Genomic DNA, 106915 nt, shown 5'->3' with positions numbered 1-106915 from the left:
GCGCTCTACAGCTTGTCACAGAATGAGAGTCCAAGTTCTAACAGAGGTTGGATTGAGCCAAAATTTGGTGAATGCAACGCAGTGAACAGAAGATTGACATGACGGGATCCTGAAGAAAGTCCATGTCGCTTCGCTACCTCGTACACAACGGGCTGTTTTAGTCCACAGTATGCAGCAAGGTGCAGCAGAGACCCTCGAGGATGCAAACTCGTCCAATATGCATACCCGTCATGCCATCCGCAGTGCGGAAATCCAGAGTAGCTGCATCCAGGAGGGTAACAGTTGGAGACAGACAGGTTGAGCATCTGTAAGAACTCCTCAAAAGATTCGACAATTCTAATGAAGCCTGCACCTTCATCACTCCAATTATATTCCTTTTGAAAGTAGTACAAACTTTGATATGTACCAACGAGAAATTCATGCGGATGTGCAGCGTCTCCTTTGTTGATATCAGGGATAGAACGCAGATCAAAACTGGCCATACCAAAGACGAGTTCAGCCAGTCGTATTTGCGTGAAGAAGCTCAATGGGTCGACACTAGGAAATGAGCTTAGCAGCCTTTGTATTCTGGCTCGGAAGAACTCGCGCGTTGTGAGGTGGAAGAATTGCACACGCCACTGATAGAAAGGATTGGTTGATGCGCGCCGGTACGGAGTTACTTCTAGAATGCCCTTTGTGAGGCCATCCAGTTGGCGTTCAATGCGCTGACGCAGGTTCAGCCTCCAGGGCACCAAACCAAGTGGTTTGAACTATGCATACGAAATTGCTCATCGGTTGATACATGATAATTCTGGTATTAGAAAAAATGGAAAAGACCAATCTCTAACAAATTCAAAGAAAAACAGAGGCACGTGGCATATACAGCATGTGGTATTTCTGGGAACATGCGACGTTGAGATTTAGAAGACAATCAATGCGCAAAGCATATGTATGGAGTGACACCTTTGCAGGCTCTGGTCGAGAATGGAGGGATCACGTGTGTCATTGAAGAAATCAGAAATCCTCACTTTCGACTGTGATAAGGAATCTAGGAAATCATTTTATATCCCTACATGATCCTTCGTTACTTTTAGAGGGCTTAGCCTGAGCTTTTGAAATCCGAGATGTAAGGTTTTAGTGCGAAGGATTATGCGACCATGTCTAGTTGGTTGTTAAGCTTGATTGCACTAAAATGCTGCTGGCCCCCCAGCACTCTCATTCTCCAATAACTCTTCTTAGATCTCGCATTTGCAATCGATCCTCTGTAAGCTGTCTATTTGGACGACATCAACATGGAGTTCAGCACAAAAGCCTTTATAGTGACCTGCCTGCTTTTACCGGCCTACCATGTCTTTTGCCTTTGGCGAAACTATCTGAAGGCGCGCAAAATCGGTCTACCGATCGTTATAGTTCCTTTCAGCCCAACGAATCCGATATGGGTCATATCCAGCAACATCGTCTTTGCAATGCTGCAGCGCATTGGACTAGGCCGTCTGTTACGTTTCGGTCACATCGGCTGGCAGTTCCTTGAGAAAGCACAGCCTCATCTAGAAATGGGTAGTGCATTCATTGAGGTCACGCCGGACAAGCTTTGGATAGACATGGCCGATCCCGATGGGTTGACCCAAATATTTCAGGGCGAGCGAAAGGGTTCTCTGGCTAGACCTTATGAGGGTATCAAGATGCTGGATGTGTTCGGACCAAATATCTCCACTGTACGTGTTCCCATCCAAGTTGAGATGCGTCTCTCGAATTGCATTCGCAGCTAATTGGAACCAGGCTGCTGGAGAAAATTGGGCACGAAGTAAGTGCCATTACTCATTTTGGCCAGTTGAAATTTCCGGTGCGAAACTCAACGTTGGGGAAAGTCTCCAAGAGACATATCCCGAAGGGCCATTGCCGTTCCCTGCTAGTGGTAAGGAAGTTGCTGATTGCACAATGTGGTAGTGCGTCGCCTGACAGTCACGTCTTTCAATGACAACACAAATCAAGTCGTATGGCAAGAGAGCATGCGTCAAGGACACCAAATGATAGCTAACTGGTTGGCTGCTGGAGCTGCTGGTGTGACTTCAACGGCCGATGACACTCGCAACTTTGCCTTAAATATTATGCTTGGTGCAGGCTTTGGCAAGGTCTACGATTTTCATACAGCACCAGAGCAAGCCGATCCGTCCAAGCCAAAGAAAAGAATGGACTACCGCCAAGCATTACGACTTGTTCTCAAGAATGCTGTTCTTATCATCGCACTCGGACCCAAGATGATACCTAAGCTTGGGTGGATGGGTGCCACGATGAAAACCATTGGCGATGCTTTGGTAACTTATCAGCAGTATATGACAGACATGCTCAATGAGGGTAAAACAGAAGGCAAAGAGATTCGTTCGCAGGGAAATCTGCTAGCGACGCTCGTCAGGGCATCTGTTCAGGACAAGCAATTAAGTGAGCCGGAAGTATTTGGGAACATGTTCGTCTACACCTTCGGAGGCCACGATACTACGGCGCACTCGCTCGCCTTCACCTTCATCATACTCTCGATTCACCCCGAAGTCCAGGACTGGATGAGGGAGGAGATACGCAGTGTGTTTAAGGAAGATGATCCTTCTTCGTGGAAGTACGAGGACTTCGGGAAGCTGAAAAGAACACATGCCGTTCAGGTAGGTTTATCTCACAAAACAACTTTCCCCGGGTCTCGCTCACAAGAATACAGCTGGAGATTTTGAGGCTATATAACCCCCTGCTTGGCATTGTAAAGGGCACATTACCAGATAAACCCGTGCAGCTTACGTTAGACGACGGCAAGCGGACGGTCACTATTCCAGGCGATGTATCAATGACATTGAACATCAACGCAATCCATGCTCACCCAAAGTACTGGGGCGAGGATGCCTTGGAGTGGAGACCATCCCGCTTCATACAAGTCGACAGCAACGGAGAGGAGCAAGTCATAACGCCGCCTAGAGGGATTTTTCAGCCATGGAGTGATGGTATCCGCGTATGTCCAGGACGAAAATTTGGTCAGGTCGAGCATGTCGCCCTAATGGCTTCGATTTTCTACAGCCACAAGGTTGAGCCCTTCCAGGAAAAGGGTGAGAGCATAGAGCAGACCCGAAAACGGATTATGGGAGTGGTACATGACAGCGGATGGGTTCTGAATGTGCAGATGCATCACCCAGAAAATGCAAGGCTGGTGTGGAAGAAGTGTTAAGATTATCATTCACCAAAGTGTACCAATAACATAGAGCCATAGCTCAGGTCCGTAATATTATGTGAATTTAGAGCCATTTTTTGACCAACACAAATCGTAGGCATCAAGGTTTAATAAAAGGCTTCTTTTAAGCTAATATATATGTTGTTGTTAAAAGAAAATTTGATATGAGATTATCGTGTTTGTGTACTCCGAGGCCAAGATCAAGCTCGGCAAACTCACCAGTCCGAGGTCCGCGCTTGTGGCTTGCTTTGACCTAAACATACGTACACATGAAGACTCTAGGTTCGCTGTGCACAATTTAGAAGCGGAACGATCTCAGACATAACCAATCAATCATTAGCGCAATTATTAATGTGGTCAATGATCTCATCAAGTCCGGAAACCCAAATGTAGCCGCATCCCGATGCTTAATCATCGTCATCAGACGCAACTGAAGAAGTATCTTGCTAGAAGAAGATATAAGTTATAAAGCAAAAAGAGCTACAGAATTTACTTTGATTCCCACTCACAGAACGCGATGTGCACTATGCTTCCAAATCTCAATGTCTTCCGCTCTAGCAAACAACGCGCGCTGGGAGAAGAGTCTCCTGGGGTTCTTGGAGCGGCAGGTCCTCGTTACCCGCAAGCCTATCCCTAAGTCAATAGACCTGTCCGGCCAGACTGCATTGATTACAGGTGCAAATGTTGGTCTTGGCTTGGAAGCAGGAAAGCAGCTCTTAGAGTTGGGAGTGTCTCATCTCATTCTTGCTGTGCGGTCGAAGATCAAAGGAGATGAGGCTGCGTCCAGGCTCAGGAGACAATATTCTGCCGCTGAGATCAGTGTGCTCATTGTCGACATGGACTCGTACCAATCGATCAACTCTTTTGTCGAGCAATGTAAGAGCTTATCAAGGCTGGACATCGTCATACTGAACGCTGGCTTGATGAAGCAGAAGTTCGCACTGAACACGGATACTGGCCACGAGTCCACTTTTCAAGTAAATTATTTGTCCACCATTCTCCTCACTATCTTGCTTCTTCCTGTCTTGAAAGCCAAAAGGAGACTGCCAGGGCCCAGTCGGTTGTCAGTGGTAACCTCTGACGTTGCGTTCTGGGTCTCAGTAAAAGGAGATGGGGGATTCTTCAAACAATTCGACGATCCAGCTAATTACAACCCGATGGACACTTATGGCAAAGCCAAGCTTCTGCTCATCATGGCGGTTGCCAGACTTGCTGAATACGTCAACCCAGAGGAGGTGATCGTGAACACCGTCAATCCAGGTCTGACAAAGGGAACAGCATTCTCTAGAGAAGAGGGAGGAGTGTTTGAGAAGTATTTCTTGCCATTCATGAAAGTATTGCTGGCTAGGTCTCTGGCTGTTGGCGCGAGTACATACTTGGATGGTGCCCTTGTGCAAGGCAGCGAGAGTCATGGAAGCTACTGCAGTGAATGGACTATCAAACCGTGAGTTCTGTCCCTATTTATAGAGGGTAGCATACTTGGCTGACGTGTATTAAGATATCCACCACTAATTTATACTGCGGAAGGCAAGGAGATGGTGGACAGGCTTTGGCAGGAGACAGTGGAAGAGCTCAACTTTGCTGGTGCATCTACAATTGTGTCTCACTTGAAATAATTATATGTAGCATTATTTTTCTTATGCCTATGATGAAACTGCAAGAATGATAAAACCCCAGAGTGTCGTCAAAATGGTGATGGAATGAATTAGTACTTGGTATACTATGTGCATGCCTGTATTTTGTAAGGCTTAGGTTGTTTGTTTGAGTAAGCAATATGCAATATTAAGAGAAACAGAACAAACAGCAGGAGTACGAGTGGGTGAGAAGATTCTACGTGATGTACGTGAAGTAGAAGATGTAATCCACATGCCGCCAGCGGCAAATCGGCCAGTTTAGCGTATATAGCTAGCAAAAACCCATGAGACATCTTGGCCGAGTGGTTAAGGCGACAGACTAGAAATCTGTTGGGTTTTGCCCGCGTACGTTCAAATCGTGCAGATGTCGTCTATGATCCTTTTTTGCTTGTCGAAGCTTCGACATTCGATTGGGATTGGAGTTCCTCTCTCCTGGTTCTCTTCACCGAATTGCATTGACTGATTGCGGTTGTAACGACATGGCTGAATGGCAGCGGAAATTTTTTTGTGGCCCGCTAAGACCGTCCGTTTACTTGCAGTGTAACACACTTAGTCGTATGCTGTGGAAGTGCTGCTGGATACAAGCAATGCAGTCCTCTGAAGTGGGACCATCTTCTCGTCTCGATCACGATTTGAGTATGCTATTCATACACCCCTTCTGCGATGTACCTTCGATTGAGGCGTCATCGGTAACCGGATTGGGGCTGTCAGCCAGTTCTGGATCTTGGGATCGGCGTCGAGGTCGCGTTTGCCACAAGTGTTTTGCAAACAAGCAGGACGCGTCTGGCACGCGTGGTAGCAGCACTCATCTACCCCGCGCTTCTTCGAGACGGAGGTGGACATTGTCAGGAACCAATACATACAAATGAGATGATGCGCTGTAGCACGGGAGGGTACGCCGGCGGGCGCCACTGCAGATGCGGGCGGACAACTACCACAGTAAGGGTCTAGCTTCGTATAGCTTTGATTACCTCGAGGTACTGCCATTTCGTTGCCATCGCCGAGTCGGACATGAGCTGCTGCTGTGAGAGCTGCTCCGCTAAGTTAGGCGCACAGCAAGCGGCTGGAATTCCTGGCCGAGGCAGCTGCTATGAAGTCATGTCCTATCATCGATCGAAGCAGTGTCCATCGCATCGGTGATGGGCGATGCCTGACACTCGGTGGGCCACGCAAGAATGCCAGGATCCGTTGTTTGGGAGAACAAGATCGCGCGTTCTAGCGGACTCCGAGGGCGAGGTACGCCTGGAGATCAATGGCCATATCAGCTAGGATTGAACAGGCCGGGCAAGCCAGGGCCAATTGGTCAGCAGCCATGCCGGATTTTACTGTTGGTTGAAATCCGAACAGAACGCAGTCGCGTGAATGTTGAAAATGAGTAATTTCCTCTAGCGCCGCTCTCCTGGGAGATCCCCGCTCTGTGGAAGCATACCAGAGTTTATGGGTATGAGCTCTCAGCTGCTGAAGTTGTCGAAGAAACGCTGTACCGCCTTGCAAATCCGGAGATTACCCCGGAAAATGAAGGAATTAGGCTACGGTGAGTGAGCAAATAGCAACTGAAGTGCCATACGCACCATGTTCATCGTAGGCGCCATCATGGGTATTGAGCTGGTCTTTCGACAGGCTCCATGAAGCGATCCGAATACATGCACGGCTCGGAGATTCTGCCGAGACATGCTCAAACTTCAAGGCGGGATTAACATGGCCAGCGGTAGTTGGTTATAAACTTCGCGATGTCATCACGTTAAATCCTGACGATGCGGCGACACGGCAGACCACGCCTGACCAGGTTTGCATGTACCGGAGTGCGGCGCTGTAATTAAGGTAAATTGCGAAGGTTTGAAGGCTCTTTGAGCTAAATTCCGCTGTCTTTGATCGTGCCGCGATGCTGTACATTACTGCTTACATGGTCAGCCAGCAGTGTCATAGCAATCTCCATGGAACCGCCACGCCATCAATCCGAGATCTGACTGAGCCAGGTGTCGAGACGAAGATAAATTTGGACTCCCACGCCGGGCTGACGTCGCCTTGAAACAAAGACACCGCTTGTTTGAAGGCCCCGCGCCATCCATCACGGGCGATGCCACGCCGTTCAGAGGTGTCTGGCTGCGCCAAATGTCTCGCCGGCGTGCGCCTCTTACCCCGCCAGATGAAGTGTAGTAGAGTATTGCGCAGGAGCCCCCCATAATGTTCCTATTATGCAGCAACTCCTGGTTTCATTTTGTCGTTGCTTTTCACAGCGAGCGCCCGATCACGCAGTTACCGGCTGGTGTCACCTCTATTACGGCACTTCTTGGTGTTGGTGCCAAGTTGAGATTGGTAGCACCACAAATACTCCTTTATCTTCAATGAATATTAGATATCCCGATCCAACTCATCCAGGTCTTGGGAGTATTCTGTCTCCTCATCAACGCCCCTCCCAGCAATGGTGATCCGGCTCCACCGTCAGCGTCGGTTCCGGGGCCGCGGGAGCAATCTTGGTTGGGCTACTCCCGCCAGTCCGCCTCGTTTTTGACGGGTGTGCTGGGGTCCTGGGAATGTCGATGAACTTGCCCTCATCAAGTTAACCATAAGCTTTTTTGGCATTTGAGTTGTGATACCTCTGCACCGGTTTGCAAGGGGACCTGAAAACATAATTGCTTTTTGCTATAGTCGCTTGTCGCAGGTTGTGCTGTTTCTCCGGTGCCGCTCCTTGTATGGACGCCTCCTGAGTTTCTCATCACACGCAGTCCACGTTTCTCTCTGGCTGCCCGTTCTTCAGAGATTCAGGTGGCTGCACGCCCGTTTGTGTCTCGAGTGCCGGCGCATGCAATACCGCACAATTTATTACAGGAGTACGTACCGTCGTTACACTAGAGGTGCGTAACGAGATAGCCATCATGCAGACTTTGCATGGCCGCCCTTGTGAAAAAGGGGCCAGGGGTTGCGTCTTTGCATTAAAAATCAGGGGGGAGGGGCCAGATACAAGGTTGGAACGCTCTTGTTCCTGGAGCTTGACCGGGTTCGGGATGGCGTGCAGCGCGTCCAAAAGGGGTGGCACTGACCACCAGCGAGATCAAGCGTCAGGAACAGCAGTGTGATAGGTCGGGGAATGATCCTCCGACCCGTGAGTGTGGTTGCGCACGGCCATCCCCTGAAGTGGTGTGCGTCTAGAAGATGACCAGGATCACTCTGGGGACATCGGAGCTGACTGCCCAGTGTCACCATTTGCTGAACATACTGTATCATGGGCAGCTGCTACTGCGAATTAGAGCGCTGAGGAGCCGAAGATGTAGTAATGTACACTAGTCTTGCGGCTCGAGGCGTTCTCCGGCTGTCAACTTCAGCGCGCTCCGTGCTCTGGAGCAAATCATCGCCCCGAGGCAAATTTCTAGCTCATGGTGTGAGAACACTACTTTCGTCGTAGAATGTAGGTGAACGACATCCCCTCGGCATAGCTCGAGCACATGAGGATTATCGAGAAGGAAAATGTTGTCTCAACATGAATCGTCCGAACGTTCAGATCTTTGGTCCAATGGGCTGACATTTCGGAAGAGCCCACAGGCTCAACTCCACTGGAACATGAAAAATTTGCCTGCTGCTTGGCACCGCTGAAGCTGAAGGCCCCATCATGATGCATCGCGATGCTGCATGCTTTTCGATAAGATGGGCTCTGCATCTGATTATATGCAAGACCAACGTTCGAATGAAAATGCTTGTGGGGTGTCTTAGATGGCTACCAATCAACATTTCCTGAAGTGTAGCACTTTGAGTCGGTGGCACGAGGGCAAACCAACCCAGCACAAGAAGGAAAGTGATCAACCTTTGGTTATGGCGAGAGAAGGTGGATTCGGAGCCACAGCAGATATCCCTTGCTCCAGGGTCCCGTTAGGCTTGCTTGTACGAGCGTCTGCATATCAAAAGCAATTGCTGTAAATGATTGCAGCAATTTATCAACCTCATTTGCCAGGTGGGAAGTCTAATCAGAAGGCACGGCCCGTTTGTCTAAGGGCCGCTAAAGTTGGTCCGCAGGTGACACGGACACCGACCTTCATGTTGAAATCTAGTCCAATTGAGCCAGCAACCCCTTTCATCTGGCCATCTTTCGAGTCTATGATGGAAGAGACTCAGAGGGAATTCGTGGGATGGCCTCGAAAAGTTTGGAGACGCGCCCTGGCCATGGCCAACCATCAAGGAGAAGAACGAGCTCTGGGTTTCTAATGGTCCAGACGCATTCTTCCGAGCCATACCGAGCCCCTGACTTATCTCAGGACTTGCACATGCGGTTGGGAGAGAGAACCCAATTGATCATCCTGAACAGTGTATCAAGCTTCTTTTTGCCGCTGTGTAGATATTGAAGTGCTAAGAAGTCGTAGGTGCACTGCACGCCTTTTGATATGAATTCTTAGGACCGAATTAGCCGTCGTATGCTATGAAAGTGTCTGATGATCTGGCTTGCATCAGACTTCGTCGTACTGTTGCACCTGGATTTCTGAGGGAATAACGTTGATGCATCACGGCGTAAGGGATCGCCGCTGTCAGCTCGCTCGGCGACCGCAGTTGGAAATTTGGAGACGGGAGGATCGTTCGTTTCCAATATGCAGGTTTCCGCTGCAGCGCTGCACCTCCATCTTACGCTTAGCGATGGGGTGTTTCGCAGATCACTGATAAAAAAAAGACACAGCCTCGACAGCGTAAACATCACATAGAGATGGGCAATGAAAAATCTTTGGATATCTGCGAAGACGTGCACATGAGTTGAGTTAGTAGGCGACTCTTTCGTACTGTGCGCTCCTCGATCTCATGGGGCTCTCCTTTAGCTCTAACAGCGGGCTTTCTCAAGAGACCCATGACCCTCCCCACATGCCCCCACCGGTTACGCCCCGGGCCAGGAAGGTGCAGGTGGTGTGGCTTTAGCGCGACGTACCTTGCATTGGTTCGGGTTCCAAGGTTGCTACCGCCTGCACTATCTCGTAGTGCACAACGGCGGTATGGTACAAGGCCAGTAGACTTTCTGTCAGGCAGGTTCGCGATTGTTGGATAGGGCAGGGCGTGTTTTTTTCTTTCAATGGGCAGGAAGGAGCAACCCTGCCCGGTTCTTGCTGCCAATCCATTGTGGAAGGCTCGTCCCTGTCGCCGTCCCATCACTCCCACTCCATTGTCCTTGCTCTTTTGCAGTAGTGTAGGGTAATTGGACAGGGCCCTTCACTGGCACTCTCCACTCACTCGCTCATTGAGCGGGCGGGACCCGGTCTCGCCAGTCTCCCAGTTACCTCCCTCCCTTCTTTCCACATTCTGCCCTGCCCGGTCTCTCCCCCCAACTACTGCGTAGCAATCCACCCACCTATCCCATCCCCATCTGACACTCTCTTAGTCCTTCCTTGGTGGACGGGTAATTTACGATTATTTTTTCCTCTCTGCACTACGGTGGATTCTCGGTTCAGGTTGAGAGATTCTGGGTCTTTGATCGTTCTTGACTTTGTCTTGTCTTGGACTTTCCGTTTGCCTTTCCATCTTCGATCCTTCCTTCCTTGTTTCTCCAGGTCTCGCCTTCCTCGCCTTGGGTGTCCCTTCCCTCCCTCCTTCCCGCCCGCCACGAGGTACCCGTCCGTCCGTACCTGCCAGTCAACTCACTCACTAAATCCACTCACTCGCGCCTTCCGTCCTGCCATCCCTCCATCCCTTGGCTTCGGACGCCACAACTTCACCCTCACTCACCCTTTCCGCTCGTTTGTGCAGCTGCGTGTCTCGCTCGCCTGCATCTACTCTACGCCCACGGCGCATGTCGACCGGTCCCTGCAGTCTAGGTACTTACTGTCGTAGGACATACAAGAGACCTTCACCGGATCTACGCATACACGCGGCTATTTAGATCATCCAAAGTACACGCACGCACGCCCTGGATAACCTGAGTCAATCTCTCGTGCACGCGCGACAGCAACTCGAAGCCATTTGTCGCTCGCCTCCTCCCTCTTTGAAACCACACTCGATCCCGCGAGACAAGACGAGACGCGGGTCCTCCGAGAAGAAACTTGCCGTACAGGACAGAAACCGAATCGGGAATATCTGGGGACTTCTCGACTTCCCTCACAAAACACTACGAGCACTTCTTGTGCTATCGACTCAACACCACCGGACGACGGACAGAGTCGCGTCCCTCGATCGCACTGCCTCAACGACCTGGCTGCGATCTTGCGTACCTTCGCACAACAGGCTTCAATTGCCTAGTCCTGTGGTCAGCCTATTGTGCAGGAGATCAATAAGCCTCGTGCAACAGGGCAATCTCATATATTGTTCTTGGCCGCCAATCCGACCACCAATTGGTAGCCCCTTTTGAACTCGACGTTCCGGCCAACGCCAAAGACATTCAAGACGATCATTTCTTGCCATCTTTCGCCGATTTCGAGAGCACAACCTCGGTATTTGTCCTCTGTAGAGTGAATGCTCCACACTTCCGTCCCGTCTGAAGTCGAGACGTGCTTGATCGCCGTTTTCCGTCCGCTACCCAACTTAATCTCGTTCTTTTCGACAGACCGGGTTATCTCAACCTTTGAAACGCTTTCGACACCGGCAACATTAACGATAACAGGTGAGTTTATTGCCTGTTTAAGTCTATCACTTCATGCTTTCTCATTAGCCCCCGCGTCTGTTTATCTTTCCAACCTCTATATTGTAGCATTATTGGCATCGCACTTAGCCAATGCGGATCCCCCCACGCATACCTGGTTGTGCGGAGAGCTCTTGATGCCCCCCCACTCATTACTCGATGTACAGAAATGAATGAAAGCCATAGGTTGCTGACCCTTCGAGTTCTTCTGTAGTGCGACTTGACGAAGGAGATTGTCGGGTAGCCTCCTTGAATCCTGGTGCTTCCACTCCGAAGTCACACCGTCTTGTCCTCTTGCAATAAAGCCCCAACATCGACCGCTTTCATGGGAACTAGCAGTATAATCGCAACTTGACAACATATCTCGTGGTCTTTGGACCCAAAGCGGCATCATTTGTAATTCCGCGGATTTTCCTCTGTTACAATAACTTGCGTACAACAGTCACGATGAACCGTTTTAGGACCAAGAAGAAGGCCAAGGATGACTCCATCCCCTCCCGACCTTCTCTCGAGTCGGAGCAGTCGTCCTTGTCCTTCTTTCGGAGAGGCAAGAAATCGCAAGAAGAAGAGCAAAAGAAGGAGATCGATCTCACATCAGCACTTCCATCTAGTGATGATTTCCGCACAAGTCTACTGATGACCGGCCTTTCGGCTAGATTTTCTATGCTTCGAGAGCAAGATGATCCAAACACAAAGATTGGCAAGGCAAGCGATGATAGCGTCTTGTTTCCTAAGCGCCAATCTCGGTTGATGGATTTCGGCTATGGTGGTGGGCTCGCCGACATTGCGGAGGTGGAGTCGATCAGAGGCGCTCCTTTTGCGCGAGTGGACTCATTTGCATCTGATGATATCGCCCAAGGCAGCGTGATGAATCGCTCAAAGCCTATAGAAGGCAACAACTTGTTTGGTGGAAGGCAAAAAATCTACAAAATTCCCGTAGGAGGCTCAACCGGAAGAGGGGTCGCTGGTATGGGCGGCCGAGCACTCTATGAGGATGACGTTGCTCTTTCTGCTTTCCAAAAATGGCGTCAAGCTGAAAAAGAAAGGAGTTCCTTCGACGAAGACGACAGGTACGCTAACGACACGCAAACCTACGAGAGTCTACCGACAACACGATCCGAGTCTCCACTACCGCTTGGCTATAATCGGAAGCGGGAAACCTCCTCTACGACCTCATCAACCCCATCTCTAGCACGAAACTCCACTGCAGCAACTTCGGTGACATCGCAACCCACAGCTCCTACGAAAGATTGGCAGTTTCAGTCATCAGCAACCGCATCGAGTACTTCGACTCCTCTGCCGGAGCGTAGTGTAACCCGTACACGTCGGCTCTATGAACAAGGCCTAACACAGGACCTCCACGATCAGCAATCTTCCGCTTTGTCACGTATCGACACGCTTTCCCGCCAAAGAACCCTGGGCACAAGAACACCTGATCTTACCCAAAACTCGCCTTCTCCTACAACGTTGGGATTCGGTGAACGGTTCGGAGGCGAGCGAAGGCCGATCTTGACAAAGGGAAGTGCCCCTAATTTGCGATCGATGAGTCCACCTACGACAGGTTCATCCATGGGGACCATAGATCTAGGTATCAAAGTGCCTGCCAGTGAGACGAAGAATAGCTTTGGCGGATCACCTCCTTTGAGCCCACCGATAAGCGAGACCGGTGAGCACCCGCTCCTGCCAATCCAACCGAACGATCGTGGCAAGGCCACAGCTATGGGAGTGTTTCAAAAACCTCTGCATTCTTATGATGAATCCAAGTATGCTCAGAGGCAACTGCAACTACAACAAGGCCGGGAAACGCCCACACAGAGATTCCGTGCAGAATCTAATGCTTCATTTGCAACCGACCGCTCACGGTCTTCCTCCTCCGTTCAGCGTCGGCACATCGATGGAAAGGCGGCTGACTTGACTATCAAGACTGGTGCTCCAGCACAGGATGATTCACATGGCATGTCTTTTCTAGACGATTCAGAGGACTCACCGACCCTCAAGGAACACCCCAAGCCACCTGTCCCGCCGCAGATGGCTATTCAGCGGCCATCAGACCGTGACCATCCCGCATTTCGACAAGCTGCTATGCCTACCCCATTGTCTATGAATTCTCAACCAAGTGAAGAGCCATCACCCATTTTGGAACATCCCGAGGCAACCATGCGTCCGCCTCGTCAAGAAATCCCGGGAGATTCGCCAACTTTGGGGCCAACGACCGGTGCAGGGCTCAGCGGCATGGTGCGACAACATCTCCGCTCAGAGAGCAACGCGTCATCCGTTTATGACCGACCACCTCAGACAGCCGGTGCGGACTCTAGTTTCCCCATTGACCCGCGGAATTCTAGTCTCATGAACGATCTGGGGGCGAGGTCGAATCCTTGGCAAGACAATGACTGGGACTTGCCAAACGAAAGTGAAGATAGAAAGCATCACATACTATCCTTGTTGCGCGAGGAGCCTCTGTCTGATCAAGATATGTCAGAGCAGAAAGTCGATGAACTAGATGGGGAACAGGAGGACGAATTTGCTAACCAGCTCGCGAACGCCCGCCGTCGTGTTAGAGAAAAGCTCACATCGTATGTCGAGTCTGACAGCAGCCGCTCTGGTTCGCCTGGTCTAACACCGGCACCTACATCGGACCTGCCACCTCCTCCATCGCGGTCTAATCCACTTGGAATACTTCGTGCAAAGTCTAGTCGAGGGTCATTGGTCGAGCGTACCCGCACCCGGGATGATTCTCAGGCGAAGGCAATGAAGATGCTTGGGATTGGCGCGTCGACCATGAGCACTTCTCCCAGCCCTAGCAAGCAGACATTTGACGAGAAGGAGATCATGCCACGCATGACGTCTAGGGAAGACGTAAAGGAGAAGGAGCTTGATACCGACGAGGACCACGATGCCGATGCGAGATCGACCAAATCCAAGGACGACGAGAATGTACATCCTGGTCTCCGTGCATTCCGGCAAGCGAGGCGTGAATTACAGAGACGAAAGGAGCTCGAAACGCTCGCTAAGCACCAAGTTCAGCCTGGGCAGAGTGTCGAGGATCCTACCTCTCAATCGCGAACTTCACCACCGCGTGCAACAGGCACGGGACGACAACGGACCCCTAGCAGGGAACGCAAACCCCCGCCAGTGTACTATCAGCAACGAGCCCCTAGTGAGGGATCTCAACATAGTGCAAGCTCACAGTCTCGATCTGAGTCGAGGACAGAACGCGATAGAAGTGGTTCCGATACCAGCTACGGTGAAAATCGTTCCCGCAGCCGGCCTCCAAGAATTGGAAACAACTCTGTCCCTTATGAGGATCAACTTGGTCAATCGAAGTTGAATCCACCCTCTCGACAACCTATGCTTAGATCACCGGGCCTTCCCGGCACTGACATCCGCCGTTCGCCCATCATGCCACCTCAGGGCCATGCGCTTAACGGCGCGCACTCTGGTGCACCTTCTCCTCAATATTTTGATCGATCCGTTTCAGCAGGGAACTTGAGTCTTCAGCCTACCCGTGCCGGATATGACTCCATATCCGCAGGTCAACCTTCGCCAATATCTCCCCTTGGGAGCTCAATAGGTCTCCCTCATTCCCCATACAGTGCCAATGGTTCAAGTGTAACCACCCCAACTGCCCCGGTCCCATCACCGAGACGCCCATCAGCACCATCCACGCCAGGGTTTAGTACGACAACTAGCACCCTGAATGAGTCGCTCAAGAAGGTTGTCAAGAAGAACGACATCTCAGAACCGACTTTCATCATGTCAACCAGTCGAGTGCCCACGGTCAGCCTCCCACAATCTAATTCTACTCCCGAAGTCAACGAAACACGCTCAAGAAGCGGATCACGGTCAAGAGCCGGAAGCAACGCCGCCCACACAGCTCCTCCCCTTCCCCCAATCAACCCCCGCCGAAGGGGCGAGGGATCTCGGACAAGAGGCGTCTTCGGAGGACTTGTCAACCGCAAGGGAGACGGATCAGATGAGCCCATGTCTAGCGTTAGCACACCGCACCTACCGCTAGGTAACACGTCGACCGACCATCATGCTGTTTTCCCAGCTAGTGATGATGAGGACGGCAGATTGGAGCGACGGAGACAATGGAAGGCAAAGCTCGAAGCCAACTCAGCACGAGCGAGCTTCGCTGTGCAGACAAACAATGGTCCCTATGTCGCCGCAGGACCGCCCGCAAGCCGGTCGGTTATCACCTCAAACATGAAAGGCCCAAGCCCATCAGGAATGGGCTTGCCCGGTGGCATGATCTGACACTGGCCTGTCGTGTCGTCATGTATCCTGCACAACACGATACCCTCCTTCATGGAACACATCTTACCAAATTTTTCTAATACCCAATTTACACGCACACCCACTGGGTTTGATCTATCCTTGCGACGAAGGTTTTTCTTTCCCTGAAGAAGGTGAATCGGAGTACGTTTGCTCCTTGGTACATGAGCCTACGAAATTGAGATACCTCCTTGTATATTACACTAGGTGTACATTTGGGCCTCTGGCTGTTTTTCTTGTCATTCTGCGCTTCGACACAATCAATGGCCTTTTTCTGTTTCTATTTATTCATTTAATTGCGGTTATCTGGGTTCGCATCCTAAATGGGGGGCTTACGGAATTGGACTGGCTTCTGATTCATGGAGGAGTTTATAAGGGGCAACTTGTCCAAGCAAAGAACGCGGATCATATCCTTAGATGCGATGATGGCCAGTATGACGAGCTTCCCGGGGAGGGAAGCCCCGTCAAAATCAGACGACAACTGCTGGCTTTGGAGAGAGGATGACATCCAGGCTATGTATGTATGCTGCAAGGCACAAATAATCAGAAGAATAGCTGTGAAATCGGAATATAAAGAACAAATTCCCAACCAATCGCCCCTGCAGCTGTGTCCGTATGGTACCAATGAAAGAATAAAGTGATCGTAAATGTCTTTCGAAGTATACGACGTAGGTTCAATAATAAGAGGGGTGGATCAAAATGATCCGAAGCTTACAAGCTCGACAGTCGTGATGCGGGAGGGCCGGCCCGCCAGCCAGGAGCCATTTTGCCGATGTTTTGCCAGTAAAAGCGGCATCATTGAGGGGTTCATACTCACAATGAATCTGTCAAGAGGTCTAATAGAAGTGAACTTCAACTATACCTTGGTGAATTGGACCGTGATATGAACGACACGGATTCATGAAACTCGTCCTGGTTTGCATGCACTGAGGTAGCCTTTAAATAGCGGGGAGCATCAGCCGGAGAATGGCTCACATCCGCCCCTTTAGGGTATCTGACACGGAGCAGATGGCACACATCGTGAGTGGCTTGCCCATACCTACTGTCGTGTACCTCAATGGTCGTGCAAAGAGGAGGATCATGGAATTGGAACAGCCCTGACTTCTGGTCGCAGTGCCGCTCTACCCTACCGCCGACTCTCGAAGCCTCGGAGCCGGCATGGCGGATAGCGCCGTACATCTGGACCCTGCAGTTCACCACGCTTTCTCCAGATAACTGCTTCGTCCTCGATGACGGTACGGGGACGGCCGTGGGGTGAGTTTGGGTCCAGCATGATTCCCCAAGGCTCATGTGTCCCCTTGCAAGGTGTGTCGCCGCTGACTGGCCGACCATCAAGGTACGTCATCGGCTGCCCGGACGTCTACGCCTTTGCAGAAGCCTACCCGCAGTACATCGAGACGGTCCTGAGCCGCGGAGCAGGCGAGAAGGATGTCCCCGTCCCCAAGCAGCTCACCACGCCGGAGCCGTGGTTCGTGCCGGGCTCGGAGGTAGCCGACCCGAAGCCCGGGCAGCCGCTCGGGGTGGTGAACGAGGCGGCGCTCGCGCAGCTCGCGTACAGCCCGCGCTGGCTGCTCCTCGAGGGCTCGGAGGGCCGGGCGGAGCTGGTGCGGCGGTACAGGGCGACGATGCACATTGACCTGCTGGCGCCGTTCCAGGGCCAGGGCTGGGGGCGGCGGCTGATTGAGGCGTTTGTGCAGAGCGTGAGGGAGGCGGTGGCGGCGGGGAAGGGGGATGCAGGCGAGGGGATCCAGATCGGTGTTGCGGGGGACAATGACAAGGTGGTGCCGTTCTATGAGAAGGTGGGATTCAAGATCTACGGGGGCCAGAAGGAGGGCAGTATCTGGATGGTCAAGGATCTGTGATAATAGATCTTGGAGTTGAGGAACACGGAGTCAACCGGTATTGGACCGCTTAGAGCAACTGAAGCCATATCGTCCCTGTTTGTCACAGGTAGAGCAGCAGTGCCGGATTGTCATAGAGCCGCAAGAACCACACTGCTCTTGCTTTGAGCTGCCACCCAGGCATTTGCGGCGTAAGGCAAGTGTCTACATTCTATCAAGGGCTAATAATCTCCCGAACTATGATCGCCTTTATTGGAGATGGACGCACCGCCCATCTTTCAGGCCTTATGTGTATGTAGGTGTATGCCCAGTCCCAGGCACAAGACGGGGAATTTGCTTAGCGTCGGCAAGGACATGAGTGCCGTCCCGTAGTGTGGTAATTGAGCCGATACGTGTCCGTTAGGCGGTCGAATAGGAATACTAGATCCGGAACTCCAGCTTCACAGCTCTTAGCGCAACGGTTTTGCTCTGACCTTGACCCCAACAAGAGCAAGGAACATGTCGTCATGCCGCATCGACTCTGGCTAGTTCCAATCGCTGCCTCTAGACACTGCTCTTTTGGTAAATTACCCTCCTCGAAATTGCGATTGAGGACGGAGGAACGTTGACCGAGAGCTGTGCTGAGCTACCACGCCTTTCTCCATTACGAAACTCAAAGACGGACTCCTAATGGGAGGAAGATGGCCATATTCCGGAGTCTCCAATTGCTGATCTCGTCCCGACGTTTCTCAGGGGCAATTGATCTACTCAGAGCCCAAAAACACCATCAAGAGCCACGGGCGAACTCATCTTGATGATACGTCTTCTACGACACCGACTGAAATGAGTTTGTTCAAGCCTGGCCTGAGAACTGCGAAGCTGCGTGACGAACGCTGATTCGCTCGGCTGTACCTCATCGACAAGCGACAGCTACGATGCCTCTATTTTCCCGTCTGTTCCTGGTGCGGAGCTTGCATTGGGGTCCTGCTCAGAGTGCGGGGAATAAAAGTACGGGGAAAGTGGCGGGAGGATTGGAGAGCCGTGCCTGTCTCCTTCTCCACGAGCCATGCCATACAACCTCTTGACCCGAAGCGGGGAATCAAACTGTTTCTTCCAATACGACTCTGTCAGTGGCCATAGAGACCCTCGACAGTTCGATGTAACTCTCCCACCAACCCGGTCGAGAACCTCGGATCATATAAGATGATGTCCTGTCACCCTCTCACAGCAATGGAACGGCCTCCTCTGCAGCGGAACGCTGGGACAGAGACTGCGTACTCAGCATGGTGTCATCCAAGGCTTTTTTGCTTGCGGCATTGTCCGTTGCGTCTGTCACTGCCGTCGACATCACCGTGAGTGCAACCGGAGGCAATGCCACAAGTGGACACCAGTATGGGTTCTTACATGAGGTAAGCTTGCCATGACGCCCCCTTTGTCGTAAATGCATGTCAATTATTTGGTCGCTGACTCCTAACAGGACATTAACAACTCCGGTGACGGTGGCATTTATGCCGAGCTCATCCGAAATCGTGCTTTCCAGTTCAGTCCACGGTATCCCGTGTCATTGGATGCCTGGCATCCCATCAACGGAGCAGTGCTGTCCCTGAAGAATCTCAGCACTCCCCTCTCTGCCGCTCTGCCTACGTCGATGAACGTTGCGGCAGGGGACGCTACGGGGGAGATTGGCTTTGAAAATGACGGCTATTGGGGCATGGATGTCAAGAAGCAGAAGTACACCGGCTCGTTCTGGGTCAAAGGCTCATACGACGGCGTCTTCACTGCATGGCTAAAGTCCAACCTGACTGACGATGTCTTTGGAAAAGCTGAAATAACCTCGAAAGCTGTTGCGGACGAGTGGGTGGAACATGAGGTTGAGCTCATCCCCGACAAGGATGCCCCCAACAGCAATAATACCTTCGCTATCACATTTGATTCAAAGGTAGGTCTCTAAAGTTCGGTCGTCTCTGTGTCTCGTGCTTATAGCTTCGTGAATAGGGAGCTGCCAGTGGATCTCTGGATTTCAACCTGATCAGCCTTTTCCCACCAACTTACAAAGGCCGCGCCAACGGGCTGCGAATTGACCTAGCCGAGGCTTTGGAGCAAATGCACTCGACATTCTTCCGCTTCCCAGGCGGTAACATGCTTGAAGGTGATACCAACAAGACCCGGTGGGACTGGAAGAACTCAATTGGGCCGCTCAAGGACCGTCCTGGCTTTGAAGGTGTCTGGGGATATCAGCAGACCAATGGGCTCGGCCTCTTGGAATACCTGTACTGGGCAGAGGACATGGGTATGGAGATGGTTCTGGCTGTATGGGACGGTCTGTCTCTCAACGGAGACATCACGCCCGAGGATGAGCTGCAGCCTTTCATCGACGATGCATTGGATGAGATCGAATTTGTCCGAGGGCCTGCTGACTCAAAATGGGGCTCGGTACGCGCCTCGCTGGGACATCCCGAGCCTTTCAAGTTAGAGTATGTTGAGATCGGAAACGAGGACTGGCTTGAGGGCGGCGCGGAGGGTTGGGCTACGTATCAGGAATATCGCTTGCCATTGTTCATGAAGGCTGTCAATGAAGCGTACCCTGACATCCAAGTGATTGGATCTGGCGCCTCAACAGACAACTACACGATCCCTCCCGGCGCGATTGGCGACTACCATCCGTACCGTCAACCCAACCAGCTCGTGGAGGAGTTCAATCGTTTTGACAATGACGTCGGCCACATCGTGGGTGAGGTATCGGCGACACATCCAAATGGCGGCACCGACTGGGCTGGCCCGTTGATGACATTCCCCTGGTGGATTGGCAGCGTCGGCGAGGCCGTCTCTCTCATCGGCTACGAGCGAAACGCTGACCGCGTTCCCGGCGCAATGTATGCGCCTGTGATGCGAAACATGAACCGTTGGCAATGGGCCGTCACGATCCTCCAGCACGCAGCCGACCCGGCAATGACCACGCGCTCGACCTCGTGGTACGTCTGGGAACTCCTCGCCGCGCATCCGATGACGCACACGCTGCCGGAGACCGGCGACTTCGGCCCCCTGTATTACGTCTCGGGCAAGAACGAGGACAAGGAGTCGTATATCTGGAAGGGTGCCGTATACAACACGACAAACCACGCCGACGTGCCTGTGTCCGTGACCTTTGACGGCGTCGCCGCCGGCACGAAGGCCGCTCTGCGCGTGCTAGTCGGCAATGGTGATCCGTATGCGTACAATGACCCGCACACGGGCGTCAACATCGTCACGAGCACCACGTACTTCTTGACGGCAGGCGACGACGGCGCGTTCACGTTCAGTTTGCCAGAGCTGAGTGTCGCGGTGCTGGACACGGATTACAAGTCGGCGTGTAAGACGAAGAAGCGAGCAGTGGACATGAAATGGTGATTAGCGCGGAAACGCGGTGTATCCAAGTCTCGCCAGACCATATCATGAACTAAATCTAGGCAAATCTATAAAGCGCTTGACTCCTGAACCACCCCTCCTAGGCCGTTCTCCTCTCCGTAGCCACGCGTCAAGCATCGCATACAGTGAGAAAAAGTGGCAGTGACAAAGTCGCCGCCGTTGTTGCAGATCAGAGAACTGAATGCGTGCCTGTTTGATGATTGTTCAAGTGGTGTGCTGTTGTAGCACGCTGGCCAACAACCTGAAACAGGTGTCCAAAGGACTCAGGTTCGTAGCTTTCGCGGCGGCCTGAGTTCTCTCCCATTGAGCAGTACCTATGACGAATTAGTAGTACTGTCCAGCTAGTATGCCAGAGCCCGCGAAGGAGTCAGTAAAGTACTACATGGAAAGGAAGACAAAAAACGAATGGGAAATCAGATATGTGTTCATTATGAGCCGTTTGAGACCCCTGGGGGCCTGTCATGATGTCGCCTTAAGCCGTCAAATCGAGCAAAAGTCGAAAGACTCCGGCCGCAATGCGTGCCGACGATACTCGATGGCTCCAGTGTGGACCAGCATCGCCCCTTCTATGATACAAAGCTGTGCTACAGTAAGTGCATGCTGCAAAACAGGCCGTGGGGGTAAGCAATGCAATAAGAAAAAGCAAAAGACAATTTCAGGAAGAAAACTGTCTGGGTATCGTAGTAGAAGAATGATGACCTCAATATCCGTCAACGCCGCGATTTCTGCCGTCTGGTCATTCCGAAACCTCATACCGATATTTTCCTCTCCTTTCCTCGCAACAAGAGCGTAACCATCCGAGAACCGTACCATCATGTGGAAGTGTAGAAATAGTCAGCCGTTGTCATGTGATGCCTCTGTCGAAAAGCAATCTGGATTGCCTACAGCATCAGTCTTCGCAGGGCCCATATAGCCTCTCATGGACCTTGCGCAAATGATCTCGCTGGTGTCTGAAACTTGAATAGTTGCCGCCCATGATCACCTCAAGGATGCTCTCGCCTACAGCTGACGGCGCCTTGATCATCCGTTCTTGCAATTCTTTGTACGCAACGGAGAAGTAATACATGACTTTCTCCGTGTTGCTCGAGCCGCCTGAGATATCGTTCTCGGGATTGTTAGGGTCGATGATGGACAGACGACCAGGGTTCTTGTAGGCGAACCCGGTAACTTGGGACTACTCAAGGTTAGCATGACTTCGGAAGTAATAGCATGATGGGGAGCAAACCTTCGGAATGTATCTGGGTGGGTTCAGGCTGATCGCAACTGTCTTAAAGTTGAATCTATTGCCGTACAGATCGAAGAATTCCATGAGTAACATCCCAAGATGATGTTCGGGAATGAGGTCACCGCTCTGGACCTGGGGCATCAACTGAAGCATGCTCGTGACTAGGCAAATCACCGAAAATCCGCCGATACCACCATTGACTGGTTCGTTTAGGCCACGCATCAAGAGGAAGTGCTTGATCACTGTGACCAAGATTGGCATAGCAGGGTACTGCTCCTTCCATGCCTTGAAGGTTTCGATGGCGTTGACACCAGTAATGTTCTCGAAAGACATGTCGACCTTCAATCCGGTGAGCTTGTCAATGTATTTCACGAGGGGGACCTTCGCTTTGGAGATGACTTCAAAGTTGTTCTCCGAAGCAACTCGTTTGGTTTCCAGGAATCTCCTGAGCTGCCAGAGGTGTCTCTTCGTGTTGTACACAGCCATGCCGTTTTTAAGGAACCGCTCAGAGCAGAATACAAGGTCCATGTCTCCTGTGGGAAGGTAGAGACCGGACATGAAGGAGCCGAAGGCATCGATTCGTGCATCGTGATATCGCTGTCGGATTGTACGGTCGATATCGCGGACAAGCTCTCTACGTACACGATCCTCGAACAAGCGTGGCTTGACATAATCATAGAAATCAAGAACCTCCATATGAAACCTAATCACGGTCAGTAATCGTGCAAGATGAGAAGGCAAAGGGTCCATACCGAACGCTAGTCTCAGAAGTACAAGCTAACCCAGCCATTAGCCAAGGACTGGGATCCTCTCCCTTCACGGGAACCCAGTCCCGAACGATACTGCCATTAACAGGTGCCATGACGGGCTTCTTGAGTTTCGAATGAGCTGGCAATTTCAGTTCGTCGTCGTGGGTGCGCTTGCGAGTCCCTAAATCTGACGAGCTTGTGAGGTCGACCACAGCTCCACGCTTCGTCGTGGGGTTGAGGGGAGGTAAATTTCCATTACTTGTGCTACCCTTGCCGCCTGGAGCCTGAGGAATTGTCGCCTCACCTGGAAGATGAGACGAATTTTTGTTTGTGGAGTACGCAGAGCTTTGTCCCACAGTGCTGTTGGCGCCGTTGATGTGAGAGGTGCGCGTCGAGGACGCGCCGCGGGGACCTGTAGGCGCCCCCGGGACGCCTTGGCCTAGCACATTTTTCTCACCCTCAGATTCATCACTGTCAAGGTCACACCGGATGAAATCCTCGGCCTCAGCAGGAACAGATACCTTAGATTCTTTCGTTGGCTGGACTCGAGCTTTACGAATCAGGTGTACCACGTCCTTCTTCTTTTGGCGGGACTCATCGGAGGGTGGAAGGGCAGTGTAAGGGTCAGGATTTGACCACTTCGGGGTGTTGTCGTCTGAGGCTGACTGATTCAGAGTCACACGAGCTCGTTTCTGGGCAGGCGCAACGGACCCATCATCAGAGGCATCAGAAATCTCCATCTCCGCCTCATCACTGTCCGACAAATCCCCAAATGCTTTGTATACGATTCCATCGGCTTCATTGACGAATGATTCGGCAGGTTTATCCCCGTGATTAGCATGCAGAATCGGGCGATCTGCTGGAATGATTTTCTGGAATCTTTGGTACGGTCGTGCGTCGCCACGTCGACGATGGTCTCGACCGCGAAATGAGCGCGGATTCCTAGGCTCGCGACGACTAGCATCGCCTCGAGATTCTTGTCTATTCCCGGGGCGGTAGCTATCGTAAGAGGACTCATCGACACCGACCGGCTTGTCTACGCGAAAGGTGAAATCACCTTGCGGCGGACGGAAGCTGTCGCGGCGGAAGTCTTGTGGCGGCGGCGGCGGCGGGTAGCGCGAGTTACTATAAGTATCAGAGTAGCGATTATCGCGGTCGCGCGGCGCATACGATTCGTAGTTCGAGTTGGAATAGGGTCGGTACGAATCACCGCCGTGAGGAGAGGGAGGCCTTGTGGGTAATGATGAGCGCTCATCGCGCCAGCTTTGCCGTCCTGGCGGGGGCGGATAGGTGCCCGGTGGGGGCGGATATCGCGAGTCGTACGACATCTCTGGTTGTCCTCGAATGTCTTCAAGGATCGCTATGTATTTGTTAGATTCGCGGCGTTGACAAAGGTGAGAAACCCATTTGCCGGCGCTTGGTGATGCGATATCTAATGGCGATAAGTTTTTGATCCAGATTTACAATCGTGGTTTAGGTACGGGTAAAGAAAGGCCCAGTGCCCCACCATACAAGCTAAGCCAATCCAGGATGAGTAGATGGGTCAGGTGATATCCCTAATGCTCACCAACTGGACCAAATTCATATTAAGGGAGGAATCGTGAACGAAATTTTTCCTGAATAACAAGGCACCTTGGCTAGAAATTCTCAATGCTTATACCACTCTCTCGATATGGTGTTGTCTACCAAATGAGACATCGAAAGAACAACCATTGTGCTGTCTTTGACCCACTCAAACTCACCTCACAATCCAACATGGTTTGACATCAATATCAGAAAAGATGCTTCATGTCAAGTGAAAAATCTCTATAATTCTTTCTACTGTACTGTGCTGTACTATTGTTTCAATCCCATAATGCCTTCAATAAATCTAGTTATAGTCGAATCGAATGAGAAGATGAAAGAAGACATAGCTTGGCTTGCCGCTTCCGAAAGTATGATGTAACAAAATGGCCAACGGGGACTCGGCTCCCGGGAGGCAATCAACGAAAGTAACTACTAACAATGAAAGATGCTCGAGCCAAAGAGAACAATGCATATCGGTCTTCAATATCATACAAATTCAAATGATAGCACTGGGACACTCAGGTAAATGCTACCAATTTGCTCTTTCCACAGACTGCCCTTGATAGAGTCTGGATAGAGCCACTGGACAAGAGCTCGAGGACTTGCATGTTAGCCTCGAATTCTCGAGTGATGAAGTTGCGAATCTCAATGGCCACCAGCGAGTCGAGAGGGTAGTGTGACAAAGATCGGGTGACGTCCATGTCCTCAATATCGAGCATCAACACTGATGAGATTTTGCCAACTAGGCCATTACAGACAACTTCCTCGGCCTCTGCTGGCGATTTAGCAGCCTTGAGAGCCGCATTGAACGAGATGGCACCAGCATTTGCGCTTGCATCCGCTGCAGCCGCAGCCTCCATAGCTAACCGCAGATGCTTGAACTTAGCATCAGTGGTCCAGAAGGGTTGCATACTCGGAGTGATCCGCATGCCAGTAATTGTATGGTTATTGCAAGTAGTGGCGAGTTTTCCGCTGATTGCTGCCCCGAGCAGTGCAAGAACCTCGGATTCGCAGATGCTATCACTGCCCAAGTTCCGGCTAACCTCTGCAAGCTTTTCAGCGTTGTCGGCTAGATATCCAGAGTCGGAGACCATAGTCAAGTCTAAGGAAGAAGCAGGGACACCCTGTGCTAATCTGTGTTGAACCAGGGCATTAAGGAAACAGTTAGCAGCGGCATATGCTGCCTGCCCACGGTTGCCCACGGCTCCAGCGGCGGATGAGATAGCGACGAAGAAGTCAAGAGGTGCTGATGCCAGAGCGTGATGGAAGTTCCATCCACCTTGCACTTTGCCCTCAAGTACCGTCACGTAATCGTCGAAGGTCATCTTCTCGTAAAGCACATCCTGTATAATGTCAGCGATAATGCTTTGCGTCAATATTGTTGGCAGAAACTCACATGCAGGACCATGGTTCCATGTACAACACCACGGACAGGTGGAAGCCCATGAAGACCATTGGCAACGAGATCATTGACCTCGGTCGTATTCACAACATTGCATCGTTTTACGATGATGCTCGCGCCTATGGCGCTCATATCATCAATGAGTTCCTTGACCTTGCCAGTAGCAGATCCGGTCCGAGAAACGAGAACAATGTGCTTCGCTCCCTTGCTAACCATCCAGCGAGCCATACTACGACCGAGCCCGCCAGTTCCTCCGATCAGAATATATGTTGCATCAGGCTTCAAGAGATCATTGAGCTTCTTGGAGGGTGGTGCCTGCAACGAAAATTAGACAACAGCTTTCCCAAGGATTTACGGAAATGTCAATTTACCAGAACAATATCATCTGCGCCCGGGACTATCACTAACTTGCCCTCAGTTCTTGCGTTCTGTAAAGCCTTGAAGGCTGATTCGATGTCTGAGATGGGAAATGTCGTTATTGGTGCAACGGGTCGGACCTTGCCGTACTTGACCAGTTTTGCCACATCAGCCATCAATCTCTTAACTTGTTTAGGACGCTCTGCAAGCAATCCAAATATATCGACTGATATGAAACTGGCGTTGTTATCGGCATGTGACATCTCAATCCGGGTCTTGTGAGAGAGGTCTCGTCTGCCAATGTCTATAAATCGGCCGAATTTATTCAGACAACTCCATGATTCCCGAAGAGAATCACCCGTAAGTGAATTGAGAATGACGTCCACGCCTTTGTAATCCGTGATTTGTCGAATACCATTGCCAAAGGATGTGTCGCGGCTGTAGAAGATTTGGTCCTCTGGAATATTGTACTCCCTCATCAGAAGCTCCTTCTTTTCTGCACTACCCACGGTTGCAAAGATCTCCGCACCAATCATCTGAGAGATGGAGATTGCAGCTTGTCCTACCGCTCCAGCTGCGGCATGGATGAGCACGCTTTCACCTTCTGTCAGTCTTCCAAGCTCGACTAAACTATGATATGCTGTGGAATAGGCTAGAGGAATTGTAGCTGCGGCTTCGAAAGACAGGTCATCCGGGATCTTGAAGACGAGTCCAGCGTTTGCACGAGTACGAGTAGCATAAGAGCCCTCCGTGAGACATGAGACTCGATCACCGACATGCACACCAGTGGCAGTGCTTCCGGTTCTAGTGACAACACCGCTTGCTTCCACTCCAAGCTCACCGACAACCTGTCCCTTGACGGTCATGACATCTCGGTAGTTCATTCCAGCAGCCTTGACTTCGATTTCGACCTGGTCGGAATGCAAAGGCTCTTCGACACTAGGGTCATCAAGGAAATGCAGCGTTTCAAGTGCACCGGGAGTGGTGATGGTGAGCTTCAGTTTGCGATCATCTGCACCAAATGGTGTAGGCTCAAGAACAGATGGGTTCGTCTGCTTGTGAACGTACGCATTCATCTCGTCATCATTGACAATTCGTGGGGTGTAAAAAGCCCCTCCTCGTTCCATGAATTCGAGCTCGCTAGTGTTTGACGACTTAGATCCAAATGCGGCTCGGAAGACGTCCAAAATGGCCCTGGTAGTTTCTGCTTCTGACAGCTGGGTTGCTGCGTCCAAGTCCAGCGTGGCAAACTTCATTGCGGTTTCAGAGCGAATGGCCCTACTGAGACCTGAGACCATATTCGCTTCTGGGCTTACTGATCTATCATATGCTCCCCTTACAACCCAGAGGACTCCCTCAACACCTGCGAGAAGTTTTTGAAGTGCAAGAAATTGGTTCTCAGACAAGTCGGCCAGAATTGGTTTGTGTAATTCAGACAAGAAGACCAGGATCTTTCCAGCCGCATCAATGCTCTCCAGGCTCCCAAACTCTGGCTGCTTGCCTGTTGCTTGTTCGAGCTCAGTAGCTAAGCCCATGGCCACGAGATTCTGAAAGTTTGATTCTTCATGAACTATCGCAACCTGGGTATCCGGGAAGCTAGCGGGGACACTTGTTGTGTCTTCTAGGCTTTGAAGGATTGGTTCCCATTCCATTTTAAAGCACAATTCTCTTGGTGCGTTCACATCCAGTTCCGTCTCGCCTTCGATGATTGGAGATACAGTCAAATCTTCAAAAGTAATCAGAGGCTCCAGAGAATCCGAGCTCGTAGTAGCAAAGATCGTGACTTTGGCTGGCTTTGGAGTTTGCAGCGGCAATTCTCCTTTGCAGTAGACACTCAGTGTGGTGCCTGGCTCTTTCACCGTATCAAGTACTTCCGTCGTGATAGAAATCCGCCGAACTGATGATGGCAAGTAAACTGTATCGATGTCGGCTTTTCCTGCTCCAAGCATTGGCCAATACATCTCGATAAGCGATTCCAGAAATGCCGGATGAACTAGAGGAGTTGCTAGATAATTGTTTGGCATTTCCTTTGCAATATCCTTGACGACGACCTTTCCCATAGAGTAGTTGGTGCACGAACGGCATTCCTCAATACCTTGGAAGGTAGGTCCATATGCGACCCCAACCTCTGATAGCCTGTCATACAGCGCAACAGGGGAGATGGGAGCGGCTCCTGCATCTTGTATAACTTGGGCAGTAGATTGCAGAAGCGCCTCGGACGCTTCTTTTTGTCTTGTGCTATCCACCGCGTTGGCATCATGAGTTTCTGCAGCAACGAGACCAATGCAGTGCTCAGTCCAGCCTTTGTTTACAGACCACGAGGATATTCTGAACTCGTCCCAAATATCGGAAGATACAAGAGTACCTTCTTGATGTGGTCGAATGGTGATGGTCATCTCAACATCCTCGTCCGGAATGATGAGAGGTTTAATCACAGTCAAGTCTTTGACTTCAAATTTTTGAACGTGGACTTCTTTAGAGGCAGCCCGTTGAGCGGCAGCCTCAAGAGCCATGACAATGAATGCTGCCATTGGGAAAACGTTGAGCCCTTGTATCTTGTGATGACGGAGCCATGGCAAGTCATCAAGCCTGACGATATTTCTCCATGTTGGCTCCAAGTCATGTGAGTAGATGGCCTCAGTTCCGAGAATATCACTGCGTGGCGACTTGCGATTTTTATGCTTGTCAGTCATGCGAGACTCTTGCCAGTATTTGTTCTGGTAGTTCCAGGGGTATCGTGGCAAATCTGTCAACAGCGCAGGGTGTTTGCCCGGTTTCGGGAAATTGATGGCTGCAAAGTCGAGAGTGGCGCCTTTCGTGAATAGCGTCGAAGCAAGCTCTTGGGCGGACTCGACGGCATCCTTCTTTCTGATGAGAGCAGAACCGTACGGTACTTTAGCAGCGGCGCCACCTACGGCCTTGAGTATCTGCTTGATAGGTCCCTGGAGAGCAGAGTGTGGGCCCAATTCCACAAGCATGTTCACCCCAGTCTTATGCTCTCCATCAGGCTCAAGCATGCTCTGCACCGCTTCTGAGAATCTCACTGGACAAGTCAGGTTATCAACCCAGTACTGTGCTTGCAGTTCAGCGCCCTCGGCCAGACGTCCATAGAGCGACGAATGAAACATGACGTCTGTTTTGACAGGTGCCCCAAGTTTAAGCAAAGATGCGCGGTAATCCTTCGCGACCAAATTCATATGATGGGAGTGATAAGCTGTCTCGACAAGCAGTCGCCGATTGAACATTTGTTTCTCTTCGATAATCTTTTCAAGCTCGGCTAGAGCAGGCTCATCTCCGGAGATGGTTAGACTAGACGGACTGTTGAAGCAAGCAATTCGCACTTCCTTTTCCTTCAGCGAATCAATGAGAGGGCTGATCTCTTCTTTACTTCCACCAACAGCCATCATGCGACCCTGAAGCTCAGGGTATCTCTGTTTGAGGATGGGAATAAGCCTTCCTCTGTGGTATGCGATGGCGATGGCAGCCTCAAATGTGATGATACCTGCGGCATAAGCAGCCCCTATCTCCCCACTCGAGTGACCCGCTACTGCAGTGGGATGTACTCCCCATGTTTGTAATAGGTCAGTCAACGCTAGTTGGATCGCTGTGCATGAAGGCTGGCTGAGATGAGCCTCGCCGACTCGAGAGGTCTTGGCATCTCTGTTAAGCTCATCTATCATAGATGAGATTAGTTGTGTTATGCTTTATATGCAGATTTTGGATTAAACGTACCAACTAGAGACCACTCCGCGCCGAGGGAGGCTAGGCATCTATCTGCCAAGTCGATGCTGCTAGCAAAAACCGGATAATGGTCATAGAGCTCACGTCCCATGGCGTGCCATTGAGCGCCCTGGCCAGTGAAAATGAAACCAATCCTTAGAGGCTCAATCTCTTTACCTACCGTGCACTTCTCTCCTGACAAAGCTTCAATGAGTTCAAATGAGTCCTGGGCGGGAACGGTGGCTCGCCACTGGAGGAGTGACCGTCGCTGACCTAGCGTATAGGCTACATTTTCCATCAAATCTGCTTGAAAGATTTCAGGTCTTTGCTCCAGATAAACGACGGTATTCTTCATCAAGGCAGACAGGGCTGTCTTGTCGTTCGCTGTAAAGACGAAAAGCTTTCGAGACTTCTCTTTTTCGAGATCGAAGTCCTTCTCTATGGTCATCTTTTGTCGAAATGGTGCTGCCTCTAAGACTATATGACCATTGGTACCTCCAAAGCCGAAATTATTGACGCTTATGTATTTCTTGCCTTTCGGCCAGGGCCGTTGCATGGTTGGAATCTGAGCACAGTCATCAGTCAGTAGTAGCTGGCATCAATTTCGATTATTGTAAACTCACCTTCATGTTCCATTCTTTCCACGGTATTTTCGGGTTGGGGCTTTTGAAGTCATAGTTCGGCAGGATGAAACCACGCTCAAGCATCAAGGCTGCCTTGATCACGCCGGCGATGCCTGTGTCATGAATGAGCATCTCAAAATTGATTGAAACAAGCAGTAATGTAAAGTACTGAACGTACCAGAAGCGCCTTCCAGATGTCCAATATTTGACTTCACCGAACCAATATAGAGAGGGTCCCGCAAGGTCCGTCCTTGCCCCAGAACGTTATGCAGAGCGGTTGCTTCAATAGGGTCACCAACTTTCGTGCCAGTTCCATGTGCCTCTATGAAGCCACAGTCCTTGGGATCAAGTGCGGAATTCTTATAGACTTGGCGCATCAAAGCTTCTACAATAAGGCTTAGCGAAGGTGATGTATGAGTCTGGATTCGGTGTTGTACGTACCTTGAGCCTCGCCACTGGGCATAGTTATTCCTGGAGTTTTACCATCCTGATTGATTCCGGTCCCAACAATGACTGCGCGAATCGGATCATTATCCTTTATTGCTTGCGCGAGTGGTTTCAGGATAAGCATGCCGCAGCCTTCGCCTCGTCCAAACCCTGTGCCTCTGCTATCAAATGCAATTGAGCGTCCAGAGTCCGAGAGTAGACTATGGAAGAAGTCAGTCTAAAACAAGAAAACAAGGTGTTGAAGTTAACTATACCGGCAAGTAGAAAACGATATCCAGAATTCTGGAAGCATGTTCAGGTGACATCCACCTGCTATCGCCACACTTGACTCCCCAAGACGGAGGCTCTGGCATGCCAGGTGCAAAGCAACCATGCTAGATGAGCATGCCGTGTCAGATGTGAAGCTTGGACCTCGCAGATCGAAGAAGTGTGAGATTCTGTTGGATTGCATTGCATAAGCACAACCTAAGGTACATTAGTATCCGGTTCAGGACAGATTCGTGCTCTTACTTACCAGTTGCTTGATGCATCGGGATAGTGTCACTATCCCTGAATAGATGAGATTCGTATTCTGGAAATGAGCCCCCAACAAATACACCAACGTCTTTGCCCACGATGGTGTGCTTGGGAACGCCTGCACTTTCAAGTGCCTCGAACGTGCACTCCAGTAGCAACCGCTGTTGCGGATCCATTGAAATTGCTTCCTTTTCGGTCAGACCGAAGAACGGTGCATCGAATGCTGCGAGATCAACATCCAAGAAATTGCCACCAACGGGGTTGAAGGTGCCCCCTTTTCCTGGATTTGGATGATAGAAACTCTCCGCGTTGAACCGCTTTTTCGGTATCTCGGTGAAGCCAGTTCGAGCCCTAGAAAGAAGTTCCCAAAATTCTGCAGGACTGGCAACATTGCCGGGCATACGACAAGCCATGCCAATAATAGCCACTGGCATCGGCTTTGACTGGAAGGAGTCGCTATTTGGAACATGGTGAGAATGTCCATTGATACCATTAACGTCATTGAAGCCGTTGGCATGCCCGTTGGAGCCATTCGTAAGACCATTTGTGTGGCCGTTGGTAGCCCCATTTCTGTGGCTATTTGAACCATTGGGAAGATTGTGATTGAAATAGCCATTCCCCTCTTCAGCTACCGGACTGGCAGTGGAGGAATCGGGGGTTATGGCGATGGGCGCCATGGCCAAGGGTCGTTTTGCAGTTTCGGCAGAACCTCTCAGCTATAATTCAATGACTTGGCAAATCTATTGTGAGAAAACAAGACGGCATCGGACACTAGATCAAGCAAAAGGGCTTTCGTAGAGCCTTCCTAGGGACCTGTATGCGGCTTTGGTTCCTAGCTTATATGCCGAGGCCTTGCTAGATCGTCCTAGAGATCGTCCGCTGCATTTTCCAGCCACCTTCCGTCACCTTACCTAGGATTGTAGCATTGTATGGTGGTCGCCGGGGTATCGTCACATGTTGGCGCTCTTGCGATATTGAAGCTCGCGGGATAAAAGGCAGGTTCCGGCGACCATGTCGCGCCTCAATATGCAAGCACTTTGAGTGGCATTGATACATCAATCGAAGAGCGTCGTCAGCTGGAAGGGGCCAGATCGGAAGCTCCGGGAATCTTCCATATTTCCCGGCGAATGATCAAGAGATTAGCAAGAGCCCAGTATGGATGATAATCGCCTCCGACCGTCTGCGTGCTATACCCGTGCAACAAATGTACAGACCCTCACCTCGGGTTGATCCCTATCCCCAGGGTCCTGGTGGGGCGATGCGGAGAACCTACCTTCAGGATCCTGGTTTCTCTGAGATAACGGGATTGAGGACCAGACATGATCGCTTGCAGCAGGTACAAAGCAGCTTATCCGCCGCAGGAGATAGCATCTTAATCTCTTTGATCACGAAGCAGGGCGACTAGGCCGGAGCTGTGTGCGTGGGGAAGCATGTGTCGTGTAGCTCTTATCGATAGCGGTTAATTACAGCTTTGCCGCATGATATCGGTACTTGAGCATGGAGACCTGCATCAGGGCATATTCCCCTGGCTAAGCGGAACCAAGACATTTCGAGGTTAGCTCCGGGACTTTACATCCTACGTTCCTTCAGAAGGGTAGCATTGGCATGGCTGCAGACTGCCAGCGTTTGGTCGAAGTTGATGAGCCCCCGCTGTCATGTTTGCTATATACTCATCTTATATGGATGATGAACATCTTGACCTTACGACATATAGGGGTCAACATTGTGATATCCAAAGAATGATTTCAGTTAGTCAAGTCAGATGAAAGGCATGAATATGGGCAGAACCTTTTCCCGAGGTGAGGAAGAAGAGTTTCATTCAGCGTTCTCGTGGTTATACACTGTGGAAGACCTGCGACAACAGTACCGCGGCCCGTAGCGGCTGTTCACCGGACAAATGGGCCTACCTAGTCTACGGGCTGTGAAAGGTACCCGTCTCCAATTGCTAATACCACTTGCGGCAAGGGGTGGATGGCAGAGTAATGATGAGAGCTTGTAAATGCTGGGCAAGCTGACTATGTAAGATAATTGATAACCAATTTATCCAAAACTAACATCTCAACGGCGTTGGAGTATCGTCCTGCTGGCAAACTAAATGCCCCTACACTATCCTGAATCTCATTGCTTAGCATGAGTTCGGTCCGTAACGTCACCTTCACCGATATTCTTCTTTCATTTTTCTGAGCCGATCATCATTGTGTAGGTCTCGATGCGCCAGAAAGTCGATCCGACGACCAGACGCCTGCTACGTTAGCTGGTTTAGCTACAAGATCTCGAATGAACAAGTTCAGAAACCCCTGTAATTCCGTCCGCGCTTACAGAGGACCTGCATCGCCCACATCAGTTGCCAAGGAACCAGATCTCTCTACCTGGTCCGGTAGTATGCGGGGGTCCCGGTGTACAGTAGTTTAAAGCTTGTTGGTCATCTTAGCTTATCGTGTTCATTCAACCTCATCGACATCCCACATCACGACATCGCAGAGCTAGAATAACTTCAATTGCCACCAATTGCAAGCCTCTGATAAGAAGCCTGTGACTCCAAGTCCAAGCGAGAAGACTAAAAACGAGAAACTTCAAATTTACAGATGCAGAAGATCAGCAGAGAGTCTACATCATCTGCAATCAGCCACTCATATCATTGTCAATCTCTGTCCTGGTTCCTGGAACCCGGCTACGGCGGCATCTAGCACTGCCAAGAGGTATCGGCGAAATGCGGTTCTTGTGTCTTCCTGGAGCTTATGGAAGCTCAGACGTAGGTTTCTAACAACAGTCTTTGGCTCAAGCTGCTATTCTGCACATTCTGTAGCTAATGACTCTCTCTCAATTAGAAATTCCAAGTCCAATTAGGTATTATGACCATCAAACCCTTAGTACCAGACGTGACTGACTTAAGCGAATGTGAAGCCCCCATCATCAAGGAGCTCACTGAAGATGGTACTGCAACATTTCACTTCATCAATGGCCCATGCAAGGCTGTACCGCCCGAAGGGTTCGAAGATTACTTTGGGAAGCCTCCTTATTACAGATTCATGGAACCCGACGAAGATGTCGAGAAGACCGAAGACGACGATGTCCTCTCTCGGATTCGCGACTTTCCTGAATGTGAGACTCCAGAGGATACTATGCGAGAGCTGATGAAGGAAGGCGTTGCTACAGCACACAAGAGTACTGATAATGCAATGAAATATCTGGTCAAGATCATGGAAGAACGAGGGCCATTTGATGGCATTATCGGATATTCTGAGGGAGCTACTGTTGCTGCAACTCTACTACTTCACGAGCAACGAAGACTCAAAACCAAAGGAATTCAACCAATGTTCAAATATGCTATTTTCTTTGCAGGATGGCCACCCCTTGATCCAGATTCACATGCCATGGTACTGAGCGACGAGTCGGAAGAGATGATCATGATTCCAACTTGCCATATTAGTGAGTCAGGCTCTAGAAAGAGGTTTATCTCAAGCTAATGCATTCGTTGCTGCTAGTTGGTTCATTGGACCCATATCTTCATGGATCCATGGCGCTGTACAATGTATGCGATCCAGATACGGCTTATCTGTTTGATCATGCAAAGGGGCATACTCTTCCACGAGACAAAGATACTGTAAAAGAGCTAGGAAACGTCGTCAGAGATGCCATCGATCTGTATGAAATAGACCTTCATGCGTAAAGAACTGGAATCAGATTTGCTTATACAGAATATAAGCGTCGCCACTTCAAATATAGAATACATACACTAACAGAGCATCTTCCACAATCCTTTTTGAGAAAGTTACTTGACTCCATTCACTTTAAATCAACTACAGCAAAGTATTGGCAAGACTAGTTTTCCAAGGTCATAATTGTTAGGCCTTAACCTCGCATTCGTCATATGTTAAGAATGAAATCAATCAGCCCGATCAAGTCTCTTACTACACCAATCGAAAGATGTCATAGCCAAGGCCCTCCACATTCCGATAGAGCAAAGAAGAAGCTACAAAAGAGGGTGAGAGGTAGGATCTGGATGGTCTCAGTCTAGGCCTCTGATGCAATCTGGAAAACCGGGCAAATGGCCCATTGCCCTTGATTTCAATGTGCTCTTCGGACCTGTTTCGTGTAAACCTTAGATAGGCTTCTCCAGGCCGGCAAGCATATCGGTAACTCCAAAAACGGGTTGCAGCGTTTGGGCAACTACCAGGTCCAGATTGGGCTTTCGAAGTATAGTGCCCGCGATGGTTAACTGGTGGGCAGCATCCGTCATGTCTAATATATTGGATCATGATTCTATGCTAATGGTACTTTCGATCGTTAAGAAAAGCTCTCTGCTAATTCACGATTTGCTACATGAGAGCTAGAGCTAGAGATATGGGACATGTACATTTGCTGAACCGGATGCGAGTCCGGCTATTGCGTGCGGCGAAGGGTGCATGGAGGTGATTTATCGGGCATGTGGGTCGGCATGGGCTCTCATGAGGTATGCGGTGGAAGGCATTAGCAGAAACGGCTTTCAAGATGCATGATCCGGAGCGGGTGTGGTGCACCTTTCGACTAACCCATGAAGAGTCATCTACGACCAACGTAACCGAAATCGCAAGCTAATGATGCTAGAACGACGGTAGATAAGACATGAGGCGTTATAACGTAGTTAAGACGTGGCGGCCATTTGGCTAAATGTGGTTGAGTTAACTTAGTATGACCCACTCGCTCCTGGTTGAAATCCTGCCCTGCATGCCCAAGATCGCCAAAAAGGGTCAATTTCTGGGCCGCAACGATATCAACATGCATAACGTGCCTAGGCCAGAAATTTAACAGGGGTGCTTCTCATAATTGCTGACTTTGTATGTTCACATCTTAGCGGCGGCCTGTTAGGGTCCTTAATCCTTAATTCAGCCTAGAAAGCTCTCCCGATATTACAATGTCCCTTGCATTATCTATTCAACACGTACCTTATCACAACTTCCCCTTGCGCCTCCGGAATATTGTTCCTTCACCCGATATCACGCAGCGTCTTGATCATGTCATAGATTCCCAAAAAAACTCAAACACAATCGAGTAGATGACGAGTCACTAGCGTCGTAATTGTAACAGGACAGAAGACGGGATTGCGTTATCATTTGCTGGTTGTAAGGTTCCAGAGGCACATACTTGCAGCCGAATCAGGAAGTACATTAAATACGCTTGATAAGAGCTCATGTGGGACAAGGCTACATATAGTAATTAAAAAGATAATTGCCTCGCAAATCAAAGCCTAGGAGCGGGGGTGTCTTTCCGCGCGGTGCCCCAATCTCTTCGCAGCCGCGAAAGAAAATTGAAATCAAGAAATTCTAGAACGCCGTCGTTCCTCGATTGCGGGTCTCTTTCCGGGTGCGTGTGAAGATGCTGTTGGCGACTATTGCTCAGATCTTGCCAGCGTAGAGGAACTAAGCGAGAATGTCTTCTTTTTAGGTACAATGGCGTATACGCGTCCTTGAATCCTTGGTAATCTCATGCTAGACTTGACTGCTATTAGCAAAACGTGCTTGGCCATTTGGCTCGCTGCTTCACGGCTGTGAATAAGGCTCCGGCGCGGCCCAAGCCTCTTCCAGTCTCACAGCGGTGCAGTCCCCCACAAAGATTGTTGTTATCATCAAGGAGAGAGTTGTGCCACCTTGGCAGTTGCTTTGTGCTTGTCATCAGCATGGAGCCTGACAAAGAAACGGGTTCGGACGTCGATGATGGCACTACCCTTCAAGAGAAACGACTTGCAGAGATGAGTTCAATGGCGACTTTCCCATCTCAATGCGATACACTTATCACAGAGGAACCTGTTTCGGAAAGCAAAGCTCCTGAAAAGGTTTCATGTCCTGTTCAACCTCAGGTGGTTCCGCAGCCTCAAGTAGCACCAGCAGCAACATTGCCAATGGTCAAGCCAAGTAAACCTTCGCCATTATCGGTGAAACCTGAACATAAGACAGCTTTTAAGCATTTTTGGGTAAGAATTCATGGTGCATGAGCAACAACAGCTAATATTTCTGCAGCGAATTTTCACATATTCATCAACTGGGGATAGACTTTTGATCTTGGCAGCCACAGTAGCCTCCATCTGCGCAGGTGTGACAATGCCACTGATGAACGTTGTTTTCGGTATGTCTCTTGAAGTAGATACTGCAGTTCAGTAATCTAAAACTTCCATAGGCAAGGTTTTTGCGTCGTTCACGGGTTACTACCAGCCGAACAATGCAGGACAGACTCAGGTCTCGTTCATGGGCGGCATAATCGAATGCGTGTAAGAATCATTAGCGCTTATACTAATCCATCTCAAAGACTAAGATTGAGACAGGAAATATCTCATCTACCTTTTTATCGCAAGACTTTTCCTTGACTATGTCTCATATGTAAGCCTCGTCCAAACTTTAATAAGTCAATGATTCCTAATTACTTGTGTAGCTCGGATTCAGAATGAGCAGTCTTAGAATATCTGCTGCAATGAGACTGGAGTATATGAAAACTCTCTTCCAGCAGCCCATTTCAACCCTTGACGCGTTGCCTCCTGGTCAAACAGCAGCAATTATTACAATCACCGCTAATATCCTGCAGATGGGCATTTCCGAGAAACTGGGAAGTTTCCTACAATCAATATCCCTTGTAGTATCTGCACTCATTATCTCATTCACTTATAGCTGGAATTTAACCCTGGTGACGGGCAGTGGGTTAGTCTTGATAATTGCGGTATATGCTGTTACAACACCATTCCTAGTCAGATTGATGAACGAGGTTCAACAGGCGGATATTAAAGCATCTACCGTGGCCAATGAAGTCCTTAGCTCTATCCGTATGGTCGCAGCCTGCGGCGCTCAAAGCAAAATGGCAAAGCGCTATGCTGGGTGGGTTGATGAGTCGCGTCGTCGAGGATTGAAAATGTCGCCGCTTGTTGCCATCCAACAAGCTCCAGGTATTGAATTTCTTGCCCAAAGTTCGGCTGGAAACTAATGTCGAACAGTATTCTTTGCGATTTATGCGTGAGTTCTGTGGCAAAATCGGCGTGTATATAATTAATCTGGTGTAGAACATTCGCGCTTGCCTTCTGGTATTCTCTTCGGATGTACATGGCGCTCAAAATCGATAGCCCTGAAACACTGATGGTGTTCGTAAATACCCTGCCACAGGTTTTGGTTCTCGTTTTCGAGTAATTCATTAACAACGGTAGTGTCCTCTTATCGGTCATGTCAATGACCACAGCTATTGGTGGCATCACAAACCCCCTTTCAGGAGCCGCGAGAGCCGCCGGAGCAGCAACAATATTCTACAGTATTATCGATGCTCGTAAGCCCAAGCCTGGTGGTGTCACAGAGCCTGAGGCATCAGCGTCGGAGGATATTGTTCTCGAGCATGTGAATTTTGCCTATCCCAAGCGACCAGACCTCAAAATTCTTGATGATCTGAGTCTTCGGTTTCCGGCAGGTAAATTGACCGCAATTGTTGGGCCTTCGGGCTCGGGCAAAAGTACGATTGTGGGTCTTCTTGAACGGTGGTATGAGCTAGACGGAAATGAAACTGACAACCTTGGAGTAAGTAAATACAGCATATCATGCTCAAGTTCAATGCTCACATGAAGGCAGACGCTGTGGTTACGAAATGGCTCTATTAGAGTGGGTGAGAGGTCACTAAAGGAGATCGAAATCAAGTGGTGGAGATCTCAAATAGGGCTTGTACAACAAGAGCCGTACCTATTCAATGACACAATCTTCCGGAACGTTGCGAATGGACTGATCGGCACACAATGGGAGAACGAAACTCTTGAAATAAAATTAGAGATGGTCAAACTGGCATGCAAGGAAGCGTTCGCTGATGAATTCATTGATCGGCTCCCTGAAGTACGATATGTCCCGGAAACAAGGCCCAAAATTAAGACCATACGCTAATGACTGTAGGGATATGATACCAATGTTGGAGACGCAGGCATTAAGCTCAGCGGAGGACAGCGGCAGAGAATTGCTATTGCAAGAAGTATCGTGAAGCAGCCGAGGATACTCATACTTGACGAAGCAACAAGCGCTATAGATGTCCGTGCTGAGCAACAAGTCCAAATGGCTTTAGACAAGGTATCCGAGAATCGGACAACAATTACCATAGCACATCGTTTATCTACCATTAAGAAGGCCGACAATATAGTCGTTCTAAGAAAGGGAAAGGTTGTCCAGCAAGGCACCCACGAGAGTCTCATGGCCGATTCGGGCGGAGTCTATTGGACACTTGCGACAACTCAACAGCTTTCTATGATTCATCATAATAACGGTGATGATGATGAGCACATATTTGAACCAGATTTGCTGGAAAAGAAAGGCGAAGACATAATTCTGACAGAAGAGAGCGCGACAAGTGACACCCTCACAGGTGCTACCCAGGGGCCGGATCCGGACCCAAACCAAAGAGGTGTCTTTGGAAGCTTCGGACTCTTTATCAAAGAGCAATCGAGGCATTGGATATGGTATATTGTGTTAATGCTTGGAGCTTTGGTTGGAGGTGGTGAGTCTTCAATGTCCCGAGATTCAGATCAGTCGTGCTGATCACAACACTTACAGCTAGCGCGCCTGTTCAAGCGTATCTTTTTGCCGAGCTTATCTCGCTTTTTCAATACATGGGAAACTTCTGGTGGCTCGAGTTCTTAACGAATTTCTGGTGCTTCATGTTTACGATGCTGGCTATTGCGGTGGGAATCAGCCATTTCGCTCTTGGATGGTCGGCGACAACACTGTCTTTTGTAAGTTTACCCTTTTTCAGGTCCCAGTCCAATGTGTAGATCGCATAAGAAGAATTAACGAGATGAAAGCACATTACTCATGCCTATCGAAGAGAGTATTTCGACAATGTACTCTCAAAATCTATCGCCTTCTTTGATCAAGCCGATCATTCGGTCGGAGCAATGACAGCACGGCTGGCTACTGATCCGACGCAACTACAACAATTACTCGGAACTAATATGGCATTTGTAATCATTTCCATTTTGAATGTGGTTGGGTGTTTAGTGATATCCTTCTACTTTGGATGGAAGCTGACGTTGGTCACTGTGGCTTCCTCGATGCCAATCATTTTCGCCGCTGCATTTTTCCGCGTACGGTACGAAACACAGTTCGAGAGAACCAACAATCAGGTCTTTGCAGAAAGTGCCAAGTTCGCAACAGAAGCAATTAGTGCATTCCGCACCGTTTCTTCTCTAACGCTCGAAGACACAATATGTAGTCGTTATGAGCAATTGTTGCAGACACAAGTGAAGGGTACCCTGCGACAGTCGGCATTATCAACATTCATTTTCGCAATAAGTGACAGTATTGCATTGCTTTGCATGGCGTTTGTTTTATGGTAAGTCATTGACCACCGAGCCACGGCCATCTATACTAATAAGCTTGTACAGGTATGGTGGTACTTTGATGGCGAGGGGCGAATACTGGCCTTTCCAATACGGTAAGTAGACGCTGCCATTGATGAGTAATAACTAATACAATCTTTTCTAGTAATCGTATACATTGCTGTTCTTCAGGTTGGTCAACCCCGAGATCACATATTTACGACCCACTAACACCTCAGTAGGGGAGCATGGGTGCTGGCCAATGGCTGAGTTACGGTCCAAGTGAGCGAGATCTACTTCAAACCCTGGGTGTGTGTTACTGATAGGTATTCTAGACATTGCCAAAGCCTCTGTAGCAGCGAATCGAATTCTAGATATGAGGAAAACAGACCAGCCTGACGGACGTTTAATTTCACTTGATTTCGGAAACATCGGCGACGACGACCAAGGAGTCAAGGTCGAGTTCCAAAACGTGTGGTTCAAGTACCCCACCAGAGATGTGCCCATTCTCAAAGGGCTGGATCTCACGGTAAGACACAGACAACCTTGTAATGAATCAAGCTAACTTGTATTAGATCGAGAAGGGACAATTTGCCGCTGTTGTTGGGCCATCTGGTAGGAACTAAGATGTATATCCCTCAAATGTGGCACATTCTAACTCATGCGGTAGGGTCGGGAAAGACCACCGTAATCTCGTTGCTGGAAAGGTTCGTTGTGAAGCTATTCCTTTCGAGGCCGATATTGATGACTAACATTGGTTAGATTCTATTCAGTCAAGGCCGGGCGGATTTTGTATAACGGTCTTGAGATATCAAACCTAAGTCTGGAGAATTATCGGAAAGACATCTCCCTTGTGGCCCAAGAGCCATCATTGTTTCATGGAACACTCCGAGAAAACATCCTTCTTGGGGTGGAAGACGATTCAGTAACGGACGAGGAGTTGCATCAAGCTTGCCGAGATGCAGAGATCCACGAGTTTATTGCCTCGCTTCCAGAAGGATATAATACGCAAGTAGGCATTAAAGGTGTTGCGCTCTCAGGGGGCCAAAAGCAACGCCTGGCCATCGCTAGAGCCCTGATCAGAAACCCGCGACTCCTTTTGCTAGATGAAGCAACATCTAATTTAGATTCGGAGACCGAGAAAGCGGTGCAAGAGGTGTTTGAGCGGACGAAAAAGACCAGGACAATGATTGTTGTCGCACACCGTCTGGCAACGGTTCAGAACGCCGATGTAATCTTCGTCCTCGGTGATGGCCGGGTACTCGAAAAAGGAGATCATGCATCGTTGCTTAGGAAAAAGGGTGTTTATTATGAAATGGTAAGCTTTCCCCCTACAAGTTCAAATTGGAAAATCACTAACGCCTAGGACATAGTGTTTGTCGCAAGCACTTGATAGATAGGGGTGCTTAGTTTGAAGTAATTTAATATGCATGCATGTGTATTACGCTCACAGGGACGTGTTTCTGAGTGACTTGGTATTCTTAGAAAGTGGCGACTACGAAATATATAAGACTCGAGGAAAAAAAAAAGAAAAAGAAAAAGAAAACAAAAAGATTAGGCTAATTTAAGAGAACCTAGATAGGTGCGGTTCAAGGCGTGACATAGGACCTGGCTGCTAGCTGGATCGCATAAATGCGTGTGAGAATGAAGCCCACTTTAGATGAGATCTTGCTCTGTGGTTAAAGATAAGAGCATGCACTTGCAGACGTCGGCTCGTATTTGTCTTGCAGAATATTTGCACTTTTCTTGGCATCCTTAATCGCGATGCCCTTGCGCTTTATGATTAGCTTTAGTTTGCTCCCAAGGTCCCATGTGTAAAATTGGCGCTATCATGGCCGCCGAAGTATCCCCCGTGGAGGTGGATCTATTTGCTTGGGGTCGTCGTGTTCGGCAGCCGGCAGTGGGGATCGATGACGATACGGCAGTTGGCTGGACAGGGGCTAGTTTAAAAGCGCACCTGTAGGAGGCCGTCGCCTCAGTGCCTCAAAGCTTAGCATGCGAATCGCAGGCCCCACGATGTGTTGATCCCCGAGGATGACGTCTCCGTCGCTTCATCTCCGCAGCACTCGATGGGGCTTCGTTCACGTGAAGGCAATTCACGCCGGAGCAATGCCCGTAAACTTGATGCGGATCGAAGCCGTTATTTGCGCCGGATACCGAAATCGTCGCTGAGTTGCGCGGCTATCGGCTAGTCGGATATGGAAGCAATAGGGGTCTCAAGCACTTAACAACCAGGGAGCGGGACCTTCCTCCCTGCGTGCGGCCTATATCTAGTTGAATACCCCTTGATCTAGTGGCAATAGACATGAAGTCAGTTGCTATGCGTAGAACGGCTTTTGCTCCTTGAACAGCACATTGGCCATCATGTACAGGATTTGGAACATTTACGGTGTGTCAACCCCCCCGTAAGGTTCACTCACTTAAGTTACTGACTTGTCCAAGTTCTGGCCGCCTTTGGCACCATTGGCGGCGCACTATTTGGCTTCGACATATCCTCGATGTCCGCTTGGATTGGAACTGATGCCTATCTCGACTATTTCGGCTCTCCAGGGAGCACTGAACAGGGTGGCGTACGAAGCCCCATGAAGAATACCGATTGCTCGATGCTGATAACAGGTAGATTACTGCGTCGATGTCCGCTGGCAGCTTTGTGGGTGCCCTGGGTGCTGGCTTCGCCTCTGATATATGGGGACGTCGGGGAGCTTTGATGATTGCGTCCGTCATTTGGATCATTGGCGCCGTCCTCCAGTGCAGTGCCCAGAATGTGGGCCACCTCATCGTGGGACGTATCGTCAGCGGTCTAGCAAGTGGGTAAAGCTATCTGAAATGTCTCGTTCAATTACTAATTCGATATACGTAGTTGGTATCACATCCTCGCAAGTTTGCGTGTTCCTCGCCGAGCTCGCCCCATCTAGGATCCGCGGTCGTGTCGTTGGAATTCAGCAATGGGCTATCGAATGGGGCATCTTGATCATGTACCTAATCTCTTACGGCTGTTCCGTTGGTGTGAAAGGTCCCTCGGCTTTCCGTATCGCATGGGGACTCCAGGGCGTGCCCGGATTTGTTCTTCTTGGGGCGCTATTCTTCTTCCCAGAGTCTCCTCGATGGCTTGCGTCGAAGGATCGATGGGAGGAATGTCTGGACACTCTCGCCCACCTTCACGCCAATGGCGATCGTGAGAGTCCAGTAGTCCTGGCCGAGCTTGAAGAAGTCAAGGAAGCAGCTCGCATTGCGGCTGAGTCAAAGCACGTTGGAGTACTAGGTTTATTTGGGCCTAAGATGTGGAAGCGAACACTTTGTGGTGTATCTGTTCAGATATGGTCAGTCACTCCTTGTGGCACACGAAATCATCAGCCTATTAATTTGCTCTGCAGGCAGCAACTCCTGGGAGGTAACGTTATGCTTTACTATCTGGTCTACATCTTCAACATGGCTGGACTTGTACGTACCACGTCACATTCGCACCTCAGTTCAACTCTAAGATCTAACAGGGAGGCAATACCGCCTTAACTTCTGCCATCATACAGTACGTGATTTTCGTGGTGACGACGGGTGGCATTCTGCCTATAATCGATCGACTTGGTCGCCGTTACCTCCTGATTTCTGGAGCAATAATATGCTGCATCCTCCACTTCATCTCTGGAGCTCTGATGGCTTCATACGGCCACCACGTGGACAGTGTAGACGGTCAGTTTTGCGACAAATAATGGCATGTGCTAGGTCTGATAATATTACAGGAAATGATATTCTCAAGTGGGAGATTTCGGGGGCGCCGGCCAAAGGCGTGATTGCCATCGCGTATATATTCGTTGGAGTTTACGGACTTACTTGGGTGAGCATTTTCAGCGAGTTTTGTTTTATGCCTTTGCCACTAACACACATTCTCAAGGCCCCAGCTGCTTGGATCTACGCGTCCGAGGTTTTCCCGCTGAAGTACCGAGCTAAGGGAGTGGGATTGTCAGCCGCAGGCAATTGGATGTCAGTAATGCCAAGTTCCTAGGTTCAGGACAGTAACTAATGATGCGCAGTTTCAATCTTGCCCTTGCCTTCTTCGTACCACCTGCGTTTACCAACATCCAATGGAAGACATACATGATTTTTGGCACTTTCTGCGCGGCGATGACGGTTCATGTCTTCTTCCTCTACCCCGAGACAGCGAAAAAGAGTCTGGAGGAGATCGATCTTCTCTTCGAGGATAACGTGCCTGCGTGGCGGAGCAAGAGCTTTGGCGGGACATTTCAAGATAGGGTTGAGGAAGCCAAGCATAGGAAGATGGGTGATGGTCTTGCTGACGAAAAGCCGGCCCATGATGCGGGAAATGTGGCGCATCGAGAGGCAGTTTAAATCCCTAGGATTCCTTTGAAAAGTCTGGGACGAGCATTAAGTTGAAAGAGATGGATGTGTTGAGATGTAATTTACCGTGTGTGCTACTCAAATTGTGCAACGGGCAAGATTACCAACACGTGCAGACTAAAAATGAATTGAGCCTACGTATATATCCCTGGTTTATCAAGACTTCTTCAGACCTCATGATGATAGAAGTTATGGAGATTTACTTCGATCACTCATCGTTTTCCCCATTTTCAGCATACAGCTTATCAAACCAACCAGTGACGGTCTTAGTGAACACGTCATTTGCGTCGTCCCAGATAATGTGCCCAGCCTGGTGCGCCAGTACAGCGCTCGCCTCGGTGAGATTCAAGGTGTCAACGAGCAAGTCAAAATAAGGCTTAGGGGACGCGCCGTCCTCGTCGCCGTGCAAGAGGAATACTTGGGCCTTGATCTGGGCCAAAAGGGGAGCAACCTGGGGAGGTTCGGCAATATCGGCCCGTGTGTTCCACTCCATGGCAAACTGGCTGAACGGCGGCGCGTTTGGGTCTTCCATCTGGTCGACAAAGAGCTGGTGACGCTCAGCGTTCCAGAAGTATAGCTTGGACGTCGTCTTGATAGCTGCCCAGGCCATGGCATTGTCCTTGGGGAAGCCCGGGTCATCAGGGTTGACGATGACTGGAAGCAGAGCGAGCGAGTCGGTATAGTTAACGGTGGGGTTATGCTCGGATAGATCACCGACAACCTTGCCCTGGTAGGCCGTGATATCTTCAGGACTGACACCGTCGGGGAGAATGGTCTCGGCAAGGTATAGATTGGCCACCTTGTCGGCGTACTTCTCGGCATAGATGAGCGCAGAGGTCGCGCCCTGGCAGTGACTGAAGATGTTGACCCGGTCCAGTCCAAACAGAGTACGGATGCCTTCGACGTCCTCAGCCATAGCCGCTGTCGCCATGGTTTCAATCGGATTCTCGGGCTTCGAAGAGAAAGGGCCGGATCCGCGGGCATCGTAAAAGATAAAGCGGTACTGAGCGAACAACGACTCCAGAGCCTTGAACATATACCAGTAGCCGTGGCCAAAGGTTGAAGGCATGACCACGATAGCTGGGCCGTTCTCTGGGCCGACAACTTTGACCTCCAGTTCATTGCCATTCACTTTGGCAATGCAATTGACATTCTCATTGGCATCAAGCTGGGCTGCACAGGCGGCTGGTCTTGGCCGCGTCGCCGGACAGGAGCCACCTGTCGGCGCTGCTGAGGCAGCCCAGGCGAAGAGGAGTGCGGTGGCGACCTTGTGAATAGTTACCTGCGTAATAAGCTCCTCAGTACATAGTCACTAGGACACCGACAAGTCTTTTCCGGATGGTATCTCACCAGCATGATTGCAAGGACAGAAATATGTTCCCAAGTTTGAAAGAATGTCTTAAGGAAAATAAAAACAGTGACCGCGATGTTATACAGATGAACGCAGAGAACCGGTCGTCAGGTTCACATCCTGAAAGGTCTGACAACGGGGATCGTTATAAGTTATCAACATGACTGTTGTACCTGTAGAAACTCGGAAACTGAAATTACTGCCTAATGATCGCACTGGAGGCTGACTGATATAAGGTTAAAGCCGCACCACAGGATCGTGCTGGTTCTAATGATCCTTGTAGTGAGTGCTTACATCGCGAACCTGATTGGTTGACTCATTTAGCCTCATCCAATACAGAGCTTTGAGCAGGCCAGCTGCAGGTAAAGGAAGGGCACTGCGCCATCGGACTCCCTCGCACTCATTGCTCAGGGGGGCTCCTTTCAGCACGATTGGAGTTGTCTCCAGGCTTAGCGACATTACGCATATGCCAGAAAACAAGATGGTTGGGGTCAGTGGAAGCTGACATTCAGGAAAACTTCCGAGATTCATAGCCTCATCCTTCAGGTTTGCTTGGCTCGATGTTCATTAAACTGAACCGAAATAACAACAGAGAAAGCGTAGCATAGTATAACTGCAAGGGGTAACTCACACATGTTTCACGCAAACGTTTTGGTAGAAGAAACAGAAGCTCATTATTTTCGGCTATGAGACGGACGAGGTTGTGGCCGCAATTACTAGAACAACCGTTGCCAGCGTTAGACTAGATCTATAGCGGCCTACCCTGTTCCCACCTCTATAACTACACTTTGATAAGGACTATCAATATTCACATTATTTGCGTATAGCTAGGGGATCCCCTATAAAGATGATATAAGATACACGCCCTTGAACATGCCGCAGTTGATTACTCGAACATAGATTAGACACATCTATGCCACTACTGATTGGAACCAGAAAACATCAAGGACGGTGAAAATGAGAATAAGGGATGATAGGTGTCATGGGGAAAGGAGTGAAACCCCATGTATCTGTATGATGGAGCGACCACGTAGTCACTCCATGAGGATCGTGTCCCAGCCCGGTGACCTGGACGAGTTTGAAATGTGCAAGGTGAGATTTGGATGCCTGGCCGTCTTCTCGGATAATCTCCACCACATGCTAAAGTCGCCTCCATATGAAATTTATTATACGTGATGTTTATGCGGATCAATCTTTTGTGCCAGCCAGCCTTACTATACTGTGGCGCTCTTCGGCAGTTAGGGGATACCCTTACGACATGAGCTTTCTTAACCATGAATCATGTTACGGATATTTCTAGGTCAAGTGCTAATTAAAACACAAGTGGTCTCCATGCACGAACATTGAAGGCATCCTCACACCCAACAACATTTAAATAGTAGACCATGCGCTCATAGCTCGAACAATTACGCGCCGTCGCCCTTTTGCTGAAAGTTCAAAATTGTAGCCTGGTTTATATTATTAGACCACGCGCCATACAAAGGTCTTAATCTTGGCGCTTACTGTAATAATTTTCAGACTCCAGCACCTATGAGGCCATTCAGCCCCGTACAGGGCTACCTTGCCAATCATCACCCTCCCGGCTCGTCTCGGAGACTTTCAATGAGCACATGCGTTACTGGTACGTAAGAGGGTGCTTCCCGGGGCCTTGCATAAGATTTGTCCCATCCTACCTGGAGTCCCGGGCTTCAAAATGGCGCCTTTCAATTCTTTCAAAAGGCGTGGTCGAGTGAACACTCGTATGCAGATTTGTCCGGATGACCTGCCATTATGCATCCAAAAAATTATGAAATGTTGAACACATTAGTTTATATAATAATCAGGCATCTGCCGCCGAGTATTGGAACAGGGCAGCAGTATCTACTGCTGACAAACACCTCTCTCAAGATATCACATTTCACATACGCATGAAGAAGCCTCCAGGGCATGAGCATGTACTAGTTTGAAGGGGTAGCCATTCTTGTATTAGGAGTAGTAATAACTAAGTGAAGTGAATGAAAATGAAGTAAGTAATAGCAAATAAGTCACCTGACTGCTGGCTGGGGTAAGACTGTGCTCCCTTAACTCAGTATACGGTAAACAGGAGTCGCTAGAATCGAGCTGGAGACTAGCCTTTAAAGATCCCGATATGTACAATTCCTTACGATCACTTGTCTGGCGACAGACACCGAGAGCATCGACTAACTTGGAGGTTCCGGTGCCGAAGCGGATAGCTGTTGGCATTCGCCGAGTGAAACTCCGATGTGTAGAAGATGACACAGAAGAAAACAGGAAGACCTCCGGGATCAAGCCGCTCATGTTTCGGGCGACATGCATTTCCGCTCGGAATACGCCTCGGAGGCGGACGGCGGGGGTAGCTTATGCGGCACCACTGGCCGATGCCGGGTTGTTGTTAAATTTAAAACTGATGACCTCCCATTGGATCAACAAACAGCGCATTCATTCCTTTCAGGATGTGTTATTTTCTGTATGCTCAAGTTCATCAATTCTGTCATCGACATTGCCGGTTGACTACCGTTGAGTCACTCAAGCTCTTCTGTAGCTCTAGGAACGCAATTTGTACACCTCTAGCTACTCTTTCTCTGTCATGAGCATGGTGACCTGGCCTGCTGGATTTACAGACACCAATACTACCTCCTACTGGTACGTGGAGCTTGGCCAGCGGACGCTCTGAACGAGAGCGAGCATCTGCCGGGCTCTTAATCCGGTCATCTTGTTCTGGGTGTGCCATCCATGCCAGCATTCTAAAAGGACCGATTGTGTGGCGCCCTTTTGTGGAGATTTCCGTTGGTACACGCTTATGCCAAGCGGCTACTACGCAGTAACCGCAGTAGCTCTCTCGAGGCCTTCACCAGTGGCCGCGCGCGTTTACAAGTCTGGAGGGAAGTGGGCGAAAATGGAGAAAAGTTGGAGCCGTGCAAGTCTTGCTTGTCTGGACCCAGTGATGGCCTCGAAGCGCCCCATAACCATCTGCTAGGCCCATCTCCGAATATGGTCAAAATGCCCGGGCTCAGGCTTCGACATAAGAGGGCGACTGTGACCCCAAAGTCCCCCAAACAGGTAACCCGAAGCCTGACTCGCTCCAGAAGTCGGGGAAATGCGCTCCTCCCCACCTACCCCCACGGCACTGTACGGGGTCATTCCCCTCATACACAGAAGTCAACCGGGCCACTGAATCGTAATCAGATTTGGAGAACTGATGGATGGTCGTTGCGGTGGACTGCATTGCGGCGCATCGATGAGGAACGGATACGGACGTCTTCAAAAATATCGCGAGCTACTCAGAAACGTTGACTGATCACGTAGGAAGCTGAAGGTGTGCCTTGAATTGATTGGCATTGTGCCACACCCGCAGGCCAAGATGTGCCGAGGACGCCAATGGTAGCTCATAGGTTAGATCCGGCTCTTCAAGGCGCATCGCGCCACTGCAAGCGGCCAAGCAGTTACCCGTCGCCTTGGTGAAGCTTGTGGTTCTTGGGCAAAGCCATCAGACAAGAAAACGTCGGAGAATGCAACATTCAGCTTCATTACCTTGGCTAAGTGAAGAATCTGCTCCGAATTCTTCCCCGGGTCTCCCCCGGATCTCCCGCAATAACGACGGAGATGACTATCGATGCTTTCGCCTGGAACCCCTGCGATCACCGCCGCCAAGACTGGCCCCCGAAGCATATTCGTCCGCTAGCAGAAACCCCTCGCTGGAAAAGAAGTGTCTTGTGAGCAATCTGAGAGCCACCGCCTATTTTACCCGACCAGCTGCAGTCTATCTGGGCCAACGTCATCGCTGTTAGTTTCCAGAGTCCGGCGATTCGGTGGAGTGTGCCACACACCCCCTTCACCCCGAATTGAAGATCGCAAGTCTTTCTTGCATCCAGCATGGGCCACAGTGTCACACAGCGTGAAGAGCCTGGCATGCACAGTCGGAGTCCCCGCGGTCGTCTCCACGTTCTGTTCCACCATCTCCTAGCCCCAGCCCGCCGTCATCCTTGCATTCTCGTGGGGACGAGCACGAATGAAATACCACCCTTAGTCAGAAGAGCGATGATTTCCCCGCCCTCGCTGCCTTCCGATGCACTAAGACCACCGTAAGGATCCTATCACTTCCTTAGCTTGCACGAGTCGAGAGGAGGGAAGGGGGCTCCCCGGCGGCACGTATAAGAGATCTTCTCCCACAATTAAGCATTGGAACACAAGTGCTAGAAATCTCAGTTTCTTGCTTCTGTCTCTGCTATTGTAAGCACCTATCAAGTTCTAGGGATTCATAGCAAGCAATATGGCGGGCGGAGTCAAGAAACCTGTCAACATCTTCCGTCTGAAGAACTTGGGTGAACCCAAGGAAGTCTTTAACTGGAAGCTATGGTTCGCCGTCTTCTCGTTCGGCCTCCTGGGCGCTGCCCGAGGTGTGGATGAGGGTTTAATTTCTGGAGCTTTCAATAGCAAGGACTTCCAGAACACCATCCACTATGGTTCCTACACCAAGGTTGAACAGGCCAACATCAAGGCCAACGTCAGTGCCATGGTGCAGATCGGCTCTGTTGGCGGTGCTCTCTTGTAAGGCTTCCCCGCACTACGTCTCTCTTACATGCCTGCCACTGTAGCATGCTAATATGACCTTTAGCGCTTTCCTGGTTTGTGATCGAATTGGTCGTATCTGGGCTACTCGTTGCCTTTGTATCATCTGGATTGTCGGCATTTCCATCTTCCTCGGTGCCAACGGCAACCTCGGCGCGGTCTATGCAGGCCGTTTCATCGCGGGTCTCGGCGTTGGTCAGACACCTGTCGTCGGAGTACGTATATACACAGAGCGGGAAACAATAAGGGGAATTCTGTTGCTAACATGGAAATAGCCTATTTACATCGCCGAAATCGCGCCAGCATCCATTCGTGGTCTTTGCACATGTATCTTCACCGGATTTGTCTACCTCGGTATTGTCCTGGCATACTTCACTAACTATGGATGTCAGGTGAACTTGGGTGATACCTCTCATAAGCGATGGATGGTTCCGACATCCCTCCACATCATGTTCGCTGGTATTATCTTCTGTCTCACCTTCTTCCAATACGAGTCTCCCCGCTTCCTGATTAAACAAGGGAAACACGACAAAGCCTTGAAGGTCATGGCTCATCTTCGCAAACTTCCAGAGGACCACGAGTATGTCACACGAGAGATTACGGCTATCCACTGGCAGAATCAAGAAGAGCTCGAGGCTACCAAGGGTGCCAGCTGGTTTGGTGTTATCAAGGAGATGTTCCTCATCCCCAAGAACCTCTACCGCCTATACCTCGCTATCGGAGCCCAGATTATGAGTCAATGGAGTGGTGCTGGTTCAATCACTCTGTATGCGCCTGACTTATTCGACCTATTAGGCATCACAGGAACAAACGAGAGCTTGCTGGTTACCGCCGTTTTTGGCATCGTTAAATTGTGCGCAGCAGTTCTCTGTGCGCTATTCCTTGTCGATGTTATTGGGCGTAAGCGCTCTCTGCTGATTGGCATCACCCTCCAAGCTATCGCGATGATCTACATTGCAGGTTTCTTGACAGCTGTACCTGAACTAGGGGTTGTGGATGACTACTCGCTAGACAAGTCCGAGACTGGCCCGTCTAAGGGTGCTGTTTTCATGATCTACCTTTCTGGCTTCGGTTGGGCACTGGGCTGGAACAGCATGCAGTATCTTCTGACAGCTGAATTATTCCCGCTCAGAATTCGAGCCATCTCGACTTCACTTGCTATGATGTTCCACTTTGCCAACCAGTATGGAAACTCACGAGCTGTACCAAACATGTTGTTACCGGTCTCGGACGGTGGCATTTCGCCCAAGGGTACTTTCTGGTGCTTTGCAGCAGTCACTATCTTGGGCGGCTTCTGGGTGTGGTTTACCATTCCTGAGACATCTGGTCGGTCACTTGAGAGTATGGATAGACTTTTCGAACTGCCTTGGTATAAGATTGGACGATATGGCAACATGGATGCCGAGGAACAGGATGTTGCCTTTGAGGCGAAGACTGATGAGGCGCGAGCTGCCACAGCTGCCCACGTGGAAGAGAAGCCATCTGAGCTGCGCGTGTAATGACGCTGTTTTCTGCTGTATACCAACTTCCTAATACGCTGTGGGAAAAAGATACCACTTCGTCCTTGGTGCCTGAGAATTGTACAGCTTAATCAATGACATAAAAATTGAAATATCAAGAATTACATACAATCATGTCTAATGACAATCTTCATTTACTCTTCTTTATGCTTCAAAAGTCAACTCAACAGACCAAAACAGGTTGTTGTGAAATGGATGGTTATAATTGAATGTGATCCTTCAAGTTCCTAAGTTGTGTAGGATAGTGCGAGAACATATGGTGTGTCGAGGAATTTGCGATCGCCTAAAGCGTTGGCTCACTACACGACAGGTCGTGCTCAACTACCCTAACTATCACTGCATCTAGCACTTGACGGTTCCTCGAAATCCGTCATTTGGGAGTGGCACGCATTCAAACCTGGTTCCGGTAAAGTCAACTACCACACTAATATGTGACCACGTAGATTGGAATCACCACGCCTCTGACTCTAATGCAGACTTAAATATTCGGCTCCCCCTCTTCCTGAACACATATAGACCAAGGGTCCGGACGATCTGCGATAAGTTTCTTCAACATCCTCAAATTCGATTCCAAGATCACGATCGACACATTAGCCTGTTCGCCTCAGGCGTACAATAAGACTGCCTCAGACGAAGTCAATCAGCCAGGCGCCCATCAGCAAATTGCTGAAAGAGCACCTGCTGTATGGATAGACCCTTACCTACCCTCCAAGCTAGGGGTCTCTTATGTTACGGAAAATCTGACCGTTGCTAGATCACAGCAGAAATCTACTCCCAGGACCAAACGGCCCAGGAGTATCAGATGGCAAAAGATAGGCTTGTAATGACTCACTAACTTACCAAGGCATTGCTGTTATTAATATACTAGTAACCCTGTAGCTCTCGAAGCCTCTACCTAATATCAATCTCATCAGTAAAACAATCCCTGAGAGCTGGACTAAAACCCTTTTAATATCTATAGGTACACAGCTATACCGATACGTCTACGCCACGTTCACAGTGCTGCTAAACTAAGACTTCAACCCCTCAGTGAAGTGCCTGAGGGAGGGTTCTCTCAAGAGGTCCGAAAGCGCCCAAAAAAAAAAAAAAAAAAGAAAAGGAAAGTACAAGTGATTGTGTTTGAAATGGATGTAGGTGTCCAGTTGACGGCAGGTGTGATAACAGCCTCACTCGTTCCCAATTGGGAAGGACCGGGCAGCTGTCAGGTGACTAGGAGTGGGTTCGCAGCGAGCTCCCTGCCACCCCTGTGTTTACCAAGGGATCTATTGCAACATAACTGATTTTGTTATCATATAGGTCAGTACAATCTGCACAACTACATTGAGAGCTTTTGACTGGTCGTCTGCTTTCTCATCAGAACAAATTAACACGTGCCTCGTGATCCACCACCTCCAACGATATTATATGGCCCCGCCAGTCATTTACACTGAACAACGTGAAAAAGAGACAAGGGTATTCAATTAATAGATGAGAGCAAGAGAGCTGTCTCTGTACTTCTAAACTTAAGATTATGGATGCGGTTCCTTTGCACCTCCGTACTAGTACGGCGAGACTATATGACGAAATCGTGGAATAAATTATAGCAAAACTTTCCACGCACACTGTAGTTATATGGTATCATTGTAATGAGTGACAATGTGTGACTAAGACAACATCTGCATGTGCGTTGCGTTGTAAAGCAGCCGTGTACCCCCTAAAACAGCCAAGTATTTGCCTCAACAAAGCTTTAGTTTTGAGACCAGGTGTAAAAGTCCGCATTGTCGTACTCGGCTGCAAGGCACAGGGCATTACTTGCAGTGGAGCCAAGGTAGACCATAGCCGCGCTGTCGATTCCAAGGTCAGTACCACCACTTCGCTTGGCGACGGTACTCTGGAACCAAATGTCATCAAACCTGGCAAAGGGTAGGAGGCCGATGTTGGAGTTTGGACGCTCGACTATCCATTCTGCGTCCACGCGGCAAAGAGTGGGACCATTGCTTAATGTAATGGTTGTTGAGTATGCTTGGTCCAAGTTGGCGATATCGCTGTGGCCATATCAGTCTGAAAGTATAGAGAAATCTGTGGGGCAACACTCACATCCGCCCACTTGTAGTTGAAGAAGCAGAGACATTGAGTGAAATGAAGTCTCCGGGGTTGACTATTCACATGATTATTACATGATTTCAGCCAAAACTGGTAATCTCTTGCGTACCAGGGAAGCTTGTCAAAGTTACGGCAGCGTTGGGAACCCATTCAAACCAAGCACTCGTGGTTTGAACGCCACTGGAATCAATCTATGTCAAGTCAGTCGTCATAAAGAGGATGCATGGTACGACAGGACACGCATGATATAGATAAATAGACAAAACGAAGACGCACCTTGGCTGAGATGCCAGCCTGAAGGACAGTACTGCTGCATGATGCTCCATCGATACCAATCCATGCTCCTATTTGTTTGAAGATTAGCACACTAGCTGCTCAGCGAAGGGCTACAGCAGACCTACCAATCCATTGAGGTGTTCCCTGGCTGGGTCTGATATGCGCCACCGGTGCAGTGAAATATCCAAACACACTTGTGATCGGCTGGGATGATGTGCTATGGGTAGATGCTCCACACCAATTGCCAGAATAGCTCACTGGGTTGGCTCTCTTGCCCTTGACTGTGATATCAGAGGCACTCAAGTTGGACAAGATGTGTGACCCGGGCGGTTTGGGTGTGAGGATAATATCGGATGGGGGTACGGGCTTGCCATCTTTAATTGCAGTCACTGTGTAAGTGAAATCTGCTGCTAGGCTCCCCAGCACGAGAAATGAAGTAACACAAAAGATAGATAAAATTTTCATTATGAGAATATAACGCTGACTTAATGCTTTCGGCAGGACAGTGGTGATTATTAGCAAATTAATCTCCAGAGTTAAGGACAACATGGCCCTTTTCTACTTCTTAAGATGACTCTCCTCTACAATCTTTCTTCCGACTTATTCCACCGTTCGAGGCATACTTCTTGTCTCAGCTGCCTTCATCGGAGCAAACTTTCCTCTCCCGGAAATGTAGTCGGCCGTGTTTGCCCTCCGACGTAACCCACAGGCAACCATTGCAGCCCTCTCATGTTGCTTTTCGTGTCCTTGGCTGAGCTAAAAGGACTTCCCAACAGCCATGTGAGCAAATGGTGTGAATCATCGCCACTACGGCTGAGAGACTCGATTCCATTCGAGGTTGGAGCGTAAGTCAGCTCCTTTCGAGGCCCCCAACTGCACGTCGAGACGCCAACAACTAAAGTCAAGTCTTTCCCCCAAAAGTCCGAAAGGGGAAACAGATCCGCAACGGCCTCTCCCGAGCAGGTGATCAATGTGCTCCCGCAATGGCGTTTGCGAGGCATCCGCCATTTGATGCCCGCGTTATGTGTTGGCTGCGAGATCCAGCTGACCGGCATCGGGCCGCCAGTCGTTGGAAATCCTGATGCGCTCATGCAGGCACTTTCAGCAAGCCCTATTGGGCGTTCTGACGCGCCTCCGCGCTCTCAGCCGTGCCTGCATCTGCCTGCATCTGCCTATGAGGTTTTGCATCTGACAGCCGTTGTTGGGCTGCCGGGCGACTCAAGAGCAGCCCCAACGTCGCATCTGCATTGAAACTATTGAAAGGCTGCAGCCCGCGCAACCACCGCAATCAAAAGGCTGTGTCGGCTCCATGTGGGTGGGGACGGGACGAACCTTTTCAAAAATGGTGGTATGAGCGGCTTGGCTGGGTGATTTCGGTATGATTTAAAAGACTTGGAATTCTCAGTGACTGACTATAAGAATAGGTTCGGTCGAAGTTGACTAAATTTTGAGGGAGGGGATGGGGTAGCGCCGAGGCAGATTCTGCCTATCTGGGAGTCATCTGACGACAAGAATGCTCGTATAGCTGAGCCACGACCGGAATACTTGAAGAGAACAATTGGCGGAATGTGTGTCATAAATCTACTTTAGTGTTCGTTTTCATGTTAGATATGACGAGTCTCAAATTACACGAGAAACGAAACTAGATCATTTGAGCGGAGCTATCTCAACAGTACCTAGTTTGTTAGCAAGTCGGGTAAATTCGACCTAGAGCTACAAATAATCCGAATGGTCTATAGCATTACGACAAGAAATCATACCCTCAATCAGTGAGAATTTGAATTGATGTCCTCAATGCATCCTCGATTATTTGGGCCACGCGTTAAGCTTCTAATAACGGAAGGAATGCCTTGACACTGTACATGATATAAGTTGCAACATATATGAAGCCTGAATCTACAAGCTTTGTAGAGCTACCCTAAACCCTAATTTCACAACAAGATGAGTATATTCAACAAAAGCGCACATATTGCAAGCACTAAGTAATGGAAATTGTAATCGAAAATGTCGTCAAATGACAATTCTTTTCTTTTCCTATAGCATCACTAATCCCGAGAATCCGTGATTACACCAGGCCTTGCTTGCAATTTGCCTAGCCACGCCCGTTGAGCTTCGATACAGGATCCTGATTCTACCCTCATTATCGTACATGAATAGGTAGGCCGTAACTCAAAATCAGACCAAAAGCTCATAGCTTCTGAATAGCAGCAACGTCGGGTGGACTTGACATAGTCTCCAAATACTTGCATCTCTTCCTCGAGGACGCCTAGCAAGATCTTTTAATTCTCATTGACAAAATTGATCCGTATCTTCTTGTTACCAAAGCCAACAGCGACAAATTCGGACGCGCTCCAGACTAGATCGTATATCTTGATCGCGCCCACAGACTCCTCTGGCGCATTCATATCCGTCTCATTGTCCCGCGGCATGACATCCCTAATCATAAGAGACTTGACAGCGACGTTCGGCTTTGCCTCCTTCTTCTTACGGTATTAGGTCAGATAAGCCCTCGCTGATACGGACGGCTTCACCATCTTACTCCTTGTCGTTTCTTCCAAATAACCGACGTCGTCATCGTCGCCCTCGGCCGCGGCGGCAGGAGCCTTGGTAGGGTTGTGTAAAAGAGAGAAACACTAGTGAAGCTGGGACGAGTGAGGAAGTCGGTGAGGCCCATCGTGAGCCGATATGCAGAGTAGGCATCGCATCAGAATGGCCCGATATCAGGACGCACGAGGCATGCGTGAGACGATGGCACGAGGAAGGTAGGGCAGGTAGTTCGAGAGGCAGAACGATGGATGGCGGAGAACTTCTATCGTCATAAATCTCTCGAAGTTTTCCAGGCATAGCTACTTCATCAGTGATCGACTCCACGTCACCAAAGACGTTAACCGTCGATATTGACAGGCCCACATGTCCCCCCTTTTCCCCTCGGAAAGGCTTCGAGGAGAATTAATTCAAAAAATGCAGATGCCCAAACCCGAGCATGTTGACACATGCTTGCGAATAGATGTGAATAAAACCTTGTTCATCACAGGGTCTTCGCATGAGATGACCGTAGTCCACATAGCGCGAGACAGCAGCAAACCAAGGATGGAATCAGAACATGCCACCACCGCCATGTTCCAATCCCATCCCGGGAGCATCGCCGCCCATGTTCGACCACATATTTCCAAATTCTGTACCTAGAGTGGCTGTCGGAATATCACCCGTCATGATCCCAGGCGGCCCCGGCGGCCCCGGCGGCCCTGTGCCGTCCGGTGTCTGATCCATGCCGAAAGAGCAGACGTCCATTCCCACGGGCTGACCAATCATTGCACCCATCATATGCGAATACTCGGCTCCCATACCGCCCATCATGCCCAATGACCCTCCGAGATTCGTCACTCTGGCGCGCATGTCCGCATCGAGGTCGACAGGGTTCCGCGGTTGGTGCTCACCGCGTGCAATCAACTCTAGTATGCTTGTCTTGATCCGCTCGAAAATGTCGCGGTACTTGCGTGCCGACGGGTAGCGTTCAGTGATGATGTATAGCAGGATTTGACAATCGGTGAGAGACTTCTCTACGTTGAGGAAGCTGGTGGGCGCGAGCCAAGCACAATAGATCAACGTGAGTCCTTATGTGATTAGTCGAGACCTCTTATTGGCAAACATTGGAACTTTTACCTGCTAAGAACACAGATTGAATAGATAAAGAGGAGAAGCCCACAGGGAAGACATGATGTAGCCGCTTGTAGTCACTAATGATGCCGGCACACGCATCTGCGCACAGACGGGCATATTGCGTATTGACCGGCTGGTGTGCCAACTGCGGATAGAGCAAGAATCGTACGCAGCGGTGGTAGTGTATGGTGTAGAATTCCATACCTTCGTAGGGTATACCGGGTTGGTGAACAAATGTGCTCGCTTCGAACGGTATCGCATCCCTCCAGGCGTTGAGTCGATCGAGGAACTGCTGGATCATGTGGTCTGGTAGCTGGGCTGCTTGGTCAACTCTATATACGAGATGCTGTATTTCTGACTCGATTTGTTTCAATCGGAGTCGATGGATGAAAGAAGTCAATGTTGCCGGCGGGTTGCGTGGCGTGTTGAGAGGTCTGTAGGCTGCTTGGCGTACAACTTCGTCGTCCTCGTTCGCCTCATCGATGTCGAGAGGGAATTCTGCATCAATGTCATGGTCCGAGATGCTAGGCGGACGACCTAGGGCAATGGATATGTCTCTGTCTAGAAAATACGTGGTCCAGAAACGTCGCTTGTCCATCTCGTATTCGACATTCGGGGCTTGCCTCCTTTTCTTCCTGTGCAAACCAAGCTCGACGCATAAGCGCATGGCGGTGCCGACGTATGTCCATGCGCCCGGGTCCCGCGGTGCTCTTATGCAATAAAGTGCCATCAAAATGAGGTAGTCCAAGGTTCGACTGTCACGATACTTCAATATTTCGTCCATCTCGTCAAAGGCAACCTCGTAGTGTTGATCACTGAAGAAGTGTCCCAATACTCCAGCAGACTCTAGCCACCGGCCGCTGACAGCGTACACCAGGTGCAGGATGCTCTTCTCATAGGGATCAGTGAGACAATCCCGGTCCACGTGGAGCCGTAGAAGACGTGGAGTCAACAGGGCTGGATATCTTGTGTTGATGTGAGTGAACCACCCTTGCATCAGGCGCTGCGCGACGGCAGGGCTGAGAAACAGTACCCCAACCATGTCTGTAAGTCGTGTTGCTGACTTTGGTGTTGGATCGTCATGTTCTAATGGATCGCCAACTCCCGAATGAGGATGAATATTTGAGCTTCGCACCACCGAGCTTAACACCCTACCGATGGTGATGTTGCTTGAAGCTCCAACATAGTTCCCAGAAGCCGATAGGGATAGATCTCGGACAGCTACGAGGATATCGTTTGCTTCATCGTCAGACTCGGGGTGTTCCAGGCGGATAACACGCTGTCCTATCGACTGGACAGGGCCTGGTGCCCTCCCGATGCCGAGATGGTCGTCACTGACATTTAATTGACCAAGTGTGGCAAGCTGGGACTCAAGCTCAGCCACACGCTGCTCTAGTGCTCTGATATAGAGCTTCTTCTCTCCAGCTGCCGGCACAAGAGGGATGATGTAGACTAGTCAACTATTAGAGAGGCCACTGCGAGACAGTGGCATCCTTTGCAAAAGGTGATGGGTATTGACTGACCGCATTTGAGAGATAATCGGGAGCAAGAGCCACATGCCGGCCTATTCCCATCGCACTAATCGAAACGTATTTCTTTTAGCTTTGAGGAGGCGGGTTTCAGAGTTCAAGTCCAGGAATACCCAATGCATACCTTCTGCTTACGAGTCTTGCATCTTTGGCAGGCTAAAGCTACGCGCTCCCGTTTGCCAGTCTTTTTTGCGGGCGGCCCACCGGTGTCGGAGGATGTCACCGATTTATCTGGCTGGGTGCCGTCGCCGGGTTGTTGTGGAGTGTTCGGAGCCGGGATCCCGCTGGCTGACGTTTCCGGAGATGCCGTGACGTCCATCCCAATGGGTTGGGTTGGCGCAATCACTGCCGTCGCCCTTATAAAGCCCTTATGCAAGCCGACTTTGCAGACAAGGGCCAATGGACACGTCAGGCAAAGTCTCCTGTATGTTGCCTCGGAGGTTTAGCCCACTCCATGCAGGCGTCGGATGAGCTGTGCCGTCTCGGGTCGATCACGGCAGTGGAGACTAGAGGTGTCCTTCCGCGATGGCCAGGAGAACTTGGGGCCCCCGAGATTGGGCTAGTGACTGACGCGGGAGAGATATGAACTCAGTGCTGTGTTGGTCTGCGGAAAGCGTAAGCCGCGGCTCTCCTCAAGCAAGTATGGCAGAGATGTATGAAGCAGGGACTCTTCCAGGTGATCTTCGGATGCTAAAGTGGGTGATCCGGATTTCGGAGAGCAGGACGAGGATGAGAAATGGCCTCAACACGCCAGGCAACTGCAGGTGGAGATTTGACGAAGCGACATCGTCGCATGAAGACCTTACAATGGTGGGGTTGTACCAGGGCTGACATCTAGACCGGGCCTCGAGCCACCCAAAAACGTCCCCCGCATTGCTACCGGTCTAGGTTATGACAAGATCTTAAGCGGTGTTTGATTCTGTAGCTCCCAATAATGGCCTGTAAAGAAGAAAAGAGAGAACCGCTGTATGTACGTTTATAAAGGCCGGCGACATTTGGCCGCATCTACTGCGCTTTAGACTTATGAGAGTCTTCGGCACATTAGAATGCTCCTATTCAACTCGTCTGAGGCAACATACCTTCGGCTCTCAAGCCTGTCAGGGTGGGGTACAGTACAGTACTCCTCCGCCAGGGTAATAAACGTCAATTGTTGAAGGGTGAAGAAGATACTCAATATTGAGACCCGAAATGCTCGTTAAGCTCTCAAACATTTCGTTAATTACTATGGGCTTATCAACTCTACGATGGTAATAGCCCCTTCTTGAAGGGGTAGTGATACACATGCTGAACTAACATTTTATTACCCTGGCGGATTGGGGAATCTAGTGTTTCAACCCTGTCCATCCGTCACTTCTTACCCATTCTAAACCTTCAATATCCTAGAGTCATTCCTCCTCACATAAATGGCAGATTTGGCCTTCTTCAGATTTTCTCGGTCTATCCACGGTAGTATTTGGATGTCTAAAGTGGCGAACTCAAGAGAGAGCCGAGCATTTCGCCGGCGAGACTGATCTGTCGGCTGTAGGTTTCCGATGGTTAGCTTGCACCGCTGACCTGTGTCCGAATTTCAAGGTGATTCCATCACCAGCCTGGCCCTACAGCATGCAAAAGAACTTAGACGGCAGCCCAATGACTGGCTGTTGTCGCAGTGCCGCAATGTTCCCTCGCCGACTAAATATCTCCGCATTTCATAGCTGCTCGACTGCCTAAAATTGGTCCGGAGGAAAACCCTGCAGCCGTTAACCAGCTTGTGCTGGAAGACTGCAGCCAACCGTTGTTTTTGAAATATATTGAGCACCTTGAACAGATTTCTTACTTATTATGCATCAAATACCTGTAGTAGTCGACGCAAATCTTGCTCTTGGTTCTGTGTATCAAGAAAGGTATGCCGTCCCAGAATATCAAGCGCTTCCCGGGCAAACTTCTCGGCATTGCCCTTGTCATTCATTTTCCAGTAAAGCCTTGCCAAAATTTCATACTGTTCCGGCATCAGAGACGTGAGATCCTCTATCTTTAAAAGATCCAATATCTCATGACAAATACGAATTGCCGTGTGCATCCTCCCATTCTTCACTGCTTCTAGGGTGTCTGCACGCAGTCTCTCCACCCTCTTCCTGTGGGAATCAGATTCGATGATCTTCTTGGACGGTGCCACACAAAGATCGCATGCGCAGGTGAAGCCCCATCTTTTCAATGCATGTTGTCGTTCTTCGAATGTTTGACCTAGCGGGATGTCTATCATGGAGTCTATATTCAATATTTGCTTGCAAGCTTCCGCGCTTATGATAGAATTACTCACAGCTGATAGTGATTTCTTCTCCTTTTGCTATGTCTCGAAAGGCTACGATTGTAACCGTCAGACTTTCTGGTAAAAATCGTGTGAAGGCACTGATACTCTGTCAGTTCAGCGGGTCCTCTAGGTGAAGTTTCTTTAGTAGAAGAACGGACTTTGGTTGACATGCATGATTAATCCTCTAGATAGTACTATATCAGCTTTACTTGCTGTTCGAGAAAGTGCGTCGGAAGAAGCCCCTTACCGAAATCGTTGGATAAAGTGCCATATGAGGCCCTCCAGCTAGATTTTGGTTAAATGAGTTTGTTCTGAGTACGTCTTCAATATAATCTGCACCAGAACTGCTGCTTCGACTCAAGTTCAACACTCGTCCGGGTTCTAAAAGTTGACTTGCAGCAACATGGAGCAAGTCATGTCCTTGGGATTTCATTACAGAGCTGGGAAATCCTACATCGGCTAGCACAGTAGCGTGGTCTACCATGATCGTTTCGTACGCTCGTATCTCTTGAGTGGCAATGACACCCTTTCCCTTGCCGGGTATGTCGGTGACTTCGAACAGGGAATCCTCGTTGCTGTTTCCTACAGATCCGGCGGTGATGAAAGACAGGCCGTAAGGATCATCAAACATTTCTGCGCTCATTGCTGCTGCTTCGGGAGTTGTGATAACACTCAGGCCATTTTCTCCGTGTAAAGTGTTTGTAAACACACAATACTTAGTTCTAGGATCTCTTGTCGAACGGATACAGTACGGCCGATGAGTCCATGGACCCCATTCTGCTGCACTAATTCCAATATTATCATCTATCGGGATTGGACATGCTGATCTAGTTTGTATTTGCAATGGACTTCGAAAAAGACTGGGGCATTCTCCAGATAGCAGGTATGAGGAGCTGGCAACCTCGAAGATGCTGAATATCAACAGATATGTAATTCTAAATAACAATTTTACATGCATCTTTACTGACGTAGGTTATGAGTAATTTAGTTTGAGATCAATTGTGAGATTACACGGCCATTTGAACACTTTCTAAGTGCAGTATGTCGAATATTTAATATACCAGCGTACGATTTCTGGCTAATATTGACCAATCGGAGTGCAAGCGAACCCTTGGGGAGAGGGCCTCAGATATACAAGGCTTGCAACTATCTTTGGGTCTATACCATTTGGAGATGTTAGTATTGTTCCGTCATTCTTAGCTGTGCTGTGAATCACCTGTCTCATGCGACAACGTATGTGGATACTTGAGGTTTATTAGTCTTCAGGCGCGAAACGCCATTTGGCCTGCATGTCCGGGTAAAGAGCCTCATACACTAATCACCGAAGCGTATTGCCGTTAGCGGGAAGGATCTGAGGTTCATTTCATGCCGCTTTTCTTGTCCCGGCTTGGGTCTATTTGGTGTGCCTTCGAACCCGAAGCGACGCTTTTCAAACAGCTTTATTACGAAATGCTTACAAAGTTCGACAATTTTAGTACACGGAAGCCTTCAAGGACCTTAGGAGAAACGCAAACGGTGATCAGTGACAGCAATCTTGTAAACATGGCTTTTCCTTGGTGCTTCTCGGCTCGAAGTGAACGTTGAAGGATTTCCGAGGGGTGATTTTAACTGAGCAGTAGTCACAATAGCACTCGATTTACCTAGGACATGCTTCCAGCAATACCTAAGATCTAAATTTCCTATGCCAACAAACACTCCTCGAGACATCTTCCACGGCGTATTTCAAGATATGATGACGCTCACAAAGTGCACTAAGAGTGACCAAGATTGGCCTAGTGTCGCTATCAACCCGATCGCCCGCTCTAGGTCTTATCTTTCCCACCCGTCTTTAGATAAGAGTCATTCAGGTAAGGAAGGTGTTTTCGAAACGACTTTGAGCTGCGGGCAATATTAGTAGGATGGTGAAGCACTGATGCAATCACTTAGCATAGACTTCTTAGCAAGGACTTCTCAATAGCAGTTCCACCACCAGAGACGCAGTGTGGGAATACAAATTTTGAGCAGCAAAATAAGTTGTCAAGACAGCCCGATGCGCTGAGGCCCCTGGTCGCCTCGCAATTCCCAAAGAATGCCGCACGAGCAGAGCGCGGACATTATTGTTGCTCCATTGATCCATGGTCCTGAGAAGAAGACCAACGTATGCATAGAGATTTCCAAGTGCAACACAGACTTAAGCATTTCTTATTAACACCGCACTTAGTTCGGTGCTGTGATCACTGGGGCAGATCTCAGCAATCTAGGGGAACAGGCATTCCAGAAATTGCGCGAAGCAGTTTATACCCACAACGTTGCCGTTCTAAAAGACCAAGGGGAGCTCCTACCGGCCAAGCAATTCGAGTTTGTCCATCGATTTGATCCAGACTCCAACCCGAAACACGGCTTTGGGACTGGTAAGGGGGTGAAGGAGTTGGGCGATCTTGGTGTAGGTCAAAGCCTTTGCACTGAATTTATATCCGTTCAAACATTGATGAATGTAACCTGGTCCTACAGAAAAAGCCGTTCTATCACATCCCTGGTGCAGGTGGAGTAACTCTTGTTGGCCATGGTTATCAAGGGGAGAGCCACTATGGACTTAGAAATGTCACATTGGACGCAATTAGTCATGTCGACTTCCATAAAGAGCCGCTGTCTGCTGAGGAGCTAGCGAGTGGTTATGCGCGATTCACTGCGTGGCACTTCGACGGCATAATCCATGCCTCACATCCTTCTCGCGTCACTACCTTCAGATGCGTCAGAGCCCCTCAGGGACCCGATGTCACGGTCCGATTCGATGACCAAACTGGACGATGCATGAAATGTTTGCCGGGAAGCACTGCTTTTATCAGTAGCGCCCAGACGTATAATATGTTGACTGATCAAGAGAAGAAAATCGTTGACAACAGTTACTGGGAACCTGCACCACATCCATTTGCGTGGTATGGCACACGAAGAATGCGATCAACAGGCCTGGGCTTGGCTCCCGGTGGAAAATCCTTGCCACTCGATGAACTACCAGACTGGTCTCCTGAAGATATCCATAAGTACCCTTTGGTGTGGCTAAATCCTGTAACAGGACAGAAGGGATTTCAGGTGATGCCCGAAACAGTGCGCAAGCTCTATCTGAAGGACTCACCAGATAGTGTTGAGAGAATTGTGGATGATATTGAAGACATTCGCCTCTGGCTCAACAACATCTTTGACCGAATTTTGTCACCGGAGTACATTTTGATTCCTCCCCTCGATGAAGGTGATATGGTTGTCTGGAACAATTGGGTAAGACAAGCACAACTTGGCACTATGAGTCCTCAGATTATTGACCTTATATAAGGGAGTCTTGCACAGTGCTATTGAGTATCCGCTCAGTTATGGACCTCGGGCAAGTAAGTAGACAGAAGCAATGTAAGAGGCATGCAGAACTCTAACAAGTTTTAGTGCATCAATGCCATATTGCTTCTTCCACCGCCCCCCTTGGGCCTTAGAATGGAATATCCGTTATCAACTCATAGTTATAATTTCTAAGCATTTATAATATGATATAGGTCTTATGTTGCATACTGCCGACGTAAACTTTTATGGAATCTTCATGACCTAACTTAAATGAATAAAACAAGTGAAGATGTATTGGAATCGCTAGGCCTGTTTAATTCATTCTTTCATACAGCTCAATTCCTGTTCCGTCCACTCCCACAGCTTTTCTGCCAATTGGTCATCCTTTCCATCATCAGTCGCCAGACCTCCCTGGCCAATAGGTTCATAATACTCTCCGCTCGTCACGTCCATAGAGACTGATGCCCACAACTGATTTTTCACACCTTGTTCCACCGGCGTCAACAACATTCCTTCAACTTGGGCACGTAGAGATGAAGATATGCCCTCGGCTTTTGCCGCTAGCTCAGTCTGCACCAGGCCGGGATCGATGGCAGACACCGTCAATTGGGGATATCGTTTCGCAAACTGTCTTGCCCAGAGAATATTGGCTAATTTGCTTTGATAGTAACACTGTAGAGGGCCTATGGCTTCTCCTCCAGTCTTCAAAGTGTCAAAATTAAAGTCACCCTTGTTGAGAAAAACATGTCCATGGGATGCGAGACAGATAACTCGCACATCTGCGCCCGGGAGCTGGGCGGTCGTTTCCAGAACGGGAAGTAACAATTTGGTAAGAAGAGCATGCCCCATGTGGTTGATGCCGAATTGGATCTCATACCCATCTTGGGTGAGCCCAAGCGGAACGAACACTACAAGAATTGGAGTCAGTAATTGCCTCTGAAAGACTGTGAGTGAGCAAGAACTCTCTTAGTCAATATGCCTCAGAGTTGAATGTCTAAACGTAGCTTCTATATGCATCTCCAGTGCTTGAAACAAAGCTATCATAGGTAAAGATTAAATCTAGGACTTGCTTACTGGTGCCTGCGTTGAGCATAAGGATATCTAGGCGGTCGCACTCTGCGATTATTGTAGATGCAGCTTTGCGAATCGACGCGAAAGATGCAAGATCTAACTCTAGAAGTTTGATTGACACGTCTGGAATTTGCTGTCTGATCTCGCCATATACGACTTTGGCTTTGATAAGGTTTCGAGCCCCAAGCCAAATCTCGCCAGGGCTGTGATGAGCTAGTTCAAGAACAGCCTGTTTCCCAAGACCAGCTGTTCCTCCTGTAATAAGCATAATCTTGCCATGTAACGGTGGAATGTCATTCTTTGGATCGAAATCCAAACAATGCTTCGTAGCGATCATTATATTTGCATCGGTATCAATGAATGAGGCAGTTAGATGGATTTTCAGAAGAGGATGCAAGCCTGGACGTCTAAAACCGGGTCACTCGAATCGTTCCTTGTGGTGGAAGTCTCAATCTTAAATACAGCTCTTGTCAGTCAACCAGGCAGTGTGCATATGTAACTCCACACAGGCGACCAGGTTGGAGTCCATGGCCTTGAGACTTGATGCAAGGTGTCTGGAGCAGTGACTTGTCCATGCCGTTGGCTTCTCATCTAATATCTTACTACATGCCATTTTGAGATAGAGTATTCCTACAACTAGCCCATGGGATTGTTCACTGTTGGGTTTGAGTTATCGAGGTAGCCCATCGATGTGGTCCATTACCCGTATCTCGGACTCAGAAGCTCTCCTGCCTAAACCCTTTTCAGCAGTTTGTACGGGAAAACCCCGGGGAAACATCAGGCGACAGATGATCTGACCAATCACTCACATATTCGGTTAATGGCCAAGCATTAAAGATGTTTTAGGAACGAGCTTGATGGCCTGAGATTTCAGTTCCCAAGTTGTACTGTAATTTCTGCTCCCCGACTTCAATGCTGACAAACTCCCGATCGTTCTATGATTCAGAGAAGAAGATGATGTTCATCATCAGTACTTCGCACGATAAGCCCGATGCGCGGACCCGCCGACTAATTCGCAGTCATGCTATGCGTGGCAGGAACACGCGTGCAGACAGGCGGGCAAGGAAATGTGTACGTGGAAACGAAGGCATTGTAGCAACCACCAATTTACCTAGTTTCCCACATCAGCACCGCTTTCCGCTGCCCGATACTCAAGCGGCGACGGAGGCGCAAGATGAAAATCGAAAGAAGCCAAATGCTGAGCTTCCTAATAACATACTATATTACCGGAAAATCGCATCGGAACTTTCACTTGACAGATATAACTTTGAGATTAAACCATACATGCTCAGGCTCATGCATCGAGGTAAGACCGATTTCATCCTCTCTATCCTACCTCTTATCATGGAACTCAGTCGTCGTCCTAAATTATTTTGAAAGCATTCACAACCCCCAAACCTTGCTCTTATAGCGTCAACATGAAGCTTGTCCATGAATCAGAAGCTCAACTTTTTCAACTATCCGATATACACACCCACAAAGCAACTATTCACTCCATTCTATACACCGCCCAGGCTTTTGAAGAGCTTTTACTTCGACGGCCATTTAGCACTATTACACGGTTCCACTTGGGGAAGACGCTCTATCACCTACAACAAAGCTTAAACGACGTGCACGCCGCAACTACATTGGCCACAATAGCCGTGATCACAAATCTGACTTCAGCTGCATCTGCTTGTGGGGACATGGAGACTACCATAAAGCACATGGATGGCCTCTGCAGGATCCTCGAGCTTAGAGGAGGGATAGCGCCAGTTGATACAGCAAGCATGATTGAGCTCAAATGTCAAAGGTATTTGATTTACCGAATATTTCGTAGTGCACATTTGGTGATACTCGTCTAACACATAGTAATAGAATAGATCTCTGCCTAGCCATGGCTACTGGGAAAACACCTAGACTTCTTCCCGGGAGTCCCTCTTGGGAACCACAAATTGCTCCAGTGGAATTCATCATTAGATATCAGGATTCAGGGTTCATACCTTCGGCATTAGATACAAATATGGCAGCTGTCTGGTTAGACTTGAAACACTACGATAACTTGGCCAACACCACAATGCCGGGGCCACAAACCCCACCCGCTCTCTTCTTGCAGGTCAGCACATCTGTGCCGAATCGATTATTACATCTCAAATACGACGAGGACTGTTTTCCGGAGCTCTTAAGACTTTGCATGCTTGCTTATGTCAAGAGCATTCTTTTTAGAGTTCCTGGCATTGGCATGCATTACTTATCGGAAAAATTAGAATTTGCATTGCGAGCACAACGCACACCACCACCAAGGTCAGAACACGCGAGTCTAGTACTATGGGCTCTATTCATCTATGGAGTATGTATCGTCGAAAATTTTGACCAAGTGTGGCATCGCGAAGCGCTTTTACGAACAGCGCCGATGCTTGGTATCCTAACTTGGGATCAGTGCAAATCAACTCTGAGCAGGCTGTTGTGGATCGATAATATCCACGATGGGTCAGCGGAATCCGGATTCAAGCAAGTGTTCGGTCAAGGAATGCCAATCCATCAATAGAGACGGTGGCTCGTTTCTCATTAATCCAAGGATCGTTGTGGTTATGTTGTAAGGTCATTTTAGGTTGGCAAAACTGGGATATCAATGGTGCATAAGCGCTGCCCAGGTGGGGGCGACAACACGAAACGCAATATGATTGGACGAAAAGCGCTTTAGCACAACTTTGGCATCAGTGTCCATCATGCCAACTCTGTCTTTGTCGACTTCTCTCGGGACTCAAAGTTGTGAAAAAAAAAAAAAAAAAAAACCCTCAACCCTCCAGGCCAAGTGCGTCCATCTCTATTGAATCTGCATCTGAATATTCTATACCATCCCTGCTATTACAATCATGGACGACAAGCGAGAGCGACACCGCCCGAGATACGAACTTGAGACTTATCTTTTCAGCATTCACGATGACAACACCAGGTTCTCGGTTCGTAGAAACGGCAAGCTTTTCCATATTCGCGTATCTCCTTCAGATTTTATCAACTCGCCTATCACGACAAAGAAATATATGTCGTACCTAGAGCTTCTTCGATCAGGCGAGGAGGTAATCGGGGATGTCTATGACACTGACGTCTTCGAGTGGGTTACACAGCCATTCGAACCGCTGTTCGTCGAACTGGCACCGAGTCCTGTCCTGCCAGATAACCATACAAACATCACAGTCACTCTCAAAGAGTACCTGTTCCCCGACTTGTTTATCCTTGCGCTAGACGTCGTGGATGAAAGGCTGTACCCGCGTCGTATTGAGGCGAAGAAATCGCCCTACTCTGCATCACATGTCTGGCTCGACGACGACGACCTTGATGATCTAGAGACGTGGACAGTCCTATACGATCCGGCTGGGATAGTGCTAAGCTTTAGCAATCCTGAAGATGCGCTCTTTAAACCGCCCAAAAAGGTTCTTATCGATAACAAACAGAGAGCATGCTTCTTTAAGCCATGTTTCTCTACCATTCAGACAAAGAACGAGCTCCAGGCGTATAAGAAGATTGCTTTAGCTAATCTAGACCCGCATCTAAACCTATGTCGCCTCTATGGGGTTGTCATAGACGATGGCGGTTCCATCCTGGGTCTGTTACTCAGTTATATCGACCATGACGGCCATACCCTGTCGACGAAGGTGGACCCTGATTATCCTTCAGCCTCTACGAGGAAGAGATGGATGGACCAGATTGAAGCAACAGTTGCAGAGCTGCATAGGGCAGGGATCGTTTGGGGGGACGTCAAAGCAGAGAATGTGCTTGTCGACCGGGAGGACAACGTGTGGGTGACTGATTTTGGAGGCGGCTACACCGAGGGCTGGGTCGGACAAGAGATTGCAGGGACTGTGGAGGGGGATCTGGTAGGCATGGCGAAGCTCAGAGAGTTTGTCTTTCAAGATGAAGCGCAGGAACGCTGGTGGGCCAGATAGAACAGACGTGGAGGATTAATTGGGCTATACCTTAGCTGTGCTCCTTTTCAGGGATGACTGTGGAGATATTCTACATTCTTCTGTTTCTTGTGTCTGTTGGTTATCAAGAGAGGGAGCCTCTCCCATTTTCTTAGAACAGGTATTCCACCCTACACCAATTGACCAAGCGATTTGACTGATTAGTTATCTACCATACTTCGTTTCTACACAGTATTGAAAGGGAGGCAGGATGCCTTGCTGCAACGAATTGGGAACCCCCTCCCCTGCTCAATGGAGCCTACCTAACACCGCTGCTCTTCGTCTATATAAGGATGTACGTCTCTTATATCTTGTTCCTTAGAACTTGGATCATTTATTTGATCAGTTTAGGCTCAGATAGCACTACGCCTTTAACACAGTAGAATACAGAGCAAGACATAATACTATTAATCTTTCTATCACAGTCACTAATTGAATGATAAGAATCAAAAGGTTTATGATAGACCATTTACTATCATTATGTGTTTATCGTAGTTATTGGACGTAAGTAAAGTGACTATAAGTCACACGCTCTTATATCCTATGGTTAGAGATCCAACCATCGAGCGCATAAGTGCGAATGGTAGGTCTTCGCTAATAATACTACAACTCGGCGAGGAAAGCCGCAACAGCATCGACAGTTTCCTCCGCTCCCTTCGTCCAACCAAGGAAAGGCCCTGATAGAAACACATCATGTCACATTATTTCGCCCGAACCAGTAGACAAAATACATGTCACACAGTACGCCACCCCGTATCTTACTACACGGCACCAAAACGGCCCAAGCAAATTTCTACGATCCCTCACAGCAGCTCTTATTAACAATCTGGTCGCCAGATGACAGGCCTCTTCAGTCACCAGAGCGTTCATTATGGACAGGCCCTTCACAAGAGATGCCGCTAGCCAGTGATTGGGTACATAACGGGGACGGCTGGAGACGCATTGATTGCCATGGATGCCAAAGGGGCAGATCCTCCATACTACCAGCCAGCTTCCTGCAGGTTAGTAGAACATTTTACAAAACCAAGATACCAACATCCAGTCATAATAAATGGGTGTAAAGCTGGGGCTATCTTATCTCCCCTGGAGCCTAGAGCACCGTTTTGACAACGGCGCTTCTTACGTAGACTGCCGTTCTGCTAGCTCCGTTACTCAGCGAATGCTCTCTCGGGTCACATGACCCTACACCCAAAAAGAGCCAAATTTCACCCTTTTGGCTCTAACCCTTTAAATAGACTAGCTATCAAAATTCTGATTGAAGATTTGGTTTCGCTATTTAATTTAGAGTATAGTAGTATATCTAAAGTATCGATGTAGCTATACATACCTAGCTTAGGGGTAATAAATCAATAAACCCCTCTCTGTCCTTCACCTTGCATATGTGACTTGGCTTCACCATCCTTACATAGTGTCAAGTGGGAAAAATTGAAAAGAGCCAGTCGTATCTATAGGCCTCCTTACCCCACTTCTAGTATTCCCAGTGAGTCAAACAATCTCTTTCTAACCACGTACCATTACCTTACAGCCGACTTCGCTCACTTTTCAGAGAGAGAGCCTCTCGTCAGCCGTGCTCTTCTGCACAGCATGGCTACTCAAGCCAGCGCTACATCCTCTCGTGCAGGCAGTCAGCTGAAGACGCCAAAAGGCACTCGCGACTGGGTTGGTCAAGATCTGCTGCTACGTGATCGAATCTTGTGGGTATCCTGGGCTGTTCGTTTGATATTTTGCTAATGCGTTGCTGCCATTAATAGTCAGACAATCAGTGACATTCTAAAACGCCATGGCGGTATCCCTCTAGACACACCCGTCTTCGAATTGCGAGACATTCTCTCCGAGAAGTATGGAGAAGACTCGCGGCTGATTTATAACCTGGAGAACCAAGGCGGGGAGCTTTGCTCCCTCAGATATGATCTCACTGTTCCTTTCGCCCGCTGGCTAGCCATGCATAGCAATGTGAAACAGGTCAGACGATACCATATCGCCAAAGTGTACCGGCGAGATCAACCGGCAATAGCTCGTGGCAGGCTCCGCGAATTTTACCAGTGTGACTTTGATATTGCTGGCGTTTACGACCCTATGATCCCTGATGCCGAAATTCTCCGTATTATCGTCGAGGTTTTCCAAGCCTTCAAGCTCGATGTCACTATAAAGCTCAACCACAGGAAGATTCTGGATGGTCTATTCGAGACTTGCGGTGTTCCCCAGGAGAAACTACGCCTCATCAGTTCCTCGGTCGACAAGCTGGACAAGTTACCCTGGGCTGAAGTCAAGAAGGAAATGGTCGAGGAGAAAGGTCTTTCAGAAATCGTCGCAGACGAGGTCGGCAAGTATGTCTTGCAGAAAGGTGCCATGCGTGAAATGATCAATGTTCTCAAGGCAGATGAGAAACTTCACGCGAATGCAACTGTCAAAGGTGGAATCGAAGACATGGAACTATTGGTGTCCTACTTAGAAGCTCTGGATGTCGACAGAATAGTGTCTTTGGATCTATCCCTCGCACGAGGGCTCGATTATTACTCTGGACTTATCTATGAGGTCATCCCTCAGATAAAAGATACTCAGGTTGGCAGTATTGCTGCTGGCGGAAGGTACGATGGGTTGGTAGGCATGTACGGCAAGCAGCCTATTCCATGCGTCGGCATATCCTTTGGAGTTGACCGCATTTTCACTTTGCTGGACACGCAGCGCAAGAAAGGCACGTCCGACATTTCTCACGAGACAGAAGTCTACATCATGGCGTTTGGAGGTAAAGAATTCGACGGGCTCTTACTTGAGCGTATGAGGGTCGCACGTCAACTTTGGGATGTCGGTATCCAGACTGAGTTTGCTGCCAAGGTCAAACCTAAGCCGCAACAACAGTTCAATGCTTCTGACTCCGCCTTGCTGGCTGTTATTCTTGGTCAAGAGGAGCTAGAAGCTGGCCAAGTAAGACTCAAAGTTGTTTCGGCGGCTGGGGAAAAGGGTACCGCTCAAAAAGATAGGGGAGAACTTATTCCTAAAGAGAGCTTGGTTGAAGAAGTACAAAAGAGATTATTGGTGCTCAGGAATTAGATCTAGTTAGTTGGAATGCCGAGATGCCCGGGATGAAAAAGAATTGGTGCTTGGTGCTTTAGATTGTACTCGTGGCTGATAACGTGGGTGAGCCAATTTTACCCAAAAGAATTCGGCTGAGTTAGGTTTCAATATTGATGTTGGGGACCTCATCCTTTTGCATTAGGCAGCGGGAGTAGATATAGTCAATTGTTGAGTTGATACACTATGATATTACCCACGCCCAGCATATCGACTCTAATGTAAACTATGAAGAGTCCCCAAAAGGATTTCGACTTTCCTTTTGTCATGATCTAGGAATGCTTTCACTAATGAGGACATGGGAATTAGCTTTTGTATATTTGCCTTGGTCTTGGTCTTGGCAGATAGGGGTTTAAATTTACGAGAGTAGGATGTTTGGATTGACTGCAAATCACAAACAAATAGACCACCTCTGTCACTGCTGTATATGAGATGATAGGCGAGTGAAATTCCAAGGTCTTATTAACCAATATATTATAGATACTAGGAAATATATAAACCACTTTTGGATGCTCTCGCTGCCACCTAAACTCCCAGAAGTAACCCTGACCCTAAGTTAACCTTAGTCTTGACTGCCAGTCCTAATGCCCAACCATAAGTAAGGTTGGGATAAGAGAGGTAACAGTAGTATTAGTGAGGGTGTAAATAGATACTACGTGATGGCCTCGAGCTTTCCCAGATAGTTTATTACTCTTCACTGTTTCAAGAATACTAATCCGGAAATGCGAGCAAGGTAACCCGACATCGTCCATTCTCTTCTGTTGTCGTTAGCGTGCGATAACTTCATAGATACATTACACGGTGGTGGGCAGCTTGATGGAGACGGGACGGGTCGCGCTCGCATTCGGGCTCGAGGCTAATGCTGTCCAATGATTGAACACAGCCAAATACAAGCTTTTGGTCAAGCTTTCAGGGATATGCAAAAGCGCCATGCAATGTTGCATTAGCTGGATTGGTGGAGTACGCGTCGTTGTTCTCGAGCAGAGTAATTCCCCCCTCCCTTCCGAGCCCTTCACCAATACCGTGACGAGTCTGTTATCTTCCCCCGCTAATGCTTTCGTTTAAGGTATCCTTACTTGCATCATGCTGTATGTGCCTGAGACCCACGGGTCGGCAACCAATCGCTGGGCACGATGCCTAGCACTAGACAACGAGGGTCCCATCGATAGCAGCGACTTTCGGAAACGAAAGCGAAAGTTGGTTCTTATATATTGTGAACACGAGTATATAGCGTGATGTTGCGTACGAATTCCGCGCGATGATTTCGTACATTTTTCGGGTCACTATCTACGTATATTCAAGAGTAGAAACATCTTTAAATTCCGAACACCATGGCTTCGTATGACGCTGGGTATGACCCAAAATACGGGTGAGAGACACCGTTGCAATGACAATCAAACGATGGATGCTCATTAGACAGTAGATACAATAGGCATGCTTTCGAGCACAAAACCGTACCACAAGCTATCGTGGGAAAAGTTGTTCGGCTCATCACGACTCCAATCGGCCTTGTAAGCGAAGCCATTCAAAACTCGAAGGACAAGAAGCGTGTGCCACAGAGTGACAAGGCCCAAGGGAAGGATGCCAGCGGGGATCATCCGCCGACATATGTTGAATTATTGCCCGACCAGGCAGATGAACTTGTAGCCAGTGGCCAAACAGTGCCAGCAGAAGGGGAGAAGCCAACCCACGAATTAGTGCCTGAAAATGAAGATAAGCTTCGACCCGACGATGAGGCGGATTTGGACGAACAAGACTGGGCTCTAGATGAGGTTGTTGCGTCTGACGACGAGAATGACAACCTCACTGAGGGCGCGATCCTCGCACCACCGTTATATACTATGTCCGAGGGAAAGCTCACATCGAGGAGATTACCATTCCCGGTGATCCTCCCTCAACAACGGCCAGGCACCAAAACCCGAGGTTTCGTTAGGGCATACGCGCCTGTCCTCTCAGATAGCGGGATTAACCAAGCCTCATTCCTCAAGTTTCTGAAAGACCTCCACACAAACGCCCAGGCGTCACCGATCTTCGATTGCGTCATGGTAGCAACAGCTCTGGTCGGTGCATATCCGGATTTGATTGTCGGATTAGCCACCCAGATCGTGCAAATCGCCGTCATGGCTGGTCAGGAAGCGCAAGAGAGATGGCGAACAAACAAATTTCTGGACCAGGCGAACAAGGAGTTGTTTGCGCCTCGGGGACTCTTCGCCATGATTGTGACCTTCAAGAAAGGCACAAGTGATACGCCGCCTGTTTCTACCATAACTGTTGACATGAGCGCGACTGCTGTGGCTAAATACGGCAAAGATCTTGTACACAATGATGAGTCCGAAGAGTCACAAGGAAGGAACAACCGTACCGAGGAGTGGAAGGAGAAATTGGAGAGGTTGCGTCTTTCCAGTGGGCAGACTACGGAAGATGAGATGCCGATCATGTGTGCACCACTGATCTTCCCGCAACTAGAGACGGCTGCTGCCATCATTTCTATCAATGATGGGAAGAACACGGAGAGTCAAAATAGTATGATTTCGAATATCAAGAGCAAAGCAAAAGGAGCAAATGCCTTTGTAGCCGACTACTTCGACCGTCGAGCTCAAGCGACCTACGTAAGTACCCTGGCTTAGATGCTTTGTACCGTGTCTCTGACTCCATGAAGGCCTTTTCAAACCCCGACACAAGTCTTTTCCATATGGCTCCCGCTCCAGAGTTCAAATCCAAAATGGCGGATCCCAACGACCACAGAAATAAGCATCTATTTACACTGATTACTGGTGGAAGATGGAAGGCAGAACCGTAAGCTCACTCTTTTGTCAATACTTCCGGCGACTTTGTTAACAAATGCCTGTCCAAGACTCGGTGGTCGTCGAAGATGGGAGGCAGCTCAGCGCAAGGCAGCAGAGAAAAGAGCACAAGGGCTGAAAGACACCCCGAGGAAGAGACTCATGCAGGAAGATGTGCTATACCTCATGATAGCTAATATGCCCACGGAAGCGGAGTTGAAAAAAGCTCGAGACAAAATGGAGGAAGAAAAGAGATCGAAAGTGAAGAGCTCTTAGTGCTCTTAGCCACGCGAAGTGTTTCCACCCCAGGAAGGAGAGATGGTGAGACTTACGGCAAGGACTATCCTATGTAGCTGCGGGTCACACCAATTCGAGCGATAGAACTTAAGCGGTAATGAAATGACTTTGATAAGGAGATTGAAACCCGCGCATGTGCAGTTTTGACGAAAGAAAGCAAATCAGGTCACTCTCGATCACCCTGATCGTCCTCAAAAAACTTGATCACGGAGCATGCACGTAGGGAACTTCTAGTAGGGAGTATCGTTGTTGTATAGCACTGAGATATCAAAGCTTGACGGCGATACCTCAAGTCTTTACATCTAGCCGACTTCCCGTGTTTTTGATCGCGACCTATATACAATGCGAAGATCCCCATCACACTCACAATATAATTCTCACTCTCTCCCATCCCTTGCCTGGCCCAACAGCCCCCTTAGGCGCTCGAGGTGCTAGCTGGTGGTGCGCCGGTTCCGCTGGGGAATCCTCCAGACGGGAAACCGCTCGGGGGCGAACCGCCAGGGCCACCGCCGCCAGCATTGGGGTTGGCCTGGCCACCCGACTCGTAGAACGTCGCAGCGGCGCTGACCTCCTTGCTCAGGGTCGTGTTGACGCCAAATGCCAACCACGCCAGAAGACCGTCCTCGACCGTGTCGCCCAGCAGGACGTACGTCATGAAGGGGTCGCTGGTCTCGGCCTCCTCGGCCAGGATGCTGTCCTCGGCGTTGGTGGTGAGCGTCTGGGTGTTGGCGGCGTAGACGGAGGTGGCCTCGACTTCGGTGATCAGGTCCTGGTCGAAGAACATCTGGCCGACGTGCGAGGCGGTCGTGTCGATGAGCGTGTTGTTCGCGAAGGGCGTCGCGTTCAGGTGCACCATGACGTGGATGTGCGTGGTGCGGCCCGTGTAGTGGCCCGGGAACAGTGTGTCGAACTGCGCAACACCGTCGGCGTCGGTGGGCTGCACGCCGCGGAGGAAGGTTGCGTTCAGGTTGGACGTGTCGCTGGCAGAGTTGCCGTTGCCGCTGGCGGAGACGCCGGAGTAGACTCCGGTGGAGTTGCAGTCTGTGAGGTGTCAGTGGTCTGCAGAAGATTCAGGGGCAATGGCCAACTTACGCCACACCTCGAGGTAAGCACCAGAGACAGGCTCGCAGGTCTCGACATCCAAGACCTGGACATCGATGGCCATTGCAACGCCGGCCTGAGACTCAACCACATCCTGACGGACATACTCTCCAGCGACGTCTACATGATATTGTCAGGGGCCGTACACGTTTTGATATTGACATCTGACTTACAGTATGGTCCCTCTGTGACCTCGGGGCTCAGGACACAAGATCCGTTGCTGGCAAAAATGGTCGTCTCAGGAGTATCCGTGGTGTAGTCCTCGGAGGAGTGATGAGTTGTGTTGAGGAGTGTCGTGATATCCCGACCCTCCAGTCCACGCTTCTTCATCAGGGAGGTAGCCATCTCCGCACGACGCTTGACGTTACGGGCCTCAATGCCTCGAGCCTTGAGCTTCGCCGCGCAGTGACTGAGATCTCGGCGAGAGTGCTGTAGCATCGAGCGGCGTTCAGCCATCTCCGCGTGGTGGTCGTGTCCGGGATGGGCAACAGCCACTGCGGCCAGCAGGCTGGCGGACAGGAGGCCAGAGAAATGCATTTTCGTTTTTTGGAGATTGGAACAATATTTACAGATCAAAGTAACGAAAGATCACTGAGAGAAGGAAGAGAATGAAAATCCGATGAGAGAAGCTGCGATGCAAGGAGAGATCGCGGTGGACAGCAAACGAAACCTCCATTCTCATTCTTCACCTCGACGCCCTTCTTATACTTGTATATCCAGACTCGCTGAAACATAGCGTCAACGTCGTCGTCAACCGTCGTCTGTCGAAATCTCCTGCTTATTTCATCCATGCCAAGGGGACATATAGAACGCCCCGCGGAGGACTTTCCCTTTGGGTAAAGTCCCATCGAGCCCAAAGGCCCTCTGCAAGGTCGATCAGCATTTCGAGTGCCGACCCCACCGTGGATTCAAGCAGGGGGCGAGCCAGACGTTAAGCCACCAGCCAGCAGTACGCAGCAAGGCGTTTCTTGCGTAGAGCAATTGAAACATAGTAATACGTGGCGGCTCATTGGTCCACCCCTTGACAGGGAGCATTGATGCCATCCAAGGCCCCCCGGCCTCTGCACTTGAAGTGTCGTCAATGGTAGGTGGCTGATGGCCAAAAGTTAACGCATGCCCTGGAAGGACAAAAGGCCAGCGTCACAGCGGCGGCCGATTTCTCGCGTCGGGTTGTGGGGGACCAGCGTCGTCAGCGCCTGTAGACGGTTTCACTCGCTGGCACCCTGGATGAACCGGCCGGGATGGCTCAGGGCCAATCACAGGAGGTTGATTAGATTGTCGATGCCGGGCCTGACTGGGGCTCTGCGGAAGGCGGTGGATCAACAGGGGAAGGTCAGGGCGACAACGGGCGGCTTCTGTGGGGTACTTAAAAAGGCCGACACGCGTTGCACTCTATATCTACTTCACTCGGGCTCTTGGCAGGTGTCATTTGTGGCGGCACTTGCAGCTGAAGAGCCCTGCGACCTTCCTGGCTCGTAGGAATGCGCGATGGGCGGGCCATTCCTCGCCAAGGGGTAAAGATCAACGGCGGTCCAGGTGAAAGGGTGAAAGAGCTGACGACGATACTGAACTTGCGGAGCCTTCATGCTACAGCCGCGGATCTCAGGGGCGCTTGAATAAGGGAGGCTGGAGGCAAGAATCGACAATGTCAACTAGGAATAGGTTTGCGCGTGTGCCGGGACCCAATGGGTATTCACATTTAATTTCCCATCAGCTATGTTCCTGAATGCCATAACGCCAACATCAACCGGGGTATCATAACCTGGAATCTCAACAGCCTCCCAAGCGCATGCTTCTGAGTTGCGTTTTGATCGCGTAAAAGGCACGTTACATAAGAGGAGATGGCTAGTTTCCAGAGCCGGCAAGACGACCAGAGGATGGCAGTCTCGTCAGACAGGAGTCCTGGGGTTCGAGCATCGAAAGGCCGGTGAGCGGAGCAGTATAGTAGAGATAGATCGGGTAGGCTCTGCTGGGCAGGAAATAGTGGAATATGAGCAGAGATAGAGGTCAGTAAGTGAGTGAGGAGGATGGCCAATCACATGTTGGGTATTATGCGTGCAAACAACCGTCGTCTGGTCGATGCATGCAAGGCTGTTTCAGTCAATAGAGCTCTCTAATTCTCCGGCCGCGACTGGAGCACCCTAAAAAGGGGGAAAAGACGCATTAGCATATCAAGTGGGACGGCGGACTGGAACGGATCGTACAATCACACTACACAAGTGCCCGTTAGCTGTCATCAGGTTCAAACGGTCTTGCGCGGACATACCATGATGAGGGTAGAGCCCTCGTTGTGGATAATACAGTATCCACCACGACAGCAGCGACACATGCGCTGCGTGTTTTCGATGCATTCGTTGCACTAGCAGTACAGTGGTTAGGCTTGCTATCCCGTGAAGCCGTAGCCTTGGAAGCGATGTGACCCTTTACTTACATTATTGCCGCACTCCCAGCAGCTTTTTGAAATCCGGGCCTATTGAGGGTAGTGTGAGCAAGAAAAAAACTTGTTTAATAGTAAGGCGAAGACGCAGTGCAGCGAGAGCAGAGAGAAAGAGAGAGACAGAGAGCAACAGAGAAGAAGAGCCCCAAATCACAAAAATAGAAATATCACATGCATACAATTTCACCGAGGTGTGCCGTGGAGAGTGCAGGCGGTGCTTAGAGGGGTTCCGGTTTGCCATGGCTTCGGCTGAACCACTTTCCCTCATCAAGTGTTCGACCCGTAGTTGAAATCTTTGTCCCAGCACTCAGTGCAGAGACCATCTCGTACCTTGTAGTAGAGCCCGTTATTCTGTTCGTCGAGTCCTCCGGCAACGAAGCAAGACTCGCACCACCACTTGTGGCACCCCCAACAATAGCGGTCGCGCAGACATTCCATACATCGTGGGATGAAGCGCATCGGCGGCTTGCAGCTGGTCGCTAAGTGTGGCCGGATAGTTGCCCCAGAGGGGCAGCTCGCAATGTTCACATTGCTCGAGTGTAACGGTGGGGGAGCTAGGAGAGGATATCTGCTGGCTGCCTCGTCGTCGTTGTTAGATTCCCCCCACGTCGTCCAGCCTTCGGGCGCCGAACCGCAACCCGCACACCCGTCCAGTGCATGCGTTGCAACAGCCCAGTGTGACGGAGGGTTCGGTGATGGGCCACCACTGCTGCTGATGTTGACTTTCCCAAATGCGGGCGAGTTCAAATGCCTGGGTCCGCGGCAGAGCACGGCATCGAATGCAATGATTCCATCGCAAGCAAGCAGTGTATGCGCCCAGTCCTGCGCTATCGGCCGTGGCACCATCTTGCCTCTGCGGACATACCAAGCATCGCCCTCATCTTTTGTTAAAGCCGCCGTGAGCGCTTCCTGAGAGCGCTGGTTCCAGTCCGCCCCAATGGTCTCGGTGCGCTTCGGGGGCGTTGTACAACAGGAACGGGCGTCTGCCGCAGCAGAGACGAGGGGTTCCTTGGCCCCGAAGATGTACAATGCCTTCAGCCGTGGCGTCCCATCAGGTCTAGTCCGCCGGCACGCAGTCTCCAATGCTCCACGTAACTTGCGCTCATTGAGGTTCTTCGCGTCGCGTAGGGAGAGGATCTTGACGGAGAATGTGGGATCTGTTATAATGTCATGGACGAGTTCGGCGGTGACAGAGAGACCGTCCAGAATCAGCGTTGATACATCGCGAAGGATATTGTGCCGCCGTAGGTTCGAGAAGATGCCGCGGAGAGGGCCGGAGTAGAAGCTGTCGGCAAGCAAGATCAACAATTGCTCAACAAGATAAAATTGCTCAAAGAACAACCAAGGAAGCCATACTCATCCTCCGTCAGGTTCTCGTCGAGCTGAACGTTGCGCCACGTCTCCCCGCCTTGGTCTATAGGGTCAATGTCGAACTGGGCGGACTTGACCTGCGACAAGTCGAGATGGCGGAAGATGGTGGGTGTCTCGTTGATCAGCGCGCGGAAAGATCGCGAGGTGGCGGCGAGGTTCAGGACAGCAGAGATGGGCAGGTAGGGAGCCGTATGGCAGAGGAGGAGGTGATTGGAGAGGAGCTGGAGCAGTGTTCCCTCTCGGATCTCATCAGGGAGAGCAGCACAGTCGTGTTCGTGTTCGTGGTCGTGGTTGAGGTCGCGATTGAGATGGACTATGGCCATCGTAGTCGCGCACGCCGCGCACGCTGCTGGCGGCGAATGACGTCAGAACAAGCAGCAGCCGGTGGCCTGGGGCTGCTATCGCTATCAGAGGACCGTGATGGTCGAGAGCAGCTGTACCAATGTGCACAGTATTGTCGTAATGGCTGATCTGGGAGAGTTTTGATGCTGGAGGAGACAAGGCGCAATCCAAATTGCCTGTTTGTTTGCTGTCAGGAATAGGGACGGGCTGGGATACGAGGGTGTGTTGGATCAGGCCTGGCTTATACCATAGTAGACCAGCCTGCATCCAGTCAGTCGGTGAGGGCGGTATAAGCTAACTTTATATATCTTGAGCAGCAGCCCTCCCGAGCAATCCGACACGAGACAGCAGAAGATGAGGATCTCCCGGGTACAAATGAGTCCAGAATGACAATACTGTGTATGCACGGGCAAGCTCTTGGGAATTACATATAATTATAATTATAGCGCAGTGCACTTTCTGGCACCAAGCTGTGAGACAGTCTGAGTGTGATGGTCTCAAGAGGGGACCTAATGGGACCTAATGGGACCTGATGGGACTTGATGGGACCTGAAAAGCACCAAAGCTGTGTCTTGGCTGGGGACTTGGCAGTGGACGCCTCACCAATTTCGAGGGCCCAAGCCCCTGTAAGCAGCAAGTCCAGGCGGGCTGCCCAGGCGCAGATCACGTCGTGTCACAGATCTCAACATGAAGCTATTAGCCGGACTAAGCGCCGATCGCCCCGAAGTGCCGTGCCCCGAATTCTCATATTCGTTTCGAGGTTGAGGGACAATGGGCAATTGCTATGACTTGTTGACTCGACCCAATGCAATTGCAGCATGCGTGCGGTTCCAGGTAGGTAGGTAGGTACCCTCGGTACCTTATGCATGCATACATACCTGGAGCCCCTACGAAAATACACTACTCAGCGAGATGCAGTCGCTTGTTTGTTAGCGAAAGGGCCGGGCCATTCGACAGTGCGGTGCGGTGCGGTGCGGGGGAGCATTGCCCGGGATTCCATTCTGAGAAGCTCCTCAGGCTGCTGGAGTGAAGCGTCCTGCAGGAGGCTTGCTGCAGTGGTGAGGCGACAATGGATAAACATGCTGTCTTCTCCACCGATCATTGGCCGTTGCGTTTTGCTTACGGTGGCCATTTAGACATGGGAAATTGTAATCATTTGGATGCTGATAATAACACTGATACTGATACTGACACTGAGGGAAATGCTTAGTCATTCGTTCTCACATACTGTATAGTATACCAGGGAGTGCCGGAACCTAAGAACCACCGGCCTCCGGGTCCCTTATCTTACGTAATGTGCTTGGCCCCTCCACTAGCATTAGTTAGGTAAGATAGCTGGCTGGCCTTGCCTCCTCGCCCTCCACCACTGGTGGTCGCCTATGAGCTCACTATCGCGATAGAAGCTCGAAGAACCAGGCTGACTGAGCAGGTCCGAGGATGCCATTCACAACTACATCAACATTTCCTTGTTTCCTTTAACTGTGTCTGGGAAATGCTGTGGATCCACGGATAGAGCGTCTTTGTATTCTCATGTTTTGCTCGTATTTCCTAAAGACTGTGTTGCTAGGTTCACTGGGGCCACCACCAATCTGCTTAAATAGCTACATCTCACGATCCATCTAATCGTGATAGGCTCATGAACACGTCCTGCAGATAAACAGCACAAAGACAGCCGACAGCGGGCATCACAAGGCCAAAATGGCTGATCAGCCTATAGACCTGAAATGGTCAGCACCTTTCAACGTCGTGTCTTCCTCGTCCAAGGCAGCAAAAGGACTCGATGGCGACAAGATCCGATTACCGCAGTCCGCCCTCGAGCAGCTACTCGCCGAGTCCACGAGACACACCCAGAGTCACGGAACCGCATACGACCCCTCGAACCCATATCTATATAGTACCCGACAAAACTACTCCGATTCCCTCGCTGGCTTCACCGGTCAGCTACCAAACCCTCTCATGTTCCGACTCGTCAACCAGAACAATGGCAACGTGGTATTCGCAGGCATCCGGGAGTTCTCCGCCGAGGAGGGCGAGGTGGCACTAAGCCCATACCTCCTAGAGGCTTTGGGTATCAAGGAGTCCGGCTCGAAGAACGGAAGCACCGAGGACGATGCGATCGATCTGACATCCGAGCACATTCACAGCGAGAGCCGAGTGCAAATTCGAGTCGATGCGAAGAGCTTGCCGAAAGGCACATACGTCCGCCTACGGCCCTTAGAGGCCGGCTACAACCCCGATGATTGGAAGTCGCTACTAGAGCGTCATCTTCGCGGTGCATTCACCACACTTACTAGAGACACAATGCTCTCGGTACACGGAGTCAGGGGCGAGACATTCCAGTTCCTGATAGACAAGTTCGAGCCAGAAGGAGATGGAATATGCGTCGTCGACACCGACTTACAAGTGGATATCGAGGCATTGAACGAGGAACAAGCCCGCGAGACGGTTCGCCAGATCGTGGCCAAGTCGCAGAGAGCTCCTGGGACGGCAGATGGGAGCTCAGTTGGGGGACCGATCGATATCTGGAAAGCGGTGGAAGGACAGGTACTCGAGGGGGAATACGTTGACTTTGTGCTTGACTCTTGGGACCACAGCCGGCACTTGTTGATCGAGTTAAGCGACATTGAGGATGGCAAGGAGGTCGACCTCCTCATCAGCCCTAGGTCTAATCGACAAAGAGCACCCCCTCGCGACTCTGAGCATGTTTTCGGGGAATTCTCATCGCCGACCAATGGCACGAAGAGCATCTCATTATCTCCAAACAATGTCGAGCTCGAAGGTGCAGAAAGCCTGGGCATCTCAGTTCATGGCTATGCAGACCCAGACAAGACACCTTCGGACTCTCAACCAAGGACATTCTCACTTCGTGCAAGGGCGTCGTTGCCGGAGTCCGTTAACGGAGCCATGGAGGGCGTGGAACAACACTCTCCTGAGGAAGAGCAGTGCAAGAATTGTTTGCAGTGGATTCCCAAGCGAACAATGATGCTACACGAGAATTTCTGCCTGAGAAACAACATCGTCTGCCCCGATTGCAAGCAAGTTTTCCAGAAGCGATCGGCCGAATGGCAAAACCACTGGCATTGCGACTTTGGTGACGGGTATGGCAATACAGCAGAGAGCAAGACGAAACACGACAGAATCTTCCATACTCCCCATGCCTGCCCGCACTGCGGTCCTGAGCAAACTTTCCCGTCTCTTCCCCTCCTCGCTCGCCACAGAACAACAGTCTGTCCAGCCAAGATCATTCTCTGCCAATTCTGTCATCTCGAAGTCCCTCAAGAAGGCGACCCAGCCGACCCGTCATCGGAAGCCGAGACAGCTTTGACGGGGCTAACCGCACATGAGCGCGCTGATGGTGCGCGAACGACCGACTGCCATCTCTGCGGGAATATCGTCCGTCTCCGTGACATGGCAGCTCACATGCAGCATCACGAGCTAGACAAGAAGGAGCGCGCGAAGCCCGAAGTGTGCAGAGACCATCTGTGCGGACGGACGTTATACGGCGTAGGGCCAAAGGGCCAGGTCGGTGCGGGACTACGCATGGGCCAGGGCCCGGGCAACGATCTCGGGCTCTGTTCTATATGCTTTGGGCCTCTGTACGTGTCGATGCACGACCCCGAGGGCAAGGCTCTACGGCGCCGGATCGAGCGCCGCTACTTGTCGCAATTGATGACTGGCTGTGGCAAGAGCTGGTGCGTGAACGAGTGGTGCAAGACCGGCAGGAAGAACCTGGGCGTAGAGCCCAAGGTCAGCAGTGGTGGCGCGGCCGCCGCTTTGCCGCTAGTGAAGCCGCTGTTGGGCGAGGTCAACGACAAGAGCAAGCCAATGCACTTCTGCGTCGATGAGGGCGGTCAGAAGCGGAAGCTTGTGGCAGAGTTCCTAGCTAACGAGGGCCTGTGGGACATTGAGTGGTGCTGTGCAGCCACCGAGTCTGAGGGCGCAGACCCGGACAAGGCCAGGGAGTGGTTGAGGAACTGGGCGCCGACCAAGCTTGGAGCATGAGAGATGTTTATAGATGTTATGAGGGATGCATTGGAGGAGTTTACTGTAAGATACCCTGGAATGACTGCACGTCACAAGCTTTGCATATAGAATGGGGTACGATGTAGAATAGAGAAATAAAAGAATCTAACGAAATACATGGTCCCTCCAAGACGTCAGTCTGTCCATTCCTTTAACAGCCACTTCACATCTTGATTGAGTTCATCCCCGTCTTTGTGGCCGGTCTAGTTGGTCTACGTAGTCGTCAGTCTATCAGGTCAATAGAGGGGTTGGCAATGTTCTTACGCAGCATTTACAGCCATCGCACTTCTGGCAGGCACATGTAGCGCAACCGCAGGTAGCAGGACCCATACTGAGGAGCGTCGATTTGTGTTGTTCTGATATAGAGATGTTGTTTGATTGTTCGGTTGAGAGAGGCGTCGTGAGTATGATAATTTTCTAATTCTTACAGAAAGTGCGGAACGAAACTCTGCGTACACAGCTCCTTTATATACTTAAGGTGTCGACAGTGAACAGCCAAATATTCTACAGAACAAGATATTGCCTTGACACGTCGGATCTGACACCATTGCCATCTTCACCACGTTCACGTCCTGAGGGTGGGGAGTTCCGGCTCATGATACGTGCAGTACGTGACTGAATACGGCCCGGCTTCCTCCTGTTCAAAGCTCGGCAGCTTGATCACCTCGCGCCACATTTGTCTCAAGTTGTCTGGTTGGGCTTCGACAGCTTGAGCCAAGCAACGTCAGAAATGGCGAACACTTCCAATTACTGTGGTCGAGGCGGAGGCAACCAATCTAGGTGTCGAGAGGTGTAACACAGAAGTGGGAAGGGTAACACAGCAGAGGATGAGTCGAGAATCACGGATCGACAACTTGTGGCGCACCCCCTTCGGGTACCGTAGCCATGGCATTCTTTCCCATGGCAAGTTCCCGCCGCAGCCGACAGGTAATGCATGTGAAGGAACTGCTGGTATGCTGCACAACGCAGACAAAACGGATGCTGACGGATTTTCTTATTGCACTTCCTAATCTAGGTCTTGTACTCACCCGTTGATATTTGCCTTTGTGTGCTCTCCAAATGTTGTGGGTTCTGCAAATTCTCTTACGGAAGGGTTTACAAAACAAAAACAGAGAAATTGAGGTCAGCTTGGCTATTTGTTATCCAAGGAGTAATGAAATAGAGTGACGGCACTTTTTAAACCGGGTTTGCGAAGATAAACAATTTGACGTACGACCTCGCAATTATTAGACAGTTAGAGATATGCATGAACACTTTCTTACTATATGTTTCCCACTCTTGAGACCGGTCTCTTAATTTTTGACGCTGCTTTTCTAAGTACGATCAGTGACCCGCGATTCATTGTGACTAAGCTTTGTGGTTCTTTGTTGAATAAATCTCTTTGTCAGTTGACAATGCGGTTGTTGACGCTTCTCAACGAGAACCTGAACTTGAAAGTAGGACTTGAAGTTATGAAACCTCCAAAAATTGTCCCCAATATTTCTCCCTCCTAGAATATTCGCAGCAGACAGAGACGGATGGTTGTGACAAGTCACCATGTGTTACAGAATATCAATCCACTATATGATCTGCGACAGGCGGCCTCTGATGTCTACAACTGCGGACGTCACGAGCCACGAGACACCATATGTCAATCCTTATGTCGCCCCTTTATCATGCCACAAAGATACTTGTCCAGGTAATGGAACCGGCCCTGCTAAGCCAGAAGGTAATGCATGCTCATATCATCCTTGCTGCACTAGGGTTATGAAGGAGCTACGGTGTCCGAAAGACTGCTGCCCAGAGCAGCACAAAGGCAGCTGGAAAAGCGCATACTTGGCACACGAGACGCATGTCGATGAGTGTGGTCATTTTCGCCCATTGAATTATTACGTACAGGAGTACAGAAAAGTGCCGGGCACCGGCAAGCACTTAGTTTGGACGAACGCAAAATTGGTCGATGCACAGTATTTCCGGGGCGAGGCTACGGAAGCACCTTGCGAGACATTGGCATTTATCCAAGCGCGCATGTGTCTGTTTGGGAACATGCGGAGATTGTATCTGCTGAGAGAGAAGCTGAGAGAGAGGATGAGAGAGTTCGATCGAACGAACAATTCGGAAATTCAATCGATACTCTCCAAGGAGGCGATTAGTCTGATTGCTGACCGATACAGGGATGCTAAAGACGCGGCTTTATTGATGCGCAGTTCCGTTGAAGATAGCTTCATTAACTTGAGGCTCTTTAGCAGGAGCAATGAAGGAGTCCTTGAGGCAGATTTCTTCAGAGAACCGCGAAGACCAAACCGGCGGAAGACGCTCGAGAGAAAGCTGAGTTCTTCAAGCAACGTTCAAATTGGAAGAGTAGAGAGCGCACGTCCCTATTAACAAGGTCAGTATTTCTGGTTTCACGGTGTATCTATATATTAGAATTTGAATGATATGTTTATCTTGCGACATTGCTATGTTCGTGACATTGAGGTTCGATTTTCCGTTCCGGGTAGCTAGGGCTCCCCACTGTGATTTGGTTAGCGCTTCGGCAGGCCAGTCCTCCCGCATTCCCCAACTTCTGACGTGACGTAGAACCAAAAAAAAAAATTAAAAATTACTCCTGCGCGTCATTCTCCAAGCTCACGAGAAACGTGTATCAAGCATTTCCCTCGCCACACCTGAAGCAAGCTCGAATTGCGCATCGACAAGAGCGGGTGCGAGAGAGACGACCAAGTGTCTTACCGAGCTCTGTCGAGCTGCTCATACGGGACACGATGGCACCACGCAGATCGAAAGCTGCTGTAATACCTCCTCCGTCGAAGACACTAGTCCTTGACAACGGCGCGAGCACCTTGAAAGCTGGCTTTGTTACCGATGAATCCACCGATGACCCGAGGATAATTCCAAACTGTTTGGCCAGGGATCGGCAGAGGAGGACATATGTCGCATCGGATCTCGAAAAATGCAAGGACTTTGGGGAGATGGCATTTCGTCGACCCGTTGAGAAGGGCTATATCGTGAATTGGGAAGCACAGAAAGAGATATGGGATCATGAATTCTTCGACGATAAAGCGCCGCAGAAATGCGATCCTTCCGAGACAAGACTCATTCTCGCCGAACAGCCAAATTCACTGCCAGCATTGCAGAACAACTGCGATCAGATGGTGTTTGAGGAGTATCAGTTCGCAAGCTACTATCGTGGCACTGGTGCGTAGCGTTCTGACTACCACAAAATACTGTGTGGATGGTCAGACTGACTGACAGTATAACAGGCCCGTCCTTCAACGCTTATCGTGACATTCAAGATATCTTTCACACCCCGAAAGACGTCGATAGCATTGCTCAGCTGCCAGCCGAGATTTTACTGCTCATCGACTCTGGCTACTCTTGCACGACAGTCACGCCTATTCTCAAAGGGCGGCCACTACAGTCTGCAATTCGAAGGCTCGATGTTGGTGGAAAGCTTCTAACAAATTATCTCACCCGACTATTATCTCTGCGCCATTATGATATGCGCAACGACACATACATTGTGAATGAGATGAAAGAGTCCGCTTGCTACGTTGCCCTGGACTTCAAAGGGGATCTCGAGAAAACTTGGAAAGGAACTCGAGGCGAGAGACGGGATGACTACGTCAGCGGCGGTGGTATTGCCAAAGACTACGTGCTGCCAGACTTTCATGCCCGGCCTATGGGTATTGTCCGTGATTACGACCCGATGGCAACCTCTCGCGCGCGGAAACTTGCTGCTGCCGCGTCAAACGAAGACATTCTCACGCTACGCAATGAGCGTTTCACTGTTCCCGAGCTTCTATTCAACCCGTCGGACATCGGTATGCAGCAACCCGGTCTGGCCGATTTGGTGATGCAATCACTTTCTGTCCTTCCAATTGGCCTGTGGCCTGGTCTTCTTGCCAACGTTGTGGTGGTGGGCGGCAACTCGCTTTTCGAAGGCTTTATTCAACGTCTCAAACAAGAGATTGTCCTGCGTGTTCCGGATGACTGTGTCGTTAGGGTGGCACGGCCAGCGGACCCAATCACCAGCACCTGGTCCGGCGCAGCAAACTTTTCCAAGCATGAGCATGTGCATCGCCTGGCTGTGACAAAACAAGAGTATGAAGAGCACGGGGCTCAAGTTATTGCACGCAAATTTGCAGTTGGGTTAGGCGCAGACTAATCAACCCCTCCCCTGAGGTTATGGAACACGCGCGTATCGTTCACAGCACGGGCCCGAGACATCCAAGAATACCACTGCTGGCAAGTAGGTGTCAGACTAACGGTCTTTGGAGCTTTGGGCATCCAGAGTTTCCGGGTTCAAAAATCCCATACCCAATCGGCCTGATCTCTTATCCAACCGTGCAAGTCCTGTCTCCTGATTTTGAACTTGCTTTCAGGGGGAGACCTTGTCAAAGACGGCTAGTGCCGCTTTACTAGCACTGGGTAAGAGATATATCCGCGTTTTGGTTAAGCCTGATGTCCCTAATGGCTGCTGCTACAAGCTGCCGTTCTTGCCAGAACTGTGCCCAGGAAATGTTGGCCCGGACACTTCTTTGGCCATGCCTCATCCTCCGCCATCATGTACGCTTGTTTCGGATGGAGGTGGTCTCTTGCACCCAGCGGACAATTGTTCCTTTGACAGAACACCACAGTATTTCCGGGCAAGGCCGAAGACAAGGGTTCTTGGCTCGCATGCCGGCGGCTCAATGTAGTAGGACAGGGCCTTTAATCTGGCCTGACGCCTCCGAGCATGGCGAATCCCCGCTCCGGACGTATTCGGCATGTCGTTTCCGGCTGGCAACTCATAGCATGTTCGAGAAACCTGATAACTGATATATCATGTGCTGTTATCAGCGGATGTGCAGCATCCAAAGCCTCGTATGATTAAAGGCTGGCGCGCTCCCTTCGCGACCGCTAGGGGGAAGTGTCGCAACACCGCTGCCACCAAGTTCGGCATTCGGAAGCTGTCAAACTTTTGTGGCTGGAAGCCACACGACGAAGCCTTCGAGCAATTGTCTTTCACGACTCCCACTGGAGCTTGCAAGTTTATCTTGGTTGCTGCCGGGGTTGGAGAGGACTTTGCAACCTCCGCTTGGCCACCCAATGGTTGTAATATGCTGGAAAATAATAGGCTACCTCTTGCAAGATTTGCTCTGGCATTCTCATCCCCCTATGAATGCCTGAATAATCTCATGATCTTGTTAGTTGACAGCTCCGAGGCTTATAATGGAGTAAGTAAACAACAGCTTGCTTATTCTGTCGGGAATGTTAAATCCAAGCAATGGTAATACAAGCAGTTGTCCCATTTTAAAGTGTCCGAGTCTTTGCGCGATTGGCTGTACATGGGCCATTTCTGCGGGCTCCTACAGCGATCTGCCCCAACCCTGTGTGCATCGAGGCTGTGTATTCTGCAGCGCTCAGTAGCTAGTACAGTCCAGACTCGTCTAGTTTGGTCTGGATGCGAGATGGCTCTTTGCCTGCTTATGGTTAAGCTAAGACTTCGGCGCAAACGCCTCTTTCGACATACCTACGTAAGTGACAGTTACGACATCCATTCCACTGTAGTATGTGCTGTGAAACTAGCTGATTATGGTATAACTGCGACTCCAATTGTTTGATCAAATCTCGCAACACCGCTTGACTTCGGACGAACAATGTATGGAGAAGTAGTGGCTGTAATCTGTTTGTGATTCATAACTTCGAAGTGACGGTGCCCGTAATTGGTGGCTTGACTCTGTCGCACGTCGCACTATTGTCTTACCACCCACACCCTTACAAAACCAAAGCTGAGGAGATATCAACCATGCCATCTGGAATGGGCTCCGAGAGGTCTCCTACTGGTCCACGTCCATATTCACTGAAATGCCGCATCTGTCTCCAGTCCCCTGACATGTGCACTCCTGTACGTCGCCGAATACGGCAATCTCTAACTCGTAAGCTCTCATACCGCTGTCGGCTTGCAAGCAGCATACCGAGTTACCCAGTGAGCTAGAGTGGGAGTCTGCCGCTCCACGTGGGAAAGGAGACGATCAAATAGCGCTGGTTGGCCTGGCGTTTCAACCATATGACACCTTTTGCTTGACCGGTCCGCTGGCTCCCCGCATCATATGCATCCAGATCACAGCGATGTCCTCTCTTGTCAACATGCAGTTGACAAGGTGGAAGATATAACAGTCGCGGTCGAGCTCAAATTTCTCACTCCTTACTTGCCTCCTGGTGCCTCCGAGAATAGCCACAATGGATTCATATCAGTACCACGTTCACATTATGCCGAAGCGGGGGATCAGCTTCAAGAGGTGGCATTCACTTCCATTGCCAATACAATAGAAGAAGTATTGAATGTGAGGGCAATGTCATGCTACGAACTACAGAGGCTTGGAATTCAGGAGAGAGATGTCTGGGAGTCGTGTTGGATCGTCAAGAAATCCAACTCTGCCGAACCCACTTTGGATGACCCTCTTTATGAAGGTTACTTATGGGTACCCGTTGAAATCAATTCTCCAATGATCTCTGGGACCGGAAATGCTATCCAGCCACTAATTGAGGCGGTGCTTTGCGGTATAAAGTCGCGGCATAGAATCGTCACGAATCATACTTGTGAACTCCATGTTCATGTAGGACGGAGGGATGGCGAGCTCTTTTCGCTGCTAACCATGAAGAAGCTTGCAACGTTATGTTGGCTTGGCGAGCCGATACTCCGCACCCTCAAGGATCCGAAGTCGCCCAATTTCAATCACACCTACACCTGGAGCTCGCCGATGACAAAGTACAGCCGGCTTGCAATAGCACTAAGAAACAAAGAAAACCATGCCTTGATATGCAGAAAGGAATCTGGTTGCTTGAAGGTACTTATGAAGACCGTGCGCGACGACGTGGAAGAGGAGACCAATGAACAATGCGCTGCAGTCAAGGCGATATGGAGAACACGCTCCCATTTGGAGCTGGGTAGGCTACTTTCTGGTTCGGAGCGCCAATATCGTCGGCTTGGATTTAATTTCAGTGCTTTGGGGCAAGAAGACGAGAGAGCACGCAAGGGACCGAAAACCGTGGAATTCCGCTTCTTGGAAGGCCCTTTAAGCGACGAAATCGTTCTGGCATGGATACATATTTGCTCTATGCTTGTTGAAATATCTGTCACTGAAGGTGGCATTTACAACCACTTTCGAGGCACGTTGAGATGGTTATGGAATTATGACGACAAGCAACCAAAGGATCATAATTTTGCCACTCTTATGGAGGAATTGGGCGTGGAGAGAGAAATATACAGGCCACTTCAAAGTAAAATACGCAATGATCATGGGCTCTTTGGAGGTGGAGATATGCAAGAGGCAGAAACCATTTGGTCAAATGTTCTTCAATGATAGCATTTAACCCCAAATACGTTCATGGGATACTATGGACGCAATCGGGCTTCACTTAAGTGCAAGTCACATAATAGGGAGTATTAAGAGATAGACCTGTAGTCTAACGACTTCTACGGAATTCTCAGGAGTGTTGATCGAGTGACCAATTCCCTAGACGTCTATAATCAGCGGCAAATCATTAGGAAACATTGTGTGGAATTGGCCAAGATGCCTCTTAAATTTTTAGTAATTCCTTTGTATAAATCCATAGCTCGAGGGATTATGCTAGATAGAGAGTTTCCTAGAGCTTTCCCTTGTCATCAGTGCTTGTTATTCATTTGATTGAATACTTTCTTGACAATATGGCTAGATCGCAAGATGTTGGCAGTGCCTCATGACTTCGTGGCAAGAGCATTGCTACATTCATGTAACCAGCTCACAGGGAAATCTCAACAAATGGCTTGGTACTGCTGAAATGTTTTCGGTAGCGTTCGTCTTCTAGCCGCTGGCGCGATGGGTAATGTCCCACGTTTGATTAAAAGGTGTGCAGTCGAACATCATCTATCTATTCGTATCGCACCGCGACGCGACCATTGGGCATGCAGAGCACCTTTGATGACCACATTCGAGACATGCAGGGGTTGTTTCAGTATAATATGGCCCCTCACCACAGACACACTATGCAACAATTGAATTAGAAGTAGTGACGGTCGAAGATCACAAAAACACCTACACATACCCAGTGAAGATACACCACAAGAGGCATTAGTCCGGTTTCCTCCAAAGCGATATGCTACATGCAAGACGCTTAACAATGCTTTAATCGAACAAAAATCAAATGTTAAGAATACCTAACATGCTTGATAGAGTAGACAGTTAGGCATGCAGCAAAAATCTTGTCTTGCTCAGCCTTGTGCTACACTTTTATTCACGAAATTGTCACGTGGTTTTCCAACAAAAGAGATGTGCTAAATGCCTTGCCTTCTATTTCTACGCGGGGTCATATCGATCGCGACTTCTCTTTAGGCATCTGCCTGCCTTACAATTACTGATCAAATGCACCATGGCAGACCCTCTTACCATCCTTGGCGGCATCGCATCAATTTCTCAACTAATCAGCGCCATTATCGGAACAGCAGAATCAATTTCAGTAATTTGCGACAACTTTGAAGACGCGCCTGCTGAGTTGTGCAGAATGAAGCAAATACTAGAGATTATCAAGTGCAGTATCCTCGACCTCAAAACACAATTCTCGGACCAGTCAGATGACGTCATTATTCCTGCCGAGCTTAGGCAGGTATTCCTCAAAACTATTTCCCTTGTAGAAGAGGATATGTACACTTTGCGGAAAGAGATTGGCATTGACACTGTTTATCCACGTGAGATAAACACATTTAGGAGCAGGCTTAGGTGGGCGGTCATGCAGCGCAAACCCACACAAAAGAAGCTTGAGCGTCTGAAAGAGTCTGAAAATATGCTCTTATTAGTGCTACAGCATTTGAATTTGTACGTAATAATGCACTGTTGTCTAGGATACCCACTGTGCCGTCTTCGAGGTAGTGGTCTGACCTTGAACAGCCGCTTGACTTTGCTATATCTAGGCAACAAATCAACTCGTCATGCGCCGCCTGGAAGCATACCAGTTCAAGGGACAAGAATTCCGATTTCTGAAATCAAATCGTTAATTTTGGGAGTTGATCATTGGTTGCGAAACCTAGGGATTTTTGGATCGTATTCATACATCTTTGGAGCTGGTCGATGGGAGCGAAATTTGAAAATCGGATTGAACATGCCAACCTGGCTATGGTTAAAAACTGTTCTTGTCGAACTTCGCTTAACGAATCATGCCCCTGGTGTTAGTGGATTTCGACTTCTTCCCTCTGAAATACGCTTGCAAAACCGAGTGCCTATTGAATCGCCGTTCATGGTTGCGTGTCGTAATGGCGATGTGGAGCTCATTCGACAATATATGAATATGGGTATGGGCCAAGTGCACGACAGAACTATCTGCTCAGGAGAGACACCTCTTCTAGTGAGTTACTTACTACTGGAACGGTATTTAACGCAGCCAGCAGATTTACTGATTAACCTGCCAGCTTGCAATTGAGTCGCGAAGCCTACCGTCAGTACGACTGCTCTTGGAAAGTGGAGCAGAGCCAAACATCGGCAATGATAATCAAGTGTACGGCCCTACTTTTATTATTCAATTCACCTTTTTTACTAACAATACAGTCTACCCATATTTGCTGCGGCTAGCTCGAGATTAAAGTTGATCAATGGCAAATACTTACAGCTACCTCCGCAATGGGAGTCGTGGCTCGATGCTGTACGAATTCTGCTGGACCACGATGCTTCGATTCATGAGGTCGTGCACGGAAAGATGATGGGAACTATGAATATATTGCATCCCCAGAAACCTGACAGAACATTAGATTATTTGAATTTGCTCGGTGAGGCCGGGTATGGCGATTTCGGTATGGTGGACGAATCCGGGTTGTCAGCTCTGAGATTGGCGATCAGGAGTCCATGTCATGCGTTGGAGGCCATTAAGAAACTCCAAAGGAAAAAGATTGATTTACAGAAAATTCTAAATGATGGGAGGACGTTCTTGCATATCGCTGCCGAGCTGGCCCCCAATGTCGAGGTTCTGGAGTATGTATACTCAAATGGCTGTGCACATTACATAAACCGCCAAGATAACTACGGATGGACACCCTTACACTGGTGTGTAAGTGCAACAACTCCACGCGCTGGTTTGGGAATAGACCCGCTCGCCAAATTCAAATTTCTCATATCAAGAGGAGCCGACTTAAGCTTAAACGCTAGGGAAAGTCCGTTGATGCAGTGGGGATTTTACGATTATCAACGTTTCACGCCTCTTGATCTAGCTGAGGCGAATGAACCGGATCTCTTCAGAGATATTTTGCTGGATGCTCGGCAGCAACTCAAATTGAATCACGATGATGAGTCAAGCATGTTCTATGATGCTATGGAGAGACTTGATGACAATATTGTCTGAATGTCCTCCAATGTCATATTGAACCCCCTTGCTGCGTTCCGTGACCTGCAAATGGTTATCCTGATGACCAAGCATGCATTCCTCTAGCAAAACAATGTCCCTATCATCAAAGTTCATGTCGCAGCTATGTGCGGGCAAGGAATTTACAATGGCTGAACGAGTCTTGCTGAATGGGGTTTCTCAAAACGCAAAAATACATCCATTGCATTGCTCTTTAGCTCTTGAGGCTTGGAATCAAGGCGACCTCGGTTATACTCTCGCGGAAACCCAGGTGCCCTTCGAAAAGGTGATAAATTCAGAACTTATCCTCCTAACCCCAACCTTCGAGGGTCTTGAAGGGTGTCAAAGTATACTAGCAGCTACTTAGGTAACAACCATTTTCCCGTCGTCTATCCTCTTTTGCCACCACTCATGTAGCGGAGGAGACCCGCAAACTAGTAAATTGACAGGTGAGTCTAAAAGAAACCTATCGATAACCTCGGGAGGGGCGAACTCCAGGCCTTCGAAGCGGAAGAGGCGCTGTTTGTAGTGTCGCATGAAGGCGGAAAAGTTAGGTTGCAGTTCATTAGACTTCAGTAATCTGTAAGCTCTTTCGAGGAAACCCGTGTCTCCATGGGCCTCCACATGGGGAAACGCGGGAGCTGCCAATGGTGTTAGCTTTGCTAGAAGTGAACTCGGAAATTCAAAGTTCCACTTACCCATCCCGAAACGGACCAGCTCTCTTTCAGTCTCTAGAACGAGATACTTTGAGAAAATGGAGTCTACGGTTTCCAGCTTTCTCGCTTGAATATGCAAATTGTACATATTGACCTCGAAAGGCCCATCATTGGCAATCCAAGCCGTCCAAAAGTCTGTGCCATGTGCATTCTCGACGTAGGCAATCATGTCGGTCACGACGGCCTTTTCCACTATCCATTGAACGCTATATGAATTTGTCAGGATTTGCTCTACCGTGGATCATTAATCCCAGAATGACCGATTCTTACCTATCAAGATTCCAGAACATGGGGCCCCACGAGTCGGCAGAACGGCCGAGAACCCTCGTTGCGTTACCCATGAAGCCTCGCATGATGTCGTTCTTGGCCATTCTTGATCGCCACACGGTTGGTCTTTGAACATACTCATCGAACATCTCCCTCAAGCTAAACGGTTGTACCACGGTGGCCTCCGAATCCAGCCAGAGACCCCAGTCATAGTCGAAGTCAATAGCTGGAATGATTTTCTTCATAGTCTGGTAGGAATATCTTCCAACTTTCTCTAGTAGTGCTGATGTGTCGTCCGCAGAAACACCCTCCTTGAATCGCTCTGGCATGATGTCGTATAGGTTGACGACGTTAAGCGCCGGCATCGGTCCGTCCACATTGCTATTGGGGACTTTCCATCGTCCAAATGTCGTCCCACACGGCTCCATGGCATTCATAGCATTAGTGAACTGGTTGACTTCTTTCGTATCCGACACGATGACGTGGAAGGTAATGTCGGTGAAGTCTGAGCCCAGACATTTCAAGGATCGTAAGAAATTGACCGCCAACGGAATGTGCTTTTCCTAAATACAGCCTATTAAAATTGCGCGGCCTTGAAATGCCGTATTATGGTCTAGATGAACAGCAACATAAAGGGTTGGCCTACATATGTTGGAAGAAATATGGCATACTTCAATGCCTCGAGGTTGCTAACGGCATTCAGTGGTATGGAATCGCTTGGGCCGAGTGCAACAAGTCGGTCCTTGTAGGCGCTTTTATCTCCCGTCTGTGGAGTCGGGCCCGAGAGAACAAAATGATCTTCATGCGTCTCGGGGAGCTTCGCGCTTGGGCGGTCCGTCCGGTGGGTTGTGACCACATGGTCCAAACGAGGATATAGTGCAAACGTGAAGACGAATACTAAGAATGCTGCTAGACCAATGACGAAAGGTCGGCGTTGTCTATGAGAGAACGCAGAGCGCGTTAGACGGGTGAGGGAGATACTCAATTGTGGTAGTTCGACTGGCGTACCTAGTAACGAGATCACTACTCACGGTCGCCCATTTTTGCTGCCACATGATGGATTTACAGAGTCGACATGACTGGAAGAATGCTCTTAAGAAGTAGAAGAGATATTACAGAACACACAATGGAACAAAAGAACGAAGACAGTCAGGAGATATGATAAGATGACAAGACCTAATATGGGGGGATCGTGCATTCAATAGACAAGTGGAAGGTGTGTTTCGAAGGCACACCAGAAAGTCGAGGATTGCTTATCAGTACCAAATGGTGCAATGGCTGCCAAAGACCATCGTCTCGATCGTCAATGTGGCTGTCACCCATGTCAAACCGTACTGCGAATCATTCATCCCACAAAGGTGGCGGGGCGAAGATAAACTCCTGTCTCAGGGGCAAATGACAGTCCCAAGAAGTCAAAGTTGATCGGACACTCGAAAGGGGCTACTCGGACTTTGTACCTGGGTATTTGAGCCTCTACGCCTGCACGGTACGTCGTACTCTAGTCTACAGTAGCAAGCCATCTTAGAGTGAGATAAGAAGTGCGAGGATTATAGCGCCCCAAAAGCCTAGACGCTTTGGGACGCCGGCACAGGCATTGGAGAAAAAGAGATTGAACCCGGACCACATTCTCAGCTTTTGTCTCAGTGCAGCCAAAAGAAGCGACTTGATTCGCAAACCCTAATTGAATCAGCCTTATCAGCTTGAGCCACTCAATCCTTGTCGAGTGGGAATGAGTGGCTGCATATGCTACGCAAAGACCCTTCTCAAAGTCCATTACGCTTTGAGCACTTGAAAGTGAGGGACTGGTGCCGTCCTTCACTTGAACTGGCTGGTACTTCGATCCATCTACCATCATATGGCGATGTTGGTGGCTTTGGTCTCTCTTCTCATCAATGATGTGATTTACAGTGGTAGAGGTAAATTCTTAGATTGAAACATTGACAAGCGCAGGTGCATATGACTAGGAGTTCCACTTGGGTTTACCTGCTCCTCTCTCTTCGCCTCGATCTTTACTTTGTCTAGCTTGTATTTCTTTTTGGGGGGTTATTTCGGATTCTTGACCAATCTTGAATGTATGGAACATGTGCGGTGCGAAGCAACCATAACGCTCGAGTTGTTGGATGCGGTAATGCTGCATGGGTACAGTGAATTGCTTAAATTAGACGAGAGTGGGGGCAAAGGGGGTGCTGACCCGTCCATGCAGTAGGAATGCGGATTGGCTACACGTGCTGACGGGAGGAAGTAAGACAGGCAGGTAATCAAAGCCCGGCAACCTTCCCAGAGGCTCGCCCTCACCGCCTAATTGCATGACGGTGAGCTTCGAGGTTGTCTGGAATCCCAAGGATCACTCAGCAGGATAACGATATATCATGTTGCAATCGTGTGGAGATTAGCAGCAGGATCGCTTTAGTTTCTCCTGAAGACCAAAGCCAACGCCCCGAAGCCGATTCGACGAAGTATCATGCAACTCAATGCAATTTACTTTATAACTGGCTTCGAACAACGATAAATCTAGACTAATGATAAGCTTGGAGTGTCTCCGTAGGTAGTCGCCCATGCAATGGGACTCTGTTGTCCTACCCAGCTATTCCAACTACTGCGTCAGTAAGCACACTTTTGAAATTAATATCTTGAGCCACCGACGCGTCGTCGCCTGCGCCGACAAATATTGTTCTTCATCGAAAGACAAAATGCGAGAGAGAGGAAATAAGAAGTATTCCTTCACCCCAAGAGGAGTGATCTGCTCTTTAGACAATTGTGTTTGGGCCAGGATTGGCTGTCATGCAGTCAATGCTGTCAGGTGTCTACAGCTTGAGGCGCCCCAACGAACACTGTCCTCTTGGACCCCTCATGAGACAAGGTGTTTCATTGGAGAAATGCTCCAATGGCCAGCGTCACATGGTCGGCCCCATCATGGGTCTGCAACCCGGTGATTGTACCTCTCCTGAGACATTCTACAACGAAGAATGAAGGTTTATATAAAGCTTCCTTTGAACTATCTACTCTCTTCACGCGAGGTAAATTCACGGATTACTTAGTATGATTGAAATACGAGTAATGAACATTCGCGCTAGCCTTCAGTCAATATGACTACTGCATACACATACTCTGACCTAATTTATCGCCTGAATGATCTCGAGCGTCTGGCGAACCCGCCACGGAAAGGCGAGCGCGGCGGCTGCATGTCGAGCTACGACCGCCGCTCGCGGTATGATCCCGATACAGATACATACATTGACTGGGATGCCAATGATGATGGCACCGGCTACATTCGTAAGGAGGATGATTGGATTGTCGCGTTCGAGCAGGAGGGCCCTGGGGTTATCTGGCGCGTTTGGTCAGCCAAGGCGGATACAGGAAACATCCAGATTTTTATAGACGACGCTACTGAACCGGTTGTCGACGAGCCTTTCCGCGACTTATTCGAGAAGTTCAACAATGACTTTCCACCGATGAATTTCCCGTCCCTGGTGCCGACTTTGTCCCGTGCCCGCAATCGTTTCATCCCAATTCCGTACAATCGTTCGTGCAAGATCCGCCTAGCGCCTGGATGGGGCATGTACTTCCACTTCACTTACACGACATTCCCGGAAGGGACGACTTTGCCAATCTTTACCAACACTTTCGATCGCGAATCATGTCTAGCTCTAGCAGACGTCGACAGAAAGCTCGGACAGCGCGGATGGGAGTCGCTCCCACGGGGCGAAGCAGACTCGTTGGATCACTTCAGTGTCACTATCCCTGCAGGTGGAACCGTTACGGCTCGCGAGATTCTCGGTAATCGTGCTATTACTGGTATACGTATAGTTCCGCTAAATCTTCCCGATTCCAAAGCTGATGTTGCTCGCGTCTTGCGAGAGCTGACGCTCCAGATCACATGGGATGCCGATGCAGACCCAAGTGTATGGGCGCCTTTGGGTGACTTCTTTGGCAGTGTGCCTGGCTTGCAGACTTATAGGTCACTACCATTGGGCTCTACTTCCGGTGGAGGCTTTTACAGTCATTGGTTTATGCCTTTTTCGCAGCGCGGCCTCATTGCAGTGTCGAATGACGGCGATGAAGATCGCCAGCTCTTCTTCACCATTTGCCACAAGCCTTTGGAGCAGTCAGCTGACGGCCTCCTTCGCTTTCATGCCAAGTGGCACAGGGACATCTTCCTTGAGAAGCCGCAGAAAGAGGGTCGTGACATCGACTGGACTCTTTTGTTACTCGACAACGGGCCTGGACGTTTCTGCGGAGTTCAAATGCATGTCTGGAATCACTGGAGCGATCCTGACCCGCCAGCTAAGGACTGGTGGTATGGCAATGGAGGTAGTAAGTCTATCGACTGGTGGTGGGGTGAAGGGGACGAGAAGTTCTTCGTTGACGGCGAGAAATTCCCCTCGTCTTTTGGAACTGGCTCTGAGGACTACGTTGGATATGCCTGGGCCGCCGAACCGCCTTTCCCAATGTTTGACAGTCCGTATGCATGCCAGCCATTTGTGGAACTCAACGCCAATGGACACACATCTGTGAATCGATTTCACATCTGCGACGATATCCCTTTCCAAACCGACTTTGGTGGGTACATTGAGAAGTACAAAGGCAATACCTGGGGCGAGAAAAATAGCTGTCTCTATGCAGTAGTTGTTTACTGGTACCAGAAACCTGGCGGCAAAGATCCGTATGGTTCTTGGCCACTCAGCGAGCGGTACGTTGGTGAACCCAATGAGCCTGATCAAGCGTGAGCGTCGCACAGCTGTATATACGGTCCGTACATAGGCATATTCCCGAGCTCGCACATAGTGTAAATCATTGTACTATTCATGTGTATCGACGGAGGCTGATAGGAGACGAGATTGGAAAGTGCGTAAATCAGAAGTCAACTCTATCAAACTTTCGAGGTGCGTTCAACCCAGGGATTGCGGGGATGTATGGCATTTCTAACACGTGCGTTTCTTCTACGCATTTCATCCAGGCGAACACCAAGAGCTCTGACTTCCTGACACATGACTCGATGGAAATGTATATATTTTCATCTTATACGGGAATTTGAGAGGAGTTCCAGGTCGACGGGACAGTGGATGAGGCAAGCGAAGTTGACGAGGAGCACCACCTTCAAACCCCCCCAGCAAGGGTGTTGTCCACTAAGGGCCTTTTCCGTCAGTGCATTGGGGTATGTAGTGCGTCCTAATGACGGCAAAGCGCAAGCTAAGCTTTGAGGCGGCCTAGACACCTGGAGATCTCCACACCGGTCCCCATCTCTCCGCATTCTCAACACAACCGGGACCCATTTCCCCGTCAGCCGAGATAGCTTTGCCAGGGCTTGATACGGATTTAGCAAGGTAATGTCTTATGACAGAGTGTGATCTATTGCCATCAAAGCCCTATGTGAAGAAGACGCTGGGTAACTGATCGCAGAGGGACTCGAATCCTTATATGGCTATAGGAAGGCTGCCTCACTATTTTGTGTGTAGAGGAGCGATACGAAAGACAAAGTCGTTTGGAACCATTCGTCTATATCCGGCTGCCCTCTCGGTCGCCTGCGCGCTAGTCTTTTGAGTCACAGTGCAACACAATCAGGCTAAAAAGCCAGGCCACATGTTGGAGTCGCATGGCGTCGGTGTTGCACGCAGATCGTTGCTTATCTCGCCAAGAATCAAGCCGAGATGCTCCCGTCCATAAAATCAACCGAACATGCCGATTACCCGCTTGGCTAGCTAGAACTAAGTGATGGATGTTGGTCGTGGGGTAATGATTAGAACGAATGGAGGCTTGATGCCTATATTTCCGACACCACTCGCCCAAGATCCCATGGAATATAACTTGAAGTATCTTCTAGCAAGGCAATCTTGTTTTGAAAGACGGCCATTCATCCTCACTTTGAGTCAACACCAAGATGTGGCTACAGAAGATTATACGTAATGATGCTATCAAGCTCGATCCTCCAGAAGTTTACAACTGGAGAGTCTTCGCCCTTGCAGCCGCAGCCTGCTTTGGCGGCACCCTTTTCGGAATGGATACTGGAATCATTGGAGGTGTTTTGACCCTACCTGATTTCAAGGAGTAAGTTGACACAGCTCAACTTTTTAATATGTATGCAAGACTGATATAAAACTAGTGAGTTTGGTCTCACGGACAAAAGCAGTACCGCTCGCGCAAATCTCTCCGCAAATCTCGTCACAACCATGCAAGCCGGTGCATTCGCTGGCGCACTACTAGCGAATCCTCTAGCAGATCACCTCGGCCGAAGACCTGGATTACTTATTGTCTCCGTATTTGCTTTCATCGGAGGCTTGCTTCAGGCCTTCTCATACGGCATCTTTTCCTGCTTCTATGTTGGGAGGTTCGTAGAAGGACTAGGTCTTGGAGGCGCCACCATGCTGGCCCCAACTTATGTCTCCGAGAACTCTCCCCGTGGGATCAGAGGTCTGCTCATTGGCTTTTATCAGCTCTTTGAAACTATGGGAGCAATGATAGCCTTTTTCATCGACTACGGATCACTGCTTCACATTAAGGGTCATGCCTCCTGGATCGTACCGCTTGCCATGCAATCACTGCCACCGGTTCTTATCTTCGTTAGCATTCTATTCTGTCCCGAATCACCACGATGGCTTGCATCGAAAGATAACTGGGAAAGCGCGTCAAGTGTTTTAGCCACGGTGCGACACCTGCCAGTTGAACACCCTTACGTTCAACAAGAGCTTCTTGAATTGAGAACGCAACTGGAAGAAGAACGGCGTTCTATCCATGGAACTGGCTTCTGGGCAACTCAGAAAGAGTGTTGGCTGATTCCTGGAAATAGAAAGAGGGCTCTTATGTCAATCGGCTTGGTATGTCTGTCCTCGTCACCTACCCCAATTCATTTCCCTCTTTATCCCCTATCCAGCCCCTATTCACATACATTACTGATAGCCGCGTGTAGATGGTATGCCAACAATGGACTGGTACAAACGGTAAGCTGTTCTTCGATTTGCTTTAAGATGTTAAAACTGCGTTTCAAAGAGCAAAGACAGTATCACTGTTCAAATGCGCATAATCCTTTCGAGACATATTGGTTGTGGATAGTTCCTGCTCTTTCAATGTCCATATAGTTCATACACTGATGTCAGGTGTTGTAGCAATCAACTACTACGCTCCTACGATATTTAATGCTTTGGGGATTAGCGGCAATGCGACATCACTCCTGGCTACCGGCGTCTACGGCATCGTGAAGATGTGTTCATGCGCTATCTTCATAACATTCCTCGCAGATACTCTTGGCCGCCGTTGGTCATTCGTGTGGACAGCCTTCGTCATGTTCTTTTGCATGTTCTATCTAGGGTTTTATGTTCGCTTTGATCCTCCGAAGAAAGACGCCCCTATTCCTGCAGCTGGCTATGTTGCTTTAGTAATGGTATATATATTTGCGGCGGCTTTCCAATTTGGCTGGGGGCCAGTATGCTGGATTTATGTCAGCGAAATTCCGACAAACAGGCTACGTGGCTACAACGTTTCTCTCGCCGCGGCTACGCAATGGCTGTTCAACCTCGTGGTTGCTCGTGTCTCGCCGGTAATGCTTGTCACAGCAGGTGGGCCCACAGGGTACGGCACTTACTTTATATATGGGTCTTTCTGTTTTGCCATGGGCGTGGCAGCTTTCTGGGTTCCGGAAACGAAAGGAGTAAGTATCGGACTAGAGTATTCCTGGGATACAGAACTAACTCTATTCAGATCTCACTGGAACGAATGGATGAGATCTTCGGAGTGGCAGACTTCTCCGGCATCGAAGATATTGGACGAGTGACGAAACATATGGAAGGGACTGATATCGAGGCCAATCAAGTCGAGTACGCCGGAAGGTGAACATACACACATAATTAACTTAGTATGAGCCAAAACGGATACCATGCTCTAAATTCTGATCATTGCACTACCAATTCTGAAAAGTTGAGCATGGCTTCTTGAGCGAAGTTTTCCAAGATAGGCTTGAGGATTACAGAAATTGACTCGAGACTGAATCATATTAAAATTTGTTCATACAATGCGTTTCTGATAAGGGTTATAGATGATAGCCTACAAGTAAGCCTGTGAATCATTTTACCACATTTTACCACAGTAGGTATGTAAGCTATTGGTTCTATTTGTTGCCTTTCTTCCCGCCTTGCTTTCATCAGGAACTTCCCAGTCAGCAATCGCTAACACTTGCCAACAGAGACGAATATTGATCATAATTCCTTTCCAATAACATACCCCAGCTTGAAATTACCAATGTGTTTCGCAAGTGACTACCCCGCATATATGTAACTCACTATGGTGACGACTCTGTCCCAAACAGAAGGGTCGCACAAGTCTACCCTTCGCTTACATAAGGCCGCTCAGGGGCTCACATTTGCCTATTTACAAAACAAATGCTTGCAAATACCTCATTTCCTTCGAACAAAACCCTAAAATTTGTACCGATCTTTCCTGAACCCTTACACAATCATACATCATCCTGACCGGCCCCGAGTCTCGTCAACACGTCTACCTCTTTGCCTTCACGAACATCCCAATATAGTCATCTATCTAATCATCAAATGTGAACCTCAAACCCTCCTGGTGGCCTTGGGCTATCGGCACCTCAAGCGCCACTCTTCACAGATGAGATATATACGCCCCCACCTATAGCTGGTCCTTTACGACCGGGGAAGCGTATGTTCTGGACCTTGCAGAGTTCCCTGGGCTCTTCCAGGTAGTCACGGCGTCAGGAGAGTTTGTTACGGTGCATGATTTTGTGTCGGCAGTGCACCCTTGGTTAATGGGACTTCGGCTTCGGCATCACATTCTGCGGGCCAAGAACGTCGGCGATGAGGACTATACTCAGGCCGCCAATGCCAGGCTCCTAGTTGCGGCAGATCGGCCCGAGCTTGTGAGAGTTGAGGATGAATAGGAATGGCTCGGGACGCTGCGGTGGTGCTTTGAGGAAGATCGTCGCCGGCAGCAGGCATCTAAGGGTTGATGTGGAGATTGCGGCCTAGTAGGCTTTCACTGGTAGCAACATCTCAAATTCTCTATTTGAATTACTTCATGACAGTCTCTCATGAAAATGTCCGCGCTTGTCAAGTCGAATCACGACCTTCCTTTCTGTCTAGCTTTGAGTTTCCTAGACATCTCTAGGCAGTCTCTCACACTGAAATTGGGTGCTTTACAAGATTAACGATGATATCGGCTGGCTTCATACCGCTAGACATATGCTCAGGCGTCTTATACGCCATCGTCATGCTCGCCACGGCCGATGACAGCGCTAAGCAGAAACGGTCTGCCCAGGGATTCTCCGACTTTTGGTCTGTGCCGGCTATCGCACTCCACTGGCCCATGGTGACCTACACGGACCATCACGGAAACTAGGTTGAGACGGCACCGACAACTCCTGAGTTGGGGGAGCAGGGTCTTGCCCCTGCCAGCAGTCAGGTGAC

General features: G+C 49.6%; 21 protein-coding genes across 21 annotated transcripts; 13 read left to right on the top strand and 8 right to left on the bottom strand.

The window, feature by feature from the left end:
• Positions 1 to 11851: 11851 nt before the first annotated feature.
• On the top strand, positions 11852 to 12714 carry UCRPA7_5237 (hypothetical protein; the record flags this gene model as incomplete). Its single annotated transcript, XM_007917784.1, has 2 exons — positions 11852 to 12371; positions 12557 to 12714. 2 exons carry the CDS (start codon positions 11852 to 11854, stop codon positions 12712 to 12714), a joined length of 678 nt encoding a protein of 225 aa, XP_007915975.1.
• A 3931-nt stretch (positions 12715 to 16645) lies between these two features.
• UCRPA7_5236 (putative acyl- n-acyltransferase protein) lies at positions 16646 to 17541 on the top strand (the record flags this gene model as incomplete). The annotated part of the gene is made up of 3 exons (XM_007917783.1): positions 16646 to 16699; positions 16794 to 16933; positions 17016 to 17541. The coding sequence occupies 3 exons, from the start codon at positions 16646 to 16648 to the stop codon at positions 17539 to 17541; spliced, it is 720 nt and encodes a 239-aa protein (XP_007915974.1).
• A 1241-nt stretch (positions 17542 to 18782) lies between these two features.
• Positions 18783 to 20886, top strand: UCRPA7_5235 (putative alpha-n-arabinofuranosidase a protein; the record flags this gene model as incomplete). The annotated part of the gene is made up of 3 exons (XM_007917782.1): positions 18783 to 18908; positions 18977 to 19438; positions 19495 to 20886. 3 exons carry the CDS (start codon positions 18783 to 18785, stop codon positions 20884 to 20886), a joined length of 1980 nt encoding a protein of 659 aa, XP_007915973.1.
• A 907-nt stretch (positions 20887 to 21793) lies between these two features.
• UCRPA7_5234 (putative dna polymerase sigma protein) lies at positions 21794 to 22919 on the bottom strand (the record flags this gene model as incomplete). The annotated part of the gene is made up of 3 exons (XM_007917781.1): positions 21794 to 22078; positions 22130 to 22832; positions 22882 to 22919. The coding sequence occupies 3 exons, from the start codon at positions 22917 to 22919 to the stop codon at positions 21794 to 21796; spliced, it is 1026 nt and encodes a 341-aa protein (XP_007915972.1).
• A 2043-nt stretch (positions 22920 to 24962) lies between these two features.
• Positions 24963 to 31009, bottom strand: UCRPA7_5233 (putative polyketide synthase protein; the record flags this gene model as incomplete). The annotated part of the gene is made up of 7 exons (XM_007917780.1): positions 24963 to 25787; positions 25841 to 26161; positions 26218 to 29876; positions 29936 to 30488; positions 30547 to 30659; positions 30725 to 30931; positions 30988 to 31009. 7 exons carry the CDS (start codon positions 31007 to 31009, stop codon positions 24963 to 24965), a joined length of 5700 nt encoding a protein of 1899 aa, XP_007915971.1.
• A 9801-nt stretch (positions 31010 to 40810) lies between these two features.
• UCRPA7_5232 (putative spermidine putrescine import atp-binding protein pota protein) lies at positions 40811 to 41611 on the top strand (the record flags this gene model as incomplete). Its single annotated transcript, XM_007917779.1, has 8 exons — positions 40811 to 40827; positions 40880 to 40929; positions 40980 to 41005; positions 41056 to 41095; positions 41149 to 41342; positions 41395 to 41428; positions 41484 to 41520; positions 41587 to 41611. The coding sequence occupies 8 exons, from the start codon at positions 40811 to 40813 to the stop codon at positions 41609 to 41611; spliced, it is 423 nt and encodes a 140-aa protein (XP_007915970.1).
• A 1805-nt stretch (positions 41612 to 43416) lies between these two features.
• On the top strand, positions 43417 to 45157 carry UCRPA7_5231 (putative sugar transporter protein; the record flags this gene model as incomplete). The annotated part of the gene is made up of 7 exons (XM_007917778.1): positions 43417 to 43429; positions 43674 to 44133; positions 44188 to 44254; positions 44305 to 44500; positions 44551 to 44645; positions 44703 to 44791; positions 44842 to 45157. The coding sequence occupies 7 exons, from the start codon at positions 43417 to 43419 to the stop codon at positions 45155 to 45157; spliced, it is 1236 nt and encodes a 411-aa protein (XP_007915969.1).
• A 217-nt stretch (positions 45158 to 45374) lies between these two features.
• Positions 45375 to 46522, bottom strand: UCRPA7_5230 (putative proline iminopeptidase protein; the record flags this gene model as incomplete). The annotated part of the gene is made up of 2 exons (XM_007917777.1): positions 45375 to 46448; positions 46517 to 46522. 2 exons carry the CDS (start codon positions 46520 to 46522, stop codon positions 45375 to 45377), a joined length of 1080 nt encoding a protein of 359 aa, XP_007915968.1.
• Positions 46523 to 50787: 4265 nt separating this feature from the next.
• Positions 50788 to 52585, top strand: UCRPA7_5229 (putative mfs quinate protein; the record flags this gene model as incomplete). Its single annotated transcript, XM_007917776.1, has 3 exons — positions 50788 to 51065; positions 51133 to 51301; positions 51362 to 52585. The coding sequence occupies 3 exons, from the start codon at positions 50788 to 50790 to the stop codon at positions 52583 to 52585; spliced, it is 1671 nt and encodes a 556-aa protein (XP_007915967.1).
• Positions 52586 to 54332: 1747 nt separating this feature from the next.
• Positions 54333 to 55097, bottom strand: UCRPA7_5228 (putative aspergillopepsin protein; the record flags this gene model as incomplete). Its single annotated transcript, XM_007917775.1, has 4 exons — positions 54333 to 54630; positions 54683 to 54743; positions 54965 to 55032; positions 55090 to 55097. 4 exons carry the CDS (start codon positions 55095 to 55097, stop codon positions 54333 to 54335), a joined length of 435 nt encoding a protein of 144 aa, XP_007915966.1.
• A 2146-nt stretch (positions 55098 to 57243) lies between these two features.
• Positions 57244 to 57539, bottom strand: UCRPA7_5227 (putative elongation factor 1-beta protein; the record flags this gene model as incomplete). The annotated part of the gene is made up of 2 exons (XM_007917774.1): positions 57244 to 57447; positions 57504 to 57539. 2 exons carry the CDS (start codon positions 57537 to 57539, stop codon positions 57244 to 57246), a joined length of 240 nt encoding a protein of 79 aa, XP_007915965.1.
• A 521-nt stretch (positions 57540 to 58060) lies between these two features.
• UCRPA7_5226 (putative c6 transcription protein) lies at positions 58061 to 59666 on the bottom strand (the record flags this gene model as incomplete). The annotated part of the gene is made up of 2 exons (XM_007917773.1): positions 58061 to 58578; positions 58628 to 59666. The coding sequence occupies 2 exons, from the start codon at positions 59664 to 59666 to the stop codon at positions 58061 to 58063; spliced, it is 1557 nt and encodes a 518-aa protein (XP_007915964.1).
• A 10009-nt stretch (positions 59667 to 69675) lies between these two features.
• On the top strand, positions 69676 to 70746 carry UCRPA7_5225 (putative protein kinase-like domain protein; the record flags this gene model as incomplete). Its single annotated transcript, XM_007917772.1, has 1 exon — positions 69676 to 70746. The coding sequence occupies one exon, from the start codon at positions 69676 to 69678 to the stop codon at positions 70744 to 70746; it is 1071 nt and encodes a 356-aa protein (XP_007915963.1).
• Positions 70747 to 72348: 1602 nt separating this feature from the next.
• UCRPA7_5224 (putative histidyl-trna synthetase protein) lies at positions 72349 to 74283 on the top strand (the record flags this gene model as incomplete). Its single annotated transcript, XM_007917771.1, has 3 exons — positions 72349 to 72458; positions 72516 to 73689; positions 74242 to 74283. The coding sequence occupies 3 exons, from the start codon at positions 72349 to 72351 to the stop codon at positions 74281 to 74283; spliced, it is 1326 nt and encodes a 441-aa protein (XP_007915962.1).
• An 884-nt stretch (positions 74284 to 75167) lies between these two features.
• Positions 75168 to 76463, top strand: UCRPA7_5223 (putative fad binding domain protein; the record flags this gene model as incomplete). Its single annotated transcript, XM_007917770.1, has 2 exons — positions 75168 to 75187; positions 75269 to 76463. The coding sequence occupies 2 exons, from the start codon at positions 75168 to 75170 to the stop codon at positions 76461 to 76463; spliced, it is 1215 nt and encodes a 404-aa protein (XP_007915961.1).
• An 868-nt stretch (positions 76464 to 77331) lies between these two features.
• On the bottom strand, positions 77332 to 78473 carry UCRPA7_5222 (putative extracellular dioxygenase protein; the record flags this gene model as incomplete). Its single annotated transcript, XM_007917769.1, has 3 exons — positions 77332 to 77957; positions 78009 to 78137; positions 78191 to 78473. The coding sequence occupies 3 exons, from the start codon at positions 78471 to 78473 to the stop codon at positions 77332 to 77334; spliced, it is 1038 nt and encodes a 345-aa protein (XP_007915960.1).
• Positions 78474 to 83865: 5392 nt separating this feature from the next.
• Positions 83866 to 86169, top strand: UCRPA7_5221 (putative ubiquitin fusion degradation protein; the record flags this gene model as incomplete). Its single annotated transcript, XM_007917768.1, has 1 exon — positions 83866 to 86169. The coding sequence occupies one exon, from the start codon at positions 83866 to 83868 to the stop codon at positions 86167 to 86169; it is 2304 nt and encodes a 767-aa protein (XP_007915959.1).
• A 3149-nt stretch (positions 86170 to 89318) lies between these two features.
• UCRPA7_5220 (putative actin-like protein arp-6 protein) lies at positions 89319 to 90334 on the top strand (the record flags this gene model as incomplete). Its single annotated transcript, XM_007917767.1, has 2 exons — positions 89319 to 89364; positions 89430 to 90334. The coding sequence occupies 2 exons, from the start codon at positions 89319 to 89321 to the stop codon at positions 90332 to 90334; spliced, it is 951 nt and encodes a 316-aa protein (XP_007915958.1).
• A 6545-nt stretch (positions 90335 to 96879) lies between these two features.
• Positions 96880 to 97864, bottom strand: UCRPA7_5219 (hypothetical protein; the record flags this gene model as incomplete). The annotated part of the gene is made up of 3 exons (XM_007917766.1): positions 96880 to 97157; positions 97215 to 97438; positions 97503 to 97864. The coding sequence occupies 3 exons, from the start codon at positions 97862 to 97864 to the stop codon at positions 96880 to 96882; spliced, it is 864 nt and encodes a 287-aa protein (XP_007915957.1).
• Positions 97865 to 100585: 2721 nt separating this feature from the next.
• UCRPA7_5218 (hypothetical protein) lies at positions 100586 to 102226 on the top strand (the record flags this gene model as incomplete). Its single annotated transcript, XM_007917765.1, has 1 exon — positions 100586 to 102226. The coding sequence occupies one exon, from the start codon at positions 100586 to 100588 to the stop codon at positions 102224 to 102226; it is 1641 nt and encodes a 546-aa protein (XP_007915956.1).
• A 1151-nt stretch (positions 102227 to 103377) lies between these two features.
• UCRPA7_5217 (putative mfs quinate protein) lies at positions 103378 to 105323 on the top strand (the record flags this gene model as incomplete). Its single annotated transcript, XM_007917764.1, has 5 exons — positions 103378 to 103544; positions 103600 to 103907; positions 104404 to 104434; positions 104937 to 105141; positions 105192 to 105323. The coding sequence occupies 5 exons, from the start codon at positions 103378 to 103380 to the stop codon at positions 105321 to 105323; spliced, it is 843 nt and encodes a 280-aa protein (XP_007915955.1).
• Between the last annotated feature and the right edge of the window lie 1592 nt (positions 105324 to 106915).

Source organism: Phaeoacremonium minimum (genome assembly GCF_000392275.1).
Source record: "Phaeoacremonium minimum UCRPA7 unplaced genomic scaffold PA7_03_scaffold_408, whole genome shotgun sequence".
Lineage (NCBI taxonomy): Eukaryota > Fungi > Ascomycota > Sordariomycetes > Togniniales > Togniniaceae > Phaeoacremonium > Phaeoacremonium minimum.
Note: the sequence above shows the minus strand (reverse complement) of the source record. Positions and strands in the feature narration are given on the sequence as shown.